This window comes from Scleropages formosus, chromosome 5 (genome assembly GCF_900964775.1).
Source record: "Scleropages formosus chromosome 5, fSclFor1.1, whole genome shotgun sequence".
In the NCBI taxonomy this organism is placed as follows: domain Eukaryota; kingdom Metazoa; phylum Chordata; class Actinopteri; order Osteoglossiformes; family Osteoglossidae; genus Scleropages; species Scleropages formosus.
Window position 1 is genome coordinate 32,073,067 of NC_041810.1, and position 144,179 is coordinate 32,217,245.

Here is a 144,179-nt window from a genome sequence, read left to right on the forward strand (position 1 = left end):
TCAGTTGTCTCTTAGTCACATGATACAATATATTCAAATATGTTTTATTTGTGGGAATGAATGTGAACAGCAGTCTGCGGGTCACAAAAATTTTATGTGATGGAACTGACACCTTTAAAATACTAGGTTGTAGATTAATATATATCGATGTTTATAATTGTAAAATTTAAACGTTATGAAGAGTGTGCTGGATGTGATTTCGAATATTAATACCTACTGTCAAGCTAATTATAAATTCGCTCAGATTCTCAGCGCTCCACCATATAACTCAAGTCGCTTCGGCGCGATCACGTGACATTCGGCGCGCACGCATGATTTTATTTACACATTCTTCCGGTAAATAATCCATTGCGACGCTTATATTTTGATTGACATGATATGCACCAATGGGTAAAAGCCATAAATTCGACCACGCCTTTTAAGAGTAGACTGACCTATCAAAATTGGGTTAGCTTTGATTGATTGTGACTACAGGCAATGAGAGTTCGCCCAGCTGGCACATATAAAAGCTACCCAATGACACCGAGCGAACGACGCTTAACCGTATCCGATTTCAATTCCCTTCGTTTTGTGTCAAAGGTCGGAAGTTAGTGTTCTTCTGTCTAAGAAATGTCTAACAGCAAGTAGATATCGGCTGGTTTCTCAGCGAACTCTCAAGGCGAAAGACACGCCTACGGAAGCTAACACGCTGCAGCATAGGTGAGTGGTACAACCTCTGAATTCTAGACAACATTCGATTCGATTCGTCTCTGTCTTGAAGGGCGTGAGTGTAGTTTTATTTTTCAACGGTATATATTTGACCTATTTAATCTGTTTTTGCAAACAGGTGTGACAGAAGTATGTGTGAGTGTACGTGTATAGCAGCGATATAGAGGCTAGGGTTTTCATTATCCCGTAATAAGTAGTTCGACGGTGTCGGCGACTACGTGAGTGTGAGAGGTGGCTTAGCCAGTTATATTGCGCTTTTGTGTTCACGTGACATTGCTAAACCAATACGCACCATGGAGTGGACCAGGGACACGCCTTTCCTAGTGTGGTTGAGGGTCAGCTCTGGTATTTGTGTGGCTGGCTGGCGGTCAGACGGCTGGCCAGAGAAGCGGGCCGGTTGAGTGTCATCGCTGTTTCGACATTCGCGCCGACTGCTGTCGGTCTCTATAAGGGCTGCTTCTGGTTCCATTCCATCGGGAAACTCCATCGTAAGTGCGTTTGGAAAATGGAGTTGTTTATGTTCTAGACTAGTCGGACTCTCTCAGTCGTGGCTGGCTAATCAAATCAGCTGAGCAATACCAGCCAGTCAGGGTAGTAGCTGTGATCGTTGGTGAAACCCGAATGTTACTAGTTTATGGTAGTCTGCCAGTTTTTTTTATTTTTTTTAGTACATTTAATTGATTGTTGGAATTAAGGGTTTGTCAGCGTAGGCTTGCTCTCTTTAGTTTACCTCCCATTGTCACACACAGGCTTGTGGTACTAGGTGACGGACAGGTATGTGCCGGTACGCTATTACGTTTTTTACGGTAATTTCGTCTATTCATTGGTTACACAGCGTATACGATAACTACGGTACATACACTGCTGACGAATATGCGGTATTTAATTACAGCGCATATGGTATGTATCTTCGGGCTGAGCATAATATGCAGCGTTTTCATGGCCGCGCTGTGAAGGTTATGGAAGCCGAGGATTTGACGAGGGCGACTACCATTTTATTCAAATGATAGCGTTCAGAATTGATGACAATGTCATTGGCTTGCACGTGTGTCAGTAACTCTATGAACTGAAGGATTCAGTAAATGTGGTCCCAGGAGTGACCATCTTCACAACTACACCAGGTTTTTTAAAAAAAAAAAAAAAAAACAGTGCTGTCAGGTCTTTAGGGTGTGTGTGTGTGTGTGTGTGTGTGTGTGTGTGTGTGTGTGACCTACATGTGATGAGTGTCCTTTAAATAATGAGCTTATAAAGTAGGGGATGAGGCTGGGCTATGTGTTCATCTCTGTCCAGCATAGTCATAGTGGCTAAGGGACAGCTGGAGGTGCCCTCTGTTTGATCTGACTCCTCCTGCCCTTTGACCTTTTCCTCCAGGTGGACTCGGGACTGCGGATGCCCGAGGTGGCGGTGCTGCTCTTGCAGTGGCGCCAGCAGAAAGGCTGACTGCACAGCCCATTTGTATCCCCTCTATGAGTAATGAATGCATTCTGGAGCATGTCTGCGAACACCAGTCGCAAGGTAAGGACAGCAGGGGGGGTAGTTGTTAGAGCTGCTTCCTTAAAGTCGATATTGGTTCCAGTCATTCCTTCTGCTGTAGCCCCCCCGAGCAAGGTATTTATATTGAATCGGTACAGTGAAAATTACCCAGTTGTATAAATGGGTAAATTGTATGTAGCTCTGTATAAGTTCCTTTGTAGAAAAGCAGGAGTAAAATATAAAATAAGGCAAGACAAAGCCAAGATGAAATTGAAAAGTTCTGTAGCTTTATAGGTCTGCCTCCCACAGTCCTGAGTTTTTTTAAAAACTAAGATTTAACTGTTGGAGGGTACAATAATGTTTTTGTCTAGTGAATGGAAAATTTTTATACCATATTAATACATTGGATTCAGCTTATATTCCTACATAAATGTAAATTTTTTTTTTTTTTTCTTCAAAGGGACATCAGATGGTTACTGTGTAGTATTTAACTGACACATTTGTCCAGGGTAACTTAGTGCTGGATATACTGCGTGAAACTCACTTTAATTATTTGGCCATTTAATACACATGAGCAATGTAGCATAAATGTATACACAAAATGGGCCATCTTGAGTCACTAATTTGCCTGAAACATGCCTTTGGACTGTGAAAGGAAACATGCAAACACAGCAAGAACATCCCCACTCCCCACAGGCTGAGTGGGGATCCAACCCATAACCTGGCACTGAGACACACCAGCGCTACCCATTGTGCCACTGTGTCAGTCTGTACTTGAAATATGGCAATTGATCTATTAGATCAGATTTAATATGGTCAGAGATGGCAAAGATGTATATTTCTGTAATTGGTTTAAGACATTATGAACTTCATATTCAGGTGAATAATGGGTATATGGATATGTTGGAGCAGCCCCTTTACTTATACGAGTCATAGCTCCTTAGGAATCCAGTCAGGTATGGCTCATTCTTTTAGCTGTTTTTCGGATTCCAGCGTGTGACTTGATGGTTCCCCTTATTTATCATAGGCAGATTCCCAAAATATTTGAAATGCAGGAATACCTCAAATAACTAACAAGTCACAAACTGATTATATGAATCATGCGAGTGTAGGAGGAGACTAGGAAGACTTGTAAAGAAGTTTTGTTTTCCATGCCGGTTTCTCCAACTTACTTGCTGGGTCTCAACGGACTGAGCTTGTGAGGATTGTTGTGGTTTTGTTTTCAGGTTGTTCACAGGTTTGAGAGAAGTTCTCCCATTTGAAGACCAGTAATGTCGTTGTTCCTTTGCTGCGTTATTGTAGACTGTTAGCAAAAGCCCGTTCTGCTCTTTGCAGACTTTTAGACTGCAGTTTCAGTGCACAGAGAATCCCATATTATGCTGTATGCTATCAGCTACACTTTTGAATTTGCCAGTTTTTGATTACAATTTTGCTGCCTGATCAGTTTCTAATTGCGAGTTTTTAATTTTTGACGGTGAACTTCATGTGCATAAAAGGAGTAATTTCACCTGTTTGGCTTGAATATCTTGGATTCTTGTTTGGGTTTTTCATTTTACTGATGCTTATTTCAATTAATGGTGCTCTAAATATTTTGAAATGAACATAATCTATATAAATCTGCAAAGGGAACCCATTTTCTTGCAAAACCAATCCATCCATTTTCTTTCCCGCTTGTCCTAGTAGGGTTGCAGTGGCAACAGGGAGAGCAGAGAGGCCCAGCTGCCCCTGTCCCCCACAACTTCCTCCAGCTCAGCCTGGGGAATCCTCAGCTGTTCCCAGGCCAACTGTGAGATATATTCCTCCAGCGGGTCCTGGGCTGACCTCAGGGTCTCGTCCCAGTTGGCCGTGCCTGGTATACCTCCAAAAGGAGGTGCCGGGGGGCATCCTTATCAGATGCCCAAACTACCTCTGCTAGCTCCTCAATGTGGAGGAGTAGCGACTCCGAGTTCCTCTCGGATGTCCAAACTCCTCACCCTATTGCGGCGAGTGAGTCCCAACACCCTGCGGAGAGAACTCATTTCAGCCGCTTGTATCCACGATCTTATTATTTTGGTCGTTACCCAAAGTTCATGACCATAGGTGAGGGTAGGGATGTAGATCGACCGGTAAATGGAAAGCTTTGCCTTACGACTCACCTCCCCCTTCACCACTATAGTCTGGTACAGTGGCTACGTTGCTGATGCTGCTACTCCTAGTCTGCGGCCAATCTCACACTCCCTTCTTCCCTCACTCATGAACAAGACCTCAAGATACTTAAACCCCTCCACCTGAGGCAAATTCTCTCCCCTTACCTGGAGGGAGCATGCTATCCTTCTGTGAGAGAACCATAACTAAGTTTTTGAGGTGATGAGCCTCATACAAACTGCTTCGCGCTTGGCTGAAAACCGTTCCAGTGCGTGTTGGAAGCAACTATGACGGTGCCTAAAGGACAACATCATTTGCAGATAGCAGAGATGTCACCTTCTGACTCCCACATAGAATACTCTCCTGACTTTGACTGTACCTTGATATCCTCTCCACGGAAACCACAAACGGGAGTGGAGACAAAGCACAACCTTGGTGGAGTCCAGCACCCACACTGAACGGGCTTGACTTAATGGCAAGTATGCCGACACGGTTCTCTCTCTGTGTGTACAGAGATCGAATGGTTCGCAATAGTGGCCTTGGCACCCCATACTCCCTAACACCCCCCACAGAATTTCCTGGGGAACACGGTCATAGATCTTCTACAAGTCCACAACACAGATGTAGACTGGATAAGCGAACTCCCATGCCCCCTCAATTGTCTGTGAGAGGGTAAAAAGCTGGTCCGCTGTTCCACGGCCAGGACAGAATCCGCATTGTCAGTCTTTAATCTGAGGTTCACCTATCAGCTGGAGCCTCCTTTCCAGCACCCTAGCATAGACTTTCCCAAGGAGGCTGAGAAGTGTGATACCCCTATAGTTGGCGCACACTCTCCGGTCCCGTTTCTTAAAGATGGGGACCACCACCCCAGAGGTCCATGCAATATGGCAGAGGTGTCAGCCATGACAGCCCTATAACGTCCAGGGCCTTAAGCAGTTCTGGGCGAATCTCATCCACCCCTGTGTTTTCCTACCGTGGAGCTTACCAACTTCCTCAGTGACTTCCACCAGGGAAATGGACTCTCGACACCCTAGAAACCTCTGACCCTGACTCCTGTAGGGGGAGGCATATCTCTCGGGTTTAAGAATTCCTCAAAGTGCTCTTTCCACCTCCTGACAATGTCCTCATTAGATATCAGTTTCTCCACCTGCTGCCTTTTTTGCCTGCTGGTACCTGTCTGTTAAGTTAGGAGTGCCCCAGAGCCAACCAGGCCCTAAAGGCTGCCTCCTTCAGCTTGACTGCTTCCTTCACCACCATTGTCACCAGTAGGTTTTTGGGTTGCCCCTATGACTGGCACCAACAAGCTTTTGGCCACAGCTGTGCCTGGGTGCTTCCACAATGGAGGTTTTGAACAGTCCATTCAGACTCCATATCCCCTACCTCCTCCAAGACATGGGAGAAGCTCTCCTGAAGGTGCGAGTGAAAATCATTCCGGACAGGGTCCTCTGACAGTCGTTCCCAGCACACCCTCACTAAACGCTTGGGCCTACCGGGTTTGTCCATCAGTTTTCTCTGCCATCTGATCCAACTCGCCACCACATAATCGGTTCACAGCTCAGCACCTGTCTTCACCTGGGTGTCCAGAACATGTGGTCTCAAGTCAGATGAAACTACAAGGTCGATCGTTGATCTTTGGCCCGGACATGGTGTTTATCGACAAACCATGACTAACACAGAAGTCAATAACATTTCATCATTCAGGTTCAGATTGGGCAAGCCATTCTTCACAATCGCCCCCTGCCAAATTTCCCAGTCATTGCCTATGTGAGCGTTGAAGTCCCCCAGCAGGATTTATGGAGTCTGTAGGTGGTGCCCTGTCAAGAACCCCACCCACTTTTCTCGAAGAAGGTTGAATACTCTGAACTGCTGTTTGGTGCATAAGCACCCACAACAGTTTTTCCTCTCTGCGACCTTAAGTCGCACTGAGGCAACCCTCTCGTCCACTGGGATAAACTCCAACTGTATGGCAGCCAGCCGGGGGCTTGCAAGTGCAGCTCCCCACACCTGCCCGGCACCTCTCACCCTGTCCAACTTCTGAGTTGGAGAGAGACCACCCCCTATTGAGGAGTTTGGTTCCAGAGCCAACACTGTGAGTGGAGGTGAGCCCAACTATATCTAGTTGGTATCTCTCAACCTCCTGCACCAGTTTCAGCTCCTTCCCCCCCAAGTGATTACATTCCCCGTGCCAAGAACCAGTTTCTGTCAAGGGACCATGATGCCACACGACACCCTGCCTGCTTCTACCGCATAATACACATTGCACCAAACCCCCATGTTGGATATTACGAGTGGTGGGCCTACATGACCCCCCATGTTGCTTTTTCGGGCTGAGCCCAGCCAGGTTGTCTGGGCTGCCCGGCCACCAGGCACTCACCTAGGAGCACTACCCCCAGGCCTGGTTTCAGGGGTAGGTCCTAGTGACCCTATTCTGGGCAGGGTAAACATTCTCTTGTTTACTTTTTCCATAGAGGTTTTTGGATCGTGTTAGTCTGGATCTTCACTCCAGACCTGTTCGCCTTGGGAGACCCTACTAGGAGCATACTGCTCCCGGCAACATAACTCTGGAGATCCCTAGATACGCAAGCCCTTCCGCCATGCCAAGGTCCCAATCCAGGAAGGGGCCTGCTAAAAACTTGCTATAATCTACCTCATCACTTTCTTACCTTTTCAGAATTGTCATCTGCTGTTCGCTGGCAGAATTGTTCTTGTAAATGAATTTTTGAACGTTGCACAAACTTGTAGAGGCAGAAAAATTGCTACACCATTTTTAGTTTACCCCTTGTGTCGTTTTGTTCAGCTTCTCTTAAAACCTCAAACAACTGAATATAATACAGCTGCAAAAAGAAAATTAAACAGGCAATTGGTTTGATATTAAGTGCAAACTGGCCATTTAAAATATGATCAAGGAGTTATTTTTCTTGATTCTCATTGAATGTTGCCATGTTTGTAAGAGTTGGTGCACAGTGTGGACTAACCATGTGACTACACTTGAGCCCTGAATTTAGTGCTTTGGATTTTGATCAGCATACATACTGGACTTCTGGTAGCGTAGTGGTTAGAGCGACTACCTTTGGACTCAGAGGTTGCAGGTTTGAGCCTCACCTCCAGCTGTAGTACCCTTGAGCATGGTACTTATCCTGAATTGCTCCAGTAAAATTACCCAGCTGTATAAATGGGTAAATAATTGTAAGTTGCTTTGGAGAAAAGCATCAGCTAAATGAATAAATGTAATGTACTTATTGTGTTTGGTACCTAGACTCAATTTCATTTATATGAAGATATTTTTGTTGGCAATGTTCATGTTTACTCCAAACTTGAATGCTGAAATCACCTCATTAAAGCTTTTTGTATGGCCTCAAAGCTAATGTATTTAGGGTTAGTAGTGTATGTGTTCTACCTGACTTTGAAGGTGCAAGGGGATTTACTGCAGCAAATCCTGCTTTTAGACTTAATCTCATGAAATGAACTGTGAACAGTTGGTGTATGTGGACAAGGTAGGGCAACTGCCCAGGACCCAGTAGTGGTGCTACTGCCAAAAGGAAAGGGTGGCTTTAGGGTGGAATTCATAGCTCTTCTACCAGCATACAGGAAAGGAAATGCCTTTCCAGAAAGACGGAAGTGGGTCTGTTCTAGGATTATTGCTCATTAAAATAATGTCCAGCAGCTGTTGACTATTCCATTTTTTTCAAAACTGGGCACACTTTTCTCTGTTTGACTGCAAGACTGGGTTTTCCTTCTGTCTGAGTCGTGGCTGGAGTGTGTAATGATGGGAGACGATCCCCGCTTAGCTTCTGCATGGTAAAGGCACACTACGGTTTTACATGGCTACCTCTAGCTAGGCCACATCTAAGAAGTGAACAGGTATATATGTTAAGCATGTACTTAAATGTACGTGGCTATGTCAAAAACTAGTAAAACATAGTTTGCTCTTATAAATGTATGGCCGTTCCTCACTTAAGTGACTTTGTGTGAAAGATTTTCTTTTTTTTTTTTTTTTTTTTGGGGGGGGGGGACGGTCATTTTTGGTGGTGGTCAGTTCCTAGGCAAAAAGTCACCTAAAATTTCTTGAAATACCAGAGGAAAATATTTTCTGCTTAAGTCTTTCAAGTGCCTGCTGCACTCATTTGGCTCATGGATTAAGATATTGAGAAACTTCACTAAAAGTTAGAGGAGCTGTGCAGCATTCCTGATGAATGTTTCACACTGCATCTTCATTTGATTGTGAAGGGATATTTATGTAAATCTCTGTTAGAGAGGACATCACCACCATCACTTGAACACATGGATTCATCTATCAGATGTACAAGATAGAGGAAACAATAGTGCATTTCACCAGTTGAAATGCATAGATGGACAGTTCAAAGAAGCTATCTAATGTACAACTGGTTTAAACTGACTAATCGCATTGGTCAAATACTACATTAGCTACTATGTACAACAGTAGCTACTGCATTAGTAGCTGCATATAATCTTAGCAGAAAATGCAAAGAATTGACAGGTATAATAAATTATGGAGTAGTTTTGGAAAGAAGTGTAAAATGGTGTATTCAGACCCCTTTATTTTATGTAGCAGCCTTATGCTAAGTTCATTTAAATGAATTTGTTCCTTCATTAATTTATACTTGATACCCCATAATGACAAATCAAAAATTTTAGAAATTTTTCCAGATTTATTAAACTGAAATAGTAGGTTGATAATTATTCAGACCCTTTGCTATGACACTTAATTTAGCTCAGTTGCATCCCCTTTCTGTTGACTGTCTTTGAGATGTTTCTACACCTTGTTTGGAGTGCATGTGTAATAAATTTAGTTGTTTTTGAAAATTATGAATCTTGGTAAACCTTCTGGGGGGGCTTGCCAGTGAACTAGTCTGTGGATAAGTGTTTTGGAACTGGTTGGTCAACAGAGAACTGACAGTGAGGACAAGATTGCACAAGGGGAGCAGCGCACAAGTCCCCCAAGGGCTCCTTTTGGCAAGAAGCAGCTGCCCTCCATTCCCAAGAACGCGGTACCAATCACCAAGCCAGTCTCACCTGCCCCATCAGCCCAGTCCTCCAATGGCACTCATGCCTCCTATGGCCCCTTCTACCTGGAGTACTCGCTACTTGCAGAGTTGTAAGTACTGCCTTTTCTGTGAAAGGTACTTACTGTATGACAACTTCTCTCATTTCATCCCTGGCTTAGGACATAAGGCATCAACCTATTGTCCATCTCTTCCTATCATTTGCAACATGTTGTGCCTCTCCCAACATAAGATTAATCTCCTTTAGCTCAAAGTAGTTGTTTAATCCTCCTGGTTTTCTCTTTCCTGCTGGTATTCATCTGAGGGCACCCTTTGGGATCTGTTGCTGGTCCGTTCTTAGTACGTGCCCAAGCCATTTCATCCGCCATTATGTGACCTCTTTGACTCATGCTATAGAATTTGATCTTTACTAGCAACACTATAACACAAATTCTTCATGTCACTTTGGGCCACTCTCCAACATTCAGAGCCATATAACAAGACAGACTTTACGTTCTTATAAATTAAAATCTTAGTTTGTTAACAGTATTGTTTAGCGCTCCAGATGGGCTAAAGTATACCAAAGGCATTTTAAGCTTTTCCAAGGCATGCACTGATATTTACATTTATTAATTTAGCTGGTGCTTTTCTCCAAAGCAACTTGCAATGTTAAGTTACTCTACAATTATTACCCGCTTTCACTGCTGAGTAATTTTCCTGGAGCATTTTAGGGTAAGTAGCTTGTTCAAGGGTACTATAGCCACAGGAGAGATTCCAACTTCTGACCTTCAGATACAAAGGGAGTATCTCTAACCAGTACTCTGCCATGCTGTCCCCCCATGATATCTTTGCTGACAGTATTATCAGAATTGATGAGACTTCCCAAATAAATTCCTCCACCTTTTCAAGTGGGGCACCATTTAACGTTAGTCATGTATTTATATAGGGTTGATGTCCATGACTTTAGTCTTAGCAGTATGGAATTTAGACCAGTCTGTTTGGCATATCTATTCAGTCTGTCAGCTCCCCCCATACATGCTTGAGGGAGTACAGCTAGATCATTTGCAAAATTTAGGTTTTCTAATTCAGAGAATAATCCACTGGATACCTCTTGGACTTTCAGCTGTTGTCTTCCACATGATCCAGAGCAACTGGGAATAGAATTGGAGAAATGATGCAGCCTTGGTGTACACCTGATTCTAGAGGGAACAATTCTGTTTCACCCTCAAGGATCACACTGCATTCAAAGTCACTGTAGAATAACTTTATCAGTGTTAGTCATTGGGGGTACTCCATGGGACCTTGGTCTTCCATAGGGTATCCTGGTGTAGGCTGTCAAAAGGGTTTTTGGAAGTCAGTGAAATTAATGTACAACAGTCTGTCCCACTCTAGGCATTGTTCTGTGATGTTTCTCAGCAAGAATATCTGCTCTATGCAGCCTCTGCATTTCCTAAATCCTGCTTGGTCTTGTCTTGGCTGGTTCTCAAGAGCTGAATCAATTCTACCCAGTAGGATTCTACAGAAGTCTTTTGATGGAATTGAAAGCAGTGTGATGCTTTCCTAGTTATTACAAACTTGGAGGTTTCCTTTCTTTGGAAGCTTCACAAGTCCTTTAGACCAGTTACCAGGGATTGCATCTTTTCCCCTATATACTTCAACAAATGTACTCGTAGACCTCCTGTGAAGTATTTAGGTTGGCTTTTAGTATCTGAATGTTGTCAGTGCCGTAGGCTTTTCCAATTTTTCATAAAGCTTTAATGGCATGTGTGTACTTCATCTTTTGTTGGGGAGCTGGAATGAATGGTCAGATGAACTTCTGCTGGTGGTGGGTTTGCTGGTCCTCTGGTTCTGGTCTAATATTTCACACAAATGTTGTTCCTATGTTGCTGCTTGTTCATTCTCTGTAAGGTTGTTTCCGTATTTCACAGTGGTAGATAGTTTGGTGTTTTTACTGCAGAGCTTTTTAGTGGTTTCATAAACAGTGCTTGTTTCTCCTTGCCCAACTGTATGTTCAGCCTCTCTTGCCAGTCGGTTGGAGCATTGCTCTTGGCTGGTTCAACCATATCGGAAAAGCCCTCTGGCGAGGGGCCAGATGAGTCCACTGGTCCCCCGGTTTGGGGATTGGGTGTGGGCTAACAACCCCACACTATAAAACACATTTTGTTATGGAAATGATACAGTTGTCAATTGTGAACAGAAGCCAGTGTTAATGCCCAGTAATTCAGTATTATGACTCTTCATATTACAAATTAAGAAACACATTTTCTTGTCATCTCTTCTCCCCCCCCACTTACAATGGTTGCAGCAGACTGAATAGAACCTCTATTTAACATCAGGATTCTGATGTAGTGTATCACTGTGGGGTTCAACTTGTTTCTGCTGTTTTTGAGTGTGAGGTTTTTTTTTTTTTAAATAAAAAACATGGGTATGGGATTGTCAACCTTTTATTTACTAAGTTTAAAATACTTTGGAATTAAAAAAATGAGCAGGCTTAGTTCCAGTTTCTAGACTAATTGGTGTTAATACATTTAGTCCTAGTTATATTGGGAATGTTAGTCTTCCAAAAGCAACTCTGAACTTTAAATTTCTTTCTTCAAATTCAACAAACTATATCTAGTGTGGTGTTGGCAATGCTAGTTTGACTTTCTTTAATACCTTTCTAAGTCATCTTTGAAGGGCTTTGGATCATCATGATGATGTGATATGTCAAGAGTCCCTGCTTATGAATGCTGAGTTTGCTTAGGGCTGCAGGCCTCTCTGTACCTTTTCAGTCATTTATAAAAGATGTCCTGTCCCATCTGGGAGTGTCCCATGCCCACCTGAGTGTATTAATCCCTTGCTCTTTCTGTTGACTGCAGCACGCTGGTGATAAAGCAGAAGCTCCCTGGGATATATGTACAGCCATCCTACAGATCAGCGTTAAGTAAGCAACTGCACTTTGTCCTTCATAAAGTCTAATATCGGTAGGTATTGTGTAGCTAACAGTTTTTGATTTGTTTCAGTGTGGTTTGGGGTCATTTTTATAAGGCATGGTTTGTATCAGGATGGCGTCTTCAAGTTCACAGTTTACATCCCAGATAATTACCCCGATGGAGACTGTCCAGTAAGTATTGTGGTATCTACTTGTTTTGTTTTTTATTCTGAAGGTTCTTATGTTTGCACTACTGTACACTTCATTATGAGAAGCTGCTTTAATTGGAGGTCTAGTTTTAAGATTCTTTCATTGTTATGTTATGCAGAAAAGTTGCATGTGTTCATGAGGCTCAAGTATCTTTTATTATTTATTTAAAAATTTCCTTCCACTGGTCGGCTATAAGAGAAAATGTGCATGAAGGGGTCTAGAATGGTGACTAGTTCCTTTTGCTCTGGATACAACTTCTCACCCTCGGAACAAAAACCCTCATAGGTGACTTGATCTTAACCAGACCAGGACTGACAATTATTTGTGCACTGAAGTGTGGGGTAAGAAATTCAGTATGGAACCATCACTGAGAAACCACATCACAATTCATGCTGCTAAGGCCCTTTGAATGTTGACAAACAACAAAACATCCATTTGTCCTGCTTGTTGCAGTTGGCTGCAGTTTAAATTGCAAGCTGAACATTATTCTTGTTGAGTGTTTTAAGCCTGGGGTTGGTTTCAACCCTTTTTGAGCAGTGTAGATGTGACTGTGGCTGACAAATGCCTGGAAATCTGATTTCGAAGATCGGTGCTGATGTGGCCTGGCCTGCTGGTTCACCTGAGCCTTCTACTTGCATTTCAGAGGGTGGTCTTTGACATCCCAGTCTTCCACCCTTTAGTGGACCCTGTGTCAGGGGAGCTTGATGTGAAGAGAGCCTTCACAAGGTGGAGGTATGCAAATGGTATTTCTTCTGTACTTGGTTGACACATTACTGGTTTATCTTAGAGTGTGGGGAAACAAATCTTTAAATGCTTTTTATTAAATTGCTAGAAGTTTATCAAACATGGTACCTGAGGTGCCTAAGTGTTCACGATCACAACAAATGAAGTGCAAGTCATTGTTACAGTGGGTTATTCATGTATGTATCTTCACAGGGAGTTGTGGGGGTATTTACATTCCTTCTTATACTTGAGAAGGAAGAAACCTGCAGTGCTTGTGCAGCTGGGATACTTGTAGCTACTGACATGACAGCCCTTCCTCACCTTTTTGCCCCTTCAGGCGCAATCATAATCACATCTGGCAAGTGCTGATGTATGCGCGTACCATCTTCTATAAGATCAATACTGTGGAGCCCCTGAACCCAGAGGCAGCTGTACTGTGAGTCTGAGCTGCAACTGTGCAGTTTAAAGGGTGTGGGTGTGGGTGACAGTGCTGGTGTTTGGGCTGGCCACCAGTTTAATGTAGCATAAAGGTTGACATAGTCCTATAATATGAAGCTTGCTGGTTCAAGTCCCTTTCCCTGCTCCTGCTGGAGTCCTCTGATCAAGGTACTTGTGCTCAATTGCCCTTGAGAGAGAGAGAAGAAAAATATGTAGTACAAATACTGTTTGGTGGAAAATGTCTGCTAAGCAACAAATCAATAACTCATCTTGATCTGTTCAAAGAAATTTGTTTGCTTGTTGTGCATGCCTTCCTATAACTTCCCATCTGGGAAATGTTTGTGGCTGGTTTGCGTGTGCGTTGGCTAATGCACATTTACATTTATTCATTAACACATGCTTTTCTCCAAAGCAACTTCCAATGAACTTTAGAGTTGTCAGCCCACACCTTATTCACCAAGGTGACTTACACTGTTAGTACTGTACACTACTTGCAATATGTCAATCATCCATAAATCAGTGGAACGCTATCACTCACAGAGTAGGTACACCTGTCCTACAGGCAGCGGATGCCTTCTTGCCAGTCTTGTGCCCTGTGCTGTTACAGGAGCATGGGGAAATGATTCCTTCTCTACAAGCTCATTGTGTCAATATTAAGGCTTGTGTACTCAAGTTGTGTGTTTGCATCTGCCCAGGTATGACAAGGATGTTCAGCTGTTCAAAAGCAAGGTGGTTGACAGTGTGAAACTATGCAACAGCCATCTTTTTGACCCACCCAAGATTGATGATCCTTATGCAATAAGGTTGGTCTTCATTAATGATAGACTGCAGAACAGCTTTTTCAATTCTAAGATATGACTGGTTAATACTGCAAAAGGCTGAATGACATGGTTCAAGGTGGAAGTCAATGTCCTTTATTTTTTGACCATCTGAGGATGTTTTTCTAGCTTCTCCCCATGGAATCCAGCTGTCCACGAAGAAGCAAGGGAGAGAATGTTTGCTCATAAAGTGAGTATTGAGGTTATAACCCAACTGGGGGCAAACAAATGGAAAGAGGCACTTGCCACTTTGCTTCAATAGTTTGGCATGGCTGCTTCAAAAGCATGGTGTGTCAAGGTGAACTTAACAATGGTAGCTGTAGCCAAAACAAGACATGACCAGACACTTTACAAGTAGTGAAGTGTGTGCTAAGAGAACCACAGATGTGACTTTCCTGATGCGTCTAACATCGGACTGTTTCGTAGAGACGGCCTGAGGATCTCAAGGGGCTGCAGGTATCGGGGTTGTCCTGGGTGAAGCCTGGATCTACACTCCCCTTCAGCAAAGAGGAGAACAGCCTTCAGACATGAGCCTGCAGCTCTCGTTCGAGCCACTGTGGGGCATCATCAGTACAGTAGACATGTCCCAGGCTTGTGGGGGCAACATGGACTGCAGCTCAAATGGAATGAAAACCGCTTACCTTTATATGAGTTAATGACACTGGCTCAGCTTCGACTGATGATGCAAGTTTTGGCTCAGACTAGGGCAGAAGCGGGCCTACGTTTCCCATGTACGTTCGCACCAAACAACCTCAACGAAAGCACTTGCAGACTTATCGACTGCTCTGTGACTTTCCTTTTTGACCCTCACCATCTCATTATGTTCTAGGGGAAAATTTATTGCTGGTCATATTAAGCAGCTGACAGCATTTTACATTTTTTGCCTCTCCCTTAAACCTTTTTAATAACATGGCAGTCCAGTGTTGGCTTGACACTACACTTAGCTTTTATTGGGTTTTGAAGGGGCTCTTTAATGGTTAGTATGTTCAGATTCCGCTGTACAATGTATGACACCTGAAAATGTTTAATATATAATGACAAAAAGGTAAATATGGTTCAAAGATAAGTTAATCATTTATTGAATCATTTATGCTTCTATTGTAATTTTTGGATTTTTTTTCTTATCCTGAATGAAACAATGTTTGTAAATAGGAATTTTCTGTAAATTTGATCTCATTGGTAGTTTTGCTGAAATAGGTCATTGGTTCTATTCATGTACAGACGGAAACTTAATTTTTGAATCATAATTGGTTTATTTTTGCTTTTTTCTGGTCAAACTTTCTCCCCCCCACCCTTTCTAAAGTGGTTACTTGACATTGTTTGAAACTGTATACTGCATTGGTATTTTTAAGCCAAGTTTTCAGTGGAAGTAAATAAAAAATTTTAAATCTGATTATCTGACTTGTAAATTTTTGCCAGTTGCAGCCCTTAAAACAAGTTTCATTGCCATAAGGTGACACACTGCAACCCTAGAATGTTCCATTAAGTTGAAGTATTTTAAATAAGGTTTGATGCTAGGTGAAGGTAAATGGGGATCTTTGTAACCTGACTTTTCTTTCTACCAGTTACCAAAGGTGAAATAAAGCAAGTATGCCAAACATTACTGCTCAGTGTTGCAGTAAAATTCTTTTCCTGCCAGTCATACCACTTCTAAGCAGAAGTGGAAAGCAGCTCAGTCAACTTTGTCAGTTAACTCTAGCTGAATTACACATACAGGCAAATGAATTTTTTTTTTTTTTTTTTTTTTTCCCTGGGACTCTTCTACATAAGAGATCGTGCAAGACAGAGCAAATGCAGGACAGTGCAGCGCACAGGTCAGAGTCTGGTGCCAATCTGTGTAATGTACATATTGTAACGACCCCCCCCGTTACTGTTTTAGGAGGGAGTGTGTGTTTAAATGTAAATAGTTGCATTATGGGAAATAATGTTAAAGGTGTGTGTAACCACTGGGGGCACTTAAGGGGGAAATAGTAGGGTGACCGTGTGTTCAGAAGAGAGCTTAAGAGTGCTAAAGCAGACCAGGAAGGCTGGTTGTAAGCGCAGGTCCTGGAGAAGAAGGGGTCCTCGGCCCGAGAGCATCCTTTCCCTTGTGCTGGTGTTCGAATAAATCGTTCGTTATGAACGCTGCTTCCGCGTCCCTCTTTGCCCCATCCAAACCCACGGCGCTGTGCGCCACACTGGTGTCAGAAGTGGGATGGGAGCAGGACGATGAGAGGCTGGATCAGGAAACAGCTGACCACCAGGCATCGGGAAGGAGAGAAGAGCGAGACGGAAGAACGCTGTCCCCCGGAAGAAGTGCCTACGACGGTGGAGGTTGAGGTGGACGTGCCGTGGCGGAGCACGGGTGTCCAGGGGGATGCTGGGGAAGCGTGCGAATGGGCGAGGACGGTGGAGGAGAGCTGCGAGGTGCCGCTGGAAACAGGCAAGCAAGTCGAGTGGGGTCTCCTTGCGCCCAGAGAAAGAGCGGCAGGAAGAGGCAGCGAACCGCCATCGACCGCGGAGGAAAGTTGCCCCGCGAAGAGCGCCGCTTTCCCGAGCAGGATGGATGCCGTGCTGGACGACGCGGAGCAGTGTGCCTCGTCTGTGGACAGGCAGAGCTCCGTGTCGAAGATGAGCGAAACCGCCGACGCTAATTCTCCGGCGGAACGAACGGGAGTTCGCCACTTTCGGGGAGAAAGCGCCCAGCCTGCCTAAAGCCCCGGCAAGCGTTGTAGAGCGGCGCGGCGAAACAAACGCCGCAAAAAGAGGAGGGCTGCGCAGCAAGAAGCGGCCAGTTTTACGAACGTCGCGGCAGGTTCAGTGTGCGACGAATCGGCGGAGGCGAGAGCGGCAAGCAGAGGGGGTTCGCCGGGTCCTTTGCCGGAAGACGGCTGAGCGGCGAGGCGCGCGGCGAGACGACGGGAGGCGCGAGAAAGATGTTCGCCTCCAACAATGGAGCGGGGACAACGCGAAGCGGCTGCGGGGAGCCATCGCGAAGGTCCCACGGAAGCCGGTCAGCGAAAGCCACGTGGGCGCCGCCATGTTTGGGACGCGCCACGTGCGAGTGAGGGAGTCGTGCAGGGACCGAGGCCCGGCGGACATGGGACGAGGATGGCCACCCCGACCCCCGAGCGCGCCGCCATGGGGGGTCTCTTGCAAGTTTCCCGCCCCAACTACCAGCGGTGAGCGTCCTGTACTCCCGACTGGATGCGCGTGAGAACAGCGCTGGATGTTGGGACACTTGTGGGGCAGGCAGCAGCGGGGACGCTGCTATTCTTTTTGGCGGGGGGCTATGTAACGACCCCGCGTTACTGTTTTAGGAGGGAGTGTGTGTTTAAATGTAAATAGTTGCATTATGGGAAATAATGTTAAATGTGTGTGTAACCACTGGGAGCACTTAAGGGGAAACTAGTAGGGTGACCGTGTCTTCCAGTGTGTTCAGAAGAGAGCTTAGGGGTGCTAAGCTAGGCCAGGAAGGCTGGCTGTAACTTAGCGTAGGTCTTGGAGGAGAAGGGGTCCTCGGACCGAGAGCATCATTTTCCCTTGTGCTGGTGTTCGAATAAATCGTTCGTTATGAACGCTGCTTCTGCGTCTCTCTTCGCCCCATCCAAACCCACAGTGCTGCGCGCCACAATATACAGTACAAAGAAAACTATAGGACATTTAAATGAGAATTAGAAACAAGTCAAGAGCACATCTTGAGTGTTTTCAGCTGGTTTCTGCTGTGCTCATGAGCAGGAGGCAGATGCCCCCCACTCCTCTTGTGTCCAAGGTGAAAAAATGACCACAACACAAGGGACATGATTTCAGATGTTTCTTGGTCATAATCCTCAACTGTATCACTATACAACTGCTTTAGTAGTCTGTTATCTATCAGCCATAACCATCGTAGTTCACTCATGGGTCGAGGGAGGTGAGTGATCTCTCTTCTCCCAGGTCTGTCTGTATAACAGCTGAAGTAGTCTCGATTTTTGGTTTAATAAGGGGAAAAAAAAGTTGTGTAACTAATCGCCCTATTTGCTATCTGGTGTTAATCCACTGGAGTGAATCCGCTCAGAGAGGAGAGAAGCGCTATGAGCATCTTTCTCAGGTCACGTGGCTCCACTTGCAGCACTTCAAAACTCGTTCATCTTGAACGATCGTGACCTGCTGTCTCCATGATCTGCCTCAGAGACTCCAGATTCAGCGCGCTCGCGTTGCGGCTGTATGGTGTGTACTGTACGGACCACAGTCACGCCGAAACCAGCAAGAATTCAGCCGATTGGTCCGAGTCGGCGCGGCCATCTTGGGCTCCTCCCCTCCGAGCAGCCGGGGCTGAGACGCGCCGTGTCCGGACAGTCCCCGCCGGTCGCCTCGGGCCTCAGCCGCGACCGGAAGGCTCCTCCGGCCAGCGCGAGCTCCGTGCCACACGTGTCCACAGCCGAAGCAGACGAGTCCCCCCCCCTTCCGCCACCCCCCACCGCTTTCCGTCCAATCGGAGGACGAGCGTCACGGCTCGTATGTAAATACGGTGTTGTGACGTCACGGGCGGCGAAGCGCTCAGGCCGCGAGCGGCGGTACTACGGCAAGTCGGCGAGCCGACGTCGTGCTCGTTTCCCACGCGGTGACAGCGACAGTGACGCTTCGTGCCCGCGTGACGCCGCGTCCCCGCGGTAAGTAGTGATGTAAGCAGTGATGCAAGCGGTGATGCTCGGTTCCGCGGCGGTGCGAACGTGGACGCTGTAGCTGTCAGCTGGACGCGACGCGACGCGACGCGGCGCGGCGTGGCGCGGCTCAGGGAATCCCAGCGCCGAGCGGAGCAGCGGACTTCCCTCCCCCCCGACTGGGCGCTCCCTGCTCGGCGGCGCGATACGCGATGCGGCGCTCCCGGCTCCGCGGCTTCCCAGGTGGTGAAGAGACGACGCAGAGAGAGGGACCGGCGGCGGCAGAGTGGCTAGTAAGTGCGGGACCCGGGAGGGATTCCCTCAGAGCCGCCGAGACAGGGACGTCGTGCCTGCATGATGATGTGCATGTGCTCCTCCGTACCCTCTGTCATACCCCCCCAGTCTCCCGGTGTCCCTGCTTTTGTTCAAGTTCCCCCCCTTTCCCAGTGTCCTCTGCTCATCCCTCCACTCCTCTCTGTTCATCCTCCACTCCTCTCCCGATCCCTGCTCCCTTCCCCAGTGTCTCCCACTGGTCTCTCAGTGTCCCCCCACTTGTCTCCCAGTGTCCCCTGCTCCCTTCCCCAATGTCTCCCACTCCTCTCCCAGTGTCCCCTGTGCCCTTCCCAGTCAGTGTCTTCCCACTCCTCTTCCAGTGTCCCCTGCTCCCTTCCCCAGTGTCTCCCACTGGTCTCTCAGTGTCCCCCCACTTGTCTCCCAGTGTCCCCTGTGCCCTTCCCAGTGTCCCCCACTCCTCTCCCAGTGTCCCCTGCTCCCTTCCCTAGTGTCTCCCACTCGTCTCCCAGTGTCCCCCCGACTCCTCTCCCAATCTCCCCTGCTCCCATCCCCAGTGTCCCCCCCACTCCTCGATGTAGAGAGCAGCCGTGCTGTGAACACATGTGCACACGCCTCTGAGGACCCCTCACTGCACTGAATCTTAGAGACGCTGGCAGCGAAACCATTCCTGAGGGTTTAAATTCCTCTGTGTACTTTAGATCATATTCAACACCTGACTCTCAGAGCTTCACCACCCTGTTTTTACCATATTGCAGCACCAGAAAAGGGTTATGAGATCAGTCGCTGGTCATAATCGCGATGGGGACGGTGACTCTATGAGGGGACCGAGGGGGTCCTGAAGAAGAGCGCCATGTCAAACGGGAGGAACCCCTGCAGCTGTGGCTCAGAAGGCCCTCCCTCTTTCCACACAGCAAGTTTACAGCAGATAAGGCTGAGTGACACACATGTTGAGCACGGGGGGCTCAATAATGTGTGTAAGAAGCAGATATGGCCGCAGTGCAGGCGGCGCCCTCATCAGGCCAGGGCAGACAAGCAGAGCCGCCCAGGGTCAGTTAAAGCACAAATTAAAAAATGTAAGAATTTCACTGTGCTTGTGCACACGAGTGTGAGTGCGTGTTCTTCTCCCACTCCCACATGCATGTTTTTTGAAAGTCATGTGTGGAAAATTATGTGCTGTTGGAGTTGGAGCACATGTTTTAATAACACCGAATACAGTAAGTGGCTGCCGGTAATGTTCTGGATGAGCATCTAAAGTCAGAGGATCCAGGAGAGTGGGTCGGTGCTGCTGCTTTGTGAAGGTATGAGGATGCCGGTGACCCCATGATAAGGTAATCCGTACTGTGTTCTGGAAAGAACCCATTTACACATTGTAATTTTTACTGTATTAGTTCAAGGTAAGTACCTTGATTACATTTATTTATTTAGTAGATGCTTTTCTCCAAAGTCACTTCCAGTGAACTCTTATGTAGTGTTATCAGCCCACACACCTTATTCTCCAAGGTGACTTATACTGTTAGATACACTGCTTACAATGGGTCACTCATCCACACACAGACACACACACACTCTCTCTCTCTCTGTCACTCACACTATGGGGGAACCTGAACAGCATGTCTTTGCAGTGTGGGAGGAAACCAGAGCACCCGAAGACTTACACTGCTAGATACACTACTTACAATGGGTCACTCATCCATACAGCAGTGGAACACACACTCTCTCTCTCTGTCAATCACACACTATGGGTGAACCTGAACAGCATGTCTTTGGACTGTGGGAGGAAACCAGAGCACACAGACACGGGGAGAACATGCAAACTCCACACAGACTGAGCGGCGATCAAACCCACATCCTCTCACACCACCCAGGTGCTGTGAGACAGCAGCACTTCCCGCTGTGCCGCCCTATGGTTGAGGATAACACAGCAGAGGGTGAGAATGGCACCGAAGACCTCGGAGTTCAGATGCAGTGGTTCTAACCACTTCGCCACCTGCTGTCCCCTGTTTTAGTAACTTTCATCATGTGTAGAATCATTTTCCAACAATTCAAAAATTTTCGTTGACTGCGTAACTAATACGGCTAGAACAATGAAATGGACTCAAGTGACAAAAAAAAAAAACTAAATTATGAAAGCCTTAATTTCTGTTCTTTGACCCATGTTTAACACCCTCTGAGAATACCAAAGCAGCAAAATATGGTAAATAATAATCCAATTGGGGGAAGCTCATAATCTAGAGCTGTTGCCTTTGGTCCCGAAGGTTTAAATCCCACCTCCAGTTGTAGTACCGTTGAGCAATTTACTTAACCTAAAATTTACCCCGGTATATAAATGGGTAAGTGATTACAAGTAGCTTAACACTGTAAGTCACCTTGGAGAAAAGCAAGAGCTAAATGAATGTATGTAATAAAAGAACAGGTCAAGGGCAGCACTGCAATGGACTGGCAGCCCATCCAGGGTGTGGACCCCTCAGCCTTGCACCCAGTCATTCCGGGATAGGCTTCAGACCCCCGCGACCCTGACCAGGACATGTGGTTACTGGCGATGGCTGTATTGCACTATTATTTGCAATACATTTGGATATTTTAAATAATCCCTAGTTTAGCTGGTTACGTTTACATTTATTCATCTAGCAGATGTTCTCCAAACACTGTGTGTGCAGAGAATATTGACTACTATTCAGGTGACACCTTTACCCGAGGTCATTTACAGTGTTCGGCACACGAAACGCAGTAAACTCCCTGCAGTCATTCACACGTCTGTACAGCAGATCAGTGTAAAACAGATACTCACGCACACGAAGAGCAATTTGGAGTCACGTATTTTTATACCGGGGGTGCGGCGGCGCGGCACGGCGTGGCATGTTCAGCCGGTGCCTGCCGTGTGGTGGGTTTGAGGTTCGAGCCCTCCTTAGGGTGCCTTGTGATGGACTGGCGTCCCGCACTCGATGTGTCCCCTCGGCCGTGCGCCCTGCGTTGCCGGGTTAGGCTCCGGCTCAACGCGACCCCACTCGGGATAAGCAGCCGTTGGTGGATGGATATACTGTGGGAGGCAACCAGAGCCGCTGAAGGAAACCAGTGTAAGCCTATAGGAAACATGCAAACTCCACTCAGACTGAGCCAGATTCAAACCCGCATCCAGTCGCACAGCCCAGGAGATGTGAAACGCACCGAAGTTTTGTTTTTGTTATGAACTGGGTCCAACATACGTCTTACATAATTCATCACTTTATCCCTAAATGATACATTCTGTTCTCAGAAGTGCAGTGCTAGAAAATGGCAGCAGGTGGCATAGTGGTTATAGCTGCTGCATTGCACTCCAAAAACCAGCTTGAAACGCCTCCTGATGCCATACTCTCGAGCAAGGACCTTATCCTGAACACTGAAATGTATCCTCTTCCCTAAGTGGGTAAATTAGTGTAAGTAATACAATGCTGTAAGGTGCTTTGGAGAAAAGCGTGAGCCAAATGAATTAATAATAGAAAAATTACTGCATGCATTTAAATCTGTCACTCATGCGCATTAATTCCAAAATTACATATTTCTGGCAGAAAGTAGCAGATGTTTGAGTAGAAAATTGTTGGAGCTGGAATTATAAGTATGATTTAAAATGTTTGGGGAAAAATGTGAAAATGGAGATTTATAGCATGCTGTCTGATTTTTAAAATTGAGTATTAAAAGTCTTAATTTCCTTATATACATATATATATATATATATATTTCATTTTCACATTTTCAGAACCGCTTGTCCCATACGGGGTCACGGGGAACCGGAGCCTACCCGGCAACACAGGGCGTAAGGCCTGAGGGGGAAGGGGACACACCCAGGACGGGACGCCAGTCCGCCACAAGGCACCCCAAGCGGGACTCGAACCCCAGACCCACCGGAGAGCAGGACTGTGGTCCAACCCACTGCGCCACCGTACCCCCTATATATATATATATATATATATATATATATATATATTATATATATATATATATATATACACACACACACACACACACACACACACACACACACACACACACACACACACAGGGGGACGCGGTGGTGCAGTGGGTTGGACCACAGTCCTGCTCTCCAGTGGGTCTGGGGTTCGAGTCCCGCTTGGGGTGCCTTGCGATGGACTGGCGTCCCGTCCTGGGTGTGTCCCCTCCCCCTCCGGCCTTACGCCCTGTGTTGCCGGGTAGGCTCCGGTTCCCCGCGACCCCGTATGGGACAAGCGGTTCTGAAAATGTGTGTGTGTGTGTGTGTGTGTATATATATACACACACACACATGTACACACACACCGAGGAAAATCCGTGTGGCGATTAGGGAAGTGGACTCGTCCGATGGTGCTCTTCTGGGCCCTGCTGCTGTACCCTTGAGCAATGTTCTTAACCTCATTCGCTCCAGTAAAACACTGAGCTGTATAAATAGTAAGTTGTTCTGGGTAGCAGCATCTTCGAATCCAAAAATGAATAAGCTGGGTACTTCATCGTAAACAAAGTTTTTACTTTTTGTCCGCGCATACTGATTATTTTAATGCCCTGATTCCTTTTATCGTGAATATTTTAACTGGGAATATGAGCACTTCCATATAATGAAACCATGGGCCAACATGGTACTTTTTAATGTAGTTTACAATTTTTTTTATCTAGCGGACACTTTTCGCCAAAGCAGCTTCCAATGAACTCTCTGTAGTGTTTTCAGCCCAAACACCTTATTCACCACGGTGACTTACACTGCTAGACACACTACTTGCAATGGGTCACTCATCCATATATCAGTGGAACAGCATGTCTTTGGAGTGTGGGAGGAAACCAGAGCACCCCAAGGAAACCCACACAGACACGGGGAGAACATGCAAACTCCACACAGACTTTGCGGGGAAATCAAACCCACGTCCTCTCACACCACCCAGGGACTGGGACACAGCAGCGCTACCCGCTGTGCCACTGTGCCACCTCATTATAATATTGATAACATTACAAAACCTGCCCTGATGTGAGCACCACTGTGCACTGTTACCCCCCCGCTCCGGTGTGTTTCAGAGCTGCCCTAATCCCCAGTAAACTTCAGCAGAAATCCTTCAAGGTTTGACTTCGTATGGGTCTTGCTGAACACCACGTCTTAAGCTCTTTATTCGTTTCGTTTCCATAGCTGAACCATTATTGCCTCTAATACTATGTTCTTATCTGTTTAAAGTGAGCTTTAATACCCATGAGCTTGAAAACGTGCATATTAGGGGCACGCGGTTCGGGTCTTTGGGCATCAGAAGACGTGCTGTTGGAAAACAGACGTATGACACGTTGAGAGAAATAAATAAATGACCTTATACTCCTGACCCCTATTAAACGGATTAAGAACATAAAGCCATACGTGGTTTGGAACTGAGTCGTGTGTGTGTGTGCGTGTGTGTGCGCATGCCTCTTCCGTGTTGACCGATATTCACTGGTTTCATACAAATTGAATAAAAATATACATTTTATTCAGATCAGTAACTTTGAAAAGTAACAGAACTTTACTAAAGGATCCCTAATTCAAGAAATTATGGGAGACTCTTCCATGGCGTTGGAGCTGCCCGTGTGCACAACACCGCATTCATTTAATTTATTTATCGGACACTTTTCTCCAAAGCTACCCACAATTTTAAGCTATTTACAGTAATTTACTCATTTATAAGGGGGGGTGCGGTGGCGCAATGGGTCGGACCGGGTCCTGCTCTCCGGTTGGTCTGGGGTTCAAGTCCCGCTTGGGGTGCCTTGTGCCCATCCCCTGCCCTACGCCCTGTGTTGCTGGGTTAGGCTCCGGTTCCCTGCGACCCCAAATGGGACAAGCGGTTCAGACTGTGTGTGTGTGTGTGTGTGTGTGTGTTTACTTGTTTATACAGCAGGGTAATTTTTACAATATCAGTTCAGGGTTATTACTTTGATCAAGGGTACTACAACAGAAGGTGGGATTTCAGTCTGGATCCTTTGTGTTCTTTATGCAAAATTTTATATATTGAAATATAACTTGTGCCTTTGAGTACAGGAAGTGAACACGCTCACGGTACGGTCATATAGAGGAACCTGGCTCGGCATGGCCACATGGACTGTTAAGTAATGAGTGCGACATGAGCAGGAGAATGGACACCTCCAGGAGGTCCTAGGACTTCATCCTCAGCATCAAGGCATTTGAAATGATGAAATGATCAGAAGCATACAAAACAGTGGGTTTTTGTAAATTAAAACTGGAATAATTTGATGAAAACATTAATTTGCACACACACACAAATATACACAGACATTCATAGTTTTTTGATGTCAGGGTTCTACAAGGAGATTTTAGTTTGACCAATACAGGTAATTTTAAAATGAATTCCTTGGGGGTGTAAAACTAGTCTTCTGAGGGTCTTGAACCCTCCTTCTGTTGGGGAAGGTTTACATTTATTTATTTGACACTTTTCTCCAAAGCGACTTCCAGTGAACTCTATGTAGTGTTATCAGTCCACACACCTTATTTACCATGGTGACTTACACTGCTAGATACACTACTTACATTGGGTCACTCATCCATACATCAGTGGAACACAGTCTCTCTGTCACTCACACACTATGGGGGAACCTGAACAGCATATTTTTGGAGTGTGGGAGGAAACCAGAGCACCCAGAGGAAACCCAGGGAGAACATACAACCTCCACATAGACTGAGCGGGCATCGAACCCATGTCCTCTCGCACCACCCAGCGCTACTCATGCAGGTTTAAATAAAGAGTAATGAAGATATTGACCCTCCTCTCTACTCCCTTTGCGCTGCCACAACTGCAGGCCTACATGCCGCAGCCAAACAAACAACTTTAATAACAGGAACACCCATACAGAAGTGTAAACGATCAAATGTAGATTATCTGAGTAAAAGACAGAGGCAGTGATCTTGGGAAGCTTATTTCTTTATTTAAATGTCCATGAGCCAAATAATCAGAACTTCTCCATCCAGGAGTGACCCTGTATTACGCCGGGAACACTCTGGACCTCCTTGACCTTGCACTGATTGCGATTTTTAATAGTGACTGAAAGAATTAAAACACAATATTAACAGACAGGATAGAAATTTCTTTCATATATTGAAACTGTTTTGTTTCAGATAATAAAAAAAAAAAATGTTGGGTTTGTCTTTGTTGCGTTTAAAACACCTTGAAACAAAACAAATAAATAAATAATACAGTTTAAGTGACTTTTTTACCCAGGAATCAATTGCGTATTCCTTTGATTATCCATTCATTCAGAAATAAGGATAATTTGATCCCCTCACACTTCCGCTAACGGGGCGATTTCGAACGAACGAACCCCATTAGGTGAGGGACGGGTGTAGTGTGTCATAAGTGTCCAGTTTTAATTTTTCTTCTTCTTTTTAAATATTGCATCTGTCCGTAGCTAATTGGGCCTTATATCTCATGAAGTTCTGTTAATGGTTTGTTGTCCCCCCCCCCCGTGCAGGACGTCTGTGGGATGTGTCACCAAGCTGCAAAGGCAGTATGTCTGGATCGACCAGCGACGGTTCTGTAGCCTTCGAACCTTCCGCAAGTCCAGCACCTGGTGTGAGCAGCTCTTTTGTGTGAAAGTCCACTGTCAGGCTACAGGAGTGTGGACCATGACAGACCCAATCCTGGACCTGTTTGATGAACATGGCTTGTTTGATGGGGGGTTGGAGGGGCTCACAGAGGAGAGCTTCAGCGTGGGGTCCGTGTCCCTGGTGGACGAGCTCAGCCTCAACAGTGACTTTGAGCCTTTGCAAGCAGAGCCCATGGGTTCAGCAAAGCCCTCGGGCCCCCCAGCCCCCTTCTTCTCTCAGCAGAACCTGTGCCTTGAGGGGCAGCTAGGATGCTATGATGCTGCCAAGGGTGGAGACACTGCAGATCAGTCATTCTCAGGTGAGGACGCTTTGGTCCAGCATTCCCAGTTCCAACTTTGTGCTGTCCAGCAAGCGGAGGAATCCGACACGCTGTTCCCTGACAGCAGTCCCATGTGGGGAAACCAGGATCTGAGTGGTGACCCTCTTCATCAGGTAGCTCCACAGCATCAAGGCCACCGCCCACCAATAGAACAGCACCACCACCTTCAGCAGCCCCAGCGGCACTTGGATCACCAGGTTCTGCCACAGTCGGACTTTGCGTTCTATCCGGATGATCCCAGTCAGAAGCCGCTCCAGACCGCCCGTCACGAGCCGACTCGGAGACACAGCCCTTTCTGCCACGTGGGTGGCCCCAATGCACAGCCGCCCTTTCTGGACACCCCCAGCGCTTTGCTTTCGGATGGGCTTCCTCAGCAGGAAGTAACAACCCTGAGTCACCAAATAGGGCAGTCGTCGTACCCTGGTTCAACCCCGGCTGACCACCTGTCCTTCTACTCAGTCTCCGGAGCTGTGTCAGTGACCCCAAGTGACCCTGTCCAGGCTTGTAAGGGCCAACACCAACAGCAGGGTCCCATTCACCTGGCGGAGGGCTGCCCCCTTCGGGCCACGCAGCACTCAAGGCCGGTCCCGGAAGGCTACAGCGGCGCCGGGCTCTTCCCCGAGAGCCTTGACTCTTACAGTGCCGCTGTTTCTCAGCTCCTCTCTGACCATCCAGGTGAGTCAGGGCCGTGTCCACCGCCCGCACTCAGCAGCAACGGCTACCAGGGGCTAGACGAGAGTCTGCTGCAGCAAGTGGGCACGCACGGCAGCGGGTTTGAAGAGCTGGAGCCACACGATCTCCTCGGAGATGACCTCCTTCCACAACTGGAGTCGGCGCTGAGTCCAGGGACTTCCACCGGGCAACCCGAGTCATTCAGCTGTCCGTGGATGAATGGTAGAAATGAAGCCGAGGAAGAAAATCCTTTTTCCATCTACTGCGAGACGGAGGTAAGATATATATGTCTTTTCTACCTGATTGCCTAATGATAAGTGCAGTCGTACTCCGAGAGAGACAAGTTCGAGTTATGAGAACTCGACTTCGTTAGGAGTCTCATTTAACACCTCTCCTTGTGCGTATGAGACGTCTTTCTCTTTACGAGGACCAAATTGACTTTGCGCATCCCGATACCACCACGAGGTCTTCTCGGTTATAGTTTGGCTTGTGCTGTAGAAATTTCTCAGCCTCTATCAGTCCTTATTTACTAATTTCCTCTGTTATCTCAGTGATCATGTCCCCGTTTGGACCGTCCAATTAAGCGTTCAAAGAGTCCATGAGTGTCTGCTAGAAGATGTCTTCGTATGGCTGCAGTGGGACAGCTGGTAGCATAGCGGTTAGTGCTGCTGCCTTCGGACCAAAAGGTCACGGGTTTGAGTTCTACCTCTGGCTGCAGTGTACTTGGGATTTGAACCTGCAACCTTTGGGTCTAAAGGCAGCAGCTTTAATCACTATGCCACCAGCTGATAAATTCATACACACACACATCTTCTGAACCGCTTGCCCCATATGGGGTCGCGGGGAGCCGGAGCCTACCCGGCAACTCAGGGCGTAAGACCAGAGGGGGAGGGGACACACCCAGGACGGGACGCCAGTCCGCCGCAAGGCACCCCAAGTGGGACTCGAACCCCAGACCCACCAGAGAGCAGGACCCGGTCCAACCCACTGTGCCACCGCACCCCCCTGCCGATAAATTCATTATGAATGAAAGTAGATTTGAATGTTTTTATTATAAAACATTAGTTAAATTGAAAATTACTGGGGGAGAAAAATGTAATCTCTACAACTCACTAATTTTGTGAGCAGTATTAACAGGAGCAACGTACATCAGTTTCCGGTCAACTTTACTACGATGCCACTTGAAAGTATGTGAAGCCCTCGTGTCCCTTAGTTTTACCACAGAATGGTTATTTAACGAGGTGCAGGGTTTCCTCATGTAACGTAAAATGCGTGTAATGACTAATTCCTTATTTTGCTTTAGAGGAAATGATGTGCGTAGTAGAAAAATGGAAGTAGTGCAGGTGCAAAAATAAGTGAACGCATTGCTTAAACCAAGTAAGTAAGTTGAACCAGGTGTGTAAATCATAATCATTTATTCCGTTTATGTTTATTGTAGGATTTAAGATATAGATTTTTTTTAAGTTAATTTCAATATTTTATATGAGAATAATGAGCTTCCCTGTAGGGTTCACACACTTTAAAGCAACTCGGTGTACACTTCACACCATATGTTAGTTTAGAAAATGATTGTTTGATCTTATTTCCTCAGACTGGACCCTCCGCAGACTCCAGTTGCTTTAACCATAGCATTAACCTTTGCTGTAATTTGTGTTTTTGCTACATTGCATTCCGAAAACGCACATAGCCAACGAGAAATTTCTGCAGTAGCTCGTCGGCCTAAGTCAGCAGAGGGCCGATGCTCCTGGGAGGTCCGCCCACTTCTTTTCCCATGGTTTAGCAGGAAGGCAGATGAAGTTCTAACATATTATGTGTTCTGCCAAGTGCGTTTTGTGGGTGGGATGTGTTCCGCCGCTGTCCGCAACCTCCGAACTGCGGTCAGGCAGATGGACCTTGCTTTGTGAGCCGGAGGGAAAGGGTGGGTTTCTGAAGCGCGGTAAGGACTCTGTATGGCGGTACCAAAATATCTGGCGCTCAGCGAAACCGTTAAAACTGCTGTTTTATGTGTACCATGAAAAACTGGAATGCGAAGTAAAAAGAACCCTAGTTGAACATATTTAACATAATATATAACAGGCTTAAAGGCCCCCCCCCCCCCCCCTTCTCTTCTGAATGTTGGCCTGAACTTTTAGCGGGGTGATACCTATTCTTTGAGCACGAAGAGAAATATAGGGAGTGGTGCCGCTTTTCACGGACAGCTGCTTGCTTTTGTCACTTCCTGACCTCACTGGGTGGGGAGGTTTATATAATTTTCAGTCAAGCCTGAAACCCAACACCACGTCTGTCACCACAGGGGGAGGGGCCAGTGGCGGAGAGCGTGCTTTTTTTAGTGTCCATGATTGGCTGCCTCACTCGCTCTCCCAGGCAAGAGCCCTCCCACTGAGTGTCTGTGATTGGCTGCCTCGCTGTCTCTAGCAGACTACAGTTCTCCTACAGAATGTCTGTGATTGGCTGCTTTACTCTCTCTCCCAGGCTAGAGCCCTCCCACTGAGTGTCTGTGATTGGCTGCTCACTCTCTCACAGTTTACAACCCTGCCTCTTAAAGTCTGTGATTGGATGTGTGACTTGCACTCCTCCGCCCACAGTCCACACTGCCCGCCTACCCCTGGGGAGAGCAGGAGGGGGGTGGAGGCTTGGGGGTTAAAGATCAACAGGAAGTGCCTGTCTCAGCAATGGGTGAAAGGGGCGAGGGGGGGGGGGGGGCACTACTGGAGGAGGGGGAAGTTGTTCTTGGATTGAGCCTGTGAGGAGCATGCGGGACCTCTGCCAGCACAAAGTCCGCTGTAAGTGTGCCAAACAACTGTTTCTCCGCAGCGTCTCTCTCTACAGTGAAATCCCTGCGAACACAGGGCCGTCCGGCCAGTCTGCGGGTCAGTAGCCGACCGTTTTCAGCGTCCCGACGGCAGGCTTTGCCCATGTGCGACCGGGTTTTTGTCTAGGTGGAATGTCAAGTTCGCGGGCAGTGACGCAAAGTTCCCATGTCGGCGTCCCGACCCCTCTGAAGGTTAACCTCTCGCTGGCTGGAGAGAAGTGCACCAGCAGGGGGCGACCAGGCCCTCTCTGCCAGGGTAGAGTGTGTGTGTGTGTGTGTGTGTGTGTGTGTGTGTGTGTGTGTGTGTGTGTGGCCCAAGTTTTCGCAGGAATGACTCTCTGGAAGGAAGCATGTGATTTCACCCCGTCTTTAACTCCCTGAACATCTTCATCGACTTTATGGCTCCTCTTCTTCAGGCGCACGTTTCTCTTTTGCTGTACTTTCTGCGTGCTGTTAGGGGTCGCGGCAGGAACCGAGGCTGAACAGCTGACCAGGGAGGCAGGCGGAGGAGGGTATAGAGAGGTCTACCGGTGCCTGCGGGCCACCAGCCACGTTCTCTCCCCGTTTTGTAACATTTAATGGTGTCGGGAAGGCACTTTAACTTAAATCGTTGCCTGGGGATAAAGTTCACATGGTCTTGATGCAACTTCTCAAAGGCGTCAACGCTGATCTCGGCCGACAGAGTTTCCCAGTCTGTTCACCGGCTTCCGAGGCTCTAGGCAACGGTTAATGTTTCACGTAAAACTGGTCCGAGGTGCAAAATGTCGGTGGTGTCCAGTGACACTGTTATTAGATTACATTTAGTGTTTTACTTTGGACAATGGAAGTCCCTGCATGTATTTCCTTAAAATAATTTACCCAACTGCAGCCAGTAGGGGGGTGCGGTGGCGCAGTGGGTTGGACCGCAGTCCTGCTCTCCGGTGGGTCTGGGGTTCAAGTCCCGCTTGGGGTGCCTTGTGACGGACTGGCGTCCCGTCCTGGGTGTGTCCCCTTCCCCCTCCGGCCTTACGCCCTGTGTTGCCGGGTAGGCTCTGGTTCCCCGTGACCCCGTAAGGGACAAGCGGTTCTGAAAATGTGTGTGTGTGTGTGCAGCCAGTAGAAATCTTTAACCATCGCATGCCGGCAGCCGTTTTTGGGTCTTCTGGTAGATGCTGTTACAGCGTAGCTTCTGCGGTACGCTTTACCATGTAGCTCCGAGACATGGGCATCAGTCCCCGCACCTCTGAGCAGAGACCCCATTGTGTGCGAATGGTCCGGTTTCTCGCGAAAAAGCTACAAAATAGAGAAATAGTAAAGAGCAGGTACTTTTACGCAGCACTAAAGATGCTCCTCGACTGACGATGGGGTTTTGTTCCGATAAACCCATCGTGAGTGGAAAAATCGTAAATGGAAAGAGAATACAGTAGCGCACCTACCGAACATCATAGCCCGGCCTAGCCTACCTTAACCGTGCTCAGAACTCTTACCATAGCCTACAGCTCGGCAAATTTAAAGAGGAGACACACATGGGTGTTTAGTAGACATGATGGGATGCGAAAACACAATACAAAAAAACGCTTTCAAGACCGTATCGGTTGTTTACACTCGTTGGCGTGATCAATACAGAGACTGAGAGCGTGGTTGAATGGATGCTGCACCTCGCTGCCATCGCCCAGCATCAGGAGAGAGTACCGTACCCCATATCGCAAGCGCGGGAACAGATCAAAATTCAAAATTCGAAGTACAGATTCTACCGAATGTGTATTGCTATCATACCATCGTAACTTCGAGAAATCGTTAAGTCGAACCGTCGTAAGTAGAGGAGCATCTGTACATTTTATACAGGTTGTCCCCGATTTACGACGGGGTTATGTTCCGCGAAACCTATCGTAAGTCAAAAATGCATTTAATACACCTAATGCACACCTCTGTGTGACAGACCGGGAGATGCGGATCGTTGTCGCTACCCAGCATCGCGAGAGAGTATCGCACTGCGTATCGCTTCTACTGAACTTCTGTCGCCACCGTATCGTATAGTCAAAAAAAAAAAAAATCACAAATCAAACCATCGTAAATCGGAGACCACTTGTATATTCTACGTTGTCTACTCTGTATATGTGCTGATAACACCACGCAAGAAAATTTCTCAAAGTTGTTAGTTATGTCCTTTTTTGCGTTAAGATTAAAATGTACTGATTTTAAAAATACCACTAGTTCTCCTAGAGTGTTAGTTTTGGTTTGGTACTTTACAGCCATTGGAAGATTCTGGAAGGGACCAGAACGTTATAGAAAGCATCAGATCCTAAAAGGTGCTGGAACATTCAGTGCCTGGAACCCGGCGCCAAAATTCGCCAAGATTTGCTAATTTAAAAATTGTGGAATATGTGGAAAGATTTGAAGAATGTGGAAAAGTATGATTAATCTGATAAAACTGAATGAAAAATGCAAAAAGAAATCAACATAATACAATGTTTGTTACATTGTGAATTGAAATTTTAGTTTGTAAGATTTGTCAAAATTTAACATGTTCATCAACCGATACCAGCATAAACACTATAAATATAAATATATAATTAATAACAGTGAGAAGCTCAGTTTTCCAGAAAGAACTCTCCCTCCCATTCAGACACAGACAAGTGCTGATGCTGTTGTTGCTGATGATGCTGCTGCCGCCGCTTCTGTTTTAACAGGGACGGTTTTCTGCTGTTTCTTCTCATAAAAAAGAAAAGGAGGCATAAATCTAGTGTGTGCGCGTGTGTGTGTGCGTGCGCCCATTTAGATTAAAATGCACTTCCCACATGAGATCATCTCTTTGGGAATTTCTCACTTGATTTATTCCTTCTTCTATAATGCAATGTTTTTGATATTTGTTTAAAATATAAAATTAATAGTAGTCGGCTCTCTTTGCTCAAGCCTTGCCTTTACTTGGGTTAGTGTTTCTTGTGTTTTCCAGCATGCCAGGGGATTCTGCCTTACCCTCGTGTAACTAGAGCAGAACAAAAGGTGACCTCGGAGAATCCTAGCGTACCCATGCTGTTCCAGCGGCCTGGCTTGCACCATGCTGGAGGCGGGGCTTAGCAGTGTGTGGAAGCGAACGTACAGCATTGATACTACTGTTGGAGCGTGTGTGTGTAGGGTGCGAGAGGAGGTGGGTTCGATCCCCACTCAGTCTTTGCATGTTCTTCCCGTGCCTGTGTGGGTTTCCTCTGGGTGCTCTGGTTTCCTCCCACAGTCCAAAGACATGCTGTTCAGGTTCACCCATAGTCTGCTAAATAAATAAATAATAACTCAATGCGTGCGGGTGGTGTTCATACTGGGCTCGGCGTTGGTGCAGCCAGGCCTTCCTGGGCGGGATGCTTTCCCACAGTCTCTCCTGGGTCTGGGGTGTGTAAACAGAAAGCTTTGCCTGTGCCTCCAGCCTGTGCTTCTGGCCCCAAGGACATCGGATCCAGTAGCTTGGTCAGGGGCCCAAGAGGGTTAGTCAAGGTGAAGGGGCGGATTATCGTTCAGAAATTTAAAAAGGAAAAAAAAATGCCCTGAACATGCCAAGCTGATTTAAAGTAGCAGGCATATAACAACTACAAAAAAAAAAAACACCTTTTTACCAGGGCAAAGTGAATATCCAGGTTAAATTTTTACCATTAATGGGTAAATAAAATATACCATTTGGAAATAGCAAACCTTCAGATGTGGAATCTTAAAAGTAAATGGGTCCAGGCAGAATTTCCATATTGCCTGCACAAAATTTTGGGTTGATTAGAGACCTTGTTTAATTTCTAAAAAAAATAAAAAGTTGATTTGCATTAATTAATGTTGGTGCTTATTTGTTTTGTTATTTTGAAATTTCTTCTTATTAGATAAACTTCTTCTGCTACGTTGAAAAAAATAATACTTCGGATACCATTACTTTACTCATTTCTATTTATAATAACTAATAAAAGTTTGTGTTTTACAATAGGCTGATGAAAGTATGGAAGTATGTCAGTAATGTGTCATTTACACTCTGGGCCTCATTCTGGGTCTATTCGGCCTGCACTCGTACCGTAGTAGGAAGCTCACTGAGGAGTGTCGCTAATTCTCAGCGTCACCCACCCCCTGCAGAGGGGGGTGTTTGTCCCAGCAGTTGCAGTCCTGACAGGCCAGTTACCCCAGTTTGATCCGATAAGACGGGCCACGGTCGGTGCACGCCAGTCAATGTTCCTGCACCACTGTGTTCCCTTTACTCCTGTTAGTTTATTCATTTTCCCTATTAATTTAAACATAAAAAAATGAGAAGGACATATGGATTACAATTCTAGAGCCTTTTTACCTCTACCAAGAACTATAAAACAATTTACATTTATTTAGCAGACTCTTTTCTCCAAAGCAACTTCCAATGAACTCTATGTCGTGTTATGAGCCCACACACCTTATTCACGGTGGTGACTTACACTGCTAGATACACTACTTACAATGGGTCACTTATCCATACATCAGTGGAACACACACACTCTGTCACTCACACACTACGGGGGAACCTGAACAGCATGTCTTTGCAGTGTGGGAGGAAACCAGAGCACCCAGAGGAAACCCACACAGGCTGCGCTGCGATCAAACCCACATCCTCTCACACCACCCAGGTGCTGTGAGACAGCAGCGCTACTCGCTGCGCCATTGTATCGCCCAGATAGTGGCTTTGTAAAATTACAGCAATAAAAGACCAGATTGAAACTAAATAAAATTAACAGCGTTTAAAACGTTGTGACAGTAGAAGAATAAGAGAGCACATCCACTTCGCCAGCCGGGATGGTACACCAATGGTTACGCTGAAGAAGCATTATTGTGGTGAACTGGACAAAACAACATACAGTCCTTCACACCATGTGGATTGCCGAAATGACCGCGGATGCTGGACAGCGAGGGAGAAGGGTACGCACACATTTGCTGAAGCAAACGGCAAAAAGAAGAAAGAAAAGATTGATTTAGTGAGATGGTGGCGCAATGAAGGTTTATATCTATGTTGCAACTGATTCCATTCACTGTGCTCACTTACCTTTGTAGGCGACATTACTACGTCTCACACACTCGCTGAAGCCGCTTGTCCCAAGTGGGGTCGCGGTGAGCCGGAGCCTAACCCAGCAACACGGGGCATAGGGCTGGAGGGGGAGAGGACGCACCCAGGATGGGACGCCAGTCCATCACAAGACACCCCAAGCAGGACTCGAACCCCAGACCCACAGGAGAGCAGCACCCATCCAAGCCCGCTGCACCACCACACCCCCTCAGGAGAAGGGTAATGACTATAAAATCTGGAATCCAACACATTTGTTTAAGTCTGGGAGTAGTATACACAACACTTACACGTGGGATAAAATTTTCCAAACTTGTATTTGGGCTGACGCTTGGCAGGACACCATAAGGAGTTCACATTGCTGCAATGTCACAGCAAGGCAGAAACAACACAGCTTTTACAGTTGTATTTATAGTGTGATTATTTATAGGTGTAACCAATCCTGAGATATGCATTTTAAATAGAATTTTTCCCTAATTTGAACGGTTGTAACCCTTCATGTAGCTGCAAAAAATAAAGACGAAGCATAATGCAGGAAGTTGTTGTTTATGTAGTTTAAGGTAGGGTAGCTTGTAGAGTAGGGATTGGAGCCGTTTCTTGTGGATCTGAAGGTTGCAGGTTTGAATCCCGTCTTTACCTATTGTACCCTTAAGCAAGGTACTTACTCTAAATTGCTGTAGTAAAAATTTGCCCAGGTGTATAAATGGGTAAATAACTGTATGTAGCTTAACATTGTAAGTCACTCTGGAGAAAAGTGTCCGATAAATGTAGTGTAAACATTATTTGCATAAATTTGCATAAATCAAAGAACATCCAAAAAGTAAGTACTTCTTTTTTTTTTTTTTTTTTTTATAAATATATCTCAACAGTTTCTAAAGTGTCAAATTCACGAATAGCTACACTTTTCCCGTCTGTTTCAGCGTAACTTATCTTCGCTTATCTGCGGTGTACTCATGTCTGACATTTCACAGTTTTAATAATTGCTACGGTAATAAATATTACATTTAAACTTAAATCAATAATTCTACTTTCAAGTATTTAAAATATAATGTTTGCTATACTGCTAGTGAGCCAAACTTAGTGGAGGTGGCTCTGAAGCTGATGGTGCGGGGGTTGGTGCTGCTGCCTTTAGACCCAAGGGTTGCAGGTTTAAGTCCCACCTCCACCTAGAGAACCCTTGAGCAAGGTACTTATCCTGCATTGCTTCGGTAAAATTACCCTGCTGTATAAATGGGTAAGCAATTGTTAGTTGCTTTCGAGAAATGAATAAATGTAAGTAAACCTGTGTGTTATACTGTTTGTAGGTGTTTAGATCTTTAATTATAGCGAGGCTCGGGATTAGGGGGTGCTCATTATCCATCGCTGCACATTATAAACGAGGATTTACAGTACTCTCACTCTGAAGGAGCTCAGGTATGGGTCCTCACGGGTCTTCCCCTATCCTGTCGCTCCTCAAGGCTTTAGTGCATGCCTTTAGAGGTGACCTTGGATTCTCCCGTCGCCACCTTGTCTCTCAATGCTTGACGAAAGCGAAAAGAGGCAGATCACGGTAAAGATTGCTTTCGTGGGAAAGTGATGTAATATACCCTGTTTCTATTTTTCTATTTCCGTGTCTGTATTTTTTTTTTTTTTTTTCTTTTTTCCATATGAAAAGCGCCAACCTGTTTTAACAATTCATGAGTTGGGTGGGGCTTTTCTTTTGTTTTTGAACATGCAGACAGCGTAATGGACGCATGTGTTAGTCGTCCCGTTTGTTCTCGTGACCCACAGCACCCCTGAGGCTGGATCTGCATACAGTAGATTGCGGTGCGTCTTACCTCCATCACCCCGTCGGCCGTTAATGATCACCCGCCCCCGATCCTGGAGCACAGACCCCTCATTGTAACTACAAGGCCAGCATCCCTGACCCTTTCGGGGACGTAAACACTCAAGAGCTCCTGTCAAATGAAGTGAATATGTAAATTAATTGAATTAGAAATGCCAGACGGATACGCTCATTTAATTACCCTCCAGCAGCTGGAAGCTATTTAAAGGTGGCATCGAGGGCCAGAGGTGTTCCCACTCGAAATCTGACTCTGCTCCTGATGTCCTTTGGTGAAGTACTAATGGTTCCATTTATGCTGGCTTAATATGCCAGGCAGCAGGCTTTGGTCTGCATCTGATGCCTATAAATATCTGTCCAGCTCCAGCAGAGAAGACCTGTTTGAGGCCCAATTTAGGCCTTTTTTTTTTTTTTTTTTTTTCTATTCCCCCTCCAGAGCACAGCATTAATTCTTAAAGGGCTGCATTTCACAATTCTGCAGAAGAACTAGGATGTACACATGTCCGACGTGGAGTAAATTTGTTCGCATTCTCTCCGGTGGCATCGCTGCACTCCCAATGACGAAACGCAGCGGTATGAGGAGATGTCGACATGAGCCGAGACTCAGACTCCGCTCTGGTGGTGTCTTTTGGTAGTGTCATGCAGGAAAATGGTCATGGTGGTCACTAGATTCAACACCCATTGAGCCTTTATGACCCTTAACTGTCCCGGTTGGTATGGCGACTTGCGCTGAGCCGTACTGCGGTAATGGCAGCTTCAGCCTGCCGGACACTTGCAGTCTTTGCCGCGCCAAGGATCTCGATTCCGGTGATGAAGGGGTGTATTTAGGAGATGTACTGACCGTAGCTTCGCAACTTTGACTTCTTCTTTTGCTCATAATCCCGCAGTTCATAAACTGAAATCAGGACATGTGACTTGAGGAGCTTCATGTCAAACTGAAAAAGTTCAAATGACATGTTCAGCACCAGCAAGAAATACAGGCATTTTGTGATATTAGTTTAAGCGGGTTGAGTTTTGTCTGTAGGGGGTGCAGTGGCGTAGTGGGTTGGACCGCAGTCCTGCTCTCCGGTGGGTCTGGGGTTCGAGTCCCGCTTGGGGTGCCTTGTGACGGACTGGCGTCCCGTCCTGGGTGTGTCCCCTCCCCCTCCGGCCTTCCGCCCTGTGTTACTGGGTAGGCTCCGGTTCCCCGCGACCCTGTCTGGGACAAGCGGTTCTGAAAATGTGTGTGTGTGTGTGTGAGTTTTGTCTGTTATTGTGCCTTAGATCAGGCGACATTATATGTGTAATTACCGCAGAAATCCAGGCAGTTCCAAAGGGTTCACAAACTTTTCTTGAACAGTAATGAATGAAAGTATAAAATTAAAATACAAGCTATAATTATTAATTACTTATAAGTGACATTGTTTGTCTGGGAACCTATAAGGGGGGCATGGGGGCATGGTGGGTTCAGCCGGCGCCCACTATGGGGTGCCTTGTGGCGGACTGGTGTCCCATCCTGGGTGTGTCCCATCCCCCTCCAGCCTTGCGCCCTGTGTTGCTGGGTTAGGCTCCGGCTCGCCACAACCCCGCTTGGGTTAAGCGGTTGTAGACTGTGTGTGTGCGTGTGTGTGCGCAACAGGAATTTGACTAATAGGGTAACTGCAGGGACGGAATTAACTCTGTTATACGAGGAATGGGTGTATTTTTGTGGTTCTTGGAACCATGTACAAGCTCGCTCTTTCAAGCTTGTATTTTACATACAGTATACGAGGTTGTTTATAGCCCGGGATGGCTCTGAAAATAAACCCCAGACTGTGGAGTGACAAGAGCAGTGCTGTAGAATCCATGCACCAATGTACAAATGTTCAGCTTAAGTACAGTAAGATTGCCGCAGTTCGGAATTCACCTTACATTTCTTGGTGTTTCCATGAATACTCTGCTAAATTTTTGTGTTGAGTCAAAACAATGTTGAATTTATGTGGTGACACAGCGAGTAGCGATGCTCTCTCGGTGCCTGGGTGGTGTGAGAGGATGTGGGTTGGATACACGCTCAGTCTGTGTGGAGTTTGCATGTTGTCCCCACTCGGTCTGTGTGGGTTTCCTCTGTGCGCTCTGGTTTCCTCCCACAGTCCAAAGACATGCTGTTCAGGTTTGCCCATAGTGTGTGAGTGACAGAGAGAGTGTGTTCCACTGATGTATGGATGAGAGACCCATTGTAAGTAGTGTATCTAACAGTGTAAGTCACCGCGCTGAATAAGGTGCGTGAGCTGATACTACATGGTTTGACTTGCGATTTTTTCGACTTTACGATGGTGAGCTGGCGACAGACATTCAGTAGAAACCGTACTTCGAATTTTGAATTTTTCCCGGGCAAGTGATACGCGGAGCGATACTCTCTCGGGATGCTGGGCAGCGCCAGCGATCCGCATCTCCCAGTCTGTCACGCAGAGGTGTGTATTAGGTGTATTAAATGCATTTTCGACTTACGATATTTTCAGCTTATGATGGGTTTCGTGGAACATAACCACATCGTAAATCGGGGACCACCTGTACATAGAGCTCATCGGAGGTCACTTTGGAGGGAAACATCTGCTAAATAAATAAATGTAAATGCAGGTATAATAGGACTGAGGGTGCCACTTCTTGGCTGCATTAATATTTACTCTCCTCGCAGTGCAGGAGGTGGCCTGTTGACTTCCCAGAACTTCTTGCTCCTATGATTATGCCAACTCCCATCTGTAAATCAGACAGACTGCTGTGATTCCTCCTACAGCATAACTGCAGACAAGATGGGTCACGCAGAGACACAGGTACATCTCATCATAGTGTTTCCAGGGCTGCTTTCGCACACATCGATTCACTGCTCCGCTGCACCTTCTTTTCCCGGCATTTCACAGCGGACATACTGTAAGAGCGCCATTGGCTTAGCATGGGCTTTTAAGCTGTTTCCTTTTTTAATTGTTCTAAGTGTATTCCACATTTTCAATAGTCTTCCCCTTCTCACAAAGGTAATTAATTCCTGAAAAAAACTTGATGAAGTTAATCCTCAAAAACTCAGATGTAATTGCCATTCATTTCAATGGTAAACAATGTTTACATGTTCCAAATGCACAGAATTGGTATCCATTCATACTAAAATATAACCAAATCCCATTAAAGACATCATAAGTACTTCATTAGTGAACATTAGTTATAATAACACAACATAACAAAGTAGTTTGAATGAATGCATGAAGCCTTATTTATCCCAGAAGGAATTTTACTGTGTTGCAGCAGAATACCATGTATACCATACATACACAGGCGTGACATATATGTACATACATATGTGCGGAAAGTAACCAAACATATAAATTAGTAGAAAAATAAATGTTGGCTAGTGAATTAAGTGGGAAAAATAAGTTAACAAGTGAATGAATAGGCAAACATATGTAAATGTAGGAGAAGGAGGAGAGGATTGATGTGAGATGATGAACGAAGATGAGGTGGTAGAAGGTATGGTGGGACGCAGAGCAGTTCAGTACCACTTGCTCAGATAAAGGTCATTCACCTGCCCTCCCCGGTAGAATAAGGACCTATTGTAGAGCCTCATGGCTGCTGGTATAGTTGACATCCTTTGCATACCCCAGGTGGAGCAGCCTGGTGCTGAAACGGCTTTTACTATGGTGGTGTACACAGGGTGGTGTGTAATTGTGGTCCGTGATGGGCGGGAGTTTAGTAGATCCTGGCTGGGTATGTCGTTGGGAGGCTGCTGGTGATTCATTTTCTTCTGAAGGTCAGTCTTGTTCAGCTGAACACATTTGAAATTGACAAATGAATATCGATACCCATGGGGGGGTGCGGTGGTGCAGCGGAATGAACTGGGTCCTGCTCTCCGGTGGGTCTGGGGTTCGAGTCCCGCTTGGGGTGCCTTGTGACGGACTGGCGTCCCCTCCCCCTCCTGCCTTACGCCCCGTGTTGCCGGGTTAGGCTCCAGCTCCCCGCGACCCCGTATGGGACAAGCGGTTCAGACAATATCGATACCCATGTGTCCGGTACCAGTTGGATCACGGAGGGTCCTGGTCCTCCTCGCACAGAATACACTGCTAGAGTAAGTTTTAACAGAGAGTACGGTGTAATTACTTACTTTGGACCGATAGCACTACATAAGAGTAGAAGATAGACTTTTTGATGACCTTCTTAAAAATGTAGACATGTGTAGGTGTGTTGAAATAGGTCTTTAATTAGAAATAGAATAATGAATGTTTTGGGGGACAACGTGAACAAGAACCGCCTTTGCGTGACGGCTCATGTGATACGAACACGCCAGCTTCAATTCAGACAAGACGTGTGAATTCGGCTCCGCGGGCGACTAGAATGGCATCCAGCCAGAGTTTCTGCTCTTCCCGAGACTGACGCATGCAAGCCGTCCATTTTTAACTGGAACTGCGTCCACGACGAAGGGACGAGACACAGAAGTCTAACATATTATGCCCAGGGAAGTACAGCGGTGCTCTTGACTGAGGGGATCTCCTATTTGATTTTGGTGAAGAGGAAGAAGTGTAAAGGTAGTGGTGAAAAAGAAATAATGACATGGGCTGAGCTGGAGAGTTAGGCAAGGGCTCACAATGTCAGGGTGCCCCTCGGCCCTTACTGCCCAAGTGGAACGGAGATGCCAGTAAGACTTCTTCTTATGTATGTACTCCAGTGTCTTGGGGTGTGGTAACTACTTACATTTACATGGGGAGAACATGCAAACTCTACACAGACTGAGCAGGGATTGAACCCACATCCTCTCATACCATGCAGGCGCTACTTGCTGTGCTACTTATCTCCCTAGTGCTACTTATATGTAGGGTGGCGTGGTGGTGCAGCGGGTTTGGCCGGGTCCTGCTCTCTGGTGGGTCTGGGGTTTGAGTCCTGCTTGGGGTGCCTTGTGACGGATTGGTGTCCTATCCTGGGTGCGTCCCCTCCCCTTCCAGCATTGCGCCCCGTGTTGCGGGGTTAGGCGCCAGTTCGCCGCGACCCCGCTCAGGACGCGTGCGTGCGTGGCACAGCAAGTAGCACTGCTGTCTCACGGCACTTGGGTGGTATGAGAGAATGTGGGTTCAATCCCCGCTCTGTCAGTGTGAAGTTTGCATATTCTCTCTGTGAGTTTCCTCTGGGTGCTCTGGTTTCCTCCCGCAGTGCAAAGACATGCTGTCTGGGTTTCACCCATAGTGTGCGAGTGATAAGCGAGAGTGTTCCACTAATGTATAGATGAGTGACGCATGGTAAGTAGTGTATCTAGCAGTGTAAGTTACCTTGGTGAATAAGGTTTGTGGGTTGAAAACACTACATAGAGTTTGTTGGAAGTTGCTTTGGAGAAAAGTGTCTGCTAAATATGTAAATGTAGTGGGGCTGTAGAGCACACCCAAACAGAGCAAGAGTGTGGCTCAGCTCATTCCCACAGTGTTTACTTACTGCTCCTGTGTGGAGAAAAGCATCTGCTAAATAAATGTACATGTACTTAAATCTATAGTGATGTACCCTCATGTAATTTCCTTCAGGATCAATTTTTATTATTTTTTTTAATTTATCTGTCCGTCTACTTACCTCCCTGTCTATCTGTGTAATGAGTCAACCTCCACGCTTTAAGCTGTGTTACCAGCCAAGGCCTTCTATTTCAAGCACATTTCTACATTCTGCCTTGTGCCTCCTATTTTTGCATGCGATATGGTATCAAAGTGTCTGCCGTGGTAAGTCTGGCGCTCAGACTCTAGTGGACGGGGATTCTGTAAGGGCTGCATGCTGTCTCCAGGTCCTGTGCGCCCTGTACTGTATATAAAAGGCACTCAGTACGCAGTTCCCATTTCTATGTGCACTGCAGCGGAGGAGAAATAAAAACCAGCACATTAATATTTCATAGGAAGCCAGCCATCTTTGACGGGCTTGTAAATGAATAGCTCTGAAACTACCACCTGCGCCTCCGCTCATTTTAAAGAAAGGAAACTACTCCCAGGCTCAGAGCACGGCTTATTAGCATATTAACTGTTCCGTTGCCACGGCAATGCTGCACAGGCCGCGTGATCCGGCGTTCCTGCATTTTTCCTCGCTACGTTCTTCGCCCTCTCAAGCTGACCGTTGGGCATGAAGTTGTAGAGATAATGCAACATAAATAGCCTATTTAAAACCTCTCTGTGTTTTTACGGTGATATCGTAGGAGAAGTGAACTAGTACTGTGTGCAAAAAGGGAAGTTTTTCTGTCTCTAACAAATGCGTTCAAGATAAGGCTGAATTCTTTCTGAAAGGTTCATTTTAACTTGCGCTTTTCTGTTTTTCTTGCATGTGTTTTACCACCACAGCATAAGGACTTTGGACTTCCTGCAAAAACTGAACTGCTCACAATTCTTTGAAGAGACTGTGAGATCTGTGAAAGCGGTTACTGGTGTAGTCCTGAATCTTTTCTACAAATAATTTTTTGCATAAAGTTCTAGAAAATAGTATAAATTATGCAGAAAATTACAGTATGTGTTGCAGCCTACAGAAGTGTTAATCCTTGTTGCCTCATTAATTAATGGGTAATAGAAGTTAGTAACTTCAGTGGTCGAGAGCTGTGGTCCCACAGGTTTAAGAATATTTTAATTGCTGTTTATTCTTAAACATCCATATAACAGCTTTGTTGGAAATAGAGGCTAAAAGACACTGAAATAAAGCACACCCTACAGTCCTCCAAATGATACCTTCAGCACATACGGACATTCATCGCTTAACGATAGGGATACGTTCTGAGGAATGTGTCGTTAGGCGATTTCATCATTGTGTGACATCATAAGAATGTACTTATACAAACCTAGATGGGATAGCCTCGATCACAAGAGTGTACTTATACAAACCTAGATGGTATAGCCCCGATCATAGAATGTATTTATATAAACCCAGATGGTATAGCCTCGATCATAGAGTGTACTTATCCAAACCTAGATGGTATAGCCTCGATGCAGTCAAGAGGTGCGGTAAACACAAGATTTATGACGCTGCTGCCAGCATAACACAGCATACTGTTTTACAGTAAACTTTTTTCATAAGTAGAAAGAGGACACTCTAAAATAACGATAAGTACAGTATAGTAAATACATAAACCAGTAACAGGTGTTTGTCATCATTATCAAGTATTATATACTGTACATATTTGTATGTGCTGTACTTTTATACAACTGGCAGCACAGTAGGTTTGTTTACAGGAGCACCACCACGAACTCGTAAATAACGTTGCGCTATGACGTTATGACAACGCTAATCAATAAAAATTTTTCAGCTCCATTATGATCTTATGGGACCATCGTCGCATATGCGGTCAGTCGTTAAACGAAGCTTCGTTCAGTGGCACATGACTGTACTTTGTGTATTTCAGGCTGTCCTGTCCATCAGAGACAAGTTTAGGTTCTATCTTCCAGAAAAACGGTGGAACACAGGGCGTAAATGTGAAGTCATGTAGGCCTCATAATCTCACTCTTTCCTGCACCTTTTTTTAAAATCCCCAAAGGCAGTGTGGTGAGGTTCAGTCCCACTGAGAGTCCCACACACAGCCTGGTAGCTCCTCCTTACTCACAATCCAGCACCGTGTACTGCAATTTACAGCTGCTGGCCACCGGTATCTCGGCTGAAGGTACTTCAAATAAACATGCACCTTTTATGAAATGAAAATCAGCTCCGTTATAATAGGCTTGTCAAGAGTCTGCTTCAGTGTTTATATAAGATACAACAGTTACGAATACAAACTGCAGGATTAAAAATCTTCATTTTTGCAGTAGTTAATTTTTCTCCCAAGTGACACCTTTACCAAGGTAACTTAGTGTTACATACATTGCACTAAACTCTACAGTCATTCACCCATTTATGCAATTGTTCATGTAATAGACTTTGGGTTGTTCTCGTAGATGTGTGTCACTTTGGAGAAAAGAATTTGCTCATTGAATAAATGTAAATGTATACAATGGAGAAGTGTAGCACACACATACACAAACTACAAGCAATTTCAAATTACCAATTCATCAGAAACATGTCTGTGGACTTTGGGAAGAAACCAGAGTACCTGGAGGAAACTCCTACGAATACACGGAGAACATGCAAACTCCATACAGACTGAGCTGGGATCGAACACATGTCTAATCGCACAGCCCAATCAATGGTGTGTTCGAAGATCAGTTAGTCTCTCTCCCTTGGTGTATTTCAGTGCACCACTTTATCTACAGTAACATTAAACTGTGTAGAATTTAGTTTTCCTTCACAATTTCTGAATGGCTCCATTGTTTGGGAGACATGAGCCTCAGCTGTGAGTGTAATTAGCAGTGTAATCCACACTGGAAAGAGTGAGTGAGTGAATTTTTAGGGTGTACAGGACACCATATGACACACACGAGGTGTCCCTGCTGGACACCAGAAATCTGTGTTGTTCCTGGCACGAGATTTTAAAACCCTCAACATACGCAGCTCAGAGGAACTTCTGGGGCAGCTTTTCCCTCCTTGAGTGCTTTGTAGAGCTGCGGTCCACGAGCAGGTCGATTTAGTGGCGTTGAAGCTGGGGCGCACGCTACTGTTCCCATGGCGATGAAGCATGCATTTCCATCTAGGTGGAGTAGAGGCACACTCACTAACATTTCTACCATAGCTGGACAGGGAACATCAGTTTACATTTATTCATTTAACTAATGCTTTTCTCTAAAGCAACTTCCAGTGTTATGCTTTTTACCCCATTTATACATCTGGGTAATTTTACTAAAGCAATTTAGGGTAAGTGCCTTGCTCATGGTTACAACAGTTAGTGGTGAGATTCAAATTTGAGTCCAAAGACAGCAGGTCTAACAATTACGCTGCCAGCTGTCCCTGTAGAGTGTCCCAACAAAGACACTGTCAATGCTGTTTTTCTATATTTAAGTTAAATATATGGATACACAGTTGTGTGGCATTATTCCGAGGACCTCAACCATGGGGCAGCTGGTAATGTAGTGGTTAGAGCTGCTGCCTTTAGGCCCAAAGGTCACAGGATTCCTAACTCTAGCTGTAGTACCTTTGAGCAACGTACTTACCCTAAAATTGCTCCAGTAAAATTATCCAGCTGTATAATAAATGGGTAAACACAGTAGCTTCGGAGTGTCAGCTAAATGATGCAATGTGTATATGTAAAAGCTGAATAAAATTCTCAATGTTTTGGACCATTCTCTATTTTAGGCATTCCATATATACACATATATACACACACACACGGTGTGCAACTATCACCTACAATTATTGTGTGTAGCGCGCGCTAATAAAGCCGTCACGCATGCGCGTTACGTGGGTCTTGCGCTTCCATTTCGAATCTGTGAAATCCAGTGTGTGCAGATCGCCACACACTTTGTCAGAATGACCGCGAGCGCCCTCTGCTGGCACACTTCTCCATACACACAGAGAGAGAGAGTGAGAGAGCGAGCGAGCGAGCGAAAAAAAAAAAACGAGTCCGGATTTTAACGACATCTCTAATATTCATGCTGATGCATTTCGCTGCTTTGTGCTTTCATTTTCCACCGCTGCTGCAGAGGCGCGCGCTCGCGGAACGCTCCTCAGCGAAGGACAGGGGACGAGAACGAGCGAACAGGCGCAAGAGAAAGGCGGAAAAGGGACGCCGGAGTGCGCGGCCAAGCTAGCACGGAGGCGCGTGTGCGGAGAGCGAGAGCAGCTTCCGGACCCTTGTGGAGCGGGATGTGAGGAGCGCGCGGGGCACGAGGGCCACCCAGCTACCCAGACTGCGGGGGGGGGGACAGAGGGCCACTGAGAGGCCGAGGCCGATCGGTGGTGGAGGACGGGCGCGAGGCAGGCGGAACGCGAGGCAGAATGAGAACCCTCGGGGCGGCCACGTTCCCCGGCCCCCCCGCCACCGCGTGAACCCGGGACCAGGCGCGTCGCCTCCTCATGCCCCCGCTGTGAGCGCGCCCCGCGGGGGGAGGAGGCGGCAGGGACTGTGGCGGAGCGCCGCTAGGAAGCAGCGGCTGGAGGAAGCGAGGCGGCGGGCGAGTGCGAAAGCGCGAGGGAGTCCCTGAGGAAGGGCGAGGCTTTGTCAGGCGGTCGCGCGAGGGAAGGAAAGATGTCTTCGGCGAAGAGGCCGCGAGGAAGGGTGAGTGCGCAGCGGCGGCGGGCGGCGCGAGCGAGGAGGAGGGGCCCCATAGGCACTGAAGAGCCTCCTGTGCGACTGGCTGGCGCGGCAGCCTCCGCCATCTTGGACTCTCTGCTGCTCCCGCTTTTCCCCGCATTAAGTATAGCAGCAGCAGGCCGTAAGGTGGCACGCTTCACGCGCTTTCTTCCTCTCAGCTCTTTCTCTCTCTTCCTGTCACCCCCTCCATCTCTCCCATCACCCCCCTATCTCTCGTCTTTCTCTGTGTGTCCATGCTGCCCCCCCCCCCCCCGAACGAGTTTTGCAGCAGCAGCAGCTCTCTCTCTCTCTCTCTCCCTCCAACCCTGGCACCCCCCGCGCTGCTGTGACACTGAAATTTAAACGGTGTAATGTAGAGCAGTGGCGTGGTTCCGTTTTCCCGAATCCCGGGCGCCTCCGAATGTTCCAGCAGCCGCTCGCGGCGCGCGCGCTGTGCCTCTCTCTTCAGTCCTGTGCCCCGCGCACGTGAGCGGCGGCGCGTGGCCGTTGTTTATGTCCCAGATGAATGGCGGCGGTCCCTCGATCCCCCTTTTGTGTCCCTCTTCCAGTTCGTTCTCCGTGTCGCGCTGTCGGGTGAGCAACACAGTCCAGCGCAGCCGCATTATATCGGGCCTCCCGTGTGCGCGTGTGGGTTTGTGAAAGATGCTTGTCCCAAACCGCTATCAGGCATGTGAACAGTCAGTGGCACGGACTCTGGCACCAGTGTTTTGATTGGAGGAGCTAGGGACACGCTCCAGCGTGGGGATCTGTGTGTGTGTGTGTGTGTGTGTGTGTGTGTGTGTGTGTGAGAGAGAGAGAGAGAGAGAGAGATTATTTTAGTGGCGGATTGCCTGTGGATTCTGTGTGTCAGGGAGGAGCTGCACTTCCGGTACTTCACCTCTACTATCAGAGACTCTGTCTCCCTTTTTATTCATCAACGCTCACGCAACACAGAATACAAGATAAAGCTGCAGGTAGAGCTCAGTGTGTGTGTGTGTGTGTGTGTGTGTGTGTGTGTGTGCACGTTTCTTTCTGGGCCTTTGCCTTTTTCATCAGCACCGTGTCCCTGGCCCTCACTAGTAAGTTAGCGAGCACAGAAGCCCATGAATGAGAAACGGCAACTTTTACTTTACTTCTCTGATCAGAGACGTTGACAACACCACGCTGAAGTTACAACGTTCTGGAGTGCAGTGCAGCAGGGTGATGCTGCAGCCTGTCGTAAGACTACATATGGCGATACATAGTGATGGCACTAGAGAAGGCAGTTGTGCGGCCCAGACCTGAGAGCTGTCGTTTACGCAAAGGCACACAGCAAGAACCTGTCTCCACCTGTCATGTGATGCTTTTCTGATGTGCTGTTCTTGGGGCTTGTAGTGGTGTGCGTGTGTCCCGTTTGCCTCCGAAGGGAGTAGGAGATGCGTCAGTGCTGATCAGTTAGGTCACACTCATCGGGCTGGGGTATGATATCAGCCTCCAAGGTCTTGACGTCCTGGAATGTTGTGTCTCTCAAAAGATTGACTCATCGAGCCATCGAGACCAGAGCTTGCGTAAACCCCCCTTTTGTTAAACTTTTGGGAATCGAGTCCCCCCCACTTGGGGGGGCCGCACAGTACATGTTAAAGACACACATCCAAGGGCTGTGTGTTTTTAACACGAGTAACCTGAACACTGTCATTCCATCGCCTGTGCCTTCTAGAGCTTCTGACAAGAGCCGTTTCTCAGAAGTGAACCAAGGGGGACATGAATTATCAGTTATCACTATTGTTATAAACGTTGATCAGCCTCAGTAAAGGGTTTCCACATTTTCGCAGTGTTTTAGTACTGCTAGTTGGGGCAGGTAAAGCGAGAATTTTTGAACCGTCTTTTACTGCACTGGATTGTTAACATGGGGGAGTCATAGGTCCACATGTAGCTCTAGAAGACTGAAGCTGCTGTGTTTGCATCAGCTTGGCTGGAGAAATACTCTGGTTGCTCGTGTTGTTAACGGTCAGGTTGAGAGTTTTCATAGATGCAAGTATTTTTCAGTTTTTTTTTTTTTTTTTTTTTTTTTTTTTTTAATTGCATTTTCTTATGTATTTTACAGAATTTATGTCTTTTGGTGCAGAACTGACCCATGTTGCCACGTCAAGCTGTTAGTGGGTCGCGTGTGAGTGACAGAGAGAGTGTGTTCCACTGATGTATAGATGAGTGACCCATTGTAAGTAGTGTATCTAGCAGTGTAAGTCACCGCGGTGAATAAAGTGTGTGGTCTGATAACACTACATAGAGTTCATTGGAAGTCGCTTTGGAGAAAAGCGTCTGCTAAATAAATAAATGTAAATGTAGTGGCCAGTAGAGCACACTCAAAGTCATTAAAACTGTTCAAACTTATAAGACATATTGGTCAACTGTGAGTTTTGGTCAGGAGGCTGTGGAATTTAGATTTTTTTATCATTTTAAATTAATTTTAATATGGTTTTGGCATTCCTGAAAGAATTCGAGAATTTCCTTTGTTTTAGCTTAATCTGAGGTTTTTACAAAACCAGCAAATAATTTCAAGGGGCGTCTTCATTGCTAAACTTTTATTTATTGTGAAGTAGTGGTAAATGTGATTTTGTATTTACAAACAATTGGATTTACGAATGGACTTCCAGTACCAATTGTGTTGATAAGCTGAGGGAGTAATGTAGCTGTAGAATGCATAGCTGCATGATGTGTGTGGTAAACATTTAGTTAGCTTGAACAAGGTTTGTGATGTGTACATTTATATATGTATACGTATATATTTGTTTATTTTTTCTCTTTGCTTTCTTCAGCCCCCTAAAAACACTAATGGTTCGGGCAGCTACACACGAGTACACAGCACTGCAATGAAGAGCAGTTCCTCATCTTCCTCTTCGTCCTCCTCGTCGTCGTATTCCTCGTACTCCTCCTCAGAGAAGAGGGCTCTGAGAAAGCCGGCGTCCATGGAGTCAGCGGTGGAGGACAAGCAGGAGAAGGCCAACAGGATCATCTCGGAAGCCATTGCCAAGGCTAGGGAGCGGGGTGAGAAGAACATCCCTCGAGTGATGAGTCCTGAGAGCTTCCCCTGTTCCTCTGGGAACAAGGGGCACCGGGGCAGCAAAGCCCGGCCCAAGGACAAACCGCCCAGACTGGCCAGGATCGTACCCTCCTCCAAGCCTAAGCAAAAGGCCAAGATCGGGTGAGTGGCTGATAGCCCCATGGTTCTGTAAGCCCACACTTGTTTTACTCACCTGTTCTGGCATTCCCACTGCTGTCGTGGACAGGTCTCTGCCTGGCTTCGCCAGGTGTCGGCGCTTGAGATGGATACTGGGTGCCGCTGATGGCCTGGCTTGCATTCCGGTAGTACTGTGCCACTGGAACAGGCAGCGTATATGCCTAAGCCTGGTGCCTGCAGCGAATACCACAGCATTATCACACCCACGGTGCACAAGGCCGTTCATTGGCCTGTGGAGATGCCCTGTAGAGGTCAATCCCACGTAAGCTGCTGTGATGGGAGGGGTAGGTTCTGGTTATAAATTCTTTGGGTGTGCCTCCTGCAGAGTATCCCCCGGGAGGGCACCAGTAGTATGTGACTTCAGCATAAGAAGAATGCGCTAGCTGGAAGGGGGCGCTTGCCGTGCCTTCTGTGGGTGCACCGTGCATCTGCGCCTGATTTAGTGAAGAATAAACACACAGCAGCACACAACAGCGTCTTCATGTCCGTTGCATGATTAATAGCTCGTGGAGCCCCGCGCCCGTGGAGTGGCTGGAGATGGAGGCGGAGCTTAAGATGGAGGGCTCTTAATTACCGGTTCTCAGCGAGGCTGAGGTTGGCTACAGTGCCGCAGTGCTGCAGCTGGGCAGAATGCATGTAAACGGGTGCCGCTTCACAGCAGGAATGCGTTCAGGTGACTATTCTCCATTCCAGCCTCTTAATCAGTTACAGAGTCCAAAGTACTGGATGCATGTTATTATTTATTCAGTTACCTGAAGCTTTCCTCCAAAGCAGCTTAGTGTTCAATTTGTATACTTAGATGCTTACAAAGGATTATCCATTTTTACAGCTTGTTAGTTTTTAATGGTATCAGTTCAATAAAATTTGAATCAATTTTACATACATTTATTTAACTGGCGCTATTCTCCACAGGGTACTACAGCAGGAGGTAGGGCTCGAACCTGGGTCCTTTGATTGCAACGTTGCTGCTCTAACCTGTACTCTGCCTCTTGTCTCACATCTTTTCGTGCTTGCAAGCTGCAGATATTGAAGTAAAAAGAAACATATAGAGTAAGTTAAAAATAATGTAGAAAAATGAAATGTAGAATAGATTTGCAAGTTTTCCCTTTGAAACAATCATACCAGTTAGTATTCAGCGTAGAAAAAAAAACTCATCTTATTGCACAGGGACTCAACACTATTACATTTAAGTAATTAAAAAATTAAAGTTGCTTGCCTACATCTTTGTCAAAATGGCAATGTATCAATTCATATTTATAACGCACATTTATTTATAAAAATATGAAAATTGTTTTTTTTATGTAAAACATCTTGTGCAAAAAGATAAAAATTCCATCTCTCCATAGGACCATTATAAAAGCTGTAACATTATATAAGTGTGACAGTGATGGTAGAGCATAGTTGGTTTTAATCTTTAGTTTCTGGATCCTGATACAGACCAGACAGGAGATGTAATTACATTTAGATTTATTTATTTAGCAGATGCTTTTCTCCAAAGTGACTTCCAGTGAACTCTATGTAGTGTTATCAACCCACACACCTTATTCACCAAGGTGATTTACCCTGCTAGATACACTACTTACAATGGGTCACTCATCCATACACCGGTGGAACACACTCTCTCTGTCACTCGCACACTATGAGGGGAACCTGAACAGCATGTCTCTGGACTGTGGTAGGAAACCGGAGCACCCGGAGGAAACCCACGCAGACACGGAGAGAACATTCAAACTCCACACAGACTGAGCAGGGGTCGAACCCGTGTCCTCTCGCACCACCCATGTGCTGTGAGACAGCAGCGTTACTCACTGTCCCACTGAGTTTATTCTTATAGAGCAGTCTTCTCCGCAGAGTGACGCAGAGCACCTGTAGCATGTTCTGGGTCTACCCCAGGGCCTTTTTTCAGAGGGAAACTCTAGACTATGGCTGGTGATGGGGATACAAATGAAATGGTAAAAAGTGGGCTTTGCCCACGGAGTCGAAGGAATCGTTCGGTTGCATGCTTGAGGTCATGGTCTGATAATGGTAACGGGGTAGAATCATTTGCAAAACAGCGGCAATGAAGCCCTGGCATGCTTGATGTGGATACCCTCCAAAGCCCAACTGCACCTTGATATAGCATCCATTAATATTGTAAGTGGGGGGAGACTGCACACCCTTGGCAGTGCAACACCCATGCTGAATGACTTAATACCAAAAGTGGGGATAAAACCTGAAGCTCATACATGCTGGCTTTGCAAATTCCCATGACCCCCAGTGTGTTTGGGTGCTATCCCACTCTTGAGCACTCAACTGAAGAGACATGCTAACCATGAAACTTGGCACTACTGAGTTGTCTCACTCACAGTAGCCTTAGTTGAGAGGTGGACCTTGATGCTTCAGGAGCCTTGTGGCACAATTTTCTAGAAGCAGGGTACATTTATAGGCTTTGGGAGGTCCTCAAAAGGCTCTTTTCACCTCTCAGTGACCTCCCAATGGAGGTCAGCACAGCCCCACCCTTACTGGGCAGTGACTGGGCAACATTCTGCTTTCTCCTTTTATTGTCAGATTGTTGACCAGGATGTCTGTAGTTCACTCTCTGTCGCCTCACCAGACTCTCCTCCGATATCCTGGCTTTTCCTTCTATGGCTGCCTTGATCTTTTCTAGTCCATCAGTATTTCGCTGACAGTTTTTAAGGTATATTAAATTGTCTGTATGCAATTAAACAGCTCATTTAAGCCTTTTCAATTTGGAACTCTATTGCAACAAAAATCATTAAACAACGAGTCCCCAAGGGCCAGGTTTAAGAACTATTGGAATATGGAATTGTGTACCGTTGACCTCAGTGGCAGTACAAACATTTGTTCCACTGGAATAGGGTTCTGGCCAAAGTACAGACTGAGACATCGGTCAGTGGCGCTGATGGTGTCTTAGAGTTCAAACTGTAGTAACGGTGATTTGTGGGTTTTGTGCGGTTAAGCATGGTTATATGGTATTGACCTGAGATGGTTGTTGTGAGGCCGTAGGGGGTTCTTGCTGTGCAGCATTTGTCAGATTTATTATCATCTGTGTCTAAGAACGGTGGCAACTGAGCTCTTCATTGTCTTGCATAATGCTGTACTTGAAGAGCTATTTTTGTGTCTCCTAAAGAGTGTACTGTGTAGAAGTGTGTCTATGTTGTTTGAGGGAAAACACCCCCGGCTGGATTATAAGGGGACACGTTCAGAAGGGAAGTGATCTGTGATGTCCTTTTGCTGCCTCATTTGTGGCGTGCGACAGGAGGAAGACCTTGTCAACCTTTTCCACGCTACGGAGGAATGAAACTCCCATGGGAGTAGTTAACTCCAGCCTGCGACATTTGTTCCCCTGTTTGCAGGGTGTAGACATGAGAACAAGGATCTAACTGGTTTTGACAGCCTCATTAGCTCCCATTGCCTGACAGTGGGGCTGAAATGTGAGGAAAGATCTGCCTCTGGGTTGGATGGCAGTGTGGGGAAGTATATGGTTGGATAACATGCGTGGATTGTCACAGCCTAAGTGGGACGAAAGGGCTGGGAAGGACCAGTTCTGGTAGAACAGCAGCGTTATCACTGCTTTTGGGTGGCTCTAATGGATGACAAACAATCTGGGTTAGTAAAACTTTGTGCTGATTACTACTGGGCATTGGGACAAAAGAGCAAGGAAGGGCCTGTTGGAACATTCCTGCAGTCTTGAGACCCCCCAACGCCTTATAGAAAGTTGACCAAGTTGAAGCTGCCTTGTTGCACAAAGCCAAAGAATAGACCATGTGGCCATAGAACAGTCATGGTATCAGGAGGTGGCTACTTACATCGACTTACACTGAAACCTTGACCAGAACACAATTACTACTAATAGTCTTTATAGCTCGTGACCACTTTTCTCTAAGGTCAATGTAAGTTGGACGCTAAGGTGCCTCACCTGGTGTTTCAGGTGTAAAGCAGCAATCGAGTGAAAGTTAAACTGTGACGGCTGCAGCAGTGTATCCCTCAGCTAGTTAATGTCCTAACTGTAGTCTCCTTGTGAGGGAGGACCACCCCTGGAGCAGTGCGTGTCCCATTTTGAGTGAGTGAGTATGTGTGTGCGTGTGTTTCTCCAGCTTATGCAGGTGTTCCTGTGGCATTCACACCTCCCCCCCCCCCCCCCCCTTTTTAAACCCAACTCCTAACCCTCTGGGCCTGTGCAGATTGGTGCTCTTGTCTCCTCTCCAGTCAGACCTTAATGTCCACTGGCAGGCTGAGTTTTCCTTTGCTTGTTACAAAACATGGAGCGGATCCAGGCCTGGAGGCATTGTTGTTTTCCATCTTCCGAAGCAGCAGGCCTCTGCTCTATATTTTATTTCTTTTTGTAATGCTGTCCATGGCATGGCTCACTCTGGGGTATTGTAGGAATGTGTGTTTTTAAATCCTTTTGCGCTGAGAGCAAAGTGGGGTGCGATAGTACAGAGGTCCATCTCCCTTTTGTCACACCCAGGATGTCCTCGCGATTCAGGCTGTTGGGAGGCAGGGTAGGGACTACACAAATGCTGGGCCCTATGCCAACTGGGCCAGGGCAGTGCTTGGTGGAGAGAGGCTGGAGATTGGTTTCCATGCACAGATCCGGCACAGACAGCAAGGAGGGACTCCTAGGGGGCAGCTGTCTTTCCTCCCCTTGTGTGACACTTGCGATGATCATGTGCTGGACCTGGGGAGACAGGACTTTCTCTTCTTTTCTCCATTCCTAATGAGCACATATGGTTTACCATAGACTAAATCAACATTTCCCTGGTCGCCTCCCAGCAGATACACACAGACATTCTTCAGTGCAGAGCGTTTTTGTGCCTCTTCTGCTAGAATTACGGAAGAATGTCCTTTCTCTCTTGCCATACATCTGGGGAGAATAGGTTGGTGTGCAGCCCAGACAGCAAGGGGCTGACGTGGCAGGTAGAGCCTATGTTACAGCATGTGGAAGAATGGTGCAGATTCACACGCTTGAGTTGACATTTAAATCAGTGTGTGTTTGTGTGTGCATTTGTGCATGCTTGTGCCTGTATGCCCTTTTCTAGTAATGCTCTTTTGAAAGAAATGGGAGAGCTTTTCTAATGGGTGCTTTAAAGGACCTTAGTGAGGAGAAGTATAGGGTGGTTAGTGATGCAGCTGCATCGAAACATTTCAGCCGCAATATAAATGTACGGTATATGCCGCACACATTTTTGAGTAACAGAACATATTACCAATAAAGACTGCTAGAGAGCTGTTCATGATATTTTTAAACATGTCTCTTTTCCCAGATGTGCCATACACTCATTCCTTACTTAACAGGGTTCATTTGTTCCATGAAATGACCTGTTTTCCATTGTGAATGGAAAAAAAAAAAAAGATCTGATACCAGGCAAAAAGTCACCGAACATTAATTGTAAGGCCAGAATAAAAGTGTTGTACATGACTGCGATAAAACCAACATGTTTTTTATGTGCATTCTTAGCTTTGTCATTTAATGTTATGTTTTCATTCATTCATTTTCCAGTGTCTGGATGTTTATGACATTTTAAACATTGTTTGAAAGCCTGTTCAACAAACAACTGTGGAGCATTTCTCTTTATGCGAAACCTTGTACTAACATCAGAGAAAAGCAGTGTCGTCTTAGTCACCTTATTATGTTTTAGTCATATTTATGCGTGACTCTTTATTTAAAGCGTTCTTTTTAAACTGTTTTAAAGTCTGCGGTCTTTATTTTGATACCATGTTTTGCCACGGTGTTCAGTTTTCTTCTTTTTAAATTAAAAAAACATTGCTACTGAAAACCTTCCTATCTGAGGTGGCTGTGGAGCTTTGTGTGTGTTTTGTGTGGGTTGAACTCGGGGCACAGCAGCCATCGGATATGAGTGTGTTGTTTATGAAAGAAATGGCATTGTAAATCACTTAATCAGATGCAACACTGAAACGCTCCCAAAAAACCTCTTTTTAAAGACGACACCACTCATGGTTTAACTTTTTTTTTTTTTTTTTTTTTTTTTTTTGCTGTGCTGTCCTTATACCTGTTTGCAGACAGCCTGCAAACTACTTAGCAACTGTGCTGTCCATGAGACTTTCTTCTTTGAAATAGCAATATGTTACTGTCTTCTATTAATTTTTACTGTTCACACTTTTTAATGATCGTTTCCTTAGTCTGTTTTGTACCAGTGTACAAGAAAGCCCAAAACGCTTGCAGCAGCTGTTGTTTGAACCTTTCACTGGGACTGAATTGTTTCTTTAAATTACCAGCCAGTGGCTGAATTAACACAGAGCAATGGTGACTGTCATTTGTGTGTGTGTGTGTGTGTGTGTGTGTGTGTGTGTGTGTGTGTGTGTGTGTGTGTGTGTGTGTGTGTGTGTGTGTGTGTGTGTGTGTGTACACACACACTAAGGGTATATATTTTCATAAGGTTTTGTAGTGATTTTTTTCATTCTATGGGGCCCCATTATATGAGGCGTGAGTATATTCAGTCATATTTGTAGAAATCAAATGCACTTTTGTTGGAGTAACTGATGTTTTTGTTTCCTGCTCAACCAGCTCCCTCCCCCCTTGCCAAAGCTTTTTCTGCCCAATTGAACAGCTGTAGGGATATGGTTGTGGAGTCCCTTGCCATGTCTGTTCCTTTTCATTCCTCCTGTGGTCACATCGGCATCCTTTTTGTGTTTGCTGTTACTCAAAAAAAGACTCTTCCTGTCATACGCATGTACGTGATTTTAAAATTCAGCACATTTCCACATTTATTTCAGCACTCAAGCAAAAGTATTTCGATAGTTTGCTGACTTGTTACTCCATGGTAAATCAGTAGACCTCTCCCATTGCTAACCAGCTTGAGTTACAGCAAATGAAAGCATAGGGTGTAGTGAAAGAAACAGGATGTATTTGCAGGGGAACAGAGGAAACAGTGAAAGAGGATGCATTTGTAAATTTGAGTCCTACTCATGATGCGAATGCACTCTTTCGTAGCTGAATGGATTAAATTCCACCAACTCGCAGCCCAAGTTGTATTGAAACTGTGTCATGAATTTCCTTCACAGACTCACTTTGGACAAGTCCAGTTATAGCAGTGGAGAGAAAGAAAGCATTTGTGTTGCTTTGTTATAGCAATAGTAAACCAAATGCAGTGTTTTTTCTTCCCCCACCCCACCCCACCCCACCCCAATTTTGGAGACATGTGGGATGCATATTTTATTTTCCAGTTGAGAATTCAGGGAAAATGTCATGCCCCCATCGTTCTGATCAGTCAACACGTACATTTCTCAGCATGTTTACTGACATGCCGAGAGCAGGTGTGTGTTCAAAAAAATGCCCTTTTCAGCTTCTCTTCAGTTACTCTTCTGACAAAGAAAGTATTGCTTAAAGAATGAGTTATGGTGAAATTTTGTTCTGGTTAAATGACTTATTCCAGCATAAAACGAAACAGCAGTCCAAAGCTAGCAGTTAGTAAAGTTATATTTAGTTAATTTTAAATGAAAACACTGTTAAAATACTGTGCCATAAATCCTGTTTCTAACAAGAGCTGTTAAATCACATGTTGAGATTTATTACACATGATTCTAGGAGAAAAGAGGTGAAACAATTCTCCCTTTTTCCATTCTGCTTATTTAGATGTTATGGGTTGTGTGTACTTTATAACTCTAATAAAGTGCACGAGAACACATTAATGCGCACGGTTGAAGAACAAGTTGAACTCCTGTAGCTGCACTAAAAGAGTATCATTCTTTGTGGACTGTATGTATGGCTGTGACTGAGAGTCTCGACTTGTTTGACGCTGATATCTTTTGTTCACACAACCGGGGTGTCCTTGTAGTTCTTCGTTTATTGAAATCCACTCCAAGATCCTGTCACGTGTTATTCAGTAGAAAGTATTTTCTTTACGTTTTCAAAGTCTGGGTTGTTGAGAATTCTGCATAGGGGAGGAGAGGAGGGCCAATGATTGTGTCCTCCTTACAACCCTGGTTACTACGCATGTGAACACTGTCTGTCTGTAACCAGAGAGCAAGTGACACAGCTGATTCCTCTCATTTTTGTTTTTGTAACAGCAACAGTGGGTCATAGTTACATAATATACATGCATATCACAATGGCGAGAAGTGCAAAGAGGAGTCCAGCATTAATATAATTTACAGTACACATTAATATTTGTTCTATCAAAAAGAAACTTATCCTTTGGGTCATGCATATGCTCTTTAACTATGAACATTCGATATACTGTTAGATCACATTGACAGAACATTTTTACTCACGTAATAAAGCTGAAGGAAATCAAGATATGTCCTGAGAAGTTTCAGATATGTCATTGTGAAGACTTCTTTCATTTAAGAACTTTTGAGCATGTTGAAACCCTTCTACTTTTAACATCTCAGGTAGTATTTTTAAAAAGGAAGTGCAAATAAATTAACTTTAAAATGGTAAAACAAGAATGTAACCCCAGTTGTAGTCTCATGTTGTTAAAGCAAAAAAGTAGAACATGTGCTCAGTGAAATAGAAAGCAGAATGAGATGGAGAGACCAAAATCCAAAGCAAAAAGACCATCAGTTCCCTCACTCTCTCTATAAGAAACCTTCACCCAACACTTTGTTTACGAATACTAGAGAGGAAGTATACCTCTTTAACTCCTAACCCTAAAAAACCCCAGAGCCTACAATAAATATATGAGTAAACCCCTGAAGTCAGAAGTACAATATAAAATCAGAAACCAGAACAGACACAGAATAAGAATGGAACTGTAAAAAAATTGATTTCTGTCAAATATTTGTGTGAACTAATCTCAGGCTTTTAGATTAGCCAGAAATGCAGTAGTGGACAGTGGGTCCTCAAACTGGAGCATCATTCCTTTGTGTAGGCACCTCAATAGAGCTGGCAAAGAGAAACTCGGGAACATCTTCCGTGCTTTAAAAGCACTGACTTTCGTAGAATTTGCATCTTTTCTTCATGCTTTCTCCTGGAAAAGTGTGGCTGAATTGTGGAAAGGAATCTTGAAAGATCATGTTTTGTTTTTTTTTTTTCTCCTGTTTTTTTTAATGTCATTGTTGTGAGAGAGATGCGGGAATCAGAATAGAACGGAAGAATTGGATAGGCATTAGGGTTAGGAGTGCGGCAGGGAAATCAGTAGGCAAAATCAAAGGCAGTAGGTTATCAGTTGGCTGGCAGTGTCACACAGCAATATGGTTCATCCAGCAGAAAACCACTGAGAGGGGTGTGTCCTTCAGTGTTCTTATGTAGTTCCACAATCTTAACGGACCATTTTTTACATTCGACTTTGTCCAGTTTCACTTGATGCAACGCAGTTTTCTGCTGAGTGGCTATTGATTTGTGGTTTGTTGGTCCTGTCCAAAGCAGAGATGGTCTTAAATGCATTGTCAGTACTGTTCAAGACTTCACGCAACCAATTGTGTTTCTTTTTTGAGGAGGTAAGGATAAGAATGTCAACATGTTGTCATTACTTACTCCAGCTGTCAATTTTGAAAAAAACGAAATGTCTCCCTTTTAATATGAGAAATCTAATAAGAAATGAAATGACCTACTGTCTTTGGCTTCTGTAGCCTACAAGAGGATATTACTATAGAGCAGAAGATCACAGGTGCTCATAGCCAACCTGGATCCATAGAGAAGAGGAAGGCAGAGAGGATTTTTCCTGGCCAGGCTTTTTTTTTTTCTTCCATACAGTGTTTGAAGAGAATTAGCCAGCCACAATTTTGGACTGCGCAAGAGAGGTTTAAAACTGAAAGTCCGTAACATTTATATTTGTGCGTTTAGCAGATACTTTTCTCCAAATAGATATACATGTCAGAGAACAATTCAAAAAGTACATTACATCAATAGAAGCAGATGAATATAGTCAATTTGTCACATACCATCATGTACTTTACTCAAGTCTCTGCGTCTAGGCTTTTCCATTTTTAAATTGTTGTTAAAAATCATTAAACATAACAAACACGTGTTTAGTGAGCTCTTGCTAAATCAGGGGAAAAGTGAGTCCATAACTTCTTGGTTTTGGAATTGTAGTGCAGTTGATCTCCCTTTGTCTCTCAAAGCTGCTGGATCCCTTTCAGCATTCAAAAAGGGTCTCAAAACCCATCTCTTTTGGACCCATTTTTCTCATGATTGCCTAACTACTCCATAAAGTTGCATCACACCATCCTTCTTGATCACCTTTGTATTTCCTATCAATTCTATAGGCATCTACTCTGTGTAAAGTGCACTGGCAAAAATGGTGGTATTGGACATACTGACTCCTTAGACAGTTACCTGCTTGCATTTAAAATTCTTAGTCTATTGTGAAATTTACCTTCATTTACTCTGAAATGTACAGTATATACCTTGTCAGCATATTGGTTAATCACTTGACATGTTGGGGAAAATAGCAGAGCCATTCAGACTTCAATGTGAATGACTTCTTGCTGGAGGACTGGCATCCATAATCTGTGATGGGACAGGTAGCTTTATTGAACTGGTTCAACTCTGGTGCGAATAAGATTGAGCACATTCACTTTTGGTGTCATAACGAACCCTGTTTTGTAAACAGTGCCTTGGTACTCGGCACTTCCACCAGTGCTGAAGGATACTTACTGTAGCTTCTCTTCAATTACTCCTCTAACATAAAGTATTGCATAAAGAATAAGTTACGGTGAAATTTTGTGCTGGTTAAATTACTTATGTGAGCATAAAATTAAACAGCAGTCCAAAGCTAGCAGTTAGCAAAGTTATATTTATTTAATTTTAATGCAAACACTGTTAAAATACTGTGCCATGGGGACTTAAAGAGGTCTCTCTTGGTCCAGATAGCTTGGATAATCACCGATGCTCTGCTTTTTCCATCTCACTGACGCTTTACTATTTTTTAACTGCCTGTAATCATAATGCTGTTCTGCTCCACCTTGTACTTCCTATGTTATCGTTATATAATAATAATTATAGTTGTAAATAATTGATAATTCATAGCATGTCCTAGTTATCTTTGTGTATGTATATGTATACACATGTATGTGTATTATCTGTACATACATGGTGCATTATCCTTGCTACTGTTGTACATACTCTATAGATATTTATATATATATATCATTACTACTGCTACCTGCTGAGCAGCTTCTGTACATACTCTCTGCCATATTGTGTTTATTTACTTGTTGTACATGTATTTCTTATATTTAGCTGCACTTGTTCACTTACACAATTCTACTATTTGCACTTCTGGTAGATGCTAAACGGGTAGATGCTAAACAGCATTTCGTTGCTGTGTAACTGTACTATGAAATGACAAAGTTCTGTCTGTCTGTCTAATCTATCTATCTATCTGTCTAATCTATACCAAGAAGGAACATGAACATGGAGCTCTGTTTAGGGATAATGGTAAAAGATATTATTTTAAAAAAATTAAAAAAAAAAAAAACCAAAACTGCAAAATCATTGGAGGCCTATTTAGTTGTGTATTGTACACATCGGTCAAGCCTGAACCTTCAGCAGTACATCATCTTTGGTTTTACTCACTGTGAGTTGTTCACTGAAGTTCAGTTTCTGTGTGAGAAAACTGGTATTCTGCTTTGGCATCATTGACATGCAAGTCTAATGGCCTGTCCTGTGATGTAAATTCTAGGAAAATAGTAATTAAGTTTGGGAAGAAGAAGAAGCGGAAGAATGAGTCTTCTGAGGATTTGTCTGAGGATGAGCACCCCCCACGGCGCTCCTCCAAGGAGGACGATTCTGTGAGTTGTATTTTTCCATGTGTTGCCAGTATGTATGTATGTATACTTGTATGTGATTATAATTTTTATTATTCAGTGCAGTCCTGACAGTGACCTGTGAAGAGTAGGGAAGTTTGAGGGGGATGGAGACACAGGGAGAATGACGTGTTCTAGGAACAGATCACAGGCTTTATTAAGTGGAATGACTGCTTCACACTTAGTAGCACTTGCCTCATCTTGTCTGTGCAGATGCAATTGTCCCAGTTAAATCAAATCCTGAGTTTAATTAATCTTTCTGATGATGACTCATTTTGGTTGATTAGCTAGAAATGAATATAGTAAGGAGGCAAAGAGATGTGTGCAGGGCTGACGAAACCTTCAGTTGTACTGCTTTTTAACTACAGGTTTGAAAAGCTGGATCTGCTGCCCATAGAGGAACTTTGTTTGGTCAACCATATAGTAGTCTGCATGGCATATTATGTTTTACCATGGTACATCCATGGTCCACTATCTAGCAGAGTTCAGTTTTACTGTTACTGGCTAAATGGGGACTTGTGTGGTCTCCATGTAGTTGCTGTTAAGTGTCATTGTTATTATTTCTTTTGCTGACAGCTTTTAAGGGTCACTGACAATGCCAGGATCTCTGACTGAACTGTAGTGCTTGTCTTTCTTATGTATCACATAGCCACTGCATTGACATAACCAGTTAGCTCACACTCAGCCACATGGAGAACTGTATAAGTGTGATGGTGAAGGTTGTACGCATTTCTGGTGATCCATCTAAATAGATTGAAAAGCCAAGCTTTCTCCAAAGCGGCTTCTGACATAAAGAACTCTTTACTCTTGTCCCCTCAGAAGAGACGGTCTAATCGTCAGGTTAAGCGGAAGAAGTATGCAGAGGATGGGGAGCCCAGGGTGTCTGATGAAGAGGCGAAGACGACTGTGAAGGCGAAGAAAACATCTGTGACTGCTCACAAAGAGCCGACTGTGCAGTTGTTTGTTGTGAGTATTAATTTGCCGCAGTGTTTTTTTCCCCCTTTCAAATTTTTCATAAAATTTTAAACTCTTGCTAAGCATGGGTGCTGTGTCTTGCTGTCTCTGTTAATTTCAAATTTAAAATTCACATCTGCACAAATGCTAGTGTCTTCCTGATTGTCTTGCTATGCCCTTGTCTTAATGCAGGAAAACCCAAGTGAGGAGGATGCTGCTGTTGTTGACAAGATCATGTCCTCACGAATAGTGAAGAAGGAGGTATTGCACGTCCCTGCCCCTTTGAGGCCCAAACATTAATTAATTGTTTTTGTTTATTTTATTATATTCCTGATGACAGTCGTTTTTGTAGTGAAATGCTCTCATATTCCTTTTAGGTTTCTCCAGGAGTTGTAGTTGAAGTTGAGGAGTTCTTTGTCAAATACAAAAACTAGTAAGCTCTTTTCTTTGTCCTGTCAGTTCAGTTGTTTTCTCTCGCATCATGTCGACCAGAGCAGATGAGCTTGTTTGTCGTTCCAGGCGTGTAAAATGTCTTTCATTAAAACAGTTCATTAAGTGTTGCTTGTGTTGGTTTAGCTCCTTTTATTGTTGGGGATTTGAAAACAGATACATAACAAAATCCGGTATGATCTTTAATACAGTAAAGCCAGCAGTAGCCAGTACCAAGTGTTCAGCTGCTTCTATTACAAACAGTGGTAGTAGTGCATTATGATTCATTTTTATGCATATATACACAGACACAGTATTGATTTTATGGAGAGGATAATAGATGGGGTTTATATGAGGACAGTTAAAATGAGGAACAAACATGGTGTGTCTCAAGCTGAAGCCCTGCGGTGCTGTTTCTCTCTGTCAGCTCCTATCTGCACTGCGAATGGGCCACTGAGCAGCAGCTGGTCAAGGACAAGAGGATCCAGCAGAAGATCAAGCGCTTCAAGATAAAACAGGCACAGAGGGCTCACTTCTTTGCCGACGTAAGGATGCTTGTGGATTGTTTCCTATGTACATGCATGTTTTGTGTTGAGAATGCATTTAGGTAGGTATGTGCAGTGCCAGCAAAGAAAATCTACATATTACACTATTTTTTTTTTTGCTCTGAATTGCTGCTGTTTGCTCTAAAATTTGAGTTCAAACAGTGGGGAAACTGACACTTTGCCATATTTCAGATGGAAGAGGATCCCTTCAACCCTGATTATGTGGAGGTAGACAGAGTACTGGATGTATCGTACTGTGAGGACAAGGAAAGTGGAGAGGTAGCTTTAACGTTGCACTTCCTGTTTTCTTGCACCTCACATCCTGTGTGTTTTTAAATAAACCCCCTCAAACACTGAATATTTTTGTCAGCTGCCATCAGTACCCTCTGAAACACTCCCCACTGAAGTGTGGTTAAAAAAAAGACCCCACGGAGAGTGCTGATTGCCATACTTTGTCCGTATGTTGGCAGCCTGTGGTCTACTATCTGGTCAAGTGGTGTTCCCTGCCTTATGAGGACAGCACCTGGGAGCTCAAGGAGGATGTGGACCAGAGCAAGATAGAGGAATTTGAGCAGCTGCAGGCAGCCCGTCCGGATCCCCGCAGGGTGGTGAGCGACTCACCAGTGGTTTCATCTAGTCCCTTATAAGTCTTTCAGCAGAGATGAGCTAAACTGATGAAAGAAAAAACCTATTCTCTTTTTAGCGTCGTCTTGTCATTTAAAATCAGAATTGCTTTGTTTGCATAACAGGTATGTAGGACTTGCTTTGCTGAAGTGCACAAATTCAGCACAATACAGTAAATTAAAAGGCAAAAATGTGAAACAAGCTTCTGTTTCCGTCCCTCTCACTCATAGGAGCGACCGCCAGCCAGCCACTGGAAGAAGCGGGAGCAGTCGCGGGAATACCGCAACGGCAACAGGCTCAGGGACTACCAGCTGGAGGGAGTCAACTGGCTCCTTTTCAACTGGTACAACAGGTGGGTCAGGAAGACTGGCAATATGTGGTTAGCAGGGCAAATTGTCCAGTTCTACTGGGGGTGCTGAGTAATGGTGCAAAGTATGAGATCGTGGCTGCAGGCTCTACACAAAGACAACCCACCACATGCACATTGGGATCCTGACTCTTTTTGATTTGCTCTGCATCACTTGCTACTCTTGTACAGAAATTCTACGTAGCATATTGCACTTTAGTTGTGATAGTCCACCAATACAGTTTACAAGGAATTATTTTGCTGCTGGAAAAATTGGGACTGGGCACTTTGTTTGTTGGCTGTTATTGAATTTACATACGTCTGCATGGCCGGTTTGGGAAATAAGAAACGTATGGCTCTGAACTAAAACCATGCCAGTGAAATCAGCAGCTTAGTAATGAAATTAGAAGATAGGCACATCAATTAGTTTCAGGCCCTGTTTGATTGAAAAACAACATTCATGGTCTCTTTGTCATTGCTGAAATAAGGAGAATGCTGAGGTCAGATTAAAGAACCCCTGTCTCCCAACCTCACTGCTCCCTTTGCTTGTAGAGTACTCCTTCAGGTTGTCTGTAATGAATAATGTGTTTAAGAAAAAACTGTTTACCTGTGATGATTCACTGCTCATCCATGCACCTGGCAGGCGAAACTGTATCCTGGCTGATGAGATGGGTCTGGGCAAAACCATCCAGTCCATCACATTTCTGGAGGAGATCCACCGGACGGGGATCCAGGGACCATTCCTTATCATCGCTCCACTTTCTACCATTGCCAACTGGGAGCGCGAGTTCCGCACATGGACACACCTCAACGTTATCGTGTACCACGGTAGCGTGGTCAGTCGGCAGATGCTGCAGCAGTATGAAATGTACTTCAGGGACTCACAGGTCAGTTTGCAATGACTCAGTCAGTGACACTGATGTAAGCAAAGATTAAAATACTTTTTTCCAGCAATGAAAACTAATATATGCCTTTTTTGTAAATAATTAGCTACTGGCTCTGTTACGTAGTCAGATTCACCACTTGAAATTGTTATAAGAGCATATTCAGCAGGACATTCAGGTTTGACCAGTGCTATAAAACAGACAGCTCTTCTTTCCATTACAAAACCACTGCCATTACTGTGAAAAATGACTAGGCCATTTTTACCGGTATATACAGTACAGTATCTATATGATTGCAGTGTGCGGTGAATTTTTCAGTCATATGGACTAAGTTGGGAAACGGTTGATGTCACGACTTATTTGTGGTTAGAAAGGGACATTATTAAAGAAAAGGGGATATAGTATTGGAATGTGAAAGCATGGACAGTGTGAAAGCATTACTGTGGCGTGTGTGACCTGGACCTTATCATATGCACTCAAATCCAGCTCGCAGGACCAGGGACAGGGTTCTCTTGTCACTGGGGTCCTCCAGACCACCAGCAGAACATGAGGGAGACCTAGCAAACCCTTTGTGAAAGAGATGTATATCAACCTGCATTGTTTTATGCGAGTATCAGATTGGGTTCACAATGAATCTGCAGCAATAATCTGTGCCAAGTGGCCTTGTTGACTTGGCCGACTTAATTAAATATTTTTCTTTTTGGTTTTGCGCTGTGGTGTCCAAGCCCTCTCGGCACCAGTGATATATAGTGTGACATCTCCTGACAGGGACGCGTGGTGCGAGGGACCTACAGGTTTCAGGCCATCATCACTACCTTTGAGATGATCCTGGGTGGCTGCCCTGAGCTCAATGCCGTGGAGTGGCGTTGCGTCATCATCGATGAAGCTCATAGGCTCAAGAATAAGAACTGCAAGCTGCTTGAGGGTTTCAAGCTCATGAGTCTGGTGTGTATATGACAAGCATGGGATGGACCCTAACCTGCTGTTTTTTCAGGGAGATGAATGTCCAGCCTGGTTCTTATGTGTCTTTCATTGAAAAACTTCAGGAGCACAAGGTTCTCCTCACTGGCACACCGCTTCAGAACACTGTGGAGGAGCTATTCAGCCTGCTGCACTTCCTAGAGCCTTCCCGCTTCTCCTCAGAGAGTACCTTTATGCAGGAATTTGGGGACTTGAAGACTGAGGAGCAGGTGAGAGACACCTGTCTTGATGTGGGAACATTCAAGGCAGGAATATTTGGAAAGAGTTTTTTTCATTCTGTAGCTCTCCTGCCAATTTAGATTGTTGGTATATGAGAATTGAGAATATCTTGAAGTTTGCGAAATCCATGTGATCACACACATTCCTGTGGGTCTGTATTTTGCCCTTTATGAATTAATGTAATCCTACGAAGGATGGACTGGATATAATGTTATCTTTTAAGGGAATTGTGTTGTTGTCCTTTTTCGGCACTGGCTGAGACCACTATTGCACATTTGTCGTAAAACAGGCTTTATGCAGTTATGTTTGACTTTGTCCACAGGTCCAGAAGCTGCAGGCCATTCTGAAGCCTATGATGTTGCGAAGGTTGAAGGAGGATGTCGAGAAGAAGTTGGCACCCAAAGAGGAGACGATCATTGAGGTGGAACTCACCAACATCCAGAAAAAGTACTACCGAGCTATCCTGGAGAAGAACTTCTCCTTCCTGGCTAAGGGTGCTGGCCAAGCAAATGTTCCCAACCTGGTGAACACCATGATGGAACTGCGCAAGTGCTGTAACCACCCATACCTCATCACAGGTACTGAACACCACCGTATCACACATGCTCTACATCACTGCACACAGGTGTCTCAAGTACTTAGCACAGCTAAACACCACTGAAGTCACTCCTGCCTAATTAAGGGTTCAAACCATTTCAGTCTTATCATTGTCAGTACTTCATCACTCATTTGTACCAGTCTTGACATCATCATCCTGTCGGGTGAAAGGTAAAATAATTGTAGAGCGTGTGTGTGTGTGTGTATACTTTAAAAGCTCCATTAAAGTTATTGGTTTCTAATTTCAGAAAGTGGTACTCTTCTAAACTCACGCACAGTTGCAAGCTAGTAACACATGTGGCTGCCCGATCGTCATCATCATGACTTGTCATAAGCCTTAAAGACATACTTTATCAAAGACTAAACAAACTTGTTGTTTGTTTAAAATGACAAGATTTTCCCCTAATGGGGTAAAATACCGCTTTTTTCCATGCTGACAGCAGTGAAAAGCACAGTTCCTTACATGTCATGTTAATCTCACTCTGCCAAAGAAAAGAAAAGAGGAATATTTCAAAATGGTTATTTTTGTGTCATTGTAGCCTGTGGTTTCTGCATGACCCTTGCACTCATAGATTGTTTTGTACCTCTCCATAAACGGAGGCAATTTGTAGACCACAGCAAATACCGACTACCTTTTGTCACTCTGTTCTTTTCAGAATTGTGAAGACAAACTGTTGACTTAATTTACATGACTGTGCTCTCTCTGTCAAGCTGTTTACATGCCACTTTGGCTCCCTGGAGGTTATGGAGTTAGCACTGAATTAGACACATATAAGGTTTATGTGATATATTTTTACAAGGCATTTTTGGTAATTGTCATTGTTGTGTGCTTCCAGGGGCAGAGGAGAAGATCTTGGAGGACTTTCGGGAGGTTTACAGCCCAAATGCTCCAGATTTTCACCTACAGGCTATGGTGCAGTCAGCTGGAAAGCTAGTTCTTATTGACAAACTGCTCCCCAAAATGAAGGCTGGAGGCCACAAGGTCCTCATCTTCTCTCAGATGGTGCGCTGCCTGGACATTCTGGAGGACTATCTTATTCAGAGACGGTGAGGCTCCTCTCAACTTGCAGCTGCACTAACGCACACTGTGGGACTCTGAACTTCCTGTCCTGGGGCAACATCTCATGGACATACAAATAGCTGTGTTGAATCGGGTTCCAAGTATTTACATTACAAGAATTACTTTAATTTTTATTTTTTTATTGTGTTTCAAAAATAATACAAAGTCAGAATTTTAAAATTTACATTTGTAGAATAAGATAAAATGTTGACTCAATCAGAAGTACTAGCTTCAGTTTTTTCTAAATATCAGTTAACCTTTTTCATTATTTTACATAATTTGTATAAAAAATTATATACTTTTCCACTTTTAGCAGGCTTTTTGAACACCTATTGTTAGAATTCATTAATACATCATCTGGAAGGCAGTAAATGTTTAGGCTATTGCTTAGATCTCCCAATATAGCTTACTATCAACGTAGCACTTCTGACTGCAAAAGAAGAAATAATAGAAATTTACAGCTGAATGTTTTTTTTTTTTTTTTGCACTCTATGGAGAGGCTAATTTTTTAAAATAGTTTGCAGCTATAATCTTCTTCTAGATATTCAATGTCTGTGTAGCTCTCATCACCGCATTTCTTAAAACAATCCAGTATCGTAAGGTAAGTGTGGTTGTGGTCATGTTGAATAGGGTTCAGTATCATGATGATGGTGCAATTGGTTAAGCATTAATAATAACATCTAGGAGTGCTACATAGCTATGAAATAAATGCAAGTAAAGTGGTGTATGGTTTCACTTAGATACCTGTTGTGATGTGTGGCATTTATAGTTCTTCCAAGGCTACTTTGAGGTCTTTCTGCGGATAACATAATTTTTGTGACGAAAGATTGTCCAGATGTGGATGCCGAGGCCATCCCTAGAGACTCAGAATGCTTAGTTTGTGAAGTCATAGTTTTCTGCTGGCAAGGAGCCTTCTGCCACTTCGCCACTGTCCCCTTTACAGTCACTTCCTTTAGCTTCCTGCTGCTGCTCTTTGGCACACTGAATAAGGCAGAGTTGATGCAGGCACGCGTGGCGGGCAGTGGCGTAGAGCCTAGATGGGGTTCAGCACAAGGTTAAGGCCCTCGAGAGGAAATGTCGTCTGGGGGGGGGGTCTACAGAAGCCTGCTGAAAGTGGGCCTCGGTGTGACAGGCAGAGGCCAGGAGCACGGTGCAATGGGAGCTGGATCACTGTATGGTCTGGCAGCAGGAGTGACAACTTCTCAGCGTGAATGGTACGCATGGCCACATACTACACCCAAAGAGCAGTCTCCTGTCCATCATTGCAGACAGGAGCTGGGGAAGGCTAGCAGGCTGAATGTCGTGCGACTGGAAGCTTTTCTAAGCTCACCAAGTTCATGTCCCAGGGGTCGCACACCTCTTGTACTCCGAATTCCTTCACCAGTTATCCAGCTGTAAAAAAATTCTCATATGGAAAAGTACAAGTTCCGTAAGGCATTTTTAATACAAACATCAGAAAGAGTAATAATTTGCAGGATAGTAATAAGTATCTTAAATAAGCTGCATCGTTGCTCTGAATGGGAACAGAATAAATCTTTCCACACATTGAACAGAAGTCGGTGGATTATGCATTTCCTGCTGGTAAAATGATTGACTTAAACTGTCTCAGCCAACAGCATCGTCATTCTGCTATCTTAATGTCCTCAGGAATGCAGACAGATGTGTGTACTTTCCTCATCCAGTAATTAAATTAAAACAAAATGTCTCCACAAGGATATTAACACTTGAAAAATGCTTCCATGGGAGAAAATTCTATCTTAAAAGTGGGTCAGCTAAAAAATGTTCAGCTTTCCTGTCTTTCAGTTGTGTTGAAGTGGCAAGTTAAAAATCACTCAGATTTAAGCGATGAGTTGGTGTCAGGTCCTTGGCATGACACCTGTGCCTTTTGACTGTGTGTATGTGTCTGATCCTTGTTCGCAGTGGGTTCTTGTGTAAGTCAGGTGACTGCAGTGGCACTGAAGAATCATGTAACTTGAAGTCTTTAAAGCTGACTGGTTGTAATCCTCCGTTGTACTCCACAGGTACCTGTACGAGAGGATTGACGGGCGTGTCCGGGGCAACCTGCGGCAGGCGGCCATTGATCGCTTCAGCAAGCCTGACTCTGACCGCTTTGTCTTCCTGCTGTGTACCCGCGCCGGGGGGCTGGGTATCAACCTGACAGCTGCAGACACATGCATCATTTTTGACTCTGACTGGAACCCCCAGAATGACCTTCAGGTACTGCATAACAGAGCAGTTTTGTCCTCCGGCGACCGTTATTAAATTTCTTAATGTATTAGTCGATTACAGACAGTCATTCATCTCTGCCAATTCTGTAAGGTTGCAGAATGCAGTTTTTAAAATAAGATTTTAATGCTGTTTAAAGTAGTATTTAAGTTGGTGACACTTTGTGTCTTTGTGGCTTTGCTTTCATTGTTTTTTATAATGCTGGCAAGAAAAGGAAATGTACAGACTGACCTCATATAATGTTCCCTGCTTTTACCCGAATTACGAGTCGCTATCTGTTGTAGTTTGTGCTCTAGCATGTGTATAACAAGTAAACTCTTCTTCTCTAAGAAATGTTATCAAAGTAAAAAGGCAAAGCCTCTGTCAAAAGTTCGAAGTAAATGCATAGGATTCTCCTAAAAAGCAGCGTCATTATGAGTGACTGTGTGTGAATTGATTTGCTATTCATTTTTTACAAATACTTTGAGTTAATCAGCAAAAATGGCCTCTAAGAATTATGGTTTATTATTATTATTATTATTATTATTATTATTCATTCATCCAGTTATTTTCTCAAAAGTGATATGCAGTATTAAGCTTCTTAAATTGATTTACCCATTTATACATCTGAGTAATTTTATGGGAATAATTCAAAGTACTACACCAGAATTTGAACCTAGGTCTTCTGGATGCAAGATGACAGCTCTGTCCACTAAAACAGCAGTTGATCCTACAGCTTCTCAGAGCGCTTTGCAATAAGAAGGAAAAGATATATGGGTTACACCTCTAAAGCAAATAATAACTGTACTGCTTTCCCAGTTCGTGTGTCATTGTAGGCTCTTGTGCTCTTATCCGCCCAGGCCCAGGCCCGCTGCCACAGGATCGGTCAGAACAAGGCAGTGAAAGTGTACCGGCTGATCACCCGTAACTCCTATGAGCGGGAGATGTTTGACCGCGCCAGCCTGAAGTTGGGCCTCGACAAAGCCGTACTACAGAGCATGAGTGGGCGTGAGAACAGCGTGGGCGGCGTGAGTCTCGTTACAGTATTCCAAAATTTTCTTTCAGTCATTTGCATAGAGGAAGGTGTAATGCAACACTTGGGAATGTAATATTGACAGTTTTGTTTTGGTCTCAGTACACCAGTCTGACAGGTATGGCCACACTTTGCCAGACATCCTCTACTGTAGTGTCACCCAGTGTTTGCTCCCATTGTTTCTACAGCAGATTCAGCAGCAGCTCTCCAAGAAGGAGATTGAGGACCTGCTACGACGGGGTGCCTATGGGGCCCTCATGGATGAGGAGGACGAGGGATCCAAGTTTTGCGAGGAGGACATCGACCAGATCCTGCAGCGGAGGACCAAAACGATCACTATTGAGTCTGAGGGCCGTGGGTCCACTTTCGCCAAGGTACCTAAAAAAAAAAAAAAAAATTGAAAAATCCACATTGACCCTTGCTGCACTCATTCCCATGTCTGTGTTGGTTTTGGTATTGCCTAATATTTGTGTTTACTTTTAGGCTAGCTTTGTGGCCTCTGGGAACAGGACTGACATATCTCTAGATGACCCCAACTTCTGGGACAAGTGGGCTAAGAAAGCAGAGATTGACATAGACAGTGTTAATGGCAGAGTGAGTTACACTTAATGTCTCCTCTACATTCTTCTCTCTCACCAGGGCTGCTTTGAAACACTTCTTGTGTTTTCTTCTTCTTTCCCATCTAATCTTCTCTACTTACTACAGAATAGCCTCGTGATCGACACACCGCGCATTCGGAAACAGACACGCCCATTCAGCGCTACCAAGGATGAGCTCGCAGAACTCTCTGAGGGTGAAAGCGACAGTGACGACAAGCCCAAGCTGCGGCGGACCTATGACCGCCTTAGTAGCTACGGGCGCACTGAGTGCTTCCGTGTCGAGAAGAACCTGCTGGTATATGGGTAAGCTTGCATGCTCAGCCACCTCAACTGGAGCTCACAAAGAAGTTCTACAACTCTGAACAAATGTGTGAACTAAGTAAAGAAGTTCAAATTACGTTAACCTCGATCAACCTTGCAAACTCATTAGTCGTGCTCACCTTCTCTCTTGTGTCCAAGGTGGGGCCGCTGGAAGGACATCCTGCATGGGAGGTTTAAGCGGCAGCTCAGCGAGCGGGATGTGGAGATGATCTGCCGGGCGCTGCTGGCCTACTGCCTCGTACATTATCGCGGTGATGACAAGATCAAGAGCTTCATGTGGGACCTGATCGCCCCCTCTGAAGACGGTCGCACCCGGGAACTTCAGAACCACCTGGGTGAGCAGGATGTATTAGTCAACACACCCAAAATGTTTAAATTTTTGAAAGTGGGCTCAGGGTCTGACCAAGAGGCAAGCAGGGTGTGGTGATGTAAAAACGCTGCTGAAAAAGCACCTTGTAAACAGGAACATGTGGTTCTGTGATGTTTTAGTTCCTCTGAAAGTATCAATTGAAAACACCTCAACATGGTCCAGAGGTTCCTAGGATGTACGGTCTTTCCATCTTTTTTCTTCATAATTGCTTATTGAATTAACTATTTGGATGGTGAATCTTTGAGATATCACTCCGATGTTAACTGAAACGTACTGTAGATACTCTGGACTGCTGGAAGTTTCATGGACTGCAGTTGGCAAACACCTCTTTGTAAGAAATTTAATCTCATCGTAGTGCCATGTATTGTGCAGGGCTGTCCACCCCAGTGCCACGAGGAAGGAAGGGAAAGAAGGTGAAGACTCAGACCAGTTCCTTTGACATCCAGAAGGCCGAGTGGCTTCGCAAACACAACCCAGAGCACATGCTGCAAGACGATGGCTACAAGAAACACCTCCGGCATCACTGCAACAAGTTAGAACTTTGCCTAGTCTGCTACTCTTAATATTTATTAACTGCATCCAAGGTCACTGGGCTTTTGAAACTGGGTCCAGGCTTGATCCAGTTTGTCTTTATCCTGAATGACCTGTGCATATTTACATTGATTTTTCCAGCAGACGCTCCTAAAGTGTGTTTCACAGGAGACAGAGAATGACAGATGTAGACATTCGATTGTGGGAGCACAGTCAACTTCTCCAGTATCACTATTTTTGTCTCTGGACCTGATTGGGGATACAAAAATGATTCAGCAGTTCTGAGGGACAGAAGAAGCTTATTACGCCACATCGGCGCAAAAAACTGAGAACCTACAGACTTCAGGTTTTGGACGTCTTGGGTGTGAAATAAGTTAGTGGTAATTAAAACAGGGACCCAGTCAAAATCACTGTCTTGTTTAGACATCCATCCTTATGAGATTATGGGTGATCATAAAGGTGACATGACTAGAGCTGCCAAGAAGAGTGTTTTGGGCTTTGCCAGTGTAGGGTATTACCTACATACCAGAGGAGCTTTTGGGTAAATTCCAACTGAATTCAGTGCATGAGTTGCAAGCAAGGCTGGCCATGTTTACCAACAGTGAGTCCACTCCCACAGAATTAAGTCATTCAGACTAATGAGAATGAACTGGGGCTCTCCAGGACTGAATTTCACGCCCACCGTTGCACAGCACTGTTAATTCTGTACCGTTATTTCTGCTGAGCGTTGCTGTCATGAAATGGCAGGAGCCGTATAGGAATAGCAAAACAAGCCCAAGAGGGATTCGTGCGAGTGTGGTTTGTATGGAAAGTTCCACATGGTTTGGCCTCTTGGACTCATACTTTGGCGTATGGTATCTATGCGGACTCAGCTGAGCTGTGCGCTTTCCCCAAGATTTTAGTGTTTCCTGGAACTGGGACACCTTTTTTTTTTTTTTTAACGTGTTTCAACGATGAGAACCATCCCTCAGTCCTGCAGTAAAGCAAAAAGGCACGCCATCGATTTCGCTTTTTTCTCTACGTGTGACTCGGAGTACGCTCACCCCCCACCCTTTCCTCGGTCTGTCACTGTGATGTATTGCTGTCATGACACCTAGAAGAGGCAGTGGGTGTTTCTATGGGCCTCATAGCTATAGTTGGAATGCCAACGCTGTTAGAGCGAAAGCCTTCAAGAGGTATTTGCCGCTAGCAAGTGAGAGAGCGGCTGAGGTGCTGGAGCGTGATGTAGGAGCTTATGGGAACAAGGGCAGGCCCCACGCACAGCCCGTCTCACTGTGCTCAAGGGGGCGGTACTGGAACAGTCTGTGGCCCTAGCTGTCGCCAAGGCAGCTCGCTTCTTCTGTTTCTCAAACATAATTAAACCCTTGGCTCCTTGTTCTCCACCGGAATTACACACAAGCAGTTCAGCACGAGGAGCAGGTCCCTGCATGCATTTCAGTACAAAAGGAGCTTGAGCACGAGCTCGTGTGTGTGGCCTCCGGTGACTTCCGCATCAGAAGAACCTGCTGAAATTGTTAGTGTAAGAGGATCCTACACGTTGCAGCTTTTAGCGGTGTGGAAATTGTCGCATGAATGCATTGTGTCTGTCTGTGCAGGGTTCTGCTCCGGGTTCGGATGCTGTACTACCTGAAACAGGAGGTGATTGGCAACCAGTCCCAGAAGGTCTTGGATGGGGTGGATTTCAAGTAAGAAATCTCTAAACTAAAGCTTATTTCTTCTAGTAAACATTGTGACTAGAAGTCTGTTCATAACTATATGTGTTCGTAAATCCAGACAGTTTCAAGTGACCTTTATCTCTAAATCACAATCAATAAAAGCTTAATAATACAGACATTCCACAGATTTATTCTTAGTTTGAGTTCTGTAAAAATTAAAATACCAAACAAAATTTAAAGGTAAGTAAAAATTTCGTACCATTTTCAGTAGCCGTTTCTTCTACGCAGGGTCACCATGTTCCACAGCCTGTCCCAGAAACATAATGCATATAGTGCCATGATAGGATGCCAGTCCATCACAAGATTTTTATTATCTTTAACTTGAAACATTAAAATCTACTTTAAAATTTGAAAAAAAATAATAGATAAACCCCATATACAATGCTGATTGTCATCTGATTCAGCATGTAAACATGTTTCCAGTACAATTTAAAAAAGTGTGCTGCAAAGACTTTGTTTTAACATTTGGGTGTTTGTATTACGATGTGAATATATTTTTAGCTTATTTTAAAACAGACTACTGAAGAACATCAAATGGAAAATAAACTTAGAAATGTTTATATCTTCAAAAAAATCATGTAAAAAATGGTAACACAAGAACCCAGTATAAAGTAGAGACAAAAACCATTATATAAACTAAGGTCTTTAAGTGTTCTTGTTGGAGAATTTAAAATTATGTAACATCTTTGTCTTTCTTTGTTAATGATCCAAAACCTACACGTGAAAAACTTTTCAACCATATTAGTCTAAAAATTACTGCTTTCACACATTCCCCCTCCCCGCTGTGATGTTTAGTTTTATGCTTTGATAACGACTTGGAAATTATGTAGAACACGGCAGATGCACTCCACTACACATCTTAATGCTGTGCCTTTAGAGATCCACCGTTCAGGAGGAGCAAGCATGACAGTGTCCCTCTGGTGGCGTGTCAGAGATAGAGGTTGCGTTCAGTGGGGCGACGCTTCACGGGGGGAGAGCTGCTGGAGGAGGATTGGAAGCAGCTGTTAAAGTTGTTAAATACCGTTGCCTCATGCAAATCCAGCTGAAAAGCTCATGTGAAGCTGAGCCCTGAATTTGTCTGTCTGTCTCCCATCCTTTGGCATTCCTGTCCTCAGCGAGATTGAGATCTGGGTTCCGGAGCTGGATCACTCGGAGCTACCGGCTCTTTGGTGGGATGCAGATGCAGACAAGTGCCTCTTGTTGGGGGTCTATAAACACGGTGAGTCATCACTTCTAAAACATGCTTTCTTTCACACTCCCTTCGTGAATGACATTTAACATTTGCATTCATTTAGCTGGCGCCTTTCTCCAAAGCAACTCTCAATGATAAACTACGAAATTATTTACTCGTTTATACAGCTGGCTAATGTTTACTCTATCAATTCAGGGTAAGTACCTCGATGAAGAGGGGTGCTACAGCAGGAGGTGGGATTCAAACCAGGGCCGTTCCAGTGCAAGACAGCAGCTCTAACAAGTGTGACTTTTACCTACTCAGACAGCTCTCACCAAAGTTATGTACCCAGCACTGCAGTGTAATGGCAGTTCCTCTTGTACAACTAGTCTGCCTCTGTCTCATACATTTACAAATTATCAAACATTTACATTACATTTATTCATTTAGCTGATGCTTTTCACCAAAGCGACTTACAATGTTAAGGTTACAATTACTTATCCATTTATACAGCCGGGTAATTTTACTGGAGCAATTTAGGGTAAGTACCTTGCTCAAGGGTACTACAGCAGGACCTGTGACCTTTGGGTCCAAAGGCAGTTGCTCTAACCACTACGCTACCAGCTGTCCCTACCAGCTGCTTCCAACCCTCCGTTTAGCAGACGCTTTTGTCCAAAGCGATGTACATCTCAGCGAAGTACAATTTATGCATTACATTAAGAGAAGGAGACATAGATGCAGACATGAAAGTCTCAAGCAAACCTAGTTTGTTCCCTACCACTTGCTACACCGAGGTTCACCGTTCAAGTAGGTACATAAGACACAGGATAGACAAATTCCGATACCCTCCCACCAATTTTTTTTTTTATTATAAAGTATTATAAGATACACAAATGAGCAAGTACAATGCCAGAGTAATGGCTGAATAAAGGTTGTATCTGGGGATACTTATGGAGTTACGATGCGTGAACAGTTACACCATAAATGAGCTGGAGAGATCTTGGGTGAAGTGGATCTGGAAAATGTGGGTTTTCAGACCCTTCTTGAAAATAGACAGAGTTTCCGCAGTTCTGAGTGACAGGGGAAGGTCATTCCACCGCAATGGACCCAGACTTGAGAGCCTCCGAGCTTTGCCTTTCGTGCGTGGGAACACCAAGCAAGCAGAAGTAGACGAGTGAAGGGGCCTGGCTGGGGTGTAGCGGTTGAAGTCTTGTAAATAGCTGGGAGCAGTTCTATTGATGCATTTGTACACAGTGACCAGGGTTTTGAATTTGATTCAGGCAGCTATAGGAAGCCAGTGCAGAGAAATGAGTAGAGGAGGTACATGGGAGTGCTTTGGCAAATCAAACACAACTCGTGCAGCAGCATTCTGTAGAAGCTGCAGAGGTTTGATGGCATTAGTAGGAAGGCCAAACAGGAGAGAGTTGCAGTAGTCCAGACGGGACATCACCATGGCCTGGACAAGTAGTTGGGTGGAGTCAGTAGTGAGGTAGGAACGGATCCTTCGAATATTATGCAGGATGCATCTGCAGGACCAGGTTGTGGCTTCAATGTGTTGAGATATGTTGCTACATTACTACTTTCTCTGGAATATGTTGGTTCATGGAAGAGAGCTGTGGAGGGTCAGAATAAGACCAATAGCTTAGTGCCCCTTTTCAATACCTACGATTTGGCCCAATTTGGCCCAAGTCACACTCACGGGCCCCTGCTGTTTTGTACCCGCAGGATACGAGAAGTACAACACGATCCGTGCAGACCCAGCTCTTTGCTTCCTGGACCGTGTGGGCCGGCCTGACGAGAAAGCTATCGCTGCCGAGCAGCGCGCCAATGACTTCATAGACGGGTACGCCTCGCCGCCACCCATGTCCGAATCCTGTGGCAGCTGATGTCTGGCGGTATTGTTAATTACAAGTTGAGATACGATTTAAAAAAAAAAAGTACGTTGACACTGTAAAGTCTGTAACTGCCAAGAGGTCAGGTTCAGAACCAGCAAGCACATGCCTGTCCTGGAACTAAGTCTGAGAATCCTCTTATAATGGTTTTGTTGATTGTAAAGCTTGAAAGAAGGATGTGAGATCGTGATGTGTGACCTGGAGCTGGTGCGGTCTCTGCACAGGGACGTGGACGATCCGGAATACAAGCCTGCTCCTGCGTTACTCAAGGACGATATGGAGGTAAGAGTGTAACTAACAGTGAACAGGCATGTTTCCAGTGTGCTAAACAGTTAAATATATATAGTACATAATTCCACATTGGGATGAAATGTGTAATTATTGGGATAAAATGTCCAGTCTGAGGGAGTGGCCTGAATATGAAGTTGCATGTTAAAACAAAATGTGAACATTCTATCTAAAGTGTGATAATTTTGACACGAACGTATGTATGATGACGATATGTGCCATGTCATTCATGTGTTCCCACAGGATGATGCCTCCTCTTCTGGAGACTTGGTCATCACTGATGCTGCTGGAGGTAAGTCTCATTTTGCCCATCCAAGTTAAGGAGAACCATTAGTCGCGGTGTGGTTGTATAATGATTTATTTATGAAGTTGGATTGATTTATGTACTTCACCTCGCCGGAGATCCTGAACAGCAGCTTGCACCTCCTTTTCAAAGCTCCTTTAAGCTGTGTTGTCAGTATTGCTGCTATTTGGAGATGAGACAAAATATTATTATTAAATAATAATAATAATAATATTCACGGGCAGCTTCAGGCATTTAGGTGTAGTGCTTTGAGCTACTGCCTTTGGACCAAAGGTCACAGGTTTGAATCCTACCCCTGGCTGTGGTACTTGAGCAAGGTACTTAAATTGCCTAACCTAAATTGCTCCAATAAAATTACCCAGCTGTATAAATGGGTAAATAATTGTAAGTTGCTTTGGAGAAAAGTGACAGCTAAATGAATAAATAAATGTAAATGTAATATTTAGAACCTGTTAACTGAGTTCATGTTTCAGCCTTCTTTCGGGTGTAATTTGTGGTGTCATATATCACAAGCTCAAATAGGATGGATAGGTGGGTGGGAACTTTATCGATTGTGAAGGAACAGCAACAGCATACATACATACAGTGTAGTGACGGACACGGGAAAAAAATGAAAATCATGATATATAATTTAATTAAAGAAAAAACCTAATGTTAATGAATCTTTGCATATTGAAGTCCCTTACATTATTGATCATACTGAGCTTTAATGAGAGCACAAATACACTGTTCCTGTTCAGAATTGTGTGAAAATCTTTTACATTTATTTATTTAGCAGACCCTTTTCTCCAAAACACTTTCCAATGAACTCTGTGTTGTATTGCCAGCCCACACAGCTTATTCACCAAGGTGACTTATGCTGCTACATACACTACTTACAATGGGTCACTCGTCCATACGTCAGTGGAACACACTCTCCTTGTCACTCACACACTACGGGTGAACCTGAACAGGATGTCTTTGGAGTGTGGGAGGAAACCGGAGCACCCAGAGGAAACCCATGCAGACGGGGAGAACAAGCAAACTCCTCACAAACTGAGTGGGGAGCGAACCCATGTCCTCTCGCATCACCAAGGCACTGTGAGACAGCAGCGCTACTCACTGTGCCACCGTGTTGCCATACTTTACTTTTCAGATTTAATTTTTTAGGGGAAAATTTAAAAACGAATTATTTTTACAACCTGATTGACTGTGTAGAGGATACATCTCCATTGTTGAAGGCCTTTGGACTCAGTAACATCGTAGGGTGTAGAACTGAAGACCTGTGTGGATTATACAGTAGCATATAGCATTTATCTGTTCTTTCCCAGAAGGGGGGGCAGTTTCGGAAGGGAACTCAGTGTACTGGCCCCCACCCTCTGCCCTGACGGCTCGCCTGCGCCGCCTGATCACTGCCTCCCAGCGCTACACAAAGAGCCGCCAGATCCTCCACATCCACCAAGCCCAACAAACCCTGCCGGCCCCATCCTGTGTCCTGCTGCCCCCTTCCCTAACGCTCACCGACCCCCTCAATCCCAAGATGGCTGCCAAGATGGAGCGTCAACAGAGGTTGGTCCATAAGAGCTGTCCTGTAGACTTCAGGCCCACCTCCTTGTCTAGGGAGAGTGCACTTCTCAGGCAGACTCTCCTTTTCATTTTGGTCACCTTTTGCCCCATTTCTTTCTGATCTAGTCCTAGTAAATTACTTTTACCACGTCTCTCATAAAATGCAGCACCTAAACCAACTTGCAAGGGAAGGACACATTCACACGATCCCTTTAATGTGTACATTGGATTACAAGTTTCATCAGGTGATGGATCACGCTGTTCTCCCGCTTCAGCCCACTAACCTTTACTCACCCAGCTGATAACTAGTGCCTGTTAAGCATCTCTTTGTCTATCTTCCACACCTGCCGATCTTCCTTCAGATGGACCAGACGAGAAGAGGCTGACTTCTACCGTGTGGTGTCCACATTTGGCGTGGTGTTTGACCCCGACGCAGCCCGCTTTGACTGGACCAAGTTCAGGGCCATGGCACGCCTGCACAAAAAGACGGATGAGAGCCTGCAGAAGTACCTATGTGCCTTCACGGCGATGTGTCGGAGAGTGTGCCGCCTGCCAGCGCAGGACAGCGGTGAGTGGCCACATCATGTAATGTCGCTGTCACACTCGTTTCATGCAGTTCTTGTAAAGGTCGTTACACTGGGTGCTTAACTTGTAAACAGTCAAGATTGAAAGTCTGTTTGTCACTCACTCGTTACTTTGCACTGTCAGTGACTTTTAGTATCTTTGCAGTCTATAAGATGAATATATATATCCCACTTCCTATTAATGGCTTAGGTTCTATAAAAACCTCAAAGCTAAACTAATTTTTTTTTTTAATAGTGTGAGATGTTTTCATCCATTTTCAATAGTGACTTCAAGTGGGGGGTCATGGTGGTTTCTAAAATGTTGGGTGTTACAAATTCTTTGTAAGACTTTCCATTTTAACATTCTTGTCAATTTTAAAACTAAGTTAAATTAAAAATGTTGTCTACACAAACACCTATTTAGTGTATATTGTTGGCAAATTCATTGCATTACCATGTGCGACGTCTCTCCCGTTATCTACACTCAGAAACACCAGACACGGGCTGCAAATATTAGACGTGAGAGAGTGAAGCTGGAACCCATAACCTGAGTACATTTTCCTTCCAGTTTACATTTACGTTTATTTAGCAGATGCAGCAGATGCAGTTGCTCCAAAGTGACTTCCAATGAGCTCTGTTATCAGCCCACACACCTTATTCACCAAGGTGACTTACACTGCTAGATACACTGCTTACACTGGGTCACTCATCCATACATCAGTGGAACACACTCTCTCTGTCACTCACACAGATACTCACCCAGTGGGTAATTTCTAGTAACCAATCCAACTGAAAAGCATATCTTTGAACTTCACACTGAAGATGGAAACATGTCTTTTTCACTATGCAAAAGGCAGAAATGATAAACTCGAGTGCAAAGAAATGTAATGAAAATGCAAATAAAAATAAACTGCAAAATGTTTATATTTTTGAAAACTTATGGATGTTCAAAACTCGGAAAAGCCAGTGTAACTCCAAAGAATGAAAAGGTTAAACAAAACCAGTTTAAGTGTATTAGATGCCTGCTTCGTTCCAGATGGTGTGATTTGTTGGTTTGTTCATGTCTCTGGTGTGGTGTGCTTTCCCCGCAGATTTTGTGGACCCCTCTATCTCCATCCAGCCAATCACAGAGGAGCGTGCATCGCGCACTCTCTACCGCATCGAGCTGCTGCGTAAGGTGCGAGAGCAGGTGCTGCGACACCCACAGTTGTACGATCGCCTGACGCTGTGTCAGCCGGGGCCGGACCTGCCCGTATGGTGGGAGCCAGGGCGCCACGATCGGGACCTGCTGATCGGGGCAGCCAAGCATGGCGTCAGCCGGACAGACTACCACATCCTGCGCGACCCCGAGCTTGGCTTCACGGCAGCTCAGCGCAATTACAGCCAGCAGGCTAGCGGTCCGGGGCGTGCTTCTGCAGCGCTGCTCGTGCCCCAGTGCCACGGCCCGGCAGCAGGCAACACACCAGCTGGGCCGCCCCGCAATCCCGACACCCAGGTGGAACAAGATGACGCAGTACACAAGGAGGAGCCCACGTCAGGGGACGAGAGTGATGGCAAGGAGCAGCCCGAGCACTGGAGTCCGCCATCAGGACCCCCCACCCCGACTGGCCTGAACGACAAGGCAGTTTCTGCCAAAGAAGAGAGCGAGAGACGCATGGTGGCAGCACGGACCAAACCCCTCACACCCAATTCAGGGGCCAAGAAACAGAAGAAGGCGAGCAAACGGAGTCGCAGGGAAACGCCCAGGGGCTCCGCTTCCGACTCTGATTCAGACGGCTCCTCGTCCTGTTCCTCCTCCCGCTCCTCCTCTTCCTGCTCCTCCTCATCATCCTCCTGCTCACGCTCCAGTTCCAGCTCGTCTTCCTCGTCCTCCTCCTGCTCCTCAGGCTCCTCCTCTTCCTCCTCGTCTTCCTCGTCGTCCTCCTCCGAGGACAGTGAGAGTGAGGAAGAGGGAGGCGCAGAAAGAGGTGAGTGCTTCTAATGTAGTTCCAGATAAGTTCTGTTGCTCTCCTGCTTTCCATCAAAGGCATCCCTCTGTTACAGTCATCATCAGCATCAATTCTGTGACAGGTGTCACCCAGTCCAGATCCAAAGTATCCTGGAGCAGTGGAGTTAATAGATAATGGACATGTTCACTCCTCTGTGACTGTTGGATGGATGGATATAGGTAGACAGACAGTCCAATGGATATCAATAGATAAACAGAAATACAGATGTCCATAAATAGGGCAGATATGTAGATAAAAAGATACCAACTTTACTGGTCCCAAAGAATAAAAAAAAAAAAAAAAAAAAAAAACTGCACAAGGCTACAGCAGCATACATACAACAACAAAGTGACAGACACATTGGAGTATTGCTGGACTAAATAATAAATTAAACATACGCAACGAATAGTAGAAAACATAGGCAGTAGACGTGAATAAGTATTTAAAAAAGAGAAAGAGAAACCAGTACAAGTCAGGCAGTAAGAGGTCAGTACCCCCACATTCAACCCCCCAGCAGCCTGAGGACTTATTATAAAACCCGATCGCTCATTTGCTATTTTTTTTTTTTTTTTTTTTTTTTTTTAAAAAGAAAGGGAAACGCACAAAGTGCTGCTTCAAAAAGTTGTGTTTCCAGTGTATGTGAGGTGTGTTTCTAGCTTTTGAGCGGTCTGTTGTAGTGCCACCGGTCGCCAACGTGAAGGGCTTCGACGAGGACAGCGCAGCCTCCCTCAGCACCACACAGGATGAAACCCAAGACAGCTACCTCACCGAGAATGGCCTACCATCCTCCAACCCTTTCCAGGGGGGTTATATGCTCGCTGCCTCCTACTGGCCAAAGGTAGTGACACATGGCTGGATGCTGCACCGAATTGTTTTGTCGCTAAATAAAGTACAGAAAAGTGTTTGTTTTCAGTTAATAATGATGGTACTGTACCCAGTTACACCCTGGAGTGTTCTTTGTAGCCTTGGTTGTTAGGCTTTTTAGGTTTCAGTAGAGGCAGTATATTTACATTTATTTGTTTAGTGGACACTTTTTTCCAAAGTGACTTAGTGTTAATCTACTTAAAATCATTTACCCCTTTATGCAGCTGGGTAATTATTGCTGAAGCAATTAGGGTAAGTACTTTACTCATGGGTACTACAGCCAGAGGTAAGATTCGAACCTGCAACCTTTAGGGCCAACGGCAGCAGCTTTAACCACTACGCTACCAGCTGTCCCCAAAGTGGCTTACTGTGTTTAGCTGCTTACAGTTACTTTATCCATTTATACACACGGATAATTTTTTGGGAGCAAATGCTGGAGGTGGATCCGAACCTGCAACCTTTGGGTTCAAAAGCAGCAGCTCTAACCATTATACTACCAGTTGTGTAGTATATGCTAAGCATGTCAATAAAAAAATTTTTTTTTTACATATATGAAAAAATTTATATTTCCGCTCATGTCCTCATAGGACCGTGTCATGATCAACCGACTGGACAGCATCTGCCAGGTAGTTCTGAAGGGGGTTTGGCCAACAGCAAGGCGTGTCTACGAGGGGAACATGGTGTCCTACACCACCAAGCTGCTAGATCGCCCCAGTGGCCCCCGAGAGGACCCCTCTGCATCTCCTCACAGGTCAAAGGTGAAGAAGCATGTCCCAGAAAAGGAGTTTTCAGTGACAATCAGTGACGTATGTTTATTTTTTTGTTTTTTTTTTATTATTATTTTTTAAATTTCTGCTAGGGTGTGCCTGCAAGCTTCCAGTTTTTTGGCTGTTTTTCTTCTTTTTTTTTTTTTTTTTTTTTTTTTGCCTCACATGGCTTCCTAGAGTGGCAAACTTGCCCCATGAGTCTGTATGCATCAAAAGTGAGTTGAACAGTTGAAGAAATGATGAATATAAGGATTCCAGTGTTTCTCTGTGTCTTTGGGCATGTGTGCTGACTAACAGTGCTAATAGGCTGCTACAGTGCCTGCTTTCCTTGCACTCAAAAGTGCATCTTTAACACAAGTTGCAGGTCACAGGTGAAAGTATATAACTGTAGATCTCAAACCAGCAACCACTTTTCTCAGTAAACGTTGCAGTAATTTAGTGGCTCTTGGGATTAGTATGGAAGAAAAATAGTGAACTGTGCTGAGAATTGAGCGGCAGTCCTTTAGCCTCAAAAGAATAACATTTAAACCACCAAATGGCAGAGGCCAAATTCTGCGCCAGTCTGATTCTGCATACAGTTACAATATTTGGCAAAGAGACCAGAGTTTTAGAGCATAGAAATGCGCTGAATGGCCTCCACATGTCTCACATTTCTGTTCTCATCTTCCTGTTTCGGTCACTGAGTGCCGCTAACACAGTTCAGAGCAGTACAGTGTACCCCGCACGCTGTCTGGGTACCACTGCCTCCCCAGTAGTCCTGTAATGTACATTCTCTGTCACAGGAAGGGGGCCTCAAGCTCACGTTCCAGAAGCAGGGTGGTCCCCAGAAGCGGCCCCTGGAGGCAGAGGAGGGGCCCCTAGCTCAGCAGCAGTATCTGGCCCGCCTGCAGGAGCTACAGAGTGCCTCGGAAGCCAGCCTGGCTGATTTCACCAATCCACAGTCTGTCCCACCCCAAGGTGCGTCACTCCAAACAGGGAGCCAGTTGTCATTCTCTTAGGGGCACTAGGACCCTGGGAGATTTGGCTTAGCACCAGTGTGAGTGATTTGACTACAGAATGATATTTAAGTAAAGGGCAGTATGGTCGAACAGCAGGAAGTGCTGATGCCTCAGACCTCCTGAGCTTGGGGTTTGAATATGGCCTCGAACCTGGCTAAGTCTGTATGTGATCTGCATGTTTTCCTTTTTTCACTTGGGTTTTCTCCCACAGTCCTAAGACATGTGTTTCAGGTGGATCCATGGCTATACGCAGTGTGTGTGTGTCTGTGTCTGTGTCTGAGATTGCCCTGTGATGGACCGGTGTCCTGTTCAGAGCGTACCCTGCCTCACACCCTATGGCTCCAGGATAGGCTGTGGACCATCACCTGACTTATACAAGCACTTTTTGATAATCAGTGAAATGAGTAAATGCTGTAGTAAAGAGAACCTGGTAATTAACCTGAATTGCTGTAGTAAAGTATTAATCTAAGTATTGAACTTGGGAAACTAGTGTATATGTAACAAGGTTATTTGATATAATTTATTTAAAAAAAATGTAGAATACATATCTTGTGTGTCAAATTTTAATTAAGTTAATGAATTGGTTCATTAAATGCATCAATTTACATTTATTTGTGTGGCACTTTTCTGCAAAGCAACTTCCAACAAACTCTATGTAGTGTTATCAGCCCACACACCTTATTGACTTACACTGCTAGATACACTACAATGTGCCACTCATCCATACATCAGTGGAACATACTCTCTCTATCATTCACACACTATGGGTGAACCTGAACAGCATGTCTTTGGACTCTGGGATGAAACCAGAGCACCTGGAGGAAATCCATGCAGCTCTACACAATTAATTATGAACAAAAAGGAAAAGGGAATACAATTCTCCTGTTTATCTTTCATGTTGCTGAGCTCTGCAGGCTGGTTTTGGCTCTGGTGTCAGGCAGTGCTGTGTGTTTGCAGGTCCCACAGGGCAGATGAGGCTCAACGGAGCCCTGGATGGTCAGCCAGCGCTGAAGAAAAGAAGGGGCCGGCGGAAGAATGTGGAGGGCGTGGACTCGCTGCTCGCAAACAAGAGCAGAACCCCTGCACTGTCAGACCATGTAAGACCTGCATCTGCTTATGTGTGCTTGTCGGTGTGTATGCACGCCACACTTTGGCTCAGAGCACTCTTACAACCCTATAAGCAAAGCTGTATCTAATTACCTATATCTTACTGTATCTCCATCTCAGGCGACTCAGGCCTGGTGTGGCAGTGCCCAGACTACCCCCTCTGTGCCCTCCCTGTTGGCATACGGTCACACCCAGGTCCCAGTGGATGCTGAGAGCAGGGTCCCCGTCATCAACCTAAAGGACGGCACCCGCCTGGCTGGGGAAGACGCCCCCAAGAGGAAGGATCTGGAGCAGTGGCTGAAGGAGCACCCAGGATTTGTCGCAGATGTGGGGGCGTATATCCCTGTGAGTTGCCCCTCCTTGTCTCCTGCAACCCCTGTCAGTGCAGTAAAGGGGTTCTGCGTCCCACATTTCCATTCAAGAGATGCCTGCTTAATTTGTATAAGGATAGACATTAGTCAAAATAGTGAGGGTGTCAAGCTGCTAGTTACACCAATTAAACTGTGGGAATGTGAGAAGACAGTCTGTCCTTGATTGACACAGAGAGCCCCCTGAAGTGTGTAATGTGCTTTGAATGCTCCTGTTTCCTCCATTTTGGAATACAGGTGACCCTTGACTTGCGTTACTTACGACCCCCTGGACTTACGACGGCCATGCCTATAACTTTAGTATATTATTTGAATCCTGACACTTGGTCGTAATGCTCTATTTGCTTTCCGATAACATCAGCTGACCATGCTGCTACAAGGCACCATATTTCTTATTACCTAAGTGTGTCTACCAGTAATTGCATTTTTATTCAGTTTTTTGTTAAATTCACAGAACATTTCATTCATTGCTTTTTTTCTTTTAAATAGTGAGCAAGTGAGAAGAGTTTTCTGTTGGTGCAGAAAAGAAAAGGCAAAAGAACACATTTAGAAATGACAGTGAACATAATAGATTGCATGAAAATATAATACTGTCCTGTATTTACATTATTAATTTATATTAGTGTCTTTAGGGGAAATAATGTGTGAAATTTGTGAAAAAAGTAATGAAAAATAACAGCCCTATTATAAAACATAGGATTTGAGTGTATTGTTTGTCCTAATGGCTCATACAATACAGTATTACAGGATTTTTGACTTATGACAGGGTTGGTGGAACAGAACCATGTAAGTCAAGGACCACCTGTAGTTGCAAATGTCCCACATATTCATGTTTGACTCGCTGCCCCCAAACCCACTTCTCACCGCAGGGCGTCAGCAGGATGCAGTTTCCAGACGGGCGGCCCAAACAAAAAAGGCATCGCTGTCGTAACCCCAACAAGATCGACGTGAACAGCCTGACAGGGGAGGAGCGCGTGCAGATCATCAACAGGAGGAACGCCAGGAAGGTGAGTGAGGCCTCCTGTAATGCTCCAACCCCTCGCCTCAGCCAGCTCTTCCTCCGGGCTCTCCTAATGCTTCGTTTCCACCCACAGGTGGGTGGTGCCTTTGCACCCCCGCTGAAAGACCTGTGCCGCTTCCTCCAGGAGAATCCAGAGTACGGTGTGCCCCCGGAGTGGGCCGACGTGGTGAAGCAGTCGGTGAGTGCCTTGGAAGCACACACCCGGCCTTAGTCATATTCTGGCTGTGTACATTTACTTATATTTTTCTGCAAATCATTGTGCAATTCTAAGCAAACGAGCATTTCAGCAACACATGAAAAGCTTTACACAGATTGTTGAAGCACAGTCAGCTTGTCGGCACACATTACACAAGTAGCTATACGTGGAACTGATAGGAAGTGCAGGATGATTGTCACAGATGGTTAGTTGCAAAATCATGGAGCACTTAGGAGACCAGGAGAGAAGTGGATTTGAAAGACCAAGATTTGGAGACACTTCTTTAATGCTGGGAGGGATTTGGCTGCTCTGAGGGATAGTGGGATCTCTTTCCACCACATCAGAGCAAAAACTGAGAACCTTCAGACTTTCCATCTAAGACCTCTTGTGATTGGGACAACCAAGGGGCCAGAGGTGGAGGAGCACATCTCTCTTGTTAGGTTGTCAGGGGTGATCAAGCCCTGTATGTATCAGGGAGCAGATCCTTTGACTGTCTTCTGGACCATAACTGGGGTGCGGAACTTGACGCAGGCACCTGCAGAAAGCCCGTGGAGAGAGATGAGGGGGGCGATGCATCACTTTGGCAGGTCAAACACAACTCGTGTCGCGGTTTTCTGGATTAACTGTAAGAATTTAAACATAAGAAGAAGTAAACATGTAGGGGGCTTCAGATAATCTGTTTGGGTCAGACTGATGTGCTCAGACTGACAAAATGAGGCAACAGAAAGACCAGGCAGGAAACAGTCACAAAAATAAAGGAGTTTGATAATGTGTATTCTCTCCTCCCATCAGGGCTACCTGCCAGAAAGCATGTTTGATCGCATCCTGACGGGGCCAATTGTCCCAGAGGAGGTCAGCCGGCGTGGCCGACGGCCCAAGAGCATGCTGGCTAAGGCTGCTGCGGCGTCAGGTGGCACTGGTGCCCCCCCTCTTGGCCTGAACCCTCTGCTGACCAACGGGCTGCTTCCAGGTATGGACCTGTCCAGTCTGCAGGCCCTGCAACAGAACCTCCACAGTCTGCAGTCCCTGCAGCTGAGCACCGGCCTCATGGGCCTGCAGGGCGACACCAGCAACTTGGCGGCCATGTTCCCGATGATGCTCTCAGGCATGGCGGGTCTGCCGAACCTTCTTGGTGTCAGTGGCCTGCTGAGCAAGGGCCAGGAAGGACCGGCAGGCACTGAAAATGGAAATAAAGGCAGTGATGGGAGTGATGGCGGTTCCAAGGCTCCGCCCCTTAATACACCGCAGACCTCGGACAGCAAAGGTGAAAGGACAGAGGGCCAAACTGACGACACCCCTGCCTCCAGCAGTACCGCTCCACGTAGTGCTTCTACCGCAGCAGCTGCAGGCACTGCATCCGGCTCTCCGCTGGCCATCAACTCGCTGCTCTTGTCCAGTGTGTTGTACCCAGGCGTGCTGCTCGCTCCAGGCCTTAACCTCCCCTCGACCACTGCGTCTCAGCCTGACCAGCAGCCACAGAGCACTCAGAACAAGCGCTCTCCGTCAGGGGATGTGTCCCAGGAGGTGGGGCCAGCAAAGGGGGAGGAGTCAGGTGAGGAGGAGGAGGAGGAGGAATCTGTTGAGCAGAAGGAGAACAGCGGGGCAGAGGGCTCTGATAAAGTAGAGTCTTCATCATCTGAGTCAGACAGCACCTCTTCATCGTCAGAGGATTCAGACTCCAGCGATGAAGACTGAGTGTTTCCCCTTTCAAATGTATATATACAGATATATTAATTATTCTGCACTTGCATTGTGATTTTCTTTTTTTGTAAATATGAAACTAAAGTGTTGTGTAATAAAGAAAAAATAAGAAAAAAAGCTATCTAGAGAAACTGAAATTAATTTTCAGTGTTTTGTTTAAAGGTACAATATTGTTTTGAGACATTTTGCATGTCAAAAACTTTTAGATTTCTGAAATTTGTGAAATTGTATTACACAATGATGTACAATTGCAACAAAAGGAAAGCAAAGGCATTATTGTTCTAATCATGTTGGGATTTAATTTTATTAAAAAAATAAATTAATGCTCATGCTGAGCTGTACATTTAATATATTTGGAGTGGGGGAAGAAACTTTATACATTTTTTGATTTAATTTGTAAATAATTTTCCAGGTTTCAGGACACTTATTATTTACAGCTTTGGAATAGTCAGCAATAACTCGGGCAGCTAATGAATGTTATAGAAGCTGTAGATTGTGCTTGTCGGCCGTTTCTGCTCAGAGCTCCGATGAGGCACACCGCCGCCGTTCAACACGCACCCCTCTCGGTCACAGTCTCCCGCCGCCCGGCCCCCATCGGTGCAGCTCCTCAGCTCCACTGACTCCAAACCGCCTTGGAAGAAAAGAGAAAAAAAAAAAGCCACGTTACACTGGACACGTGTCTTTGTGTGTGTGTGTGTGTGTGTGTGTGAGAATGTGAGAATGTGAGTGAACGTGAGCTGAACACACCGTAGACACGGTTTAGCCATAGGAACGGGCCTGTTAACGCCGAGCTACGCTTTGCCCGTGAAACACATGCGGTGGGCAAAGTGTGCTTTGGCGAGCCTGTGACTAGCAAACGAGCGCTAACTCCTTTAGTTGTACATTGCTGAGAAACTTCCCTTTCAGGTAGAACAAGGTGTCAAAGGCCCATTCAAAGGACTGGGCTGCACCGCGGGCCTTTACCTCAGCTGTGTTTCGCCGCAGTGTTCGCTGCGCTTTGCACAGTTCATCGATTATCGGACACACTCTGGACCGCGGGGACGGCTCCATGCCGCAACCTCGCTTGCTCGCTCACGTGCTCTTCTCTTGGGTTCTCTCACTGTCATCTGTGCCCCATTTCCATAGCTGCTCTACTCAAGCGTCCTGCGCGGCCCCATCCAGCCTCCCGTTGGCTCGCTTCCTTCCACAGAAGGTACTGACGGGTGTCCTCTGAGGTCCAGCTTTCCGGAGGCCTCTTGTCCTCCCTCGCAGTTTGGGCACACAGCCAGCTGCCTTGTGGACCTCCTCCGCTCAGTCCAGCTTCACCTCTCATTGTGAAGTAATTGTGTTGCGTTGTTAGACTAGTCGTCGTCGTCGGTTCTGTCTGAGCAGCGATACCGTGGTATTCCGTCGCTCCCAAGCCGGCGCTGATGACGTGCGCCTGCTTGGACTGGGCCGCGAAATGCATCGCGTCGATTTTTCACTGGAACCCCTCGCGAACGCACACGTGGGAGGTTCGGGTCCCCCCACTAAGCACCGCCAAGTTCCCGCCAATAGTTTGGAGCATTTCTTGAGCGCTCGAGGGCTGATTTCGTGTTCACGTTTGTACGTTTTCTTTACACTGCTCCTTGTTCATTGCTAATGGAATGGTTGTATTTGACCCCGTACTGTGGAAGTCTTAACTATATTTGTGGCAGTATAAGACTGTGCGCAGCACACACCTTTATTTGTTCCTGTACAGATTTGGGTACTCAGACATACTTCCCCCAGTAGTTCAGTCACGAAGGACCGTTTTCAAAACTGCATATAACAACTATTTGTCATTTTTTTTCCCTAGCCATAGACACACGTCAGCAACTGTACTGTCAATGTTCAACTGGTTTTGTATAATCCTTGAAAAATTATAATAAATATATTTAGCTACCAATATTTATGTATTTGCTGAAATTAATGCCAGTCATTGGGAAGGGTCCTTTTTCATAACTTATGATTGGTGATCACAGGGAAGCGTTGCACACCACAGGGTAGCAGAAGATGCACAACCCACCCGTGTCGTTTTTATCACACTTACCAAAGTCTCAGTTTGGTATAGATCGTGAATTTCACACACGTGTATATAAGACAGCCTTAAGATGACAACTTTTTTTCAGCACCCTACAGCCAGAACCCTTTATCCAAGAGTACTGAGACATTTACATGTTTTTATTTAGCTGGTGCTTTTTTTTTTTCCAAAGCCATTTGAAGGCATTGTTTATGCAGTTGGTAATTTTTACTGCATTAGTTCAGGGTAAGTACCTTCATCAATGAAACTACAGCAGGAGGTTGGATTTGAATGCTGGTCTTTTGAATGCAAAGGAGCAGCTCTAACTACTGCGCCACCTGCTGTTCCGTGTGTTTCGGATGAGCTGTTACTTGGGGAGGAGACTTAACTCCACGCGTAAGTGTACTCTCAGGTTCTGATAGCTTAAAGAACAGCACCTGAAGATTCATCTTTTCCTGTGCTTAACTACTCTGTACTGATTTTCATAAACATACAGATGAATTCAGAAGCTGTCCAAAGTGGGCATGTGAGTGAAACCATTTTATAATTAAAATAAATCGGCTGACTTTTTCAAAGCTACGAACACACGTGCTCAGCTGCAATTTCTGTGGATCATTTTGGGCACAAAATCCATCCATTCCATGTTGTGTTGCCTGATGATCCATCACGTGATGTCTTTAGCAAACTGTTTTACCGGTATAAAATTATGGATGAGCAAAAATTTTTTTATCTCTAAATGCCAGTAAAACAGAGGTACTTGTGGTGGGTGGTGATGCCAAAACTCTCGACATAATCGTGTCAATCTTTACGACAAATGGTATTAGCTTCAAGCGTATAGATTGTGTCAAGGATTTGGGTGTCCTGCTGGATGGAAAGCTGTCATTTGTATCTCATGTAAATGCTTTGACTAAGTTGTGCTTCCTTCTGTTAAGAAACAGCTAAATTGCGGCGTTTCCTATGTAGACAGGATGCTGAGAAGCTGGTTCATGCTTTTGTTTCAAGCAGGCTGGATTACTGTAATGCTTTAGAAGTAGGAAGTTTGACCATGTAACACCGGTACGTAAATCGTTACATTGGCTCCCGGTCACATTTAGAGTTGACTATAAAATCCTACTTTTGACCTATAAGGCAGTACATGGCATCGCTCCGACATACCTTTGTGAGATTATTGATTCTCATACCCCAGGACGATATCTTCATCCATTAGATGTAAGTTACCTTAAAGTACCTGTGATCCGTAAGACCTCAGTAGGAGGTTGCGCCTAAACTGTGGAACAGTCTACCAGTTACTGTCAAAAATGCCCCATCTGTTTCTGTTTTCAAATCTCAACTAAAGACTTACATGTTCACTCAGGCATTCCACCTCGAAATGTAATTCCACTTATAAAAATGCATAATAAATTACGTAACAAATTACTAACTCTGTTCTTTCTTCTTGTTGAGCACTACCTCTCTACATAAGACCTGAGGAGGCCGGCCAGTGGTGACAGACGAATCCCATGCTGACTGAGGATGATGACCAACTGCTATGACGAACGAGACATTCCATGCTGAGCTGGGGATCCAAGATACCATTTAGCAAGAATATCATTATTACTTGTTAAACTGGCTTGCGATTGTTACTTATCTAGAACGCCCAGGAGGGGTGGGCAACCACTGGCCTGTAGACCCCCGGAGGTTTTTTCCCCCTCAGCCTTCAGTTAGGAGTTTTTGTTCCTTTTCCCGATGGTCAGTAGGCATACTTATAACTCTATAAAAGTACTTTATTATGGTAGCCATTAATCGACTGTCTTCATTTGTATGTTTTTCTTGCCCTATGCCTGTGTTAAAGCGCTCTGTCACTGCGTGAGAAGAGCGCTCTATAAAAATAAATTGAATTTGACTATATGTCTATATCTAAGGGGGTGCGGTGGCGCAGTGGGTTGGACCGCAGTCCTGCTCTCCGGTGGGTCTGGGGTTCAAGTCCCGCTTGGGGTGCCTTGCAGCGGACTGGCGTCCCGTCCTGGGTGTGTCCCCTTCCCCCTCCGGCCTTACGCCCTGTGTTGCCGGGTAGGCTCCGGTTCCCCGTGACCCCGTAAGGGACAAGCGGTTCTGAAAATGTGTGTCTATATCTACATATATAGATATGCACACACAATTAAAAATAATTGAATAGTTTTCCAGTTTTGTGGCTATTTAAAATGTATATACATATATGTTAATACAAATAATTGTGTGTATGTATGTATATATAATATATATATAGAGTAATATTAATGTTGAATTCCCCTGCAGTGCTGGTTAAGGCCTGCAATTTAAAGATCAAATGTCTATTCTCCATTATGTAGGAGAAAACCTTTCTCAATGTTTTATTTATATATATATATATATATATATATATATATAATACACATATGTAATTATATATAAATATTTTATATATATACAGAGAGAGCAAGAGACAGCAGATGAATGTAAGATCAAATTTGAATTAGGTGTTAAAGAAATCACAAACATCTTTCTTTGCATCGTGTTTCTATTTCTTTAAGATATTTTGGACGGTCAGATCCATGATTTTTACAGCTCCACATTTCAATAAACAGCGCAGAATATGATGAGCGATCAGCTGAAATTTTATTTCCTTTCCATCCAAATAAATCCTTTAGGCAAAATGCACAGGGCAGTAAATCCTAAATACGAAGATCACTGAAAAACCTAGTTTATCCTAAGATTATTATATTAATTTGGCGATCCGAGCGACCCGGCCGTGAATGTTTGAACACACATCAAGGGCACGCGCTTCCCACGTGCACCGCCCGCGGCGTCCGCTTTGCTTACTCATGCGTCCCCTTATCACGGACTTGTCAGCTTATTTGGCTTTTACCGCCGCTTTCGATCAGCATCTAGCGTGCTGCCGCCACGTAGGGGCTCTTCTTACTGTACGAGTCAACAGAACACCCGTGACTCCGCACAACTTGTCGATGCCCGGGCAAAACCGTACATACTAATTTCAAAATAGCTACTTCCGCTCGGAACACGTGTCCGCAAAGTACAAGTCGAAGGTCTAAAGAGCGATTTCGCGTTTGGGAAGAGTGAGTCCTGATCAGTCAGTTTTAAGTGCGTTCCTAGTTTGTAACTATGAGAAGAAAATCACTCTGGAAGAAATGTGCCGAGTGTGAACTCCCATCAGCCACTGCGGTAGTGACCCCGGAAGAACAATAGAAAAGATGGCTGACACGGAGGAAAAATCGGGGGGGGTGAAGTATAGAATAGAATAGAATAGGATAGGATCTGATCTGATCTGATCTGCAATTAAGCATCAAAAAAACTGTAAGTTAATGGCTATATGAAATGCCATGCAGAGTCCACTCCGGTAAATGAGTAAGTGACATGTGTGATATAAAACGATAATGTAAAATGTTCTTTTAATCCAGATGGAAAAAAAATCTAAACAAAAGAAGAGTCGTGGTTACAAGGAGATCTGCCCATGCCCTCATGGCATTAGGAGGGAGACTTACAAAAGGCAGGAGGCATAGACTAAAATACATCACTGTTTTCCCTTGAACTGATAATGCACTGGCCCAGTGGCTAAAACACTTGATAACTCTGTTCAAGTTTATATGGATGAACAGGACACATCTTTAAAAATTTGTCACAATGATGAAGAAAAAGTCAAAGGCGTGGGGGTATGTATATCCTTGACTTTGTAACCTAAACCACGCCATCAAAATGAACTGGCTGATGTAGTTCCTTACAAGTCCTTCCTCTCTTTTGATCTCATCCCACGTTTTTTTTTTTTTTTTTTTTTTTTTTTAATCTAACACAGATGGCCTTCGCTTTTTTTTAATGTCTAACTACAGTGTTAAGAAAATCCCCCAGAGCTGTACAATTTTCATAAGTATATGCTTAGCCTAGTCTCTACTGCACAACCACAAATTTTGTCCATATATCAGAATCAGAACCAGAACGAGCCTTATTGCCAAGTATGTTCACATATACAAGGAATTTGTCTTGGTGACAGAAACTTCCACAGCACAGACAGGATGACAGTGACAAGACACAGATGAGAAGATAGAATATGTGAATAAAGGATAAAAAATATATAAAAAATATAAAGTACACAATATACAAAAATAGTCACTAGACATTTTATATATATATATATATATATATATATGTACAGGTATGTTCTATACAAATGCAAGGGAGTGTGAGTAAAAGATATGATGTGATAAATAGATATAATTATAAATATAAATAGCGTTGTGTATTGCACCGGTTTACTCTCTAGGGGGGATTTAGCTGTTCATGAGGTAGACGGCCTGAGGAAAGAAACTTTTCTTGTGCCTGGATGTCCTGGTGCTCAGTGCTCTGTAACGCCGGCCAGATGGCAAAGTTTGGCAAAGGTTCGAAGAGGAAGTGGCCTGGATGTGAGGGGTCTAGAATGATTTTGCTAGCCCTTTTACTGACTCTGGACGAGTGCAGTTCTTGGAGAGCTGGGGGGGATGTGCCGATGATTCTTCCAGCAGTCCGAACTATCTGCTGTAATCTTCTGATGTCTGATTTCGTAGCTGAGCCGAACCAGACAGTTATAGAGGTGCAGAGGACAGACTCAATGACTGCAGGTAGAATTGCATCAGTAGCTCCTGTGGCAGGTTGAACTTCCTCAGCTGGCGAAGGAAGTACAACCTCTGCTGGGCCTTCTTCACAATGGAGTCTATGTGGGGCTCCCACTTCAGGTCCTGTGAGATGGTGGTGCCCAGAAACCTGAATAACTCCACTGTTGCCACAGTGCTGTTCATGATGGTGAGTGGGGATAATGCTGGGGTGTTTCTTCTAAAGTCCACGATCATCTCCACCGTTTTGAGTGTGTTCAACTCAAATTTATATCATATTTATATATATAAATATGTAACCTGGAATATTATATATAGTTCAAGTTTAGTTTGTCATAGGTACAAGTACCATGTACAAGTATTATGAAATTCTTCCTGAATGCTTCTCCACAGACTATGGATGAAGACAGAGACAGTAGAAATACTGCACAAACAAAACAATGACAATGAGTAGTGCAACAGCAGTAGCAATAAATAATGGTAACAGTAATAACAATAATACCAGCTGACAGCCAGAGAACTCAGAACGAGAGAATGAGAATGCTTAAGTGACAGTGTAATTTACCAATGTGCTTGGGAGGAGCAGTCCAACTCTAGTAACTGAAGGTGGCACATTGGTTAGTGTTGTATACTCTTACAGCAGTGAGGTAAAAGCTGTTCCTGTACCTAGCAGTGCGCGTTTGAATAGACCTGAGCCGCTTTGCAGATGGCAGAAAAGAGAAAAGTGCCCGTGCAGGGTGACTATGATAATAATACTGTATATGTATATTATAAAACTATAACTATTATATATATATATAATAAAACAAATAAATGTTTGATAACTAGGCAAAAATGACATTTTGTTAGCAAGTCACATCTTTAATTCAAGTAGACTTTTCATAGGGAATTCTTGTTGGAAAAAAAAATACAAAATGAAGATGCAACTGTGATGCAATGGATCAGATCTTCTTCACGCAATGGAAAGCTCCTTTTCTTTCCACTTTTCTTTTACCTTTGAACATGCATTAATTGGCTTTTATGACCACGAGCTTGAAGAAGGCAGTATAAACTGTATGTAGTACATAATGAACATTTTTACTAGACATATATTACATAAACAAGCGTAAGATTAGTAACACAAAACCTTTCTTTCCCATTTGTAATAATAGTTAAACACTACAAGAATGCTACTCTAACTCCGAAAAATCTCAAAGCTGCTAGAACTGTGCTTTCTTTGACATCTTACCACATTTGTGACGAATACTTTTTTATTTATGTAGTGATCTATGAAAAGGGAAATGATTTATAATAATTGATTAGTGTTAATTTAGGGGACACAGTGGCACAGCGGGTTTGGCCGGGTCCCCCTGTCTGGCAGATCTGGGGTTCAAGTCCTGCTTGGGGTCTCTTGTTGTGATGGATTGGCGTCCCGTCAAGGGTGTGTCCCCTTCCCCCCAGCCCTGTGTTGCCGAGTTGCATAACTGCCACATGAAAAGGCCTATCTTATTGGTGTATGATGGCATGATAGCTACGTTAGTTAACTTCACACTCCTCCACCCCTGTCCACATAGTGGCCTCACACACAAGAGGTCCGAAGTCACCCAGAACTGCTGATCTCTCTCCACAGAAGGACACATTTTTCAGACTCACTTCTAGACTAACCTTCTGAGTCCCCGATGAGCTCGATAAATGTGTTCCTTGTTATCTGTTTAATAATTAAAATAACTCTATACACAGCTATTTATCTTGTAGACTAGTCCAGAATCACGTCTGTACACAATCTCTCCTGTTGATATGTTCAAAAAGAGAAATCAAGCAGACTGAAACTAGGTTTCCACTGCATTAAGAAGGTCCGATCAGAATTTCTGCGAGTCTCGACAGATCCAAAATAGGTGCAGAGGGACAAGCGGTTAGTGACGATGGATCCGTGCAGGTACGAGAAACCCCAGGGTTAAAGGGGAAAAAGGGGGAAAAAAGTATCACGTGAAGTCTCTTTCCTTCCGCCATCACGAAAATCGTGCAGCGGAAGGTATGGTCTTCAACCTGCTTTTGAGCGGCACTTGTACCGTCCAATCATTGTCTGCAAACCGCCGTAGTGGGAGGGACTTTATCAGGCGCACGTCCTATTCGTCCTGTTCAATTGAACGTTTTAGGGGGCGGGGTTTGCCTTACGCAAGTTCCATCTAGCGCTGTGTACGGAAGGTTCTAGTGGGCGGGGCTATTCTCTACGCAAATTCCTCTTCAAACACTTTACGCTAGAAACAATACGTATCCTCATAATACTACGAATCATGTACGCGATTACCGTAAATCGGTGACGCAGGGTAGTAACTGTCAGTCAAAGGACATTTAAATGGCTGCACTGTATTCTACTGCATATTTCCACTGTACGTCGACAATTATAACAGGACAAATGTAGCGTGTAACGTGTCTCTGCGCTGGTGCTACAGCGGTTGTACTCCATATATACATTGAAGTTTTAATCCGAAAACCATTTTTTGTGTACTGAATAGTGCGGTAAGAGCAGACATGAGCGAGGAGGAAGAGGGTTTGCAGAGAACGAGACAGGGGTTCGAAGACCTCTGTCGCGCGCTCAACATGGACGAGGAGGCGCGCACCGAAGCTTGGAAAAATTATCAAAATATTAATAAGAATTATACTTTAGAGGTAAGAACAGTTTGGAAATATATTTTAAATGTTTAGGTTTTTAAAGCGATAACGTTAGCGAACGGCCCAACAGAATAGTCGTTAATTTAGACATCCTTTAAGAACAAAAACAATTGATTATAATTAGTAGGTGTGTGGTTTTCAATGCCGAGGGGTGAATTTTGGTATAACTCTCTGTGTTGTGAGATGGAAAGGGGTGTGGCCGGGCGCGAGGCGGGGTTACCGCCACCCAGGGACGCAACTCGGGGTACCAGTTGTTCGGTGCTGTCCTGGTCCTTCTGCTCTAATTCACAATTCATTCATACACTGCTCATCGATTTCCTCAAATATGGCAAACTTGGAAGTATGGGAAGTGTGACAGTTGTGGCATCAGGTGGTGCAGTGGTTAGAGCTGATGCATTGCAGTTAAAGCTCCTGTTTGAATCCCACCTTCTGCTGTAGTACCCTCATCACATGTAGTACTCACCTGAAATGAGACAAGTGAACTACATTTATCAGAAACTTTTTTCAAAGAAACTTACAACAATAAGTTACTTATGATCATTTACCCATTTGTACAGCTGTGTTATTTTAGTGGAGCAATTTAAGGTAAGTACATTGCTCAAGGGTGAGGTGGGGATCAAACCTGCAATCTTTGGATCACAAGGCAGTGACTCCAACCACGACACTATCAGCTGTTCAAGTTGTAGAAATAGATAAATCTCTCTGAGAAGCTTCATGCACAAACCAAACATTCTTAGTTATCTTTAACAAGCAAGAATTACGATGTGTCAAATAAGTCTACTTTAGAGAGACGGTGTATCACACTATTTTTAAATGGCTTTTTTCTGTTTTCTGTGTCTCAGAAATAGTCAGATACATATTATAATAATGCAACAATCTGGCTTCTTAGGTTAACTCAATGCTGCTATTCAGAATAGTTCTTCACACCCTTGTTTGTACCAATCCGGTTTAGCTCAGGCAGGACTACGACAGTGCAATACAGTTTGGGGGCTTGAACTTTCAGTGTGTCTGGTGATTTCTGGATGTCATTACATTTATTCATTTATCTGATGCTTTTCTATAAAAACAGACTTACAACTTTTTACCCATGTGGGTGAACTTTATTGGGACAATTCAAGTACCTTCCTCATAGAAACTGCAGCCAGAGGTGGAGCTCAAACCTGCAACCTTTGGTTCTAAAGGCAGCAGTTTTAACCACTATGCTACCAACCATCCTAGGTCATATTTTTGAGTCCTTAACCACTACAGTACAGTAGCGGTTCTCCCAGCATGCAGCTCTTCTTTAAAAGTTTTGTCTACGGGGTCATTGGGTTGTAGCCCTATTTCTTCCTAGACTCTCATCAGCTGGTATCTTGCAATCCTGTAAGCATTGTGTTGTCTTCTACAAACTATCAGTGTATGTGTCCTTGAATAAAGACATAAATAAATGGATGGATGGACAATGGAAAAAGTAATAATAATAGATAATACTAGGGTGCATGGTGTTTACGTGTGCTCCATGTCTCTCACAGGGCAGCGAATTGCACTGGCAGGCCTGCGCCTTGTATGTCGCGTGTAGGACGTCGGTTCCAACTGTGGGCAAAGGCACAGCTGAAGGAAACTACGTGTCTCTGACCAGGATCCTGCGCTGTGCTGAGCTCAGGTGAGCTTACCTTTCCCGCTTCTTCATAAACAGACCGTTACTTTGCATCTTGTGATCTAAGGCATCCTGTGGTTGTAGCAGTCAGAGATGATCACTTTTGAGAGAAGTCATCACATGTATGGGGCTGGAGGAGCACTGATCTCCACTGAGACTTAGGGCTGTTCTCCTCCACACCCCGGCTAGTCTCATTGAGTTCTTCAGCAAGATGAAGAAGTGGGAGGACATGGCCAACCTGCCCCAGGAGTTCCGCCAGCGGACCGACAAGCTGGAGAGGAACTTCACTGTGTCGGCAGTCATTTTCAAAAAGTACGTCCCCATCTTCCAGGACATCTTTAGGCCACCATCAGACGACCCGCCCAGGGTGCAGAGGGGCCGTAAGCAGCGGTACGTACCTCTCCAAGGGTTCACCTCTTATCGGTTCATTACACTCTTTCTTGTGAGCAGGGCATGGAGTTACTGTTGCCTCTCTTTCTTCACAGGCGTCACCCATGCACTGTCACAGAGGTCTTCAACTTCTGCTGGACCCTCTTTGTCCATGCCAAAGGTAAGTGGGACATCTGGGACATGTTACTCCTCTTAATACACCTTCACTTCACCCTACAGGACCAGGCTTACAATAATTTGCTTAATTCTGGGTCTAAAAGCAAATTTCTCCCACAGTCAGGTGATTTGGTTTGGTCACTCTGAATTGACCAGATTGTGTGTGCGCGTGTGTGGCCCTGTATTAGACAAGCAGTTATTGATAAATTAATATTTTCATGCAAATAATAGCTTAGGAAATAACAAACAGCTGTATGAGGTACTGAAACTTAAGAGAACTGGTAGGTTTTGTTAAAGTAACCAGTGCTAAGTATGAAAGAGTTTGTCATTGCTTTTATAGTCATTAATAACTTGGCATATTTGGATGAAAAATGTGATTTTTTTTTTTTTTTTTTTTTTTTTTTTTTGTGCTCCGGATTCTAGTACAATTTTCACCATTTAAACGGGGTATGTTTACCCAAGGGGGGTGCGGTGGCGCAGTGGGTTGGACCACAGTCCTGCCCTCCGGTGGGTCTGGGGTTCGAGCCCCGCTTGGGGTGCCTTGCGACGGACTGGCGTCCCGTCCTGGGTGTGTCCCCTCCCCCTCTAGCCTTATGCTCTGAGTTGCTGGGTTAGGCTCCGTGACCCCGTATGGGACAAGCGGTTCTGGAAATGTTTACCCAATTTATGAAAAGTTGGAATATGTTACACTCTGATCTGGAGTTAAGATTTAACAGGCTAGACAGTGTTTCCAAACCTTAAAGTGAGTACATATAGTATAGCCATATATTATAGTGAGGTTTTTTTTGAAAACCAAACTAAACAAAAAAGGCTGTTTTCACATCTACAATGTTCATGTAATGCTGAGAGAAGTTAGTCGCTGGACAGTGCAGCACAGGATGCATGGACTTGATGTCATGAACTGAAAATGGAAAAACACGACAGGAAGGAGACTGAGTTGAGACATGTGCATGACTGGATGTGGACAATCGCCTCATATGAATACACATTTGCTGTCATAAGCTATAGGTCATAGTACCCGCTACGTACATACCAGAGAAGGGCTTGAACTCCTTGGCGATGCTAATGATGAGTGTGCTAAGCAACTCCATGCTGTAAATTGTGTAAATCCCTTCCAAGGGCGGTGGGGGGCCAGTGTAACGAGGGGCCCCTGCTGTGGGCGTGTATGGGAATTAGGCTGTGCTCCATCTGGGCTGTGGGGCGCACAGGGTCCGTTGCCCACGTTGGGTTGTTGCCCCTGCAGCACATTTATTTTTATATGTGTACTTAAGATGGACAGTGCCGCTTTGCAGTTCAGAAAAACAAACACAAATGACTGGAGTTTTCTTTTCCCTGTGTTTTATGAGCGTATGTCCGTTGCTCATTTGTGGCAGGAGCTGGCTGGCGAGGTGCAGTACACACTCCATGGGTAATGTCCGTTCTACATTGAACCTGTACCTTCTTTTACATGTCTGTCATTTGTTTAAATCCTCGTGTTGGGTTCCGGTCAACTTGGACAAATGTACAACTCCTGTCATAAATCGTAAATAGTGTGTCTTTCATCTGATTGCCATGAGGATTCATGAGATCCTTCACACCAAGCATCTGAACACATAACATTAATGATCATCAGATTAATTCAGTTTTATGTGTTATTCATAGGGAATGAATGGTTGAGGCTATAATAAAGAGTAGCATCCTTTCAGGTAAATGAGGTCTATACATCATAGATTCCAACAGGAAATGTACATGACTAGGAGTGAAGTTAGTTGGGAGGTGTTATGCCACACTGGGTGACCATCTTTTTTATATTAGCTTTATCAACAATTATAATGGGCTGTCCAGGTCTTCGTGGTAACACTAGAATAGAATGCAGTCTCAGACACAGCACAACGAGTGACAGAGGGCAGCATTTCATGCCTTTGAATGACAGTTTTTGCATGTTTTCTAGGTGTACTCTGCAGGATTTGAATATCATTACCTTCCCTAGTTGTGTGTCAGAACAATGACACTGTGACGAAATACGAAGTGTGTGTAGAGTATGAAATGCTGTTCTGGTTATTGTTACGGGTTCATTTCTGAGACGGCTTGTTGCTCAGCCCATCTGTTGCAACTATTCAGCAGGCACATATGTCCACTGAGTGGTGACAGTACTGCGGTAATGAAATACACCGGGTGAAGGTGGAACACGTCAGGCTGGGTTATATTTTGCTTTCGAGGCAGCGGTAATGTTGCCATTGCACTGCGATCAGTGTCTGTGCCGAGTCGTGGGAGAACTGAAGGTGAACAGAGTCAAACGTGACCCCTAGGGGGCGGCATGCCTGTCCTCTGAGAGCCTGCAGACCGGGCGGCGTCCTCGTGTCACAGAGGCTCAGTGCAGATGACAAGTCAGGGCTTGCTTGTTCGAGGCGCTGTGCTGTGCGCCGGCCCCCCAACGAGCCCCAGCCTGCACTGCCCACTGTCCCCGGGCTCCCAGTTCTTGCTGTCGGGAGTCAAGTGCGGGTGAGTAAAGCTGCGATTGTCCATGTGTATATGACTATACACACATTAACCATTGAGTTGTGTTTCAAGTGGCGTTCTGTCTCTACTGTTTCCATCCAAAACTGGGCGGCCCATTATAATTTTTTTTAAAACAGTAATAAAACATAGATGATGATCTAATGTTGTGTTATACCTTTTTACCAATTTCAGTCCTAGTCTTTAGCACAAGTTCTACACTTCTTTTTTGAATTCATAGTCTATAGACCTCATTTACCTGAGATGATACCGTGTGTGTGTGTGTGCGTGCGTGCGTGTGTGTATGAGAATGAGAGAGACAGAAAAAACGACTATGTTCTTTGCTCTTTATTATAGTCTCACCCATTAATTTCCTGCGGTAACCGGATGTGACCACACACACCACAGATGTAGCGAATATGTGCAAAACACAGAAAATTTAAAGAAAACTGTTGATCACGAAAGGTAAAGCTCAGAGTTTCTCGGTTCTGGGTCCGTTGTGGTGGAATGACCTTCCCCTGTCACTCAGAACTGCGGATACTCTGTCTGTTTTCAAGAAGGGTCTGAAAACCCACCTTTTCCAGATCCACTTCGCCCAAGATCTCTCCAGCTCATTTATGGTGTAACTGTTCACGCATCGTAACTCCATAAGCATCCCCAGATACAACCTTTATTCAGCCATTACTCTGGCATTGGGGGTGCGGTGGCGCAGTGGGTTGGACCACAGTCCTACTTTCCGGTGGGTCTGGGGTTCGAGTCCCGCTTGGGGTGCCTTGCGACGGACTGGCGTCCCGTCCTGGGTGTGTTCCCTCCCCCTCCGGCCTTACGCCCTGTGTTACCGGGTAGGCTCCGGTTCCTCGTGACCCCGTATGGGACAAGCGGTTCTGAAAATGTGTGTGTGTGTGTACTCTGGCATTGTACTTGCTCATTTGTGTATCTTATAATACTTTATATAAAAAAAAAAAGAAAAGAAATTGGTGGAAGGGTATCGGGATTTGTCTGTCCTGTGTCTTATGCACCTACTTGAACATTGAACCTCGGTGCAGCAAGTGGTAGGGAACAAACTAGGTTTGCTTGAGACTTTCATGTCTGCAGCTATGTCTCCTTCTCTTAATGTAATGCATAAATTGTACTTTTGCTGAGATGTACGTCGCTTTGGGCAAAAGCGTCTGCTAAATTAATAAATGTAAATGTAAAATGATCATTCATTTTATGTGTTCAGATGCCTGGGGTGGAGGATCTCATGAAGCCTTTAAGCAATAAGGTGAAAGAAACCATATTTGTGGCAGATCTCAAGAAGCTCTAAAGGGGTCCAGTTAGACCCAAACTCACCCTGATGCCTAAAAGCCTGCTGTTAAAATTGGTGCTCATCACACACTGACACACTTCTGTATGGGTTTTGTAAAGTACTTTTATGTCAGAAAATAGCTTAAATATATCAAGGTGGGATTTGTCTTCTGTATTTGTCTTTATTTTTCGTTGGGGGGATTTTGGTAACGTAGTGGTTAAATGTTCTCTTTTTGGACTCAAAGGTCACAGGTTCGAATCCCACTTCCAGCTGTAGTACCCTTGAGCAAGGCACTTACCTTGACTTGCTCCAGGAAGAATTACCCAGCTGTATAAATGGGTAAATAAGTCACCTTGGAGAAAAGCATCGAATCTCAATGAATATAAATGTACTTTGCGCACGTGATGCGATCCGGTGAGTCATATTGTCAGGAAAGCGAATGAGTTTAATAAACGACTGTCTTTGTCTATGTGATACTTGATATTACACATATGTGACTCTTAACACATAAATGATAATGAACAGAAATGTCAGCTGGGTGTCACGTGAGAATGCAGCGGAGCGGCGATGGCATGCTTTCAGTGAAAGGCACATGTAGCCGTGTGCAGGCTGTGGGGGCCATGTGTTCCGCATACGCAGGACGTGTTTTCCTGTTTGTGTGGTTGCTGTGGGTTCACGAGGAGCGGGGAGCGGCTTCTGTACCGTATCTCTTATGAGCCCCATGGGAGGGCGGCCCAGCCCAGGACCATGTCCTGCTTCTTCCAAGCTCGAGCTCTGACGGGCCGTGATAAGGCAGGCTGCTGGGAGTCGCTGGCGGTTGTTGTGTGGGCGGGGCAGGAAGGGCTCCTCTCTCGGCGGAGTCGCGGCCCCCAGCCTGCAGTTCACAGGAGGAAATGACCTGATGTGACTCGTGAAGCTCTGAATTACAGCAAGCAAACAAAAAAAGAAAGGAAAGCAAACAAAACAAAATAAAACAATAAACCTCAAACCGCTGCAAAGAAGTTCAAAGACATTCGTGAAATTTTGGTTCAAATGCTGTTGCAACTGTACACTCTTTACTTGTGTGTGTGTGTGTGTGTGTGTGTGCCTGCGTGTGCAGTCCAGTATTAACAGATTGCTTGCAATTAATTCACATACATATAACATCAACATAAATTTGTATGGAAATCACTAGATCTCAACTTACTTGCTTAATAATACAGATAAAAAAATAAATTTGACGTATTTGGTTTTTTTGAATGGAGTCCTCATCAAGCTTCGACTCTTTGTTTTCATTTATTTTGGCTTGTTTGACTACATAATTAGCTGTTCACCTCCTTTGGGTGCAGACAGGGATGTCAGTCAGAGGATCGGGCCGTGGCAGTGGGGGGGTGGGGGATTCAGGTCCTGGCAGTTCAACGGGAGATTAAGGTTAATGCCAAGCTGATGACAGCCTTCATTAACCATGTCCCTCTCTCTCTCTCTCACACACACACACACACACACACACACATTCTGTTGCAGGAAACTTCCCCATGATCAGCGATGACCTGGTGAACTCGTACCACCTGCTCCTGTGTGCTCTCGACCTGGTCTACTGTAACGCTCTGCTGTGCTCCAGTCGCAAGGAGCTGCTGAACCCAGCCTTTAAAGGTACCACCACCCCCTTCCCAAGAAGCCGCCCCTCCCCCACCCTGTGAACCCTCGAACACGCGAATTTGTTGAAACTCTTGGCAAGAGGTGATTGTTAAAGCAGAGTTCCTGTTAAAATCGAAATTTGTGTTTGAGAGGTGAGAAACACTCACACCTGAGAGAACCTCTTATAACTATTGTAATACTGCAGTTACAGTCCTCATACATTTCTTTATTTGACACTTTTTCTCCAACGCCACTTCGACTGGTTTACCCTTTCTATAGGTGGGTAATCATTACTGTATCAGTTCAGGGTGAGTACCTTGATGAAGGGTGCTATAGCAGGAGATGGGACTGGAATCTGGCTCCTTTGAGTGCAAGGCGGTAGCTTTAACCACTGGGGCATCTGCTGCCTGCCATTTTTTCTTTTTCCCAATCTGAAGTCCGGCAGCCTGAGTTCTGTTAAATCCACCATTTACACAATATTAACTGCTTTTACGGCCAGACGTGTTCCTTCCTCCCCGAGAGCACAAACCAGCAGTTGTCTCTACACCGCCATAGTAAGAGCCTTGGTCCGGCACCACACCTAGCTGGCTGTTGGGCTAGTACAACCACTTCAGAATCGATTGTCCTCTCCTTTGGTCAAGACCAAGAGCAGCCTGGCCTGATGAAGCGAACATGTGGAAGTCATTAGTGCAGGGGCGAGGTTTTTCCCCAAGTCAGCAGAGTCGCTTGGAGTGCTTTTGTTGGAGATTTGAGAGGGGGAGAGCGATAGAGGAGGTGGCGAGAGATAGGGAGGGTGGAGAAGGAGGTCAGCGGAGGGTGGAGAAAGTGAGCGAAGAGAGGAGCGAGGGCGAGAGCAGGGGCACTCTTTTGTCTCTGAGCAGACATGAGCACAATTCTTCACCACTAGGTGAGTATTTTATCCAAATCGTGGCAGATACTTCACAGCACTCATGCCTTCGAATGAATCAGGAAAGTAAGACTGTTGTTGTTTGTGTGTTTTCACACTATGAAATATTTGATTTTTTAAAAACGATGTTGGGGGGGCTCTGCTCCTCATTACCTGTCTGCTGTGACAACAATGTCATGGAGCTACTGTAAGGTTATTTAACGCTTCTTTCTGTCCATGCGTGCATGGGTGTTTGTCTGTGCACGTGTGTGTAGGCCTGCCTGCAGACTTTGGCAGCAGGGATTTCAAGCCCGGCCTGGGGCCGCTGTGCTTCATCGAGCAGCTGTGCAAACTGCACGATGGCCTGGTGCTGGAGGCCAAGGGGGTGAAGGAGCACTTCTGGAAGCCTTTCATCAGGAAGCTGTTCGACAAGAAGGTAGGTTTCACAGCTGTCCCACGGAGGTCTGCCCAGGCCGAGAGCTGCTCGGGTCGGAAATAAACATCGTTGGAAGCAACCACTCATTTTGCTGTCAAATCAAACTAATAATATGTTTTTGCTGTAACAAGGTTCTATTTTTAGTTGCTTTAAGTTTGATAAACTTAACACCAGTAATATATATGTTCTAGGAACTGAAAACATACTCTAAGTTACCGTTAATGTGGCATCTCTAAATTATTGAATAAAATAATGCTTCATAAACAGATACGTAGATTAGTGCAGTTTGTGTTTTATGATTTTAGAATGCTGTATTTTTCTTGTGAAAAATAAATATTTGAATGAACACAGTAGGTATAAAATGACTGTACTCTCAGACCTTATACAACAGGGTCCTAGACAATGAAAAACCACTACAGTTTGTTGGCTAAAGAAAATATACAGTACACTGTATCTTTTTTCATACAACAGGGGTATTATTCAGTACAACAAAATTCTTGCCATTACATGATCATTCTTCATTGACAGTGGATATAAAATGATGTATATACCCACATACACACACACACACACACACACACACACACACACACACACACTGCCATACATTGAGCACACAGTCCCTGCTAAGTCCTTCCTTCTATGATGTGGGGTTTTATTTTCCTGATGTGTCTTTTTTCCCTTCTTCACTCTCCTCTCCACAGGTTCTGAAGGGGAAGGAAGAAAGTCTGACCGGCTTTTTGGATCCAGCAAATTTTGGGGACAGTTTGTAAGTTAGAAATCCCAAAAAACCTTGCTATGTCTGTGAGAACGTGATTGAAAGTGCTGTTCACAAAGTACACGCTTGTTATTAGGAGCTATTATTGAAATGAGGGAAGTTTGGGACAGTATATGACCCAGGTTGGAAGGAAGATCTCTGCTCAGGCTGTGGACTCTCAGGTGTATTAAGTGAGCTGTGTGTCATCCAGGGCTATGTGGGCTCCTTACTGTCAAACACATGGTGCACTATGGTCACATGAGCCAGGTGCTCACTCCAGCTGTGTTTGCATGCAGCATGTCCCTGGGGCGGGTGTATGAGGAGCGCGTGTTGTCCACGGGCAGCCTGGATGAGCGCATCTTCTTGGGGGAGACTGCCAACGCGGACATCGGCACCCCGGGTCCCTGCCTCTGTGCAGGGGGTATGGAGAACACAGAGCAACCCTTGAACCGGCTGCTGGGGGCCCAGACTGTAAGGCCATGAGCATTCTTACTTATATCATACACTAAGACTGTATCTCCATATGAGGTCATGCATGCACACACAGGGGAGGTCGTTTACAGCAATACTACTTTTTTCTTCCTTTATTAAGCTTCAAATACAATAAAATACAGTATAATGAAACCAACTCTAGCATTACTCAACCAAATTATAACAAATTACTCACGCACAATTTCGCAAGGCAGGACATACTTTAACGTATTACAGAGAAGTCTGTTTCAACTTTCAGGCTTAGACTACCACATCAATAAAATCATAAAAGCTGGAACATGCCAAAACAACCCACAATAGCAATAACTGCAACAGAATTAACACCTTGAGGGTTTTACACTCGCAAAAACAATTGAAAGTGGAAATACCCAAATGTCCACTGGGGCTTAACTTTGTCCATCATTGTTCATTAGCTGGTCATTAAATTACCTCTTAAAACATTTAAAACACAACACCACTAATGCGTTGTTGAATGCTAATACAGACTCACCATCATAACTGTTATTAAATAACAGATAATGCAACGGAGCCAAATTTTTCAAAGTTCTTAGTTATGTTGATTTTTGCATTGTTTAGGATTCGTTAAAGTTTACTGATTACAAAGATACCAATAGTTCTTTTACACTGTCAGTTTTAGTGTAGTACTTAAATGTTATCGGACAATTCTAGAAGGCTCCAGAAAATCTAGAAAGTACCAAAACATTCTAGACAGCATCAGATCCTGAGAGGTTGTGGAATTCTTGGAACCCAGTGCCAAAATTTGCCAAATTTGAAGAATGTGGAAAATTTTTCTAAAACTTGACATATAGTACGAACTAACGCCAGAAGTATGATTAATCTCACAAAACTGAACGGAAAATGCAAAAAAAAAAAAAATCAACATAATACAATTTTTGTTACAATGTATGTATAGCTTGACATTGTACGTTGCTTTGGAGAAAAGCATCAGCTAGTGAAATGTAAAATATAAACAATGCAAAAAATAAAAATGAGCTGTCAAACAGGTTACGTAGAAGTGTATGATACTAACTGTTGAGTCATGCGCTCTCTCGCCATTCTGTTCTACAGACGTCGGCCCCCCACCCGCCCACTCCCCTGACGGGCCGCAGGTGTGCGCCTGATGGTGGTGGCGGGACACCTGTTTCCACAGCGATGCAGAGCGTTAGCCGCCTTCACAGCTTGCTGGCAGGACTGCGCAACAGCCCTAGCGAGAGGTTAGCCACCATACTCAGGTCAGTGCCCTTCGTTTTTATCACGGCGCTCTCACCTATACCGCTGCAGCTCATTGGCTCGTAACATTTGAGTTACAGATTTTCAAGCATACAAACTTATTTCTTTGACCCCCCACACACACACACAAACACACACACACACACACACACACACACACACACACATACACACACCTATTAATTACTTTAAATTGCATTCTTTTCACTTTTTCCAAAGTTTTCAAAAATTTCTGCTTGCCTGAGTGCACCCTGTCCTAATTTCATCATGGCCCTTCAGGGTTCTGATTTTAGAGCGGTCCTTCACGGTCATTCTCATGCATACGTGCAGTTCTTGTTGCACATGATGGTGCTGCCTGTATCCGGCTGCAGGGAATGTATCAGAGACCCCAGCGAGGCCATCGCCAGTCGGCTGAAGGACATGTCTGATCTCTTCTGCCAGCACTACCAGGCTACGACAGAGGATGGTGGAGGCTTGGCCAGAGGTGGGCTCCGAAGCAACTGTCCACATACATGCAGTATATATAAATTTTATACTGTATTTGAGATAAATATATATATATATATATATATGAACTATATATACACAAAATATATACTGCTCTATGTGTGTATATACTGTATGTATAGGTATTATGTGAAAAAATATATATACATATATACACATGTAGCATAGCATTTACTCTATATACTATATGTATATATTTTGATAAACACTGAAATCAACACAAACAATGCCAGAGCTTTTTTTCACATTTAAGAAGCTCTTGAAAGAAACAATGACTTTTAACTTGTAGGAAACATAATTAAAAATAGGAAACCTTCAGTGCCTTTGTTGCATAAGTGTGGACACCCTTTATAATGGTTATTATAATGGTTAACTCTTTTCTGATTGAAGTACTCATATTGTATGTTATCGACAAAGGTTATGTGAACTCACCTTACATCAAGTGAAATGATTCTGATTTGGCATGATTTTTCTTGATTTTAGTTTTTAAATCAACAAGATCTGAAATTTGGGTGTGTGGACTATTTATATCCACTACATATTTGTATGCATCTGGGTCTGGGGTTCGAGTCCCACTTGGGGTGCCTTGCAGTGGACTGGCATCCTGTCCTGGGTGTGTCCCCTCCCCCTCCAGCCTTGCACCTTGTGTTCGGTACAAGCGGTTTCAGTCTGTGTGTGTGTGTGTGTGTGTGTGTGTGTGTGTGTGTGTGTACTATGGTGCGGCATTGACATGTTGGCACTACACTGCCCAGCTCCTTACAACTGTGTCCCATTGCCATGCAGAGGTAGCAGCAAAGTACTTCCGACTAGCTGAGGCTCTGTACTACAAGATCCTGGAAGCTGTCATTGAGCAGGAGAAGAAGAGGCTGGGAGACAGTGACCTGTCTGTGAGTTTAGCACCTCCTGCCGGCCTTAAATAGCCACATGACCTTCAACAGGAAGTGGTCATTCATCACTTGTCCTTGGAGGACATTGATGTTCTGTTTTTCTCACAGTGAGCTGCATGTTTTTGCTACAGGTGATTCTGGAGCATGACCTGTTCCATCGTTCTCTGCTTGTGTGCTGCCTGGAGATTGTCATCTTCTCCTACCGGCCGCCAGGAGACTTCCCACGGGTCATCGAGATCTTCGACCTGCCGCCCTATCACTTTTACAAGGTAATCCTCGGGTAACACCCTGATAGAAAACTGAAGGCATGTTCATTTACACTCAGACTAGAGCCTCCTGGTGTTTCCATTGAGTGAATTCCTTAATTCAGGTAGCAGGTGGCATGGTAGCTAGAGCTGCTGGCTTTGGGCTTGGGTTTGCAGATTTGAATCCCACCTGTGCTGTAATACCATTGATGAAGGTACTTACCCTGAACTCATACAATAAAAATTACACACCAGTGTAAACAGGTAAATCATTAACTTGCATCAGATAAGTGTAATTGACCTTTTTGTTAAGAAAAATCATAACTCTGTGATTACAGGTTATCGAGGTGCTGGTCAGGGCTGAGGAGGGACTCTTTCGGGAGGTGGTAAAGCACCTGAACCGCATAGAGGAGCAGGTGCTGGAAAGCCTGGCCTGGAGTACAGGATCTCCTCTGTGGGACAGCATTCGAGAGGCCAAGAACCATGTGCCCACCTGCCAGGAGGTCAGTGCCTCAGCATCGACCCGCCTTCCTAGATTTGCTGCTGGTATTGCGTCAAGATCACTGAGTGACCCTGTCTTTGTGTTGCGCATCCCAGGTGATGCCTGCCCAGAATTTCGAGGGTGCGGATTGCAGCTCCAGCACAGTCGGCAGTCCCCTCACCCCAAGCCGCATGAGTGAGCCACGCACCAACACTGCGGGTACAGCTAGAGGTGAGAATCACAAGCTCACGGGTGTGCAAGTGTCACATGTGGTCCTGCCTTTGTACCCAAGGATGTAGTTCATTCTCGCATGTAGTGTAAGCGACTTCCAGTGAATCCAATGAAGAATTATTATTATTATTGTTGTTATTATTATTATTATTATTATCATTATAGACAAAGACATGCTGTTCAGGTTCACCCACAGTGTGTGTAACAGAGAGAGTGTGTGTGTTCCACTGATGTATGGATGAGTGATCCATTGTGAGTAGTGTATCTAGCAGTGTAAGTCTCCTTGGTGAATAAGGTGTGTGTGCTGATAACACTACATAGTATCCATTATAGTATCGAAGTGTCTGCTAAATAAATGTAAATAAATAAATGCATGACCACACTTATAAGGGGGGTCACATATTGAAATACTGCTTTTTTTTTTTTTTAAAACAAATTGTGTTGCACTTTACTAAGTATCCTGTCACTACATTTATTCATTTAGCTGATCCTTTTCTCCAAAGCAACTTACAATGTTGCAGTTACTACAACCTTACAATTATGTACCCATTTGTATATCTGGGTAATTTTACTGGAGTAATTAAGGGTAAGTACCTTGCTCAAGGAAGGGGGTGCAGTGGCGCAGTGGCGCAGTGGGTTGGTCCAGGTCCTGCTCTTCGGTGGGTCTGGGGTTTGAGTCCCACTTGGGGTGCCTTGCAAGGGACTGGCATCCCGTCCTGGGTGTGTCCCTCATGCCCTGTGTTGCCAGGTTAGCCTCCAGTTTGCTGTGACCCCACTTGGAACAAGCGGTTTCAGTCCGTGTGTGTGTGTGCATTATCATAACTAAGTATAATGTTATACTATTATATATATAAAGTACTGATTATGTTTAGGGGGGTGCGGTGGTGCGGTGGTGCAGTGGGTTGGACCGGGTCCTGCTCTCTGGTGGGTCTGGGGTTCGAGTCCCACTTGGGGTGCCTTGCAGGGGACTGGTGTCCCATCCTGGGTGTGTCCCTTCCCCCTCCAGCCTTTCGCCCCGTGTTGCCGGGTTAGGCTCCAGCTCCCCGCGACCCCGTATGGGATGAGCGGTTCAGACAGTGTGTGTGTCTGTGTGTTTGTGAGAGTGAGAGATTATGTTTATCCTCCACAGAATTTCTACCTGTTGGATTCAGACCTGGCCCATCAGATCTCTGTTCCTTGTGTAATGAGACATGGAACTGGCAATGCAGTGACCTCTGACCTCTTTGTATCCATTCTAGGCCTGGCCCCATCCCCCACCACCCTCCATGGACGCTACAGCTCGCCCCCTGCTAGCTCTGCACGCCGTCGGCTGTTTGTGGATGGTGAAACAACCTCTGACCCACCGACACCAGTCAGAGTGTCCCAGTCTCCCCTTATCAGTACTATAGCAGCTGGTCAGACGGTGGTCACCATGGCAACGGCCACTGTCACAGCCAACAATGGACAAACAGTCACCATACCTGTACAAGGTAATAACGATTAATTTGACATACACATACCATAAAAATTAACGACAAATGAAACTTACCATTAAATAACATTAATAATAAAATGTATAAAACAATAATAAAAAGTGTAAAATTGACTGTAGAAGCTGCCATTATATCTGCATTGAGCACATTTTTCTTGCTTAATACAGCTTGGCTAACAGTTGATAAGTTGTAGGTGTTACGGTAACCAAGGTGTTTGTTAAAAAGTCATGGACAAACCATTTATCAATTAAAAATTATATTTTTGTTATTTGCTGTATTTTGTGTTTTTTGCATATTTGTATATGTCTGCTCTAACACATCTTTGTTGATTGGTTAGTTTTTATAGGTTATAGATCCTATCTGTGCTTATTCGCTTTCCAGGGATAGCCAATGAGAATGGGGGCATTACGTTTATCCCCGTTCAAGTGAGTGTCACAGGGCAGGGGAGCAGCACTCTGCAGCCCCTCACCGCGCAGACCCTAGCAGGGACCCTGAACACACAGCAGCTCGCTAGCACCGCTCCACAGGCCACTCCTCTGGACAACCCCTCAGCCGGACAGCAGGCCAAAAAGGCAGAACCCCAGAGTCCAGCCACAAACAAGCCAGCTAAAACCGGGTCCCTCTCCCTCTTCTTCCGCAAGGTGAGGCTCCACTCTCTTCACACCTTAGTAATTATGTTGGAGGTGTGTTGCTGGCTGCTCATTTCTTTTGGAATGATACATTGGAGTACACCAAAACCTCACAGAATAGGATCCTGTACAAGGAAAAACAGTTCAGCTGCTTATGAAAATATGTAATTTTTTCATGTAACAGGCTTATTATTCAGTGCAACAGTATTTTTGCCCGTTAAGTGGCTATTTTATTTCCGTAACAGGTATTTTATTAACTGCTTTCTATGTCTTTCACTATGCAAAGCATGCGTACACAGTGCTTTTTCCATATCAGAACCAAGTTTCTCCTCCTGCCATATTAACAGTCTCAACCAATCACAACTGATGGTTAAGGTAACTATAATATCAAAACTGAAATAGCAGATTCATTACTATAAGTATTATTATTAATAACTTTTAGTGTTAAGCTGCTTACGATGATTTACCGATTTATACAGCAAGGCTGTTTTTACTGGAACAGTTTGAGGTAAGTACCTTGATTGAGGGTACTGTAGCAGGAGGAGATATTTGTTAGTAACACTAACACTTCTGACAGCATAGTGTCTGTGCACTCTGTAGATTGAAAGACATAGGCTGTGATCATGTGAAATTTAGTTCTTTATATCGTGAACGTGTGCAAAATTATGAAAATTTTATCATTGAGGTTGTACCATCACACGTCCTATGCCTTTGCAATAGGCTCCGGAACACCACAACTCTGCATTGTACAGTTATTCATTTTGAATGAATGAATGACAGATATTAATAATGAATGAATGAATGAAAATGTAACACTTTTGTGAAATATTTTGGTGTTATCGGAATGCAAGAAGTACAATTTATTATTGTATTTTAATCAATTTTTATGTGGCTTATTCTCCATCCTGTTGTTTTTTTTAAAAAAATTCCCCCTCACAACAGGATTTTGCCTAATGGGAGTGATTTCGCTGAACAAATTTACATTGTTATGCCATTGATGGCTGTACTGCAATGACTTACTTTTGTGTTAAAGTCTCCTTTTCTGAGCGACCTGTGCATTTATGTCCCTCCTGTAATTGTGCAACAGCACAGACTCTCATTTGGAACATACTCTATAGTTCACACCAATAAATGTGGCTCCGCCCTCCTCTTACATCAGGTGTATCACCTAGCCAGTGTACGCTTGCGGGACCTTTGTGCTAAGCTGGACATCTCGGCAGAGCTTCGTAGGAAGATATGGACCTGCTTCGAGTACTCGCTGGTTCACTGCACGGAGCTCATGCTGGATCGCCATCTGGACCAGCTACTCATGTGCGCCATCTACCTCACGGCAAAGGTGAGGCTGCTTTCTGGCTGCATTCTTCACTGGTCCCACTACTGTTTATTTGCTCTGCAAAGGCTCGTACATAAAATGCCTTTCATGGTATGCTCATAGTTTTACATACATTACATTTATTTATTTAGTAGTGGCTTTTCGCCAAAGCGACGTCCAGTGAACTCTACGTAGTGTTATCAGCCTACACACCTTATTCACCGCGGTGACTTACACTGCTAGATACACTACTTACACTGGGTCACTCATCCATACATCAGTGGAACACGCTCTTTCTGTCACTCACACACACATACTTATGCAGCTGAGCGTTTGTACTTTGTAATGAGGGAGAGACTGAAACAGACTGATGTGTTTAGGTGACTAAAGAGGATAAGTCATTCCAGAACATAATGAAGTGCTACCGGACTCAGCCCCAGGCCAGCAGCAGTGTGAGTAGCACGGGTGACGGAGGCTCATGGCCCATGTTATTGTGTACAGAATCAGGATGGTTTGTTTACAGGTGGAGATCATGTTGTGGTTTACAGTTCATCTTGTTGTTGTTGATTATGTACAGTCATTGTACAGATCACTAGACTGGGTCCTCAAATTATGAACACGGTTGGAACCGGAAGCCTCTTAGTAACTCAGTTTGTTTGCATATCCAACCAGTATACACAGTCAGTAAAAGCTTCAGCATGCAGACGTTCCTCGATTTATTCACCGGTTAGGTTCTATGAAAACCTCAGATAAAGCTTTAATGAAGTAAAGATTTGTGTAAGACTCATTTATTCATTCTGTTCTCATGAACTACTCACCCTATGAGCACTGACAGTGTTACAGAGCCTTTCCAGGACGCACGGGTTGTGAGACAGGGGGTTGCTGTGAACAGGAAACCAGTCTGTTACAGGAAGTTAATTTTATTATATTTTTCTTTTCTCATTAAGTCTGTTTTATTAGCTTTTATTAAACTGACATACCATCTTGTTTCTTTCAGTTATTATTCATACAAACAGTAGAAGTGTAACGATAGAGCTATACACCAATTTATTCTCTGCGTAGCTTCTGTAAAAGTTCTGGATATAGTCATAAGACATGAAAATGCACTTTTCATTAACTTTGAACTGTGTTAAAATTAAAACAAATTTAAAATGCCTGAAAATGTCACCTCTACAGGTTCAGATTCCTGTTAATGCTAATTTTTGACTGATTTAACACTCAGGAGCACCAAAATGAAACTGTAAATATTGTGGAAGGGAGTCGAATTCATCCGGTGCCACTTTCATAACTAAATGGAAAACTGTTCATATGCTTTCGCTTTCATAACACGAGGACTCAGCGTGTACATTTTGTCCAGGTGGACTGATCGGGTCGTTGAAAAGGGGGTGTGCTGATGCTTCAGACGGACACTGCATGCTGGAGAGCTGGTGTGAGAGCATTTTCACCTCTTTCGCAGGTATACCGCAGTGTCCTGATCTCAGGCAGGAAGAGGAGTCACTCTGGTAGCAGTGACCATGCCGGGAGGCAGACGTCCCCCAGTAAGAGCAGCCGAGAGCACAGTAAGAGGAACAAAACATGAAAACACCCTGGGAATGCTTGTGCATGCACACAAAAACACATCTAAACAGCTCCACACCTGCTGCCTTTGCATACTTAAATATACACATTAATTCCTATCCACCCTGAAAACGTCTCTCTGTTCTGCCTTTGTTCACTATGTTCTGGATACTTACACAGGTCTGCATATCAATGGAGCCCTCAGTATATAGACGAAGGGGGAGCTGGGAGAGTAGTGGTTCGAGCCTATGAACCTAAAGGTCGCTGGCTTGAATCCTACCTAGCTGTAGTAGCCTTGAGCAAGGTACTTACCCTAAAATTGCTCCAGTAAAAATTATCCAGCTGCATAAATGGGTAAGTAGTTGTTGGTAGATTAATGTTAGCATCAGCTAAATGAATAAATAAGACACCATAATTTTCACCATTACACTCAGCATCCATTATTTTGTCTCCTTATACCTGTTTTTTCCCGCTTTTCTTGTCTGCTAGTAATACCCCTTATTCTAAATTTTAATTTTTTTTTTTTTTTTAATCCTGCCTCTGATATCCAGTCCAAGTCTGTGACATTCCTCTTCGGCACAATAAACAGAGGCCGCGTTACAAAAGTGTGAGATGCAGCCTTTTGAGAGAGACTGAGTCATGGTGCATTGTGGGAGTTATGTACCCATTGCCTTAGTTGGGGTCCGACACTCTCCCTAAAGTCTTTCTTGTGTACTTCATATGTTTGACTTTGTATCCCCATTTTTGCACCATTGTGCTTTACTTTCCTAGATATTCATTTAATTCAATGTGTCTTTTTTTCAGCCAGTCCACACACACTGCCACACCCTATAAACTTCATCAGGGATTATTTAAAACATTTTTTTTTACATGCATGGGACCCTTTATGAAAATGAAATTTCCAATCTATTCCATACATAAAACAACATACGTAAACATACATACATCGTACATGTGTACATACACACATTGCTAAAATAAGAGCAAACGGTTTCTATGAGATGTATGTTACTTTGGAGAAAAGTGTCCACAAAATTAATAAATGTAAATGGAAAAGGTTGAAATAGTTCCCAGGTGTGATCACATAGCACTGTGTGATAAGCTCCGCAAAGGTGTCTACACATTCTGGAATTCCTTTAACTTGTCATGCAGATGAAATGTTAATTAAAATTGAAAATGTGTATAGAAAGGGCTTCAGGTGTAGACCGTCACAATAAAATACTTTTTTTTTAATTTTTATTTTTATGTGCAAGAATAGTCAACCTATGTTCCAAAACTTCGTCAGGGAGAAATAAGACTTACTGGCTGAACGAACCCCATTGCATAAAACTTGCATCCTCTCACATTTGTAGAATAAATATAAAAGTATCCAGACTGGCCTTATGTTTAAAACATGGCTGAGATGTACCCCGAAATTAAGATGTACTAGAGTAAAGTAAATTAACCTGCAGTTTTGTCCCTGGATATGGAGGAAGGTGCAGGCAAAAGACTTTAGTACTTATGGAAAACCATTCACTAAAATTCAAGTCAAGGTCATTGTCCCGTATCTTCCTCAATGCCTCATAAATACAAGTACTCACACTTCTTAAAATATTATACATGCATACATCGCTGTGTCACATTATGAATATCTGAGTTATGAATGTTCAAAGATATAAATGTTCCGTTTATTTATTTGATACATTTTTAATTTTATAAGCTTCCTGTTGCAATTCTGCATGCTTCCATTAGTGGGCAGCAAAATGCTCTCCGAAACGATTTGGACGAACGGTGGTGGGAACGATTGGTCAGTATATTTTCTTGGAGATAGAGAAACATGGCACTATGTTACATGTGTAAATCTGAACAACACGCTGAGTGAGAAGTTGTGGACATTACATTTTTTTCCCAGTCATTTTACAGTAGTTTTTAATGTTGCTTCATGTTAATAAAATTGTTTCCCTTCCAGTGTTCCTTGCCTCACGCCTGTTGTTTCCAGTATACATGAAAGTATAATAAATAAATGTTTATAGCAAATTATTCATAGCTTTATGTGATGTTTTTAACCGAATCTGATTAATTAATAAATTGAAGAAATAAGATGTGTTATTCTGTGTTATGTCACTATGAAGGGACAGGCTCTATTATTTTACCCTTGAGTAAGGAAGTTTATATTCATCAGTAAATTTTAAGCTGTCAAAATTACGTGTAAAATTACAGGCTGTCACTCGCTTTGGATGACAGCATAACGCAGGTGGACACACCTGTTGTCAGTCTGCTTGCCAGGCTCTCATCCTTGTGTGTGTGTGTGTGTGTGTGTGTGTGTGTGTGTGTGTCTACAGACAGCAGCCCAGTGCACATGCGCTCCAGTAGCACCCTGCCTGTCTCCCAGCCGAGCAGTGCCCCTGGCACCCCCCCACGCCATGCCAGCGACCCTGCAGGGCCTCAGGAGGAAGAGCGCGGAGACCTCATCAGCTTCTACAACAACGTGTACATCAAACAGATGCGCGACTTCGCCCTGCGCTTCTCCGGCGGATCCGCGGCTGAACAGGGGGTGAGTCAACTGGAGCGACTGAGTTACACACGTGTAGTCCAACCACTGCAGATGTGTTACATTTATTCATTAATCAGACACTTTTCTCCAAAGCAACTTATGATTTTAAGCTATTTACAATTATTTACCTATATATACAACTGGGTAATTTTTGCTGTGTCAATTCAGGGTAAGTGCTATAATGAAGGGTACTGGAGCAGGAGATGGGATCTGAATCTTAGAGTCCTAAAGCAGCAGCTGTAGCCCCTACGCCACCAGCTTCCTGACGACTTGAGCATGTGGTTAGAACATTTGGATCCAAAGGTTGCAGATTCACCCCTCCGCGAACCGCCACCTTACTGAGGTGGAGGGGTTTGAGTGCCTGAATGATCTCAGGAGCTATGTTGCCTGGGGCTATATGCCCCTGGTAGGGTCTCCCAAGGCAAACAGGTCCTGGGTGACAGACGAGACAAAGCGCGGTTCAAAATCCCCTTATGACTATTAAATCAAGGATCTCGTTCACCCCGCCCGGTATGGGGTCACCAGGGCCCCACCCTGGAGCCAGGCCTGGGGAGGGGAGGGGGGGGGGGGCTCGCATGCGAGCGCCTGTTGGCCAGGTCTATGCCCACGGGGCCTGGCCGGGCTTAGCCCGAAGCCAAGACGTGGAGCCGCTCTTCGGTGGGCTCACCACCTGCTGGAGAGGACATAAGGGGCCGGTGCGTTGTGATTTGGGCAGTGGTCGGGGCCAAGTCCCCGGTCGACCCAAACCTCGGACGCTAACTCTGGCTTTTGGGACTTGGAATGTCACCTCACTGGTGGGGAAGGAGCCTGAGCTAGTGCAGGAGGTTGAGAGATACCGTCTAGATATAGTCGGGCTCACTTCCATTCACAGCTTGGGTTCTGGAACCACTCTTCTCGACCAAGGGTGGACTCTCCACTATTCTGGCGTTGCCCAGGGTGAGAGGCGGCGGGCGGGTGTGGGCTTATTAATAGCCCCCCAGTTCAGCTGCCATGTGTTGGAGTCTACCCCGGTGAACGAGAGGGTCGTCTCCCTACGCCTTCGGGTCAGGGAACGGTCTCTCACTGTCGTTTGTGCTTATGCGCCTAGCGGCAGTGCAGAGTACCGGCCTTGTTGGAGTCCCTGGGGGGCATGCTGGAAAGTGCTCCCACTGGGGACTCTGTCGTTCTACTGGGGGACTTTAACGCCCACGTGGGCAGCGACAGTGACACCTGGAGGGACGTGATTGGGAGGAACGGCCTCCCTGATCTGAACCCGAGCGGTGAGTTGTTATTGGATTTCTGTGCTAGTCACGGTTTGTCCATAACAAACACCATGTTCATGCATAAGGGTGTCCATCAGTGCACTTGGCACCAGGACACCCTAGGTCGGAGGTCGATGATCGACTTTGTAGTCGTTTCTTCTGATCTTCGGCCATATGTCTTGGACACTCTGGTGAAGAGAGGGGCTGAGCTGTCAACTGATCACCACCTGGTGGTGAGTTGGATTCGATGGCGGGGGAAAAAGCTGGACAGACCTGGCAGGCCCAAACGCATAGTGAGGGTCTGTTGGGAACGTTTGGCGGAGGCCCCTGTCAGAGAGGTCTTCAACTCCCACCTCCGACAGAGCTTCAACCAGGTCCCGAGGGAGACTGGGGACATTGAGTCCGAATGGACTATGTTCCACACCTCCATTGTCGGGGCGGCGTTCGGAGCTGCGGCCATAAAGTCTCCGGCGCCTGTCGCGGCGGCAATCCCCGAACATGGTGGTGGACACCGGAGGTAAGGGATGCCATCAAGCTGAAGAAGGAGTTCTATCGGGCCTGGCTGGCTCATAGGACTCCTGAAGCAGCTGACGGGTACCGGCAGGCCAGACAGAGCGCGGCTCTGGCAGTCGCCGCGGCAAAAACTCAGGCCTGGGAGGAGTTCGGTGAGGCCATGGAGGAAGACTTTCGGTCGGCCTCAAAGAGATTCTGGCAAACCGTCCGGCGACTCAGAGGGGGAAGCAGTGTTCCACCAACACTGTTTACAGTGGAAGTGGTACGCTGCTGACCTCAACTGAGGATGTCCTCGGGCGGTGGAAGGAGTACTTTGAGGATCTCCTCAATCCCTCCAACACGCCTTCCGTAGAGGAAGCTGAAGCCGGGGACTCGGAGGGGGGCTCGTCCATTACCCTGGCTGAAGTTGCTGAGGTAGTCAAAAAACTCCTCGGTGTCAAGGCTCCGGGGGTGGATGAGATCCGCCCCGAGTTTCTCAAGTCTCTGGATGTTGTGGGGCTGTCTTGGCTGACACGCCTCTGCAGCATCGCGTGGTGTTCGGGGACGGTGCTTCTGGACTGGCAGACCGGGGTGGTGGTCCCTCTTTTTAAGAAGGGGGACCGGAGATTGTGTTCCAACTATAGGGGGATCACACTCCTTAGCCTCCCTGGGAAAGTCTATGCCGGGGTACTGGAGAGGAGAATCCGACCGATAGTCGAACCTCGGATCCAGAAGGAGCAATGCGGTTTTCGCCCTGGCTGTGGAACACTGGACCAGCTCTATACCCTCACTAGGGTGTTGGAGGGTTCATGGGAGTTTGCCCAACCAGTCCGTCTGTGTTTTGTGGACCTGGAGAAGGCATTCGACCGTGTCCCTCGTGGCATCCTGTGGGGGGTACTTCGGGATTATGGGGTTCAGGGCTCGTTGCTACGGGCTGTTCGTTCCGTGTATGACTGGAGCAGGAGCTTGGTTCGCATTGCCGGCAGTAAGTCAGACCTGTTCCCGGTGCATGTTGGACTCCGCCAGGGCTGCCCTTTGTCACCGATTCTGTTCATTATCTTTATGGACAGAATTTCTAGGCGCAGCCAGGGAACGGAGGGTGTCTGTTTTGGTGGCCGCAGGATCTCGTCTCTGCTTTTTGCGGACGATGTGGTCCTGTTGGCTTCATCGAATCAAGACTTACAGCGTGCACTGGAGAGGTTTGCAGCCGAGGGTGAAGCGGCGGGGATGAGAATCAGCACCTCCAAATCCGAGACCATGGTCCTCAGTTGGAAAAAGGTGGATTGCCCCCTCCGGGTTAGGGGGGAGCTCCTCCGTCAAGTGGAGGAGTTTAAGTACCTCGGGGTCTTGTTCATGAGTGAGGGAAAAATGGAGCAGCAGGTTGACAGACGGATCGGTGCAGCGTCCGCAGTAATGCCATCATTGTACCGGTCTGTTGTGGTGAAGAGGGAGCTGAGTCGTAAGGCGAAGCTCTCAATTTACCGGTCGATCTACGTTCCTACCCTCACCTATGGTCATGAACTTTGGATCATGACCGAAAGAAGATGATCACGGATACAAGCGGCAGAAATGAGTTTCCTCCGCAGAGTGGCTGGGCGCACCCTTAGGGATAGGGTGAGGAGCTCAGTCACCTGGGAGGAGCTCGGAGTAGAGCCGCTGCTCCTCCGCATCGAGAGGAGCCAGTTGAGGTGGCTCGGGCATCTGTTCCAGATGCCTCCTGGACGCCTCCCTGGGGAGGTGTTCCGGGCTTGTCCCACTGGGAGGAGGCCTCGGGGCAGCAGACCCAGGACACGTTGGAGAGACTATGTCTCCCGGCTGGCCTGGGAACGCCTTGGGATTCCCCCAGAGGAACTGGAGGAGGTGTACGGGGAGAGGGAAGTCTGGAGGACTCTGCTCGGACTGCTGCCCCCGCGACCCGGCCCCGGATAAAAGCGGAGGAAGACGGATGGATGGATGGATAGATGAACATTGTTAGTTGCTTTGGAAAAAAGCATCAGCTGAATGAATAAATGTAAATGTAGTGGTATAAATGCTAATAAAGCAGCAGCTGTAGTAGCTTTGATGACAACATACCCTGTGGTGAAAAAAGTCGTTTCCAGTGCGACAGTAGTCTTTCCCAAACCTGGGGGACTCTGTGGGTCAAAAGCCCAATATTGTTTCAAGTCCCCTGAGCCCTTGCTGCACAGAGGATAACAGAAACGACACGGAGACATGCGGTAAATGCCAACAATGGTAGATGGTTCAAAGCAGGTGTGTAGATAAAGCCAAAAGGCAATACCGGAGGGGAAGCAGAACTCTCTAGGTTGGTACATGGGTGAAAAAGTCTCAGCTGGCCAACGGCAGGACAGCACTACACAGTTAGGACACAGATGTGGAGTCTCTTCTGCAGGGGTCAGGTGGTTGTGTGGTCCGCAGCTGAGTCTGCATGGTTGCGGCAGTACAGGTGTTGAGGACTTGATCATCTGTGGTGTACCAGCAGACAGACAACAGCAGCATCAGCAGCTTAACTTGGAGTATGTTGAAGAAAATTGTCGGACATTAATTCACTTTTTGAATGCGTTGATTGAAGAGGGGTCACTAAAATGGGCTGGTTCATTATTCCACAACTTAGGAGCTCTTTAAGCCTTTGCCCCCGTACACTGTATCCTCATCATACAAACACAACTGGGTGCGGAAGTATGTTCGTACCTCAGTTTGTTCATCAATTCAACCACAGCATAATACACACACTTTTCAATTTATTCTCATGGTAGTTTCTGTAAAAATTACAGCTATGGCCGAATCAAAATTCACTGCAAGATTTTAATTTATTTATTCCCTTTTCATTAACTGCTCATCCTCAGAAGAGTTGTGAAGGGAATGCCATTTTAAAAAAAAAAAAAAAGGAAAAACATTTGTATCTTCAAAAATGCATAAACAGAAGGACTCGGAGTAGTTTATGTGTTTATCACAGTAATTACAAAAAAGCCAGTGTTTGGTCACCAAAGAGTGCATTCTGTGTTGTAAATGCCACAAAGTTCTGATAAATAAAAGACTGGGGGCTAAAGGCTCTTCAGCCTGTAAATAATCTATCCTGAACCTTACAGCTCATCTGGTCTGTTGTCATAAGAAACACCTGTTGTCTTCATGTTATGTCATTGACAGTGGGTCCAGGTGCATGACAAAAAAGTATGTAATGACACACACACACACACACACACACACACACCCGGCAACACAGGGCGTAAGGCAGGAGTGGGGGCACACCAAGGACGGGACGCCAGTCCATCACAAGGCACCCTAAGCGGGACTCAAACCCCAAACCCACCAGAGAGCAGGCACAGACCACACCCCCTCAGCATACATAAATAATACAAATATATAAATAAATAATCCACTAAAGGCCAGGACAACTCACATACAGTTTTGGAACTCTTTAGAACTGGGATATCATATAAGGTTAGCTTCATATCCAAGGAATAATTTCAGTTGAACAATAAAGAAGGTGTAAAAAATGGAATGTGTGAACACTGCCTTACCGAGTGTCCCATGTGGCTATTGTGTGTCCTCATGAGGTGGCCTTGTCTTTGGACCAGCAGATAGATGGCCCGCCTCTGTCCCCATACCCCTCCCTGAGGACTGGGTCCCCACGCCGGGTGCTTCTCTCCCACAAACACTCAATCTACATCTCGCCCCACAAGAATGGCAACCCCCTATCCCCCCGGGACAAGATCTTCTACTATATCTGTGCCAGTCCCTCCAAGGTAAGTTACCAACCATGTCGGCTTTCCCAGCTGGACGCCTCCAGTGGTATGAAGGCAGGTGTGTGTTTACATCTGTTTATGACAAAACTTCTGTGTATATGTTTTTTAAAATGTGATCCATGACTTAATCAGGTGGTAAGACATAGGTGTCATTATTTATTAGCAGCAGTTTAATCATACAGTTCGCCCTCCAGGACTAAACTAATGGGTGAAATGGCCTCCAGTCATGCCACTGGTTGGTCATTACAATGTATTATATATGCATTTTTTAAAAATCATTTTGACATGTTAGTAAAGTATTTTGACACATTTTGAAGAATCTTAATATTTTTATGTGTTATTTATTTACAGTCAATGCTTTCAAATCACTTGAAATATTGAACTACAGATATTTTTTTTAAACAATGGTCTGCCTGTTTCCCTCCACCTCCCTCACCCCCCCCCCAAAAAAAAATTTGCAGCATGATAAATATGACAGCCTGTGGCATTTATGCATTTAGGTGCATTTCACCCAATATCCTACCACCAGCCTGAAAAATTACCAGTGATCTTAATTTGGATTCACCAACAACCTTTTCCCCTTTTTTGACAATTCTGACAAAAAAAAAAATAAATATTGTGATGCACTGGAATGTCTGGTCATTCCAGTATCCTGGTCATTAGCAGATTAACTGTATGTACATTTAAAGATACATCAGTACATACATACAGATCAGTGGTATCTTACCTCTGGTCTTTTTGTGCTTTTCAAACTAAAGTGTAAAAATTAAAACAGAGCTTGTGGAATTATGAGAAAATTAACATCTAGGAACTCTTATAACCTCATTCAATCTTTTGAAAACACGTTATTAACGCTTATTAGGTGGAGCAGTCACAGTAGCGTTGTATATACGTCATTGCGTGCATATCATAACAGAGTTGACACACGTCTCCCTGTAGCGACTGCGGGAGATCAACAGCATGATCAGAACCGGAGAGTCGCCCACCAAGAAGCGCAGCATGACGCTGGACGACGGCGCTGCTCTTTCACCCGCCAAGCGGCTCTGCCAGGAGAACCAGACTGCCCTGCTGCGCAGACTGCAGGACGTGGCCAATGACCGCGGCGCCCACTGATACCTAGCTGCCCGTTGGCCCCTGCCGAGCTCAACTGTTGTGTCTTACAGTCCAGTGCTCATCTGGAGTTGGTGGTTAAGGTCCTGAGGCTTCTCCAGTGGTGAGGTTCCTCCCCAGTGGTTTGTGTCCTTTGTAGTAAGCACCAGCACATGGCCCAGCACACAAAGCTAGTGGTAGAATGCTCCAGCCTCTACCTGTCTGCCTGCCTGCCCCTAGAGGCGTTGGAGCCCCCAGGACTCTGGGTGGGCAACAGAGAGTTCTGGAAAAGACTTTGCACAGTTCAGCTTAGTTCCAGCTTCCAGTATCTCCCGGTCTGGGACTGGCTTGCTTCCCCATTCGTCTCTGTCCGTTCGTCTTTAATTACTAAGTCACCTCTCCGACTATGATATTGAGTATTCCATGTTCAAAATGGAATAATTTTTATAGTCATAAGAGAAAAGGTATTTTAGAGAACCGATTTTAGGTGCTTATCTTTTATGCTTTTCACCAGTTTATATCAAATTATATCAATATTTTTCCATCTTTAGCATTTCAGGAGACTAGTAACCGTTGTCTGTAGTACATCCCCTAAGTGTACATGTTTTCCTTTAATAATCATGCGTTACTTAAGTGTACACATCCCTTTTGATCTCTGATCATGCTGTGGAAACCCGGCTCACAAATGCTTTGCGCTAGTCAAGACAATGAGTTTGTGATTTGTCACCTTCAAATGTTTTGTAGAAGCTACCTGTAGACATGTACATATTTGTAAATAAGATGGACTTGTAGTTTTCAGTATAACTGCAAAGTGCCTTTGCTGTGTTGATTTAGAATTTTCTGTCCTGCTTTATTTTACCTTTCTAACACTGTGGCTGTCTTGTATCCTGTCAACAATCCAATAATCTCTCCCATACAATAAAGATACACATTTTAATACCATGCTTGACCTGCTCCTTGATGTCAGAATTGTTGGTGTTTAGTCAGAGTATCCACATATGCAGTAATTTATAGGTAGATTGCCATATTTACTGATTTAGCAGATGCTGTTCTCCAAAGCACCTTCCAATGAACTTTATGTAGTGTTATCAGCCCACACACCTTATTCACCAAGGTGACTTACACTGCAAGACACACTACTTACAATGGGTCACTCCTCCATACATCAGTGGAACACACTCACTCTGTCACTCACACACTATGGGGGAACCTGAACAGCATATTTTTGGGAGGAAATCCACACAGACACAGTGAGAACATGCAAACTCTACATAGACTGAAGGGGGGGTTGAACCCATGTTCTCGCACACCACCCAGAGACTGCAAGAGAGCAGTGCTACTTGCTGTGCCACAATGCCACCCATATACCATAATACACCACATATTGGTTGTCACATTGTGCAAGTATCTTCCTCCTTAATAGAGCATGTGTGAGAATAATTTATCATTAATAAAGGATTTTCAGAAGTCATAAAATAATTCATATCATGCAGTTCATATTGGTTGGGCATTTGGGTATGAATACAAAAAAAACAGCAGGCTTCTGCAGAGGTAAGAACTGATAAAGCTCTGGGTACCGTTTATGGACAGTTCAAGAGTGGTGACATAGCATTACATAGTCCTCCAGCTTGTAGATTTGGGGAAAACAAAACATTCTCTAGCACGACTGCTCAGACAGGTACACATAATACACACATCTATTCTTATGTAAGCTCTCTATCCTCAAGACAGAATGCAGTGACAAGATTACACATAAAGTGAATGAAAAACCATCAAATATAGGTAATATGTGCAGAAGACATTAATACAGTAAGTTTAAAAGCAAAATAAGCAAGTCCAGAGACATGCTGTTCAGGTTCCCCTCATAGTGTGCGAGTGACAGAGAGAGTGTGTTCCACTGATGTATAGATGAGTGACCTATTGTAAGTAGTGTATCTAGCAGTGTAAGTCACCACGGTGAATAAGGTGTGTGGGCTGATAACGCTACATAGAGTTCATTGGAAGTCGCTTTGGAGAAAAGCATCTGCTGAACAAACAAATAAACACATGTAAATGAATGATTAAACACTTAAATAAATATGATAGCCTCAAACAATGCACTTTACAATAAGGAGGCCTGGAAGTCTCCAAAACTGCCCCTGGGAATCCCAGAAGCCTCCTGTGGCAGGGTCCATCTGATCAGCAAGACTGACAGTTAACAGCTGGAAGCAGATTGTTAAGGGGACAACAAGCACAAGGTGCAGCCCATTATCTGCATCTGGTGCTTGTTGTCCCCTTAATAAACATATATTTATTTATAACAACAACAACAACAATAATAATAATAATAATAATTTGGATTCACTGTAAGTCGCTTCGGAGAAAAGCGTATGCTAAATGAATAAATGTAAATGTAAACAATGACACATGACGTGCACGCGCCTTTAAAAGATGCGCGTGGATTACGTGCCTTTACGTAAAGCGTGTGACGCAGGACGTGCCACCAGGTGGCGCTTCGGCAGCGCTATTAAGATCCCGCGACAGACGACATGTTTGTTTAAAATCTTCGTTTTCACACTAACTTCACAGAATGGTGTGTAACAACATGGCCAGACATCGACAGGGAGTCCGGGGAAATGTTTCACATCGTATATCTGCTAAAATTATGGCTTCGTTCCGCTTTTTTTTTTTACTGGTTAAAATAGGAGCGAATCGGTCACTTCGCAAACGAGCTAATTGTAACATGAGCGCCCTGGCCTTTCGATTAATCTTTTAAAATTAAAAACACGAGATGATACATTTACATTATTCCCCGAACTTTTTCAAAATATAACACCTTAAACTGTCGTAAAGATATACTTTTTTCTTAACAGACGCCAATTTGTTAATGTTTCAATAAAAATACACTTCTTTATTTTGCCTAGTACTACTAGTAGTAGCCTGTTCGCTTGAATGTAAACATTTCTACCGATTTCTCCCCTAAATTATGAGTAGGGGAACTTCTATAATGAAATCACGAATACCGCAAAAAAAAAAAAAAAAATCTGTTTTAAAAAATTGTAACAAATGATATTAAAGCATAAACATAATTTTTTTAAAACATGGGATTTCTCGATTATCTTTTAGATGATGTTTTAAACGTAGTTTTAAGACGAACCATGCAATTTACCGACACAGAAAATGACAGAAATAAGGGGAACTTGGATGACATTCCAAGAGAGAGGTCATGTAATGCAATCTGTATATGAAACACGAGGAGTGATGGGCTTTGAAAATGTTCCCTGTGAAATAACTAACGCCAAGTATCCAGTTTCCCCGACAGATGCGGAACATCACCGCCTTCGCCAGTAGGGGGCAGCAGTGCGCTGTGAGGGCGGGGGGGGAGGTTGGGGGGGGGGGGCAGAAAGCCTTTTTTTCCATTTGCTGAAGACATCTCATCTAAGTATATGTTTTAAGTTCATTACCGCCAAATGAATATAGCTGGAGGGGACTAGCTATCCTATAAAGCCATATCGCAATTGCCTATCGCACAGGCAGCGGGAAATTACAGGAAAATATTACCATTATACAAATGAAAAGTGTTTTAAAATGTCCAAATGGAATAATGTGTTGGAGAAGATAAATGAAAACCACTTTGTTGGAAAATGTACTGCTAAATAGCTTTTTGATTTCAGATTCTTGATAAAAGGACTTAATTTTGTACCCTATTTCACTTGCAATTGAATAGTAGCCATATACCTGCAGAGAGGAAAAAAATCTTTATCATCTCATTATCAGTTAATTAATATGCAGGCATGAATGCAAATTATCTGTGTGGTTACATTTAGGTGAACTGGGACATTAATGTTATGACGGCTGTGGAAAGGTCCATTTTTGCTGCCTCTTTAAATCACGCCCGACACGGTGGCCGATGTTATCCAGACCTGCAAAATGAGACAATTCTATTGAAAACATCCATGGATGCTGAGAAATGGTGTGACTTTTTTGCTCAGGTGTGGACATCTGATGAGAACTCGCCGCATTTTGCTTTACAGCTCGTCTTGCCACTGTGCCCTAAGTGTACTATAGTACATCAGTACTGGTGCCTGGCCTGAGCTTGAGAGTCTCGCAGGGTCACACTTGAGCTGACCTTCTCCCACAGTTTGCCGCGGACTTTCGTTTTTATGATAAACAGGTGACTCAGTTGAGGACTGAACCTTGGGCTGAAGTTGGGATGAATCAACAACTGAAAACCTGGTTAAGATTTTGATACAGTTCTCCAGCTGTTTTAGCATTTAAAATTCTAGAAACAATAAATTATAGAGATTATAATTTTCAAATGGTAGTGTATTGGTTAGAGCTGCTGCCTTTAGATCTAAAGGTTGCAGGTTTGATCCCCACCTCCAACTATAGCACCTCTGAGCAACATACTTATGCTGAATTGCTCCTGTAAAATTACCCAGCTGCATAAATGGGTAAATAATGGTAAGCTTGTGTTAACTGTAGCCTTAACATTGTAAGTTGCTTTGGAGAAAAGCATCAGCTAAATGAGTAAAAGTAAACTGGTTCACAACGGTAGAGAAGATCGGTGGTGTTCGTAGCTCAGGTTGTTGATTCAGATGTTCAGGTGTTTGCCGAGCTTGGCGTTGACTGATGATGTCACCTCGGCTGGTGATGAAATGTTTGCAGTCCAAATGCCAAGCTCGGCGAACATCTGTAAACGGGTTCACAAGTACAACGGTTCCTCGTATCGCGGAAATCAGAGTTGCGAAGACGCAAACATTTCACAGCTAATTTATTTATTTTTAATTGCTTCTCTTTGGAGGGTGGGGCGCTCGCTATGTGGTGGGTCTGGGGTTCAAGGCCCGTTTGTGGTGCTTTGTGGCGGACTGGTGCCCCCCCCCCCCCCCCTTCGACCATGTCCCTGTGTTGCCAGATTAGGCTTCGGTTGTTCGCGACCCCGCTCAGGACAAGCGGTTGTAGACATTGTGTTGTGTGTGTGTGTGAGTGTGTGTGCTTCTCTTCAGCATTCTATTTCCGAAAATGTGTCAGTTGCGCATCAGTTGCGCAAAATGACCCGCATTTGCGCATCTCACCATTAATAGGCTGCAAAAGGCTTTCGGACCAGAAGCACAACCGAGGTCAAGGACCAAGGACCAGTGTTTACAGCTCAGTGGAGCTTGAAGTTAATAAAAATCTCAGTCTTAATAAAAGTCTTGTAATGTACCTCTGTTTTCTATAGCTACATCCAAGATTTTTGCATGACTCTTCTTATAGGTTTTATTTGAGGTTTTATTAGGCTTTTATTGATTGTTAAAGATTGTTATTTAAAGAAACAACGTGATCTGAAGCTTAGGGACACCGGACAGGCTTGTGTGTTGAACTGCTTAAGTTACATGAAGTATTTTTATCTTCAGCAGTTTTAAACGAGTTTTAATTTTAATGTAGCTTTAAGTTAATAAAAAATAATACAATAAAAGTGTTACACTGCAGTGTAGTGTCAGCATGTCCAGAGTGTAGCCTGTTTCACTCTGTTTCAGGGATGCGGCAGAGCACTGTAACCATACCTTGGACAGTAAGTTATTGACAATAGATGGAAGTGTTGGAATGTTTTTTAAAAATATTTTTTCTATATTTTATATTTTAGATTTGTTAGCTTAGTCTGAGGGTTTCACAGAACCTAACCGATGGGTATGTGAGGGCAAGTTTGTGTTACAACCTTTATTGATTGCGAATTATCGGCAAAACCGACATCAGAGTTACAGTCAAAACAAGTTATGAACAGACGTCCGGGTCGAATTATGCACCTAAGGTGCAGGCCTCATTTAGTGCATTTTAAAATAGTGTACGTTATTGCACACCACTGGAGCTGCAAATGGTATCGGCATCATACAGGCCAAATCGATGCAAATTCCCCCCAATTACGCTTAGAATAAACGAAAGGCACAGCCTCAACCCTACAACACCTGTTTCTACATGTGAACGGAAATGTGACCTTTATAGACACTCCTAATGGTGTAAGTGAATAAATATTTCATATCACTGTCGAGCATAACAACTTTGAAACGCCTGAATTCCCTACTTGCCGCAGAAAGCTTTAATGCAGGATCGGTAGTGAATATATTCACTGCAGCTCTGTCATACAAAGAGGTAATCAAGGGAGTAAAATAAAGCCTTTGAATGGCCTTCAAATTGCTTGCACTAGACAATGTGAAGCACAGCAAGTAAATGACTTAAAGAAATTGCGAAGAGCTGTGTAATTTGCCGTTGTCTTTCATCTCAGTTGGCCGTGAAATATGAGCGTGATCTTTGTTTTATAATTGATTGAGCCACTGATGTTGAGCGCTAGATCCAACCCTCATTAATTCAAGGTCAAATAATAGATTGTCGAGCCTCCCAGCCTCAGCGCTCAAAAAGGACTTTGATTTGATGGTGCACACCCAGATGTTGAGCCAAAACGCAGAAAGAGCTCCATCGATGTACCTTTACACAGCCAGCTGCAGAACAGAAGACAGAACAGAAGTCTGCCGAAGGGGTTCGCTTCCATCCAGAGCTGCGTCCTTTTTTCCTTCTTTTATTGTGATTCAGTTGCCGTCTAACCTTGAAATTATGTCTCATGTGCTATCTGGAGAAACCTGAGTGATGAAATTTCTCTAACTGCTATTTCTGTAATGAAGAAACAGATTGGCTGTGTTGTGACAGAGATACACATTATGGGCATGGACTCATTTGCTAGGCTTTTTTCATTCTTTCATTTAAAAAGATGAAGTATTAGAACATAGCACTACTGTCGGGGGATGCGGTGGCACAGTGGGCTTGGCTGGGTCCTGCTCTCTGGTGTCCCATCTGGGGTTCAAGTCCCGCTTGGGGTGCCTTGTGACGGACTGGCGTCCCTTCCTGGGTGTGTCCCCTCCTCTTCCAGCCTTCCGCCCTTTGCATATTCTCCCCGTGTCCGTGTGGGTTTCCTTTTGGTTGCTCTGGTTTCCTCCCACAGTCCAAAGACATGCTGTTCAGGTTCATCCATGGTGTGTGAGTGACAGAGAGAGTGTGTTCCACTGATCTATGGGTGAGTGACCTATTATAAGTAGTGTATCTAGCAGTGTAAGTCACCGCGGTGAATAAGGTGTGTGGGCTGATAACACTACATAGAGTTCATTGGAAATTTCTCTGGAAAAAAGTGTCTGCTAAATGAAATAAATGTAATGTACTGACACCCCCTTGGAATTTTATCCAGTTTTGAGGACAGTGTGTTACTTGTCAACCTGGAGTCTCCATCAACCACTTGCATTTGGACAGACTGTGGATGTGGCCAAGGTGGAGTGCTGTTTCCGAGCCTTTCCGATGGCCACCCGTAACAGAAGATGCAGAGCAGGATTTTGCTGCAGTCACCTGAATGTGTGTCTTGTACTTGGTGACAGAGTGACTTTTCAAAGCAAAAGGAAGGAATCAGCAAATGTATTCCTAAATGTCATTCATTCACTAAGAGTGACAAGGTGACCTTAAAATACCATTTTATTCCATTGTGAACGTGGCTGAGCGGATTCAGCAAAATACCATATATTTGATATGAAAGGGAATATATATTAGGACATTATCACTGGATTGGAGGACTGAACTGCACGAGGGTACTTTAAGGTTTTCTTATATGAAACAGATGGACTGCTGCTTACTTAACCCGAATAAATGAAATATACTCCCATGTTGGAGGGAACATGTGAAATTATCTATTAAACAATGACCTCAGCGTGGCAATAGATGTGAACCCATGCGTTACCAGTGTGTACAGTACTTTGTAAGGGTTTGGTCACAACATAATATAGATGTTTTTTAAAGCTTGTGCAATACTTTCTCCCTCTTACTCATTCCCTCGTTATTTTTTCGATCCCTCATTATTTATTCCATCCTCGTTATTTATTCCATCCCTCGTAATTTATTCGATCCCTCATTATTTATTTGTCCCTCGTTATTTATTCCACCCCTCGTAATTTATTTGTCCCTCATTATTTGTTTGATTCCTTGTTATTTGATCCCTCATTATTTATTCGTCCCTCATTATTTATTCCAGACCTCATTATTTATTCCAGCCCCTGTTATTTATTCCTCCCTCCAAAATGAATTCCTGTAAGCATGTTTATATGTGTGTATATGTATGTTGTGTTTTTTTTTTTGTGTGTCTACTCTATATTATGAGCCATTGGGAACCAAAGCAAATCCTTGTATGAATGTGCATACTTGACCAAATAAATTGGTGATTCTGGGTGTATTTTGACCCAAAGGATGAAGGTTCAACTTTCAAACAATAAAACAGACAGAGTTAATAATCTCTGAGAGAATTTATCTTATCTGTGCAAGGTAAAATGTATTCCCTCAGCGTTAATTTAGCTTTGCTCATCTGAAACAACACACTCTAGGAGAAGGGCTGAAATTTAACGGTCCTGATACTAATTAAAGAGCCTAACACAGTTCTCCGTCTACTGCATATTGAAACAGCTGTCTACAGTATTGTACTGTCATCAGCAGTGCTGCAGTTTTATTGTTATTAATGAACTGGGCTCCATTTCCCAAAAGTATAGCAGCATTGCAGTTAAAGTTCAAACGAGAGCCAATAAACTTAATACCATGTTTTTTGTGAAGCAGACCCATGGGTGTACATAGCACCAGTAGGCTGTTAGTGTGGACTGCGTATTTATTTACGTATATGTTCTTTGCATCATGTGTATCATCTGTTCACTGTGGAATCTGTTCCCACTTGTTTGTTTATATTTTGGCATCATGTAGCAGCCTGTCTAACAGCTTTCTGTTTTGACATATAGAGAATTAATCAAAAATACTTACGTGTGCTTTCTTTGATAATAGAAAAGGAAAAAAAATGCTACCTAGGATTCTGGGGAAATAAAAAATATATACCAGCGGTCCTCAACTTACGATGGTTTGACTTACGATATTTTCAACTTATGATGGATTTCGCGGAACGTGACCTCGTCGTAAGTCAGGGACCACCTGTAATATAATTATATTTGTGCCAATTTTAAACTGTCGGATGAAGGTGTGGCCGATAGGGGCAGCACTCATTTCATAATGTTTCCTTTTATAAATATCCACTAAAAATGTTTCTGGATGTTTTGCACAGGAATGCATCGATATTTCTAATGGTCATTTCAGAGACCCTTTAGGGTTTTAATTAGGTGGAAAGCCTTTGGACCGAATACCCTGAACCATAATTGCTGGCTATCAGTTTTGATATAACGAGGAGTTAATGTAAATTGCATTTCACCGTAGCCCTAAAAGCTTTTTGAGAGCCTCGGGATTGATTTATGTGCCGGGACATGGACGTTGCCGCGCCTTTTAAAATGTCTAATGGAGCAGGGCCCATTCAGCTTTTCGGGTCATAATGTTTTGTGGTTGGCTGATGGGTAAATAACATCTTTGAGTGATCGCTCATCCTCCACAGGTGTGAGGGATTTTGTGTGGGTCTCCTGATCAGGGAAAATGTGGAACAAATGAGATAGGATGTCGACTGTATAAAATAACATTTGTTTTTAGGCCGAAATAAAAATATTTGTGCACTGCGCTCATGTAATTCACAATCTTATTTGTTACATCTTATGCCTGTCTGAGTTTGACAGCGTGTACAATGTGGAAAAGGCTATAGAAAAAAGTTTCACTTTGCTGAAATTTGAATTGAAATGATGAATATTCAAAGCTGAAATGGATACATCCATATTGCTTCTTTAAATATGCACACACACACACACACACACACACACACACACTCACACATTTGCAATGGTAAGTGTCTTACCACTGAGCCATTCTTCTGTACAGTTCGGACAGATCAGTTTTTCATGATGCACACCAGCAGGTGCTTAGTTTTTATATTTGATTTGTTCACTGTAAACGAACAATGGCTTTGTCTCATAACTCTTTGACTTTGTCTCACAAGTATATCAGCGGATGACTCATGGCAATTCTACGACTGTAATAAAAATGAAATACACATGGTTTTTGCTATCAAACCAAATGCAAATGCAAGCCATGCAGCAAATGAGGTGATTATATTTTGCTCGGGTTTGGATTTATCTAGGGCTTCGCTCTGATGTTATTTTTATGCTTTAAAACATTTCCATTGTGCGAAATATATTACTGACTTGGAGGAATAACCTGCGTTGTTATGGAATAAAATCCCTGTAGCTGTCATCTGCTGCTAACAATCCTTGTTTCTTTGTGTGCGATGAGAGAATTTACCTGCAGTCCAGGGCGATTGTGCATCACAGTGCTCGTTGTAACCCAGCAACACACAGCTTGATTCACAATTAAACATGCTGATATGAAATGCATTGACTCATGGGTACAATGGAGTCCAACTTGTAGGAACTTGCATTCACTGTTTTTTTTTTTTTTTTTTTTTTTTTATCACTGATGCTACTAATAAACACCATCATATATACAGCATGGCAGGGAGCAGCAGAACACTATTAAAAAGCAAGTCCAGATCAGATTCCCTTATGAGTGGAAGGTGTTGAAATTGGTTCTGTAGAATGTGATGTATTGATTGTGTCCTGGCTTGCAGCAGTCACAAGTCTGTGGCCTTTAGGGTAAATTAAGTGTAATGTTATAGAGGGTAGAATGTCTGCCCTTACTGAGACATGGTATGTATATATACACACACACACACACACATGCATTGGCTGAAGCCACTTGTCCCATCATGGCGAACCAGAGCCTAACCCAGCAACACAGGGTGTAAGGCTAGAGGGGGAGGGGACACACCCAGGACAGGACACCAGGCCATCGCAAGGCACCCCAAGCAACACTCGAACCCCAGACCCGCCAGAGCGCAGGACCCAGCGAAGCCCGCTGCACCGCCGCACCCCCTATATATATATGTATCTGTGTGTGTGTGTGTATAGGAACTCTATTTATTTATTTGTTTTGACCTCATCAAGAGAAAAAGCAGAGATACTAGCCTATTTGTCCAATATGTATTGTGTGTCCCTTGTGTGGACAGACTCTCTGAACCGATTAAATGTTATATACAGCCATCATCATTGCACAGTGTGACTAGAGATGCTCTGTGTCTTCTTAGGATGATCATTGTGGGCTGTTACTATAGAGTGTGTGATAGCTTAGCTGTTTACAAAGGTAAGAATCTCTTCTTACTTCACATTATAAGACAATTTTTGATGCAATATACTGTGAGTTTTTTGGTTATTGGGAAAGTATAAAATTCCACCAGAGTGGGTCTGATAAGGACACAATGGGTTATAATGTAAGTGTAATTGAATTGGGTCCTGAAATACAAATGATGCCAGTAGACAAATTTAACCGGACATGTTTCCGTTTGATAAGAAGCCTTCCTTTTACCCACTTTAGTTGATATATTTCGTTTCGAAGTTGTTTTACGGCTTCTTTGCTGATATATTCTATTACGTTTCCATGCAGTAAACTGAACCTTTTGACAGCTGGGAATATAAAACATTTCACCTGCTTGTTTTGAAAACAGGTTGGTTTGACTGACACACGGAGAGAGTGTGTTTGTGTGTGTTCCACTGATGTATTGATGAGTGACCCACTGTAAGTAGTGTATCTAGCAGTGTAAGTCTTCGAGTGCTCTGGTTTCCTCCCACAATCCAAAGACATACTGTTCAGGTTCACCCATAGTGTGTGAGTGAGTGACATAGAGAGTGTGTTCCACTGATGTATGGATGCGTGACCCATTGTAAGTAGTGTATCTAGCAGTGTAAGTCACCACGGTGAATAAGGTGTGTGGGCTCATAACACTACATAGAGTTTACTGGAAGTTGCTTTGGAGAAAAGTGTCTGCTAAACGAAGTATAGTAAACATAAATATTCTAGAGTCTGATTTAAACAGTAATGAGAAGGGTAAATGCGTATGTTATGCTTCCATCTTCTGTTATTATTTCATCTTTGTGTCTAGATACTACTGTATTACATCCACTGTGAAGATCTCCCTCTGAAATCAGTGTTACCACGCTGGCCGCTGGGCGGCCTATTTTGGCATGGACGGTAAAGTGTAATTTGAACCGGATCATTCACAGACAGTTTGCTGGAGACCTCAAGATCCATTAGTAAATGTCAGATTTGTCATGCTGCAGATTCTTTTTTTTTGGGTGAGGGAGGTGGGGGGGAACGACAAGCAGACAGCTGTTTCCAATTAGGGCTTTACAAGGCGTTGATAGTCCAGTAATTACAGGACTGTAGAAGAGTAACTGTGCACAGCTTGGGGCCTTGGATGGTGAGTCTTTGTGGAGGAATGTGTTTCATTATTACCAAATGGCTTCAACGGTGACATCTCTGCATTACGATATACTGTAGCTCCTCATTAGCAATCATAATTTTGCTCATGGATTGCTAGACTGTTAACAAGTCAAGGAAAAACTCTGAAAAACTCCTCCCACAGCTGAAATTTTGTGAAAATGGATCCTTGCACAGGGTTACCTGCAAAAAGCTGTTTTCAGCAATTGCTGTGCAAGACATGGAGATGAGAATTAAAACCTTGGCTGTATCATACATGTTGCAATACTGCATACATTCCCACACTCTTTCTGTAAAAAAAAGTCCCAGTGTCATTACAGCTTATAATGTACACAGTTTTCTTTTTTTAAAATTATTTGTCATCATAGTAATGTTGCTGTGGATAAATAAAATGTTTTTTTTTTAACACATTTCAATAAAATATTTTTTTGTGTTGTGCTTTTAGAGAAATGCTGAAATTCAATTATTTTTTAACAAATGATATTTCATTTCAGCCAGCTACAATGAAAAAAATGACAATCTTAAAGGGAGAAAGGAGGTTGATGTGAAGAATATGGTGAATCTTTCCAATTGCAGAGATTAGATTCATATTGTGTTTTTCATTTAAAGCCTGAAATGTTAATACCTATGTTTTGATACCTAAAAAAGTATTATAAAAATGAACTGAAAAGGGGTGCAGCCTTTTGCAAATGCCACATTTTGTTTTTTCAGTCTGTTACATTCAGCAGATATAAAGTAACTGTCGATTAAGACATAAGGAAACATGTTTCAGTTTGTAGCCTGCAGAGGTTGTTTTCATTTCAGAGACTCAGTGAATCAAGCAATTTGACAAGAAATGCCCATGCTTTGGCATACACCTGCATCTGTCCAAATGCTTAAAACACTAAGGTCTGGTGGGAGGAGCTCAGGTAGCAAAAAAAGATATATAAAGTCTAGTTAATGCCAATTAGAGAGATGTACAGGAATACAGTTAATTGTGAGCAAATGTGACTAGTGCAGTGTTGTCAAAGTATCCATCATAAAAAAGGGAGAACAAGTGGTTTTTCCCATGCAGTCTAGCTCAAAGACCTTATGTCTGTTTGCCAAAGGCTATATGAGGTGCCTGGGAGGTTAGTTGGTCCGTTGAGAACAGAGATTCTGACAGTGCGGTAGATGGATGTAATTGAGGCTTCAGCAAGTGAGTGTAGCTGCCCCATAGTTCGTGTGGACAAGAAAGATTGGTCCCTGAAATTCAGAATGGTTTTTTGTTAACTAACAATAGTCTCCCAGTTTGATTCTCACCCAATCCCACTCCTAGATAACTTCCAAGAAGGAACTGGATCATCTAATTTCATCACCATTCCGAAACCCAGCAAAGAATGTTGGCAGGAACCACTTGGGGTGGCACCTATTCTCTATACAGCCTTTAAAATGCAGCTGGACAATGTATCATTTTATTGTTATGCCTTTTGGATTGCATGAGGCACCTGCAGCCTTCCAAAGTCTTATGGATCAAGAGTTTGAAAAACGTGATGACTATTGTGCTGCCGACCTGGGTGATGTGGTCATCCAAATAGTCAGAAATGTGGTTGGTTCCAGACAGAAGCTCCAAACCTTAGGAAAGAGAAATTGGAAAAATAGAAGCCATTTCAATCAGCTCTCAACCTCATTACAGAAAACAGGTGAGGTCATGTTTCTGCATTTTTGAGTTTGGTGGGCTGGTTTGCTGTGTGCGATTCTTGCCACAGCTTGCCACCATTACAGTGTCTTAACAACAATCACCACTATGGCAGCTAAATTAGGCTTCAGATAGCAGAATAATTTTATAAGTTGCATTGGGCTGTGCAAGTTTATGGGTAGGACAAAAGGCAAAGGAGTATTGCTCTGGCTGGTGCAAGGTTTTCTGGATATTTGGTTTAGTAAGGTAGGACATCTGCAAGTTATCCCGAATGTGTATGGTTTGTACTTTTTAAAATGTGGTTCCAGACTTTTTTTTTGCTGTCGAATTGCTCAGTCACCCTGATACTGGGTTAAATATCTGGTGTCCAATGTGTCCAATGTAGGTATACAGTTCACATTGGAAAGGATGATGGCAATGGAACTAATTCTGTCCTCTGAATGCCCTTCTTCTACTGTTATATAATCTAATCTACTGTAACACAGAGTTCATTGGAAGTCGCTTTGGAGAAAAGCATCTGCTAAATTAATAAATTTAAATGTATTATTAGCTGTCGGCCTTACCATTGACTGACACTGAGTGCTGCCAGTGTGAAGGAGCCAGTGGAGACCTGTTCTTATGGAGGCACAGGTGACAGAAAGGCTTGGAATGTGGCTTATTCCACAGAATCCATTCACTGCCTATAGACCCTGTAATCTTGAATTTACTTTGATTTATTTAACTGTCAATTTTCTCTAAAGCAGCTTACAGTGTTAAGCATCTTACAATTGGGACGATGAGTAGTGTAGTGGTTTGAGCTGCTACCTTTGGCTTTAAATGTTGCAGGTTTGATCCCCACGTCCAGCTGTAGTACCCTTGAGCAAGGTAGTTACCCTAAATTGCTCCAGTAAAATTACCCAGCTGTATAAATGGGTAAATAATTGTAACCTTAACGTTGTAAGCTGCTTCGGAGAAAAGCATCAGCTAAATAAATAAATGTTGAGCTACTTACAGTGATTTACCCATTTATACAAGTGGATGATTCTGACTATCTGTTTATGGCAAGTACTTTCATCAACTGTGCTTGTGCAGGAAGTGGGATTCAACCCTACAACCTTGTTTGAGGTATGAGTCTTCTGCATTGGCTTTCATGTCCAGTGGAGGCAGTTCTAACAGCTACGCCACCTGATGCCCCATTTTGACTAGGTTTATTTCATACAACATATATGTGTTATGCGTAAGTGACTGTAATATGATGAGACTGAGAGACGCCTACACTTTTAATGCACTAGCAGTGTTTTGAGAGCTCAGTAGCTCCAAGATAATCGGGAGCAGCGAGTGAGTTCACAGCGGCTGTTTGCCTTGAGTGAAACCACACTGATTAGTGGTCCGTGGGGAGCCAGTCCATGTATCCTCTGTGCTCAGCACACTAAGAGCACCCAGCTCTTCATTACCAGATTGCTGGACAGGAAACCTCGATATTTATGTAAAAAATACAGTGATTGAGACAGGGTTAGTGTGATGTTCATTTCCATGCGTGATTGAACGAAATGGCTTTCTGCATAGACTGAGCTCTATAAGCCAGCTTTATTGTTAACCTTCCCTCTCAGGGATGCGGGAGAAACACTAATGCTTTCCGACAGTAAAGCAGTGAGGTATGAATCTTCTGCCTTGGCTTTCATGTGGATGCAGGGTGGGAAATTCTGTGGCCGAGCAGCTGACATGATATACTGTGCAGTGACAGCTGGGATTTTGGGGGATGGAGCACTTTAGACAACCATCAGAATCGGTCTCTATCAAGCAGAGAGAACTGGGATACATGTCAACCACATCTTCACCGCACCACGTTGAAGTTGCGATTCAAGCCTCATTAGCTGTTTTAATTCATGACTGAACATGTTACCTGTGTCTTGGGACAAAGGAACAATGAACCCACTGAAAGGAATTAGTTGCATGGTTTAATATCTTCATAACCATGTTTGGAGTGTTAAGTCTGTTTTGAATTTAGATTCTCCTGCTAACAGCTTTATAAATGAACGCATTGAAGATAATGCTCCAAGTGTCTATTAAGATTTCAAAGCCTCTACGAGGGGTGATATGAGAGTTAAAATAAACTTATATAAAAACAAGACCCCTCTGAATTCAGTTTTACTCAGCAGTTGGTCTTGGATTTAGTTGTGAGTTTTCTTTTTTTTCGAGACTTAACAGTATCTTATTGTGCCTTGCTGTGATGATCATATCAGTTTCAGGCTGAATTATTTATCATGTTGTACTATTTTTCAGTTTCCAGTGCTGTAAAATCTATTTCATTCAGAAAGGATATGACTATACACTGAATATTCAGTAGGATGGTTCTTTATTATTATTATTATTATTATTATTTTACATTACATTTACATTTATTTATTTAGCTTTCCAACCTCCTTTCCTTCTTTTTTCTCTTGATATTCTTAATTACTTACTTT

At 44.5% G+C, this 144,179-nt stretch overlaps 3 protein-coding genes across 15 annotated transcripts; all 3 read left to right on the plus strand.

Moving 5' to 3' along the window:
• Positions 1-527: 527 nt before the first annotated feature.
• Positions 528-15,801, plus strand: aktip (akt interacting protein). Of its 2 annotated transcripts, none has more exons than XM_018749660.2 (10): positions 528-699; positions 2,080-2,223; positions 9,213-9,421; positions 12,167-12,231; positions 12,311-12,411; positions 13,073-13,161; positions 13,490-13,588; positions 14,286-14,393; positions 14,538-14,598; positions 14,835-15,801. In XM_018749660.2, exons 2-10 carry the CDS (start codon positions 2,182-2,184, stop codon positions 14,937-14,939), a joined length of 879 nt encoding a protein of 292 aa, XP_018605176.1. In that variant the 5' UTR covers positions 528-699; positions 2,080-2,181; the 3' UTR covers positions 14,940-15,801. The 2 variants fall into 2 exon arrangements, with proteins under 2 accessions (XP_018605176.1, XP_018605178.1); XM_018749662.2 differs by lacking the exon at positions 528-699 and adding an exon at positions 1,051-1,196.
• Positions 15,802-18,922: 3,121 nt separating this feature from the next.
• chd9 (chromodomain helicase DNA binding protein 9) lies at positions 18,923-90,833 on the plus strand. 10 transcript variants are annotated; one of them, XM_029252500.1, is made up of 39 exons: positions 18,923-19,323; positions 26,786-28,187; positions 50,476-50,861; positions 62,486-62,594; positions 63,429-63,575; positions 63,756-63,824; positions 63,941-63,996; positions 64,420-64,537; positions 64,730-64,816; positions 65,008-65,145; positions 65,392-65,513; positions 66,151-66,394; positions 67,160-67,336; positions 67,438-67,581; positions 67,914-68,169; positions 69,025-69,235; positions 71,270-71,465; positions 72,314-72,481; positions 72,675-72,860; positions 72,970-73,080; positions 73,192-73,388; positions 73,545-73,741; positions 74,149-74,308; positions 75,903-75,992; positions 77,138-77,241; positions 78,919-79,036; positions 79,250-79,367; positions 79,617-79,665; positions 80,988-81,225; positions 81,585-81,790; positions 82,877-83,752; positions 84,451-84,611; positions 85,225-85,443; positions 86,187-86,361; positions 87,360-87,499; positions 87,630-87,854; positions 88,747-88,884; positions 88,972-89,076; positions 89,887-90,833. In XM_029252500.1, exons 2-39 carry the CDS (start codon positions 26,940-26,942, stop codon positions 90,787-90,789), a joined length of 8,592 nt encoding a protein of 2,863 aa, XP_029108333.1. In that variant the 5' UTR covers positions 18,923-19,323; positions 26,786-26,939; the 3' UTR covers positions 90,790-90,833. The 10 variants fall into 10 exon arrangements, with proteins under 10 accessions (XP_029108333.1, XP_029108335.1, XP_029108336.1 ...); XM_029252502.1 differs by having other exon boundaries at positions 85,225-85,395; XM_029252503.1 differs by having other exon boundaries at positions 79,310-79,367.
• An 8,864-nt stretch (positions 90,834-99,697) lies between these two features.
• rbl2 (retinoblastoma-like 2 (p130)) lies at positions 99,698-128,768 on the plus strand. 3 transcript variants are annotated; one of them, XM_018749751.2, is made up of 23 exons: positions 99,698-99,779; positions 99,906-100,059; positions 101,574-101,704; positions 101,888-102,088; positions 102,184-102,248; positions 107,511-107,639; positions 108,786-108,946; positions 109,651-109,715; positions 110,000-110,174; positions 111,264-111,427; positions 111,797-111,909; positions 112,716-112,819; positions 112,951-113,088; positions 113,403-113,567; positions 113,662-113,776; positions 115,015-115,245; positions 115,630-115,889; positions 117,037-117,213; positions 117,570-117,641; positions 118,646-118,748; positions 121,068-121,279; positions 126,588-126,755; positions 127,695-128,768. In XM_018749751.2, exons 2-23 carry the CDS (start codon positions 99,922-99,924, stop codon positions 127,866-127,868), a joined length of 3,261 nt encoding a protein of 1,086 aa, XP_018605267.1. In that variant the 5' UTR covers positions 99,698-99,779; positions 99,906-99,921; the 3' UTR covers positions 127,869-128,768. The 3 variants fall into 3 exon arrangements, with proteins under 3 accessions (XP_018605267.1, XP_018605269.1, XP_018605270.1); XM_018749753.2 differs by having other exon boundaries at positions 99,720-100,059; positions 126,591-126,755; XM_018749754.2 differs by having other exon boundaries at positions 99,720-100,059; positions 118,646-118,727.
• The last annotated feature ends 15,411 nt before the right edge of the window (positions 128,769-144,179 follow it).

Excerpts from the sequence above, each read along its gene's own strand:
- aktip (XM_018749660.2), top strand. The coding sequence starts at position 2,182 with ATGAATGCATTCTGGAGCATGTCTGCGAACACCAGTCGCAAG. Across the intron at positions 2,224-9,212 it reads CTGCGAACACCAGTCGCAAG|AGAACTGACAGTGAGGACAA; the intron begins GTAAGGACAGCA and ends GTTGGTCAACAG. Across the intron at positions 13,589-14,285 it reads AACCCAGAGGCAGCTGTACT|GTATGACAAGGATGTTCAGC; the intron begins GTGAGTCTGAGC and ends GCATCTGCCCAG.
- chd9 (XM_029252500.1), top strand. The coding sequence starts at position 26,940 with ATGACAGACCCAATCCTGGACCTGTTTGATGAACATGGCTTGTTTGAT. Across the intron at positions 64,817-65,007 it reads AGGACAAGGAAAGTGGAGAG|CCTGTGGTCTACTATCTGGT; the intron begins GTAGCTTTAACG and ends GTATGTTGGCAG. Across the intron at positions 89,077-89,886 it reads CCGACGTGGTGAAGCAGTCG|GGCTACCTGCCAGAAAGCAT; the intron begins GTGAGTGCCTTG and ends TCCTCCCATCAG.
- rbl2 (XM_018749751.2), top strand. The coding sequence starts at position 99,922 with ATGAGCGAGGAGGAAGAGGGTTTGCAGAGAACGAGACAGGGGTTCGAA. Across the intron at positions 109,716-109,999 it reads GCAAATTTTGGGGACAGTTT|CATGTCCCTGGGGCGGGTGT; the intron begins GTAAGTTAGAAA and ends GTTTGCATGCAG. Across the intron at positions 113,089-113,402 it reads CGCCCTATCACTTTTACAAG|GTTATCGAGGTGCTGGTCAG; the intron begins GTAATCCTCGGG and ends CTGTGATTACAG.